Source organism: Argopecten irradians, chromosome 13, assembly GCF_041381155.1.
Source record: "Argopecten irradians isolate NY chromosome 13, Ai_NY, whole genome shotgun sequence".
In the NCBI taxonomy this organism is placed as follows: Eukaryota; Metazoa; Mollusca; class Bivalvia; order Pectinida; family Pectinidae; genus Argopecten; species Argopecten irradians.
The window spans coordinates 29588716-29732894 of NC_091146.1; the positions used below are offsets into that span (position 1 = coordinate 29588716).

At 33.7% G+C, this 144179-nt stretch overlaps 4 protein-coding genes and 2 long non-coding RNA genes across 6 annotated transcripts; 1 reads left to right on the forward strand and 5 right to left on the reverse strand.

The window, feature by feature from the left end:
• Positions 1–9396: 9396 nt before the first annotated feature.
• On the reverse strand, positions 9397–12731 carry LOC138306023 (uncharacterized). The gene is made up of 2 exons (XM_069246340.1): positions 11402–12731; positions 9397–10219 (listed from the first exon to the last, which is right to left on the reverse strand). Exons 1-2 carry the CDS (start codon positions 12711–12713, stop codon positions 9789–9791), a joined length of 1743 nt encoding a protein of 580 aa, XP_069102441.1. The 5' UTR covers positions 12714–12731; the 3' UTR covers positions 9397–9788.
• Positions 12732–18929: 6198 nt separating this feature from the next.
• LOC138306457 (uncharacterized) lies at positions 18930–20082 on the forward strand. Its single transcript, XR_011205868.1, has 2 exons — positions 18930–19178; positions 19555–20082. It is a non-coding gene; the product is annotated as an uncharacterized lncRNA (long non-coding RNA).
• Positions 20083–35973: 15891 nt separating this feature from the next.
• LOC138305789 (uncharacterized) lies at positions 35974–36525 on the reverse strand. The gene has a single exon (XM_069246057.1). The coding sequence runs from the start codon at positions 36523–36525 to the stop codon at positions 35974–35976; it is 552 nt and encodes a 183-aa protein (XP_069102158.1).
• Positions 36526–37414: 889 nt separating this feature from the next.
• Positions 37415–42949, reverse strand: LOC138306138 (uncharacterized). Its single transcript, XR_011205785.1, has 3 exons — positions 42857–42949; positions 39575–39661; positions 37415–37504 (listed from the first exon to the last, which is right to left on the reverse strand). It is a non-coding gene; the product is annotated as an uncharacterized lncRNA (long non-coding RNA).
• A 2849-nt stretch (positions 42950–45798) lies between these two features.
• Positions 45799–58825, reverse strand: LOC138305790 (uncharacterized). Its single transcript, XM_069246058.1, has 7 exons — positions 58733–58825; positions 55601–55693; positions 54381–54470; positions 53470–53556; positions 49286–49375; positions 46001–46090; positions 45799–45810 (listed from the first exon to the last, which is right to left on the reverse strand). The coding sequence occupies exons 3-7, from the start codon at positions 54435–54437 to the stop codon at positions 45799–45801; spliced, it is 336 nt and encodes a 111-aa protein (XP_069102159.1). The 5' UTR covers positions 54438–54470; positions 55601–55693; positions 58733–58825.
• Positions 55789–91564, reverse strand: LOC138305791 (putative ankyrin repeat protein RF_0950). The gene is made up of 7 exons (XM_069246059.1): positions 91496–91564; positions 86372–86461; positions 81369–81455; positions 77155–77241; positions 72937–73023; positions 58733–58822; positions 55789–55896 (listed from the first exon to the last, which is right to left on the reverse strand). Exons 1-7 carry the CDS (start codon positions 91562–91564, stop codon positions 55789–55791), a joined length of 618 nt encoding a protein of 205 aa, XP_069102160.1.
• Between the last annotated feature and the right edge of the window lie 52615 nt (positions 91565–144179).

The window sequence follows — 144179 nt, forward strand, 5'->3', positions numbered from 1 at the left end:
GGGGTTTCTGTCGTTACCGCAGGGCCCCCCTCCCTTCCTGGTACCATGGAGGGAGGTGTCCATCTTGTTATATTTGACCGAGGTGGGCTGGTGGTGATAATGGGTTTTAGTAAACGGATGGGGGTCTCATTGTCTAGTTCGCCCTCAGAAATTTTAACCTAGGGGAACCGGTCTCTCGTGGTACCGTGGGAGACACTGGTATGCTCGGTTCTTTGGCTACCAGTTCTCCTTCTGGGCTCTTGTCATACTGCGGCCATTCTTCCATAATACCTTTTGTTGTAGTTGATGTAAATAAATTCAAAATTAACAGAATTATATTTGTTGGGTGTTTTGTGCATGCAGTCTGTGTATTAATCTATCAGAAAAATACAGCAGACTTATTTCTTCGGCTTCGTCAGCCATTGTATGTTCGTTGTATTTCTATTGTATGTTTATGTAACGTGATTGAGTGATTTACCCGAAAGTACGTGTTTATATACCTACTAAATGACATGTAGATGTACTGATCGTTATACAGAAACAACTAAATATGTAGCAAAATTCTGGTGTGTTAAAATTTGGCGCTCAATCACCAAATAAGCCAAAATATGACCACATCCAAAATATTCCAATTTATGGTAGAGCGGAGAGCTAATATTGTTATCTGACAGCAAATATATCAAGAAATTGTTCACCTATATTCAAGCGACATGTCGTTTTGTCCAAGAAGGGAACAAGTTCAATAAAACCATCTCCTTTGATTGTTGTCACGAAATTGTACACACACAGCTTACCTGATTTCCCTTAGATAATCACAACTCTAAAATTTGAATGAGGGAAAGAACATCAACATGTTCTGTTAATGAAGCAAACAAATACACATTTATTGTGCCTTATGAATTATACATCAGAAAGGGTATCTCGAAGTGGCATGTTTGTAACTTTGTCTTAATGATATATGGAATACCTTTAGGTCTCCTTTGATTGATTTTATTGTCATTAAAATGATATTTCTCATTCATATATTGCCATATATTATACTTATATTCGTCATCTTGAATCCAGTCTATGTACTTATGAGGATTTATCTTTAATTTTGTTTAATTTTGTTGAAAGCTTTTTCGAGCAAAATGTTGTATATAATTTAGATTTTAATAAATCTTTAAAGTCCTGTATTTTACAATGATATGAATACTTAAATTATCATATTTAACATAGGCATCACAATATATTTTACAATATCTGCCATGCAGCATGTAGGGTTTTTATGAGAAACATAGTGTCTTATCATTTGCAAGTAAGTTTACTTCCGATGGATATACTGTATATATTTTTCGCTTACTTGTTTTTGTTTTAATGTATATACTTACTCAATTGCAATATTAGAATTAACCGTGCAAGAATTCTTGCACAGTTAAATGATTTAAATCTATACATTCTATGTATGATTACATATGCCATACACGATCAAACAACGAACTATGGGCAAGTTATTCTTTTATTATGGAACTCCTAATGAGGCAAACCAATGTAAATCATTACCTCGAATAATGTATTTATTAGTTAAAAATAAAATTGTATGGATGGGTTTTGATTGATGAAGGATTTCTAATCCTTGTTGTCACAATCTGGATATTCCATTCGAGACCAGATTAAGCAATCTGAAACCATATAGTTGTTAATTTGACTCGAAGTATCCCGTCAAAATTGTCTTACTTATATGTATCTTACAACAATTTGTTATGGACAAATGTCTAAAAATAAATATAGAGAAGAAATCGATACCAATAAATATAACAACACTACACCAAAATGAAAAGGAAGATACATTAAAAGGATCAATGATCAGGAGCATAATGGAGAAAAGTACTGTGAGGTTCGAATGAATGTGATTGATAATGAACAAAATGTCAATTGCTTTGAAACATGGAGCAGTGAAGTACTCCTTTCTTTTGATATGGAATGGTTAAATTTGTGTAAAATAAAAAAAAAATCGGCAATGTAGAAAGCACACTTTGTGTGAGGTTTTGATGTTTATGTCAAAAGTATGGTAATATGTTAAAATGTAGGTTTTTTAAATCCACAACACTTTTTTTTACAATACAAATATATTTGTGTATATATTGAAATGTTAATGATGATGACTTGTATATTTTGAAACATCCTTTTGTGCTTGCGATGATATATGGAAATGTTTAAATACTTTAATTTTTCCAAATTTTGTTTTGTAAGGAAGCACGAAAATATTGTTAAAATATATGTAAATATTGTGTGTAAATGTGGATATAATTTGTTACTCGTTGTTTAAAGTAATGCATTCCGATATCGTTAACTTGTATTCATGGTCTGCATTGAAGACACTTGATGCCAAGGCGATAATAATTGGTATTGCTACTATTTTGATGTTAAATTGGCAGGCATCTACAATAATCCATGATTTACTATCACTGACGAAATATCCACCCCAAGACTATATCATAGAAAAACTGGAGGCAGTTCTGGAGAAAAATAAAAGTGATCAATCACAGGTTTGGCAATACTTCTTTGATAATTACGGAGAGAGCGACGCCTGCCTTTAGAGCCGTTACTAGTTGTTAAAATTGTTAAAGACACTTTTCATTACATTAAAGGTACAAATTGCATGTGTGTTCAGTTGAATTAAAGTTTACTATGATAAAGTTCAAGGGTGGATGTAATGTCAATAATAGTAACCATAGGAGCATCAACGATGATGGGCATGCTATATCCTTCGATAATTCGACATTTGAAATATTTGAGGAAAAACAGCGACCCATGCAGGCAAGCTCACATTAGATCATTCATAGTGATTGTCGGTAGTGCTAACGACTGCAGGCCGGGCAGTACTACTATACTTACGTGTAAATTTACTAATATTTGTTTTTGCATCTTTTGCGTTTGTACTTCAATGCTTGTTTGTCTGGATATACGAATACGTTGTAGTAATAGTTTATCCCATAAAATACACTAATCTGAGTAGCATGGAAACCTTATTATCCAACACTACGTTAGTTTTGTTTATAATACAAGATACAAAGAACGTTATAGAAAATTATAGCACGTCATTGTGTATCATATTGTACTATAATAGTCTTATATGTGGACATGCATGATAGGGATATTCTACCCGGGGGTCACAAAAATATTGCAAATATTACAAAACCGTGACTGCAAATCAATTCTCCATACATTATTGTGTTTGATATTTTCAACGCAAATCCTGTTGTTTGATAGCCATGTAATACAGACGACATGAGCGTGTTGCATTACACCAGCCAGTATTACACCTGTAGGAATGAGAGATATTCATATCAGAACTGTCATACTTTAATGGATGCTAAATCTTTAGATAAACAACCTCATTATATAAATAAGATTTACATTTTGTTCATTAAAATCAAATGCTTAATCATGCAAGTGTATCTGAATTGTTGTTTTTGTAAGTTCAACGTTGTTATCCTGTGACTGCGATATGTCCTTAATGCAATTATTATTTTATGCACAATTATTTTACATGAGACTATATTGCTTTTACTTATGTTTATCAACTATGATAAACTTTCCAAACATGATACTTTTATGCCTTGACACGTGTACTATATTAAGCATCTTTCAACAGAAAATTGAACAAAACGAAAAAAAAGTGGTGTTAACGAAATTGTTATTGATTACTTTATGACCGGTAAAGTTTAAGAAAATTATAACCCCTGCACTGTCGAAGATGTCAGATTGGGATAAGTTTTGGTCATTTTTTCACATATTTCTGAATAAGTGTTGTCGTGTATTGTGCGGAATTTTACTAGATTGCGATTGTATACAATAGCATTAATATAATAGAAATCCTGACGTCACATCATTTTTCCTGACGTCATTTTATTGTTTCTGTCTTGACGTCACAATGAATTATTAGCAACTGAAAATTGTTCTAGGTCATATTACACTTGTACCATATGCAAAATTAGTACATGGGCGAACTTACTGGATATCAGGTGGATTTTGTGATAAATAAATAAAAAAGTACTTTATGAAAATATAATCGAATTCATTATCGTTCCTGTATTTCTGTTTAAAAATGCAAGTTGACAAAACATAACGATGATTGAAAAAAGGTGATTAATTGAAACGTGTTTGAAACAAGTATGAAGCCGTTTACAACACCATAATTGAAAAATAGAAACAAACATGCAGGCTAATGGGCGCCTGATCTTGATTTGCTTCGGATACTCAAATTTAATTGCCACTTGCCAAATTACTTATGAAATTACCCTTGCTTTTAATAGGATGTAAATAAACAAACAAAGCAAACACGGTTAACCTGATTTTTGTCGTTGTATCTGTCTTTGTATCAAGAAAAGCCAATTAAAATAAAAAGTATAAATATTGATAGAGTTATTGAGGTATCGACAGAAATAGAAATGAACACATATACGTTGATAATATATACTTTATTTCATTCAAGAAATCATTAAATAACACTTGATGATTAAACTTAATTATTCATCAATCAAAATCATTTAAAACCTTTTTATATCACAATCTTGATTTTCTTTACTAAATCCTATGCGTGTTGGATCATTAATATACAACTAGTTTGTGTTTTCCAACTGTCATTATATAACAATAAACCGCATTTGCGTTGGTATCAAAACATGTAATTATTTTTCTATAATCTTTATATCAAACACAACATATAAATCAATAGTGTTTAGACCTTGTCTAACCTGGTCTTGTGTTCTAACCTATTGTTTGTTATAATACAGTTGACCTGCGATAATCCGAACGCGCATATTCCGAAAATCTCATAATCCGGACAGAAATATCAAGAATTGGATTTGAAAATTCACCAGGTAAGCAGACTATCCGGAACATTCATAATCCGGCAAATTATGTTGGAGAAGTGTTCGGATTATGGAGGGTCCATTGTCATTAAAACAATCAAATGTGACTTTAAATAAGACAATATTTAAAACAAAAATCCTTTCATCGGTTCCGTATATATGGATATTTTAATAAATGATATGCATTTCTTGTCTCCATTTTGGGCATGTTGGGCATTGAAAAAGTGCAACAATTGATTAAGAAATACACAAGCATATCATTGTAACAAAATGATTATCTGGTTAAGGTTTGAAATAAACAGTTCAAAAAAACATTTCAAAGTCTGGTGCAAAAACCATCCTAAACTTATACAATATAAGCTGCCAAAGCCGATCTATGTCTAATAGAGCTTTTTTCTTTCTTAAGTGTAGTAATGAAAACTTTATAATCCCGAAACCTGTCTAAACCGATCATTTATTCCGATGGTATCCGATTTAGACAAGTTAAAATGTGCTATAATACATCCACTATCATATAATAATATGACTGTGAAATGTTATTCATAGTATGAATTCGTATATAATACAAGTAAAACAAAATTGTATTGATTCACAAATTTAAAATTGGACGGTGTACTAACATACACGCTTGCTAATCCAGACAACTGTATAATCGGTTATTTCCGCGGGTATTTTTTGTGATTTTGACTAAAAGTAAAATTAAAATATAAAAGAAGCCTCAAAGTTTCCAAGTCTTTTGCTATAAGGGTATACATAGCTTGTCAATTTTCTAATAGTTTGCATATGAAATTTTCGCAACTAGAGCAATACCAAACAAAATAGCGGTAATATTTCCCTCGCTAAAATAACCGCTTAACTCGAACTCATATAGTCGAGTATATATTTGAATTTGAGTTAAAATCACACAGTTATCTCAGATTCATTTTAATCAATAATTGTAAAATATAAAATTTGAGTCTCGTGGATTTAAAATAATGTGAAAATAAAAGCCTATTGATCGTGGCTAATCTTTCATGGCACTCATTGTTGGTACATCGGTTAATGGAATACATAGGTATTTTGTAAAAATACATGCATACGAAAGTATAGATGCTTACCATTGAAACTATGAAAGCACGATAAAGTTATTTCAAAGATAGGAAATCATCATCTGATATCACAGTTACAAAGTAAAATTGCTGATTTACAAACATATATTCATTAAACAGTAATTTCATTGTCAAAATGAATGTTAAAATAATTACATTAACAAAAGTCTATGCGATTAAAATTTTTCTGATAACAACTATGACCAATATTCTCTTGTACTTTTGTTTTCGGTCTATACATCGATAAACTAAATTATCGTTGCGTTCTATCCTCAATCTTCATTATTTAAGTTGTACGCTTAAAGAGTGAGACAGAACGGTAAAACAAGATTTATAGACGATAGCGATGTTATAAACGAAATCGCCTTCTTCCATCATCACGTTTTCTGGTTATGTAACCTTACATCATTCATTACTATAATTTCGTTTTATGATATGGATAAAATCAAAGAAATATTAGTTATGAACGGAAAGCAGACAAATCATTTAAAAATTAAACAAAAATATAAAGTTATTTTGTCACTTGATTGTGACTTTATGATATGATAATCAAATTGGTTTAACCAATGAAAGCAAACCAAATTAAAATTATGTGTTTGACTTAATAAACGAAGAAACTAAAAAAATAATATTATGATTCAAGTTCTTGTTTCGGTCATTACAAAATCAGCTTTGCCTCGACCGAAAAAGTTTATTTTAGACTCAATATTTTCCCGTAATAGGTCACTAACAAACTCTGTAACTAACATTATCCCGTCTCAGACAAGAATCTTGTATTCCAATTGGTTAAAATTACGTCACGTAATATTCTGTAACTAATACTATGAAGTTACTTATATATCATACGTCTTATACAACTATATTCAGGATGAGTATTTTGATACAGACTATAGTTAAACTTTGTTTTGGCATTCTCGAATGGTCAGCAAAGCTGTGTAAGTATCTGAGGTGACATACACGTCAATCATATAGAAATTTTCATCGTATGTCTCGCCAGACTGACCCAATGTTGTAACGTAACAACATGTATAAGTCATCATGCTATACAATGAACAACATTGTCAACGCGAAATTATTACAAGTGACGCGAGTATTGAGGTTTTGCCCTATGAACAGTATCACTGTTCTCATTCGAAGCTTTAGCCATTCAATATTTATTGGTTTTATTAAAACATTTCTTAACAATACCACATAACGAGTTTTCCGTCAGTGTCAGTAAAAGCTGGTGAATATTAACTAAGAAGGGGTATGCTTAATATATAGACGGATGATATAGTGGTATGCAAAAAAAAAAATGGCCAATCAGAAAGCCAGATTTGGTATAAAAACAAAGAAAAATTAATTATATGTAAGTAAACCTATTTCACTGCAACTTACCGTGACGAGTAAACGAATTTCAAATCAATCAAATGATCAATACTATTGTATTTCGTAATCACACATGTTAATATATACATAAAAAGGTTCAGCAGATACAAATGGTGGTACTAAAAACTAGTATTAACACCCAGTAATATAACAGACGTACAAGGCACTTTTTAAAAAAAATATATCAAAAATACAAAAATAGTAAAAATACGCAAATATGATATAATAAAGTTAGTGATAGGAAAACATCAACTGGTAACTTAGCATATCTCTCTGATAGTTTACTTTTCCAATTTATTGCAGTAAATACGTTCATATTGTATATTAATAATTATAACAGATTAACCATTGCAATTTTCTTCTACAATATATATACATTATAATTTGGAAAAAAAAATCATTAAAATAATAATTATATCATGTTACATGTAATAGCTGCATGCAAAATGTCAAGGCTTTTAGATAAATTATTATTACGACGACACAGTTGTATTAAAAAACGCAGTCAGATATCTGACTGATAAATCATACAACGCAGTTATCGTGTATAAAGCATTATTTACATACTATAAGACAGAAACGAAAATGATAGGACTGCTAAGAATTCCTTAAATCTTAAAACACTTTTTTCGGTCGAGAACTGTTTGATAAGGTATTATTGAGAGAAAAAATATATACTTCTCTTGTATTTTCATGTAATATATCATTCAGGTGTTTGGGGCATCTAACCAATAACAACACATTATTATAAAAAAAGACCATAGAAAATCATCGAATCATAGAATAAATTAAAAATATAATCTCAACTATTCTCGACTTAGAATACCTTTTTTATAAACAATCAGCTAATTTCATTATCAGGGCCAAGTTTTTCAGAAGATGATAAGCTTAGAATATAATTTGTGAAATTAGGAAATTATCGTTTAATTGTGATAAGCCTAATCAACGTTTGAACAACTGCGCACAGGTAGTCATCACAGAAATGTTACTAAATGGTCACAAAGATAAACAAAATCATCAGTTAAATTAACAATATTTACATAATTTATTACACGTTACTGCTATATGGAAAATATTTCTCAAATAAATAGGGGCACATTTCTCACCTTTATAGTGTCAAAATATTCAATATTTGCAAATATTAGGATGAGCTGAATTTCAGTAGGAAAGACTGAATCAGTAATTTATGTCATTATCGTTAGGATAAGGGTAAACAATAATATTACTCATGCGCGTCGCCTGGAATAAGATATATCGGCAAAATAGTGTCCCCGTCAATTTTAGACATTGATTTCAGCTTAGTTATTTATAAAAAATGAACACTGGTACTTGATGAGTATGAAAACTGTTCGAAATCATTCACATGTCGATTTAAGAAGTGATCCAGTAGGTACGCGAAGAGTGCCCAATTTATTTAACAAGAGTTGTTCAGGTCAACGTTAAAATTATCGTTCAATTAACAAAAAGTATCTGAAAGCATAATATCATATCTATCCTGTACCAGTACATTTAGACAGTGGCCCGATAATGAATAATACAATGCATTGCTGTACAAACATAGAAAACATATATCAATCAATAGTTCACATTATACAGTTGTTGACTGGGATTGAGGGCAACATATGGTTTGTTGGGCCCGAAGACAAACTGTTAGGTGTGACGTCACTCCGGTCCAACAGCACATTTAAACAGTCGATTTTAACAGTTCTTTGGACCGCTTGACGGAACAATTCATTTATTGGCATTTTGTCAATAGAGTTTATATAGAAGTGCTTGTATAGGGGTATAACAATGGAAACATGTTGTCATCCTTACATGAACTATGTAAGTATCACATTGTAAAACATAACACACAAAAGATATGTTAGATATGCTATAATAACAGGTTATGATTTTGAATTTAGTAATTTACATATGATACCTTCATAACATGATCATTGTAACTTATAAGAATATCAACAGCATTATAACTTAATGGTTCACATCATGTAGTCTGTACATATAGTACTTTATAGTTATTTACAAGAATACAACAATATATAAATATCAATCAAAAATGTACACACACAATCTGATGACATTTTGAAAAAAAAAATGTTTGTAATGCAATCCCCGCCTTTGTAAGTGATTTGACAATGATATTGTTCAACTTAAAGCGGATTGGAAATTTCAGAGCAATGCATCAATAATATATATCAAGGGCGATTGTCATTGTACATGCTGGGTAGGCAGTATAATCTTTAGTCTAATATTTTAGAAAAGAATTTCATTCTTGACTAAAAATTTATGTCCATCTAATATTATTCTTTTACTAAAATTTCTTTAATTCAATCTTAAAAAGGGAAATAATTTTACCCGTAAGAATATGGCAGGCGTTTGTGATGTCTGAGAAAAATTCTATTATTTTTTTTAAATAAAATGTTAAAAGAAAAACAATTCACTCTTAGACTAAAAGATCACACAAATATAGTAGTCATTGTTAGTAATTTGACATAACTTATGGAAATGTGGCAAGGGAAATGTTAGAACCCAGTGCCTGAAGTATGGCATCGATTGGTGTGACAACTCCCACTTTATATGGGTAATCAGATAACACACCATGGCCTATTGCCATTCCGACACATTGCAATTGACCATTGCTTGAGTCTTGGTAAAATACACCCGAACCAGAATCGCCTCCATCGAAGAAGTCTGTACTTGGATAAATACCTATGACCAAATACTGGTTTTTCATCAATACGCCACCGGCATTGTTTGGCAAACCTAGTGCTGTTGAAAACGCTCGAACATCAGCACCGAATACACTTAATGCTCCCCTAGTCACGTCTGTTCTGCTTCCGAATTTTACCACATTTGGTTTACATAGCAAGTCGTTGACTTGAGCACTTATCATAGCTCCGCTGTTGTATTCGGGAAGTTCGCGAAATCCTGTTGAGAAAATTCATTGATGAATGAAATATTAGCATAATAATAATAGTAGCATTCATACATCAATATGTTAATCAATAATTACGTTTATCAAGCTATAACGAAAACATATTTCTGGAAATCTCCTTTTGGGCACAAGAATTGATAGAGAGATTAATGTTTCGGAGCCTTCTGATTGGGCATTAATGGTGCACCTGTTTCAATTTTTTAATGTATGGGTAGGACAATATATGTAGATATAAAAATGTAAAGAAATTTTGGAATTATTTTAAGTCTGTTTCTGACAGGGGATATAACCATGATAGGAATTTTAGTGCGGAATTTAAAGAAAGATGGAACCCCCCCCCCCACAACACACACACATAAAAGTTCAGCAAGATGATACTTCTTCACCAATTTGTATTCATATGTGTGTGAGATGACCCTCTCCAAAATTAGCGATAAATAACCGAACTTGAAAACTTCATTTAACCTGGACAGTGGCAAACGTTAACATAGTTGTCTGTGGAAGATCATTTTGTTCTATATTTTTTTTTTAATTTTATTTAAACAGAACAGAAGCTACTAAAACAAATAACGGCAGCTTGTTTTTTATACAAAAAAGTACATCAGAGCTATTGAACCGTTAAAGTAAATGATGATCATTATGTATAAAAAGGTTACAAAAAGAGAAGATTTGGATATGCAATTTGTTCTACAAGAGTCAGTTATTGTTTGAACGTTATAAAAAATGATGTTTTACCGAATTTCTTTTATAATCTTATGAGTGTGGAATAAAGCCCATATCGTCATGTGACGACTTTCGTCCACAGTTACATTCGTTTATAAATGATTATCATCCTATAAGAAAAAATATAGCAAGGTTCATATGAATGTCTATTTTTTAATAAAATTCAAAGAAGCTGAAGTGATAGTTTCATCAGCAAAATAAGTACTGTTTGCTAATCAAGAACAACTGAGAGCAAAAGCTACAAAGCCCTAGATAGACTGATTATTTGAATGTCAGAAAATGCAGTCAATGTGTTATATTTCTTTCATATGACAATACAAGGTCTACTAAATACTTCTGTGTCTCTAATTCAATAACTTGAAACTTCTGGTCATATTATCGTTGTGACGTCAATTGAAAATTTCAAGTCTATTTATAGAATTAATAATAAAAACATATTAACAATATCGTACCTGTTTTTTGATAACTACTGTGTCGTTCATTTGAGAATTGGCCTGCAGAAGGTACTGTTGATTGGTCGGTTAGCTTCACAATCGCAGCATCAATACCTATGGGTCCTGTTGGATCGAACATGGCCCTCTCTACAACTCCACATGGTGTCCCACTGACAAAAAGCGTCGCATCACTTGATGGTTGGACTACTTCAATCAAGGGGGGAGCTACTGCTGTATAATCGATAGTATGTGATGGGGTGGGGATATCAAACAATACATGTGAGCAAGTAAGAAACCCAAGATTGTTATTATATCTCACGAATGGACCAAGAGTGCCGCCGCTAGGTAGGTGTCCGCTGGCTCCAATTTGGGGTTTCAATCGTCCAATTTCACAGCCCATTTTGAGAGTGGGATGTGGCCACGTGCTTGGTATAGATTTGTAGACACCAAATTCAAAGAAACCTTCGCGGACAGCCACTTTGATCTGTACATCATTTTGTATGCATAGTGTCCTTGGAAACTCATTTTCTCCCAACGGAATGACGCCCTTGGTGCTACAGTAAAGAACAACGCATGCCTCGCCGATTTGCGATCCATTTATGTTCACTTGTTTCCCTGTAATGATATTCAAGTTACTGTGCTTTTGCCATAGGTGATCACCATGGGTTTTGATCGCTTCTCTCACTCTCTTAGCATCTTTCTGTGATGACTCTACATCGTCATTAGATAATGTCTCTGTACTTTTATTTAATAAACCCATTTCACTCCCGGAAGCAAAATTGTTCGATCTTTGTATAACATACGGGTTCCGGAGCTTCACGAGCCCGAGTCCATTGGAGTCATAGTCTTTAGACTGAACGACAGACATCGAGTATACAATGAACACTCTCGATTTAGTACCGTTATCTTCGCGCCGATGACCAGGGACGATGATTGGCTTCAGTTCAGCATGCTTTTGTCGAAGTCTATCAGCTAGTTCCAGCATGAAGATATGTTCTATTTCATTGCTAAATTTCAGTCCTTGTAAACATGACCTAATGTTATCTTCTCCGGCCAGTTTGACTAACGATCGTACTGTCTCTGTTCTCTCTAGACAAGTTGCTAAGTATAACGCTGTCGCTTCCTTGACTTTAGGATATCGCGATGCTCCTTTGAATATGTCTTCATGGATAGTATGTTGCCTATCCCAGTCGATCCTTGTCCATCTCTTCATACAGTCGATCATCTCTGCTGTTCCATATACAGCGACTATATGTAACAGGGGCCATGGAGATTCCCCAATTGGATATGCTGCGACGAAAGTGTCTTTTAACGACATTAACGACTCCATGTCGTTTTCTTGAACAACTGTTGCAATTTGTTCTACACCTAAAAATAGTCAAATATCCCTTATGAACACACTTTGCCCATGTGATACTAGCACTATCTGCGCTGTCATATCAGCGCCAGGGCTGATACCAAATTAGGACGTCATAATTTGATATCAGCCCGGGCGGATGAGATATCAGCCCGATATCAGCTCGGGCAAATATATCACGTCGTGCGGAGTGTTCACTCCGGAATTTATTGTTGACACTTCGATTCGATTTCAATTTCAAAATAGATCGTTTTAAACCAATTGGATAAACGTATTGACTATTTACAGATATCATAATTAGACAGTTGATTATGATATGACTGGAGACTTTATCTTGCAGATAGTATAAGATTAAGGGAGTATTGTCCTCATTCCCGAAACAAAGCATCGCCATTCATATATACCAATTTATAACACAAATAGGAACTATTTTGGATACAAATAAAATCACTGATTTGCATCTGTCATTAAAACAGAGACGACTAATTTTGCTTTAGATATATATCGAAAATTGTTCATTCAATTGTTTATTCTGTATTTGTATACTGTAATATATATAGTAATGAAACGCTTCCCACTAATAAAACATTGAATTGACCTATATCAATGACAAGTATAAATTCTTATTATGAATCTGATGGTCAATAGAGTATGCTCCATATGTTTTTTATTGTTAGAATGATAACTTTTGATATGACAATTTGATATCGTACCATTTTTCAGCCGTCATAACAGCCCGAGTGCGCGATATAAATAATGGCATATAATAATCTCTAAGTATTCCATAAAAATATGTAAAAGCTACACCGTGAATTTATAATGATACAATTTAACAGCATTAACTAGATCAAATTGACGCAAAAAATAGCGTTCGTTAAGATTTATAGTTTTAATAAACCCGATTATTTAATAAATGTTCGCAATATGTAGCTTTACCATCCATGCGTTTAGTTGTGATATTTCCATCTGGATGTAGTTCGCTGTCTTCGTCAGTTAGAGTGTCCTGAAAGGAATAGCCAATGTCAGTTTGTGATTTTGTTTATTTTATCACTATTTTGTTACATGTATGTTTTGATAACAACCAAAACAGGATGTTTGACATATTTAGGGATCAGAAAGAGAACACATTATACATATTCCTGGATATGGAGATATTAATCTTTTAAAATCGGTCCCATACATAAAGTTACACACACACACACACACACCCCGTAACACCCAAACACACGCTCAAATATGGATAATAAGACTGGATATATAGTTGGTATCTAATGATTAAGGCTTGAGCTGCAATATAATAGTGCACAGAACTATGAATTACTATTTAGTTAGTGGTTCCGCATGGCGTGCTAGTAAATGAGTGCTACCTTTACTTTGATCTAATAATATGTCTATCAAACCCTTTTCAGTTACCAAATCGTGTTCCTGTCTGATAAAATGGGTCCATATGTAATAGCCAAGAGACTGAAAAATGTATATTTTGACATAATTAAGCACATTTATTTGAAAAGAAACTTAATATGATAAACCCACATAGCGATAAGGTCTTTAAGTCTGATTTAAATCTCGTATAATCCACTTTTTAATTTAATATTAATGACTGTATCTGTGCAATGTGTTACGATACAGCATGTTAATTCTGACGAATTGTTCCTGATTTCATGACCAAAACAAAAGCCGAGCGTAATCAATTGTGTAATACAAATAATCATAAAAGGAAAAGTTATGATGTGGCTTACTTGTGTGTATCAATAGTTGATTATTATAATAATCACAGAACAAAAAAAAAAACCAAATACTTAAAATCAGTTGGCCAATTGACGGTTGCTTAAAGATATAACAGGTATGACAAACCTGTAATTGACAAGTAACATAGGGTATTGATTAGAAACGAACTGTTATTCATGATACAAACATAACCTATTCTAGGAATCATGTTTGCCTTCTTCATTTCACTTACCAAGATAGTGTTCACGAATTTTTTAATCCCGAACTTTACATATTCCTTGGCAGAATGCGTTACTTTTGTTACGGTATCTCGAGGAAGCTGAACATTACAAAGACTTGGCATGAAAACATTTTTATTTTTTTTTAAATTTTTGTCTATTTATCTGTATATAAAATATGCTGCATTTGGCATATTAACTTTCCCCGATGATAAGTAAGTGAGTGATGACTATATACAAGTTGTTTATATGCAAAATGTTTAATGCAATAGAATATAGAAAAATTATACTACTATTTATTTATTTTGTTCTGGATCATGATATTTACACTTTTATGAGACAAGTTCATGTGTTGTTTCGATGTAATACATATATGTAGCCAGGGCGGAAATCAAACTAAACCCGATTGCTCACCCGTTTTAGTACCAATCCACGTTTCTACCAAAACATTAAGCATTTCGACGTCGTCAGTATGTACGAGTCTATCTATAACAGGGTCAGGAATCTGAAAAACAGAATCAGACAAGATTATATCGCAGGTTTTGGAAGTCATAAATACGATTTCGCTGACTACTGTTATTAAATTCTTCACTAAAATATCAAAAAAGAAATGTTACTATTTTCTTGACTACAATTATCAAACTTATCTACCACAAGGCTATGATCAAGTAACAAAAAAGATATATCATTGAATGACACAAGAAAAGAAACTTTTTATAATATACAAATATATCGATTTAAATCACAATAGGCTGAAATGATCAATGAAAAAATATCACTTAACAGGCTATTGTTGCTGATTAATTTAAGTTGCCACAGCTCTAATAGGTCTTCTCCTTATTAAGCTTTTTTTTGTTAGGATTTTTTTTTTAATTACTTATAAGAGGAGGGGATCCATTCAACTCGCAATTTTTATACGTATTTAAATTCCAAAGACACGCTGTAAAATTGCAGGGTTCAAGCAGAAGAAAAAATTAGTAAAAGCAAGAAAACTTGAAACTTCATAAAACTGCATTTGTAATCTCAGGCCTATTTTTAATCGGGGCATTTTAAGCTGTAAAGTTTCAGATGGTCTGAGATATAGTTCATGGCAAAGTAAACAAATGTTAATTTTTGGACTATAATGGAACTAACTGTCATTCAAAATGGTTTGTATAAATATGAAATGTCCTGACATAAATTGCCTTTTCTTGACTACTTGAACCCTGTTTTAAGAATCACATGAATACCGGTATGTTTGTTTGTACAGTACAGTTGTGCAGAATATTAAATATGAACAAACACATGGACATCCAGGCCGCACCAATTTACTTCTCAACTACTCAAGTATAGATTCCGGAACAATGTATATAATAATGCTGACGAGGGTTGCCTACACCAAACATTTCTAACCTATGTTGCTTTCCTCTTCCAGATAGTCGAGAGGTAATTATATATACATCTATAAGTAAAATTATAATCATTCTTAATCCTCTTTATATTACATTTCTTTGGGTGAATATTATCAGTATATAAGAAGGAAAGAGAGAGAAGAGAGGAAAAACAAGAAGAAGAAAATAAAGTGGGGTGTGATTGGGTGTGAAAGGGTGAGCTTGAGGAGTGAGATCTGGGAGGAGTAGGAAGGATGGATAAGAGGATGGTACTATATCAAACTGATAATTTATACAAATTCAACTTGATGATATAGTGAATAAAAAAACATCTGCTTATTCATAAAATATTGATCAGGCAACACTGTTGGTAGCAATGGAGGAGTAGTTTATGGAGAGACGAATATCTACTATAGTTTAGAAAATTTTCCCCGTGTTTCCAATTCTTTTTCAAAGTTTTTCTTTTCCAAATCACCTTTACCGTTTGCAATATATTTTTTGCAAATTGTAGAATTGTTTCAAAGCACAAATCAGACCATTTTATGGTAAGTGACTTGCGCATTTTATAGATATATTCTTTTATAATGAAAATAATTTCATTTTCAGCTTAACAGTTGTCGAGGTTTTCAGATATCAGACCAAAAATAAAGGATTGTTTATTGAAAGAAAATGAGATAGAAAGAGCATCTAATAAAATTCTAAGGCTTTTAAGTAATTTTTTTACTTCACCACATTCCAACAGTACATGTTGAATAGTTTCATTCTCTGAATTAGAAGAATACATAAAGGCGATATAACTAAATGTGATTTGAAGAGAAAGAAGTTATTAGTTATATTATGATGATTAATTCTGTATTGAAGCCATTGCAGCTTGGTATTTTTTGTAACAGTGAAAGGAGCTTTGTATATCATAACCCATGCTGTGTCATCCAAATCAAAAAGTTCATTCCACTTCTTTTTACCGATTGGCTCAGTATTTATCTTGATGAAAATATCATAAAAGTCTTTAGCACCATTTCGATTTCTCACGAATATTTCAATGTTTATTGGTATGTATGGATATGATATTTTACTTTTAGTTATTTAATTGGATGATATGAACTTTTTTAACTGCTGACACAATACTGTGGTACTGAAGGAAATTAGATTTTACTTTATATATACGAATGGTTTCCTGGAAATTGTAAAAACGTCCAGTATTATGGTCTGATATTAAGTCGTTTATAATCAGAATTTTTTGTCAAAGATATTCTTTAGAAAGACTGTTTTGTGGCCAATAAGTATATTTTCATTATACCACAGTGGAGATTTCAACACAGAATTATCAATAAGACTATTTTTTTTCAATTAAAGAATTCAAATGGAACCAGGCTTTAAAAACATCTACCCAGAAAGGATTATTGCATTTTTTAAGACATTTCTGCACATAATCATTGCCGCAATTAACAAGTAAATCAACATTCACATAGTTTTTCAAAATAAGTTGCCATTTAGATGTCGTCTGAAGAAGCCTTCGAATCAAAGACAACTTTAATGAGTTTATAAATGCTTTTAAATTGATCATTTTTAAGCCACCATTTAAATAGTCTTGGACGACAACTTCTCTTTTAACTTATATTTTATAAACCTATATTGATAAAGGAAAAGTATTTAGTAGTGATTTCGTATAACAAGTATTATTCGTATTGCTTTTCACGTTGAATATTAATTACTTTCCTTCCAAAACATTTGGCTTTCTTTATTGATGTTTAAGTCATATAGGTTATTTTCAAAATACTGTTTTCCGATGCGAATTATGGGAAGATAAATGTCACCTGGAGAACGAAAGACACGACATATAACACCAAGTTCGATAACCACATTATGTAGTCGATGTCAGGAAATTGTACAGAAAGAGCTTACCCGTTTTAGCTCCAATCCTCCTTCTAACAAAACTTTTAGCATTCCGATGTTACGCTTGAATACGAGTTCATGTATACAGCTGTCAGGGATCTGAAAATAATATACAGATGCACATAAATAATATATGGTTAGTATCTCCTAATACAAGGTTGGTTTCGGCGGTACTTGTACATGCATAACATAATAATGTGTGTTTGGACTTTCTCATCCATCAGAGTTCCATTTGTGTCATTTTTTCACCAGTAGATTGTCGTACATTTCGTATGCGTTAGACACAACAAAACACAACTAATTGGCATCAGTACAAGACAGAATACAGCCGTTTGATTATCTACAAGTAAATAGTCGAGCAATATTTTGAGACGTCACTAAGTGATAGTAATTTCTTAAAACATTATGACTAAATGAACCAGAGACACACCCATTTTTTTTTAAAACAGTTAACCACACACGAGGTATTAATTGTATAACCTGTTCCAAAGACAATTAGTTTTTGGAATGCGAGTGCCACTGAGTAGTACTTCCTTTAACAAATTTAGATTCGCCATCGAACATTGAATAAAGGAAGATTACACGTGGAACGCCATACACTTATGTATGTCTCTGTATCCGAGGGCAATTTCTAAAGATTTTTACTGGAAGCACATATAAGTGTTCATGCATTATTGCGTGTAATGCATGTTTACAGTCTTGACAATGAAGCAGACCTCTGGTGAAGTAATAAAATTTATATTTCAAAATAAAATTTTACCTTATCAATATACGGAAGCGTATTTATGGCATCAGACAAAAAAATAGCAATCTGCCCCGGCAAATAAATAATCTGCTCGGGCAAAATAATAATCTGCTCGGGCAAAATAGTAATCTGCTAGGGCAAAATAATAATCTGCTCGTACAAAAAATAATAATCTGCTCGGGCAAAATAATAATCTGCCCATGCAAAAAAATGATCTGCTAGGGCAAAAAGATAATAATATACCCGGGCAAATTAACTATCTGGCATAACAACCATACGTACAGGCAATATGTCAAATGGTAAGCTAGTAATAAGCTCAGTAAGTAAAACAGCAAAGGATGGATGAGTATATTGGTGTATATTTCGATCTCGGCTTAGTTAGCCAAAAGGAAATCTTAACATGTTTAAGACAGAATCACGGAATATATATCAGTCAGAGACTAAACGTCAAACGAGCTACACGATCTTGCTTCGTAATGGAAAGGTATGTACCAGACAATTAATAATTAATTAACAGGTATTTATATTACCTACGTATTTGATTTTAAGTAAGTAATGATAATATCATGCCTATATCCTTGCCATCGAGAGTGATTTGCATAAGTTGTATAACTTGTTTCGTAATCGATGTAAAAAAATAAAGTTTATATTATTGAAAGTGCATGTTTTTCATACAGAATAACAAAGAGCAAAAGCGATGTTTGTAATATAATAGCCTGACCAAGTACTTGATGCAGGTCTCTCCTTTTTCGACTTACGGTTATCCCTAACCCTAAACATGAATACTCTTGACTGCATCTACATTATTAGTATTTTTATTTATTTATTTTTACCATTTACTTTTGTGTATTTTTTTCCAGATAAATATGGATACAGTGGCAAAGTTAGGACCCCATAATCAGGAGCTTGCACAGTTTCTTTGTTTGGGAGACCGCATGGATCTTCTTAAGTTTTGTACTGAGAAAAAATCCAGTATTTGGCGAATCGAAGAACTCAAAAAGGAAGAAAAGACATTATGACTCCATTAGAAAGAAAATGATGCTAGCTATAGGTAAACCAAATGATCGTGATGGAGAATCTGACGAGGAAGTGACAAAATCACACAAATGATTGGAAATCAGAATGCGAAAAAAAGAAACTAGGACAGTAGAGATCGGGTGGTACCATGAAGGCGTTAATGTTCGAGGATGCCTTGGAGGTGGGACCAGGAAAATGACTGTGATGCAAACCTACACGGTTGACAAGTTATTTTCAACTCAAAATGTCAGTATAAATGAAAAGTATCAAGTTTAATTTCATGTGGTCGATATTCGTTTCAATTGAATATTCCCAAAGGCGTAGAGTCAAGTGAACATGCGCCCATTTTAAAGATTAAAGTATATTTTTTATGCTCTAGTTTCCTTTTTTTTTTTTTGTTAAATCTCCAATATAACGATAACCACAATCATGTATATCATATCATGTTAAGCATTATGTAAGATGCAACATCGCCGACAGCTTGGAGTCGATGCGATGTATGCGATGACATTAGTAACTACTATGGCAAGCCAATTTAACATTTATTGATGGAGCAAGGTCTATCCCGTATTTAATCGAATTATATAAGATTATATATATATATTAGATATCTTATATCTATATAAGATATCTTATAAAGTATACAAGATATCTTATAAAGTATATAGATCTTATATAAGATATAAGATATCTTATATAGCATATAAGTTATATCATTAATATATAAGATATCTTCATAATTATATAAATATCTTATATAGTATATAAGATATATCATATGAAAATTAAATAAGATATCTTATATATGAATATAAGATATCTCATATAGTATTTAAGATATCTTATTTAATTTTCTATATAAGATATCTTATATCGTGTATAAGATATCTTAATTAATATATAAGATATCTTATATAATTGAAATCTCGTTGCTATATAAGATATTTTATATAGAATGAGATTTCGTAGCATTTAACACCAGAAACTAATTTCTCCCTCGAGCATCATTCGGAGCACTTCGGAACACATTTTAGAATCGTTCGCAATGACAAAGATGCCACTGAATGGGAGAATCAACCGCTGTTTGGTTGCATTCATCGATGTATTGAAAACACAGAAGCAGTTAATTCCCATCACTCTAGTTGTCAATTCGAACATGGCGACAATAAATATATTGGCTATAATGGTGACCTATCTATACATGCATACTTTTGTCTAGTTCAACCAAACGCTTGATACTGGCGTAGCATGCGAAGCCAACAAGAGTCTGGCTGAACGAGTAGTAGTATACGTGTACTTTACCAATCTCTCCCAGGACTCATCGCGGTCCTCACATTCACCTCGTAAAATTGTGGGGACCGCAATGCACCCTGGGAGAGATTGATACTTTACAGCTCTCTATGACTTCCGGGTAGGGAGACTTCATTTCTGGGCCTTTGTTGAAATCTCGTTGCTTTACAAAATATCTTATAAAGCAACGAAATTTTCATTATATAAGATATCATATATATTATATAAGATATCTTATATATTATATAAGTTATATAGATATCTTATATATATAACTTAAATAAGATATCCTATATACGATATAAGATATCTTATATAGGATTAATTAAAATACATATGATATATCTCATATATTAGATAAGATATCTTATATATTAATAAGATATATTATATATCTATATATCTCATATCTATATAAGATATCTTGTATTTCAATCAAGATATCTTATATATGCAGTGAAATTAAGGATCGACTTTGCTCTTTGAATAAATGTCATGTTGGCTTGCCATAAACTACACATAATATACAATCTTTGTTTTACAACCTTCATAGAACTTTCCTTTGTAACGTTCTATTGTAAATAAAATGTCAAAAAGTAATCAATTACATTTCGAAGACATTTTGGGACATTATAAAGCTTACAACTATCGGGGTTTTCACAATGTTTACATTTAAAGATACACTTTTTTTGTGTGTGGTTTTCTAATGTTAGACGTATGTATTAACAGTAGATACAGTTTGTCTCTGTCGGCGATGTTGCAATTGTAATTATCATACAAGACATCATTCATGTAGTTTTTTTTTTTTTATAATTTTTTTTTTTTTTTCCATGTTTTCCCAACTGTGAGCGTATGATATACTAGTACTATGAAATTCAGGACTTTTTGCTCCATGTTTCTTGCTTTCGCATGACTTTCAATAGGTTCAATTATTTAATATTGAGATATGTTCAAAGAATATTCTGCCTTATACTCAAGAAAGAATTTCTAACTCTGCATCCATTTTTATTATGTTCCAACGAAGCATGTAATGTAAGGAGATATACATGTATGAAGCATATATTGTTATAAGTTGAAGCATGCCTTAATCTTCATTCAATTAATGTTTACTAATATGTTATTTTAAGTAAAAAGAACTTCTCTTTTTGATGTGTTTATTTATCATTTTTTGTCAACACAGCATCAAAATCAGGTCCAAATTGCTACGGTTATGACACATAAAATGGTTAATTGTCACTTTTACGTAACGACCACAAGCAATGACCTTTGCATAGATTCTTTATAGAAAATGAAGATCGGATCTAATTTAGTTTCTCAGATTAATATATGATTTGTGAAGCTTCATATCCAGTGACTGGGCAAGACCAGTCCATGTTCTGCCATTAAGATACAGGATATTTCAAATATGTCTCTATCACAGGGATGGCTCTCCTGTAAACACATCCAGATTCACACTCACGCACGTCTTCTCGATTGATGGGTACAAGTTTGTCTTCTGCTTGGTACAACTCCGGTTGGGAATGCAAGAGCATAGGACGTCCTCCTTGGCTATTTGTCTTTCTGTTTGGCCGCATTCTATGAGAGTTCCATGGAATATTGAATCTGATCTAGATCATCCTAAAATGTGAATAGCATTCATAAAACAAAGTAATGAAAGTACTTATGTGAAGCGATTGTTACCGGTAAAGAAATGCAGCCAAAATGATGTGAATCTATGTATTAATACATTTGTATATATAATCAACTGAAGTGGGACTCAATATTCTTACCAAACGTATACAAGTTCTTTAAATGCTTTTCACTTGGCGTATGAATATATCAGATATGGTAAAAATATAGTCTGTGGTCATTTTTCATTATATTAAAAAGCTGGTTCACAAGTCATGTCAGAAAAATATAATCATTTTGGCCTATGCTCTGTGGAATATCAAATAACCCTTTTTCTCTTAGATATTGTTATAGATGTACATGTTATTACCGGAAAACGACTGTAATTACGACGATTCTGGTTATCTATCACACAACGCTTGAATGACAGTTCCCCTAGTTTTCTGGGGATAGATACTTCCTTATTTTAATTACCTGAATGATTTCCATGAAGCAAAATCTAACCAATTTTGTGTCCAATTGATCTCCTATGAACTCTCCGTCTTCTTTCAATATGTGCAAAATATCAATGTAATACTGCACACAGTTTTTTCGAAGAAATTCCCCACCATGCCTCTATCCTTTGGTTTGTGACGCTGGTACCAGAAATAAAGCTTCGTTCTCCGGCTAATCTGTCCGTGTCGTGTCTCCGTAAGAATGTTTGTGCTGTTTTAATATGAATGTTTTCAGTTCCCATGTCTGCCCTTATTTTCCTTGGACAGCCATCCATTTCCATAACAGCACGCATATAGTGTCTCAGTATTACTTTTGGATTATTGATTGTATGATATGCTTCTAACCATGTAATATTTCTGGTGAAACCATCAATTCACCCACTAATAGCGATGGCGAAAGGTTTAACCTCATCATACCCATCAACATGCCAGATTCCATTCTGTTCATTGCTGCGATTCTGACGACGAACTAGCCTGTGTTTTCTACGAGCTTCAACACCTTCGGGGTCTAAGAAATTGAGAATTTCACAGACAGATTTGTGGGTTATAACTAGTCCGTGTTGTAAGCATTTGCTTGTGCATCTACCGGTAGCCAACAAGCTGGCCAGAAGTTTCCAGTTGTTCTTCGATAAATAAAGCAACCGTCCATATATCCGTTTGTCTGCTTCGTCTTCTCAGTTTTTGCTTCCTTAATAGTCTTCGTAAATGTCTCTGACTGATATATATTCCGTTATTTTGTCTTAAACATGTTAAGATTTCCTTTTGGCTAAAGCCGAGATCGAAATATACACCAATATACTCATCCATCCTTTGCTGTTTTACTTACTGAGCTTATTACTAGCTTACCATTTGACATATTGCCTGTACGTGTGGTCGTTATGCCAGATAGTTAATTTGCCCGGGTATATTATTATCTTTTTGCCCGTGCAGATTATTATTTTGCATGGGCAGATTATTATTTTGCCCGAGCAGATTATTATTTTTTGTACGAGCAGATTATTATTTTGCCCGAGCAGATTATTATTTTGCCCGAGCAGATTATTTATTTGCCGGGGCAGATTGCTATTTTTTTGTCTGATGTCCTAAATACGCTTCCGTAGGAATACCAGGAAATTCTTGTTGAGTAGTCACAGCACCACCTGTTTTATCAGGGATACTGGACACTAAGGGCCTACCCTAACTTCCTCTCCAGCCACCAATGTGACAGGCCCAGTTACCAAGTCAGACTTTAAATAAACAACAAGAATTAGCTTCCCAAAAAAAATTTAAGAAGGTTACCATACAGCATTATTTATTAGGAAGCGATGATATGAAAGCTCGACGCATTGTTCTGTTCACAGTTAGCTGCCATAGTTCTTATAATAATTCATTTTCGAAGAATGGTGCTTTAAATGCTTTTGCATTCAATGTAAAAGAAAATCAGCTTCATGATATTCATGAAAGGGCCACTAGGCTACTTTTCCGAAACAAGAAAAATAAAAGTTTTCTTTAATACAATTATAACATAATATGGCCAAAGATGAGGTTACACCACCAAAGAGATGTTAAAGTTTTGCCGTCTGGCGCAGAAATAGTCAAATGAGGACGTCGGAAAAAATAATACGACCTGCGTTTTGAGAAAAGAACGTTTTTTGTTTATTTCAATAAAGTTGTTCAGAACGTGCAGTGGGCCTTGACCAGACGTATCCAGTAGCAAAAAGACACCCCAACCACAGGTCAGACAGGAGCCGTAAAGCAGCAAAACGAACAGCCGGAAGCTAACCTCCACCACACACTCAAACAAAAGAATTACAAACCTAAGCGTTGTAATTTAAGGCTACCCTCGGCCTGGTTCAAAAAGAAATACAAACGATAACTTACCAGTACTGACAACCTACCTCGGGTGTAAGGAACCAATAAACAACGCGCAGCGATGGTACAATCCATGAGAATAAGGCAAGGTACCCCCTCGTTCCAACACTACAAAGAATAATATTCGACTTACTTGTTTTTGGCCGCCTAAATTGGCCGGCAAGGTTCCCGCAGTGGTGAGGATAAAGATTGGATTAAAGGAGTGATAAACAATCCGCTCAGCGAATAAATTATTTCCTTTCCCCTTTTTGAGAACGCAGTCCCGCCCGCCGCGATATTATTTTTTATAAAAAGTGAGAATATGTCAACACAGACAAAACCGTAGAAATTTTGAACTTATTACTTCGAAACGGCGGATTTTACAAACTAATACCACTTTGTAAATGACATTAAACAAAAAAAATATCCAAACCAAAGAGCTATTGGGGGATAGATAGTATTTTAAAAAAAAAAATAGTCTGGATAAGTTTTTATATTAACACAAAAGGTAATTCAACCTATTTATATTTTTTAATAATTTAATTACTCATTGACTGTTATACACACGCCTTCTTCTCTTTACAACCTTCATTACAAAACCTATCTCCGTCACCTTACCTCCGACTTTTACTTTCTTTCTTTTTAAAAACTTTAAACTTCTGATACTCGTTTATAATTTCCCTTACTTAAACTTATCTGAACATAATTTCGAGTTTCCAAGAGAGTTGTGTGTTAGTTAGCTATAATACTGAAGATGATAATTACAATCGTTGACAGATTATTTAAGATGATTTGTTTTAAGATGTTTATGTGGTCAGAAACTATTCAAAAGAAGGGGTTTGTGTAGTGATTTTGAGAGTATAGAGTGCGTTATTAGAATGGCTATATGTTTAGGAAAGAAAGAAGTTTTATTTAGTGTAAAACAGGGAACATAGTTTTAGTCAAGTTCATCTATTCTACTCTAGTACGGAGGCCTTTGAGTACGGTAGGCTGTGTAATAGTATTCTGGTAAAGGTTTACGCATCTCGCTTTGGTTTGTAGAAAGCACCTTGCCATTTAAACGTTATAGTTAACGGAGACACTGAAAGTCAGTTGTTTACACGTAGTGGTCATCTTGGTAAAGATGATTGCGGATATAGCCTAGGTACATATAAGGTACATGTTGAGCACGTTTGAGGTAAAATGTTAAGATTGGTCAATAGAACAATTTGGTAGTTAATGATTTTAAATTGTTCGTGAAGCGGTATAAATAAATGTATGCGCGTTTCATATTCGAGAGTTTCCTGTAGTTTTAGAAGTAGGTGGAAGTTGTAAATAGACTTGTGTGAATATTGTGTTATGGGATTTTATACTGTTGTTAACTTATGTTCTTCGGATTCACTGTGGATTAATAAAGTTCGGAACTATAACCATGTTGTCAAGTCATTTATCGCACGACATTTCATCCCAAAAAGAACTCATAAACGTTACAAATGCACATTAACAAAACCTAACTCTTGATGCACAACACTACTACTACTACATGTCTCCTCAGACAAAGGCATTAGGCTATCTGATATCAAAGAATGAGAACCCCAGTATGTCGCAAAATCTTCGCAGGTTTCAATTGGTAATATCACTAGTAAGTGAAACAAAACCTTCAGAGAGTACTTCTCCAAGACACTACCAAACTCTGAGCTCTTAATATCAACAGACAATTAAGAACACAGAAGGAACTGACTGTTAAAGCATTTGCTCCTTACTCTGGAGAGAATAACATTCAGACATTACATGCCCTACTTTCTTGCAGTATTTACAAACAGGACCAAAAGGAAACCCCACACCTGCCCTATGACCTGTTTTAGAATCAGATTTACTCTTATTAACATAATTTAAGTTTGTAGTTAATGATGTACTACATACAATAATATTCTGAAAATGTACTCATTTCATAATTAATGGGACTTTATTTATTGATTTAATCATAAAAAAAAATTATCCAAACTATTTATTTTCAAAATACACGGAAAAGTTAGGAATAGTCTGCATATGTAAAAAACGCAGTTATCGGTCCTTTTTGGTAGTCACGTGGATTTCATTTATGTTCTACATTAATACCTTTCGAAAAGTTCTCTCGGTGCACTCTTTTCCGTATATTAGAACACTTCCAACATTTGGTATGATATTTTACAAATATAACATTTTAATGAGGTCGATAATGGTTATATCGACCAAAAGACAAAAATATTTACAGAGGACGTATTCCGAGGTGTGCGATGTTTTTTTCTGTGGTATAACCATGTATTGACAGAAATCAAAATGCTGTAATTTTTTTTGGATTTTTACATTTTGAAATGAGTGTGAATCTAAATAAACATCGCATTGTAAATTCTGCTTTGTGAGTCTACATGAGTTATTGGAAAGGGTGTGCCGACCGACCCTCTTTACGGAAGGGGCTTAATGCTTATCTACCATAGCAACAGTAACGATAATGAAAGCGAAAGTAAAACTAGAGAAAGTTAAAAAAAAAGTTAAAAAGTTCCGAAATGTTGAATTGTCACCATCGTATAGAGTGAGGTTGGTTTACACTACTAAAAAATAATAATGCATGTGTACATGTGTGTACAAAGCAGTGACGCAATCGTTTTCCGTTTGAAGTGTGCAGCGGGGTAAAGGTGACCACATTTGAAGTCCGTCGATCGTGGCGTAATAGCGCGTGTGAGCTGTATTTTCCCTACCCAGGTAAAAGACAGAGTTAGCAACCGCGGGATAACGCGGTCAAGTATGGGAGAAAGTCTTTTCTTCTATGTGACATGACATGGACAAGTCGATTGATATGTTGCTAGATACCATTGATATGCCACACTGGTATCTTTTTCGAACCAATTACTACATTTTTACTTCTCGACAAGCTGAAAATGAATATTGATATAATGTTTTTGCCATATTTATACACTAGTTCTGGTTTTAGAGACACATGTGTTATGCGTCAATTGCTCGCAAATTAAATGCAAAACAGACGTATTACAACCGGTTTGATCAGTATTAATCTTTAATGAGTTTTATACATGTGCTCATGGTGTCTTCTTTAGCATCACAACTTCACAACTGCCTTACGATGTCTTCACGTACTCGTGTTGAGTTCTTAAGGCCATCGGATAGCTTCGTGTTCCCTTAGTATTGCATTCGATTATAAACGAAGGAAAGATCAAGAACACGAGAACTGTCCTGATGTCCTCACGAATGCCTTACGAAAAGGCAAGATGGACACACGAATTCAACACGAAAATGAACCTTGGTTTGGTATTGGAGCAATTTTTTGGTATGCCAAACATTTGGGCGTCACTCACGAAGCTATAGCCGAAACCAGTAAAACTTCCTCGGTTGTCATACGATAGCTAAAGATGGCCTCACGAATGCCCCGATGCGGCCACAATCAGCGCCGAATTTGAACACTTTCATTGTTGTGCGTCCATCCTGTGTCAAATTCGGGACAGTGTAACGCTAGCATCAACTATTCCTATTATAGATGACATTCAAAACGAAAGCAAATTGTCGGCTATTTTCTTGGCTTTGCCCGAAGCGAACCGCTTCTTTGATATGCAGGAAAGATTCATTCATTAAACCGAATGAGGGGTGTACTCCTTTACACTGCCGTGGCAAATATATAAACTTCACAGAACTTACCCGGTTTACGTCCCATCCTCCTTCTACAAATATCTTCAGCATCTCATCGTGGCGCTTGTATACGACTTTTAGTTATAAACAAGTCAGGAATCTAAAAATAAGATACAAGACTATATGTAGCTGTTTTGTTGAGTATCTTTCTGTTAGAAATATGACTTAGTTAGCTTTTGTTGCCAGATATTGTTTGGTGTCATATCCATAAAAAAAGCTTTTTTTTTAATTTCATTTTGATGGTTGCAATAAGCAAATTAATAAACTGGGCTTTCTCATATCGACTTAATTTTTTCAAATGATAACTTTCATCAGAATAAAGACATTGTGCCGCTTATCGAATAGTTTTTTTTCTAATATAGATTTTTTAAGAAATAAACAAAGTTAAATCATGACATTAAATCAATATCGTGGTGTGGCTTGGGTTTGAGCTATTATGAATCAAAGATTACCTAGTTGATATCAATCGTGATTTTACCGGAATTTCACCATTTTGAGCATACACATGACAAACAAAAGCAGCATTTCGCACATTGGTTGTCTGATTCATATGAATAATAGCAAAACTGTCAAAAACGATGAATTCTTCAAGAAATAATACTATATCACACACTTAACCCATTATTTTCACTCAGAACAGATGTATATGTTACCCCTTCCCCCTTAATTTTGAAGATGAGTTTCCCCGTATTTTACCAATTTTGGCAGATTCAACGTTTCACAGAAAAGGTTCTGAACACTATTTTTTAAACAAAATTTGCAGTACAAGAGAATGAAAGTTGCAGTTACTAAAACTATCATAAAGATATAGGGCATTAGTGTGATTGTTTTTTTGTCATGATACAGCATTTTTCACATTTCTTACTAAAAAATAAATCACTTTATCTTCACTTCAATGTAAATGTACATTTTTTTATCATGCTGTTCTGTTAAAATAGTTTGAAGCGGAATTTCAAATTTTCAAATCGCAACTAAGATATGTTTTACTGTGAAATAGAAAACATTGTGTAAATATTACAGTTGAAGACGATTGTTTAAGATTGCAAATGATATCGAGGTGGCAGATAAAATATAATAGTGCCCGTTAGGATAAATCTTTAATTGTTGATTAATAAAACCCAAATCTTACATGGTCAGAGTAAGATGTTTTTTTGAATGACCCAACAACATGACGTTTAAACAGCACAGTTCGCTGTCAGGAAAGTGTACGAAAGAGAGCTTACCTTTTTTAGTGTCCAATCCTCTTTCTTTACAACAACTTTTAGCATTTCGATCTCTCCATTGTGTGATCGAGTTCATGTATACAAAATGTCAGGAATCTGAAAGTTATTACAGCACAAGGATATATGATGCTGTTTTTTGTTTCGCTTTTTTCTGTTGATAAATATGACTAATTATGCTTATTGTTCATAGAAAATAAAACAAACCATATTTCATTTCATAACTTGAATAAGACAATATTGTATCATATTTTTTTTTTTAACTTGTAACTGATCCCATCATTAAAATGCGATGGTCTATGCGTCAAACATCTGCTCAAATGCAAATTACATTCATGAAATGAAAACAGTAAAGGAAAGCATTTTAATGTATCGACAACGGTATAATTTATTTATAAAGCGCAAACGTAAATTTAGAGACAAAGGCGGGACATGTTTGTACAAAACAATATTCAAATTACAACTTTAATTTCACATCATAAATGTATTATTTGGTATCATTGAGATTGTATTGATGAAGAAAAAACACAATGAGTTGGTGATTTTATATAAACGGGCATTCCTCGTTATGCTTTCAGATGCTAATATATGGGAAGATAAATGCCACCTTGAGAACAGCTGATTCCACACAGCGCGCTATGTATGCTGAATTTGTTGTCCAGCTATAATTCATCCCCCCAGTAATGGCAACCAACTACATATAGCTCAAAGCTAATATTGATATTTAAAAATGATTTTTTTCTGTACTCAGAATTGGCTCGTCATGTATTGAAATACAATTTATACATTTATACATATCATAGTCATATCATTTATAAATAATAACGTTTATGAATATATATAAAAAATAACTAAAATTAAGTAAATGAAATAAAACAAAGAGTTGTTTAATCTTAAATGTAGTGAAATTAGTATTTATTAAATTGTGCTGTTAATGTCTTGTCTAATATTTATCTATTTATGTTATATTTCGTGCCTCTGGCACGGAGCCATTTCATCATCGTACTTTTTTTCTGTCGTATTATTTTTTCATACTTTTATTTTCATTTTGGCATTAGATTGTATTCTCCTCATGTATACTCTTTCATTCTCTATCTCACTTTACTACAGCTAATAAAGAAGTTTTGTTATAATATTATATCTTCTCTTACTCTCTCTCTCTGGACACATTCATTTATTCCCATTCACTCTCCCTCTATTAGTCTTTCTGTGGGGTGCCAAGTTAATATTGTAACAGTGTTAGTTGGTGAATTTTGAATATTTACCAAATATATGTATACTGTACTGTACTGTATATTTAAAAAAAATAAATAAATGAAAAAATAAACTTTAAGGTTGAGAACATATTTCCAGTATGAAAAAAAGATTGTTTCCAGCGATTGGGAGTCCCCTACCTGCATGGATAATCTAGTCTTCACACAAGAAAAAGAACCCAAAGAAAAAAAAACACACACACACAAAAAAAATCCGGGATTAGCGATTATGGTTGGTTTTGATTTTACTATTTTATAAAAATTCTTTTTTTTTTTTTTTTTTTTAATTTTTTTATCTATCTAGATTATCTATATTTTAGGTTCTGCTGTTGTCATTAAATTTCCGTTCTTGTTTAATAATGGCTAAAGAAAGTATAGTTCTTAACGTCCTATCTGATGAAGTAGGAATTACGTGTTGATCTGTTACGGGAACCGATTATATTGCGCCTCGCCGTGCACGGACAAGTGTGACTAGGTCGTCTGGTCACGATCGCGACCGCACGATCATGTAATAGCTCGGTGCTTGGTTAGAATATCAGATATGACATAAACTAGCTACCAGTATAGCCTATGAACTTAAAATGCATGAACTGTTTTATGTTGGGTAACATGTAAGATAGCCTAATGCTTTCATCTTATTATCTATGATACGCGTAATATATAATACCTACAAGAAATTTAGGCCTAGTTATTTTGTCATAGCGAACCAACTAAACACACATACTTTGCATATTTTTTATTAACTTAGGTCCTATTTATTGCATCGAATTGGCTGGTTCTCGGCGCAGGTGCTAAAAATAGATGTGTGTCATATGCCCGAGTTTGTTTACATTTCGCGTACACGTGTCACTGCATATATCCTACATGTAGGTTTCATTGTGAAAAACCCTTGGTCTATATAGAGTCTATTTGCACTAGGCCAACTGCGAAATTTTGTGATATTGTCAAATGTAATAACAAAAAGTGTGTTTAGAATATATATTTTTATCTGGTATGTATTGGAGTCATTAAAAACAAGGGGGAAAAAATAATTTGACACATTAGATCTCGAGGCAAACGTTAACAGCAAGGTGCAACTTGCGTTTCCCAAGGGTTGGGGATAGCCCTACCAGCGAGGTTTGCTCAATATGCACCATCAGTTAATTGTAAACAAACTACAATGTATTTGTAAAATATATATACATTGTCGTTATATTTAAGTCAGACCAGAACATGATGATATCCTTAATTCTATCATCTCTATATAGGATTTAAGGTTACCACAGGTATCATATACAGCATGTTCAAGTTAGATTACTGTGATTTTCCGTCATGGACTAGGATTTAATGAATCGCAATATTTATGATGTTTTTTGTTTTGTTTTGTAGGACTGACATTTCTAGGATTATCCGAGTTTGAAGAATTTGTGCGTCTGAAAAATAATTCGAGGATTGATTATGTGACTGGCTATCAAGACTTCTACGGTTTTGTCGATATGGTTTCTAAATACATTAATGATGTCTATGCTATTTTTCTTTTTGTGACTTATGTAGTAGCATTTATAAATAATTAATCATATGATTGTAAGTAAATAATTAACTTCATAATATTCTTTTAATTCTATTTTATATCCTATGACGAAGTATTTTAGGTTGAACATATTTTTTTTGTATCCGAATTGTTCAAAGAGATTGTTTATTTTTTGCTTAAATGATGTTAATATTTAACATGTAATGAAAAAATGATTGTAGTCTTCAGTTTCATTGCATATATTGCATAATTGATTAGTTTCAATTTTCCATTGATGTAAGATCTGTTTTGTTGTTAGTATTTTATGTAATAGTTTCCATCTGTATTGCTTAAGTTTATTTTCATGCAGGTAATTGAATATGAAAATATTTGTACATTTTATCTGGTATTCTTCAAAGTTTTCTTTGAAAATGTTGTGCCAGTATAAATATGCAACTGGTTTTTGTGAGTTTTTTTTGATGAGAAGATTATATGTATCTTTGTTGTTTACTTTGTCTATTGGTTTGTTAGAGATAGTTATTTTCTTTTGTGGTCCATTGTTTATTTTTATTTTTTCAGGGTTAATGTTTTCACTTTTGATTTTGTTTATCCAGGATTTTGGTATAGCATGTTTTATCATTGCAAACTGTGCTATCCAGTTATATCTATTTTGCAATTTTTCATAAATGAACTTTGCATCAATTTCATTTCGGGTGTTAAGTAGATCTTTTATTGTAATTATGTTGGAATATATCCAGTTTTTGAAACACAGAGTATGGTTATTGGTTTGTATGTGTTTATTGCCCCAGATGATTTGAGATAGTACTTCAGAAGCTGACTTTGGCTGGATGATTGTTGTAGGTTTTGTTTTTGTTCAAACCATGCTTTCATGATGTCATGGTAGAAGGGAGATAATTCAGTTCTTTTCTCAATTAGTTTTATATCATTAATATTGAAGTGACATATAAACATGTTTGGACCAAAGTAGTTAAATTGGTTTATTGGGATTATCTTCCATTGGCAGTCTTCCTTAGTACATATTTTCCTTATCCACCCTATTCGTATTGCATTTACATACGAGTTGATATCAATCATTTTCAACCCTCCCTCAATGTTACACCTTATCATTGTTTTTCGTTTAACCTTTTCTCTCTTTCCTTCCCATATGAAGTTATATAAAAGTTTTTCAGTTTCTGTGATGAATTTTAGTGGTGTTTCCAAGACAGAGACAGAAAATGTAAGCTGTGGTAGTAATAGAGCTTTCACTATTTGTATTCTTCCTATTATTGTCAGTTTTCGACTTTGCCAAGCATGTAAAAGTTTTTTGATTTTTTCTGTTATTTCTGACCTATTTCTTTCTGTTTCATTTTTGTTTAGTCCGAAGTAAATACCTAGTGCTTTAATAATTGTTTCTGACCATGATATTCCTTCAAATTCATTTTCCACTGTTATTCCCAATTTAAGCCCTTTTGATTTATCTCTGTTTAATACTAATCCCGAATAAGATCCAAAAATTTTAATCCATTTGATAAAGGACTGTTTGAATTTAAGCTTTTCCATGGTGATAAATATGAAGTCCCATTCAATGGTATCAAAGGCTTTTGCGAAATCTAAGAATAGTATTGTTCCTTTAATATTATATTTTTCAATATTATCAATTATATCTTGTATAAGTCTGATGTTGTATCCAATGTATCTTCCTTTTATAAATCCATTTTGATCAGTGTTAATTATGTTTGGTAGAATTTTTTTTAATCTTTCCGCAAGGCAATGTGCTAGAATTTTGTAGTCTACATTTAGAAGCGTGATTGGTCTCCAGTTGTTTAGATCAAAAGGGTCATTTTTCTTGTATATTAAGGATAACATGCCTTTTCTTTGAGATGATGATAGCATTCCATTGTTGTAACATTCGTTAAAAACAGTTATAATGAGTTCCTTTAAATCATACCAAAATTCTCTATAAAATTCCACAGTGAGACCATCTTGTCCAGGTGATTTATTTTGTTTCATTTTAAAAATAGCTTTTTTGCACTCTTCTTCGTTTATTAATCCTTCACATATGTTGCTCTCTTCATCACTTAGCGTTTTTTCAAAGGTTGTGTTTTGGATGTATTCTAGTATCTGTTCTATGTCTATTTGTTTTGAGGTGTAAAGTTTTTGGTAGTATTGATGAAGTCTTTTAAGAATTTCTTTTTGTGAGGTTACCATCATGCCATTTTCAGTTTTTATTTTATCCATTGTTTTGAGCATTTGTCTTTTCTTCTCAAGGGATAAGAAATATTTAGTGTTTTTTTCTCCTTCTTCAATCCATTTGATTCGTGACCTTATTTGAGCCCCTAAGGCTTTGTTTATATAGCATGTCTCTAGTTTGCTTTCAATTTCTTCTATTTCGATTTGGTCGGATTCATTACTTTGAAGTCTTTTAAGTTTATCTTCCAGTTCTGTAATATTGCATTTTTGATTTTTTGCTAGATTTTTGCTAAATTTTATACTCATTTCTTTTATTTCAATTTTACATAGATCCCATATTTTCCTAATGTCTGATTTTTTTGTCTTCCATTCCTCTAAGTGTTTTTTAATGATATATTTTATCATTTGTATGTAGGCTTGATCTTTTAGCAAGCAGTTGTTAAGTTTCCAATAGCCTGGCCCTCTTTTAGTAGATTGTATATTAATTATTATGGAGACTGCCTGGTGGTCAGTAGTCTTTATTAGAGCTGGTCTTATGTCTGTTTTGATTACTTTTTGTAACATTTCTTTAGAGATTAAGAAGTAATCAATTCGACTTGCTTCATTGTTTGTGTTTTTTCTTCGCCATGTATATTGTTGTCTGTTTGGATTAAGTATGCGCCATGCATCTACAATGTTGTTATCTTTTTTTAGTGTTTTTAGGCTTTGAACGGTCTCTTGGATTTTATTTACTGATTTCCTGTCTTGTATAGATTGTGTTTCATTCCAATCTCCCCCTATTATTAGTAGTCCTTGGTTAAAATTTTCAATTTTTTGTTTTACTTTTTCAAAAAACGTGTTTCTATTCTTTCTGTCATTTGGTGCATATACATTTATGATTGTGTATATCTGATTATTGACTTTGATATTTATCATAAGATATCTTCCTTCATTGTCCTGTATCGCGTTTAAAAATTCGTATCTAGTGTTTTGTTTTATAAGTATTGTTACTCCTCTACTATTGCTTGTTCCAAAACTATGAAAGGCTTCTCCTTGCCATTCAGCTTTAATATCTTTTTCATTTTTCTTAGTAAAATGAGTTTCCTGTAGAAGCACCACGTTTGCTTTTTGTTGTTTACACCATTCATATAATCTATAACGTTTTTGTTTTTCTCCTAACCCTTGTGCATTTAGGGTTATAATATGTATTTTGTCAACTATTTTGATGTCTTAATAAAGGATGAAATGTTATCTATTCTTTGGTTTTCTTTGCTCTGGACTGCCATTGCTCTGCAGGTGAAAGAGGACTTCTGACATCTGCACTTACACTACTGGACTTCTGACCCCTACTTGGAGTTGCTTTTACAAAGCGATCCAGAGTATCCTGTCCGTCTTGTAGGTCGTTGCAGGAATTGCCAGACTTCCTCTTTGCCTTTGCCTTTGCCTTTTTCTTTTCCTTATTTTTTGAGTTTACAGGTTCAGTATTGTTCCTGAAATCAAGTGTTACTTGAGAGTTGGAACATCTTTTTTGGTCTGCTTGGTAAGAGGTATCGTCTTCCTCAGTCACTGGAATTTTGGCTTCCTTTTCAGAGTCCGAATCTGATTGACTATTTTCAGAGCTGTCATCGTCTGATTCAGTGGGGGGTGTACATTCTGCTTGTACGTGTCCAGGCAGTTTACATTGTCTACAGACTCTTTCACTTTTACAGTCTTTTGTGAAATGACCTGTAGCGAGACAATTACCACATTTTGTGTTTTCATTTGGTTGACCTTGGTGTTTCAAAACTGCACGATGTATACCCATGGTCATCACCAATGGGAGTGGGAACGACAAGTTCCTGATCCGTTGGATCCTATCCCCATTCTCAGTTTTTCTCTATACAAGCTGACCAATTCACAGGTTGTGTCTATATGGGATATGGCCTGTTTTATTACTTTATCTTCAACATAGATGGGGATGTTTTTAACCCTGACCTTCACCGCGTCGTCATCATTGTACATGTAGCTACTGGTTGGGTTGTATTTATAAATTGGTATGTTACGCTCTCGCAGTATTATTCCATTGATTATTAGATCGTTTTTTAAGTCGTTGCTGTCGACATATATGCGCCAGAGCCCGCCGACTCTTTGCAAGCCGCTCAGATTCTCCGGGGGGATGGCATTTGCTATTCCTTTGAATACCTCCGTATGATTAAGCCATTGCTCTTTTGTTGGTTTGTTTTCTCCAAAAATGTCTCTTTCGGAGAGAAATACAGGTCTTGTTGTTTTGGACTGCGTTATAACAGCACCGGCGTATGTACGGGCTGAAGTTTGTTGTTCAGATACCTGTATATCGGCCTGTCCGCCATTTGCCGGTTTGGTTGGTGCATTGTTTTCTAAAGATTCTGCCATCTTTTGCTGTATGAAGTATTTGATATTTTCCTATATCTATATATTCTGATATCTGCGTTGTTTAACACTAATTAGGAATTGATTTACCCTGTCTTTATAGCCAAAAACGGAAATCTTACCTGGAGCCGATAACTTTCCCTCCACATTGGTTAAAGGGTAGATAACTCCACTCAAAACTGATTTGTTTTTTTAAAATTATCTGCACTTTTAATGAAGAAAAATGCATTTCCAAGGTATGGTGCTTTAAGTTAAATAGCCATCATCTGCGATCGCTGTCACAACATTGTACACACCAAGCTTACCTGTTTTAGTTTCAATCCTCCTTCTAACAAAACTTTCAGGATTCCGATCTCGGGAATGTCTACGAGTTCTTGTATACAATCGTCGGGAATCTGAAAATATTACTTGAATTAGCAATATCATATCGATGTTTTTTTTCTTTTATTTTTAAACTTCTTTAAGAAGAAAAAAATAACTTGTGACTGATACAATCACAAAAATGTGATTGTCCATGCGTCAAACAACTGCTAAAATATAAAATTACATTCATTAAATGAAACAGGAAAGCATTTTCATATATCGACGTGAAATGATAATGACGATCATTTGATCACACATGACATTAGCTGTAATAGTATAATGATGGCATTATGTAATGATGAAACTGTAACCTGTAAAAGTAAACATTACCTACCGGTATACTATCAAAAGCGAGCACGGTCAGATAAGGCGTTTGATTGGATGGTCCGCCTTGAGCTTTAAATTGATTGTGATTACGATTTCTGCTTTGATTACAGCTTCATTTTTGGCTATAAACGCGAACTTACAGAAGAGGACGTGAAATGTTAGTGGGAAAGAATAATTGTAGCATAATCTTAATTTTACATCTATAAATTGTTTAGATGTATTGATATTGATCAAGAACAAGTAGACGTTAATGAATGTGTGTTCAGTGATAGTGTTCGCATTGCTTTTAACGTTTAATAAAGTCAAATATGTTTTTTTTTTTTTCAAACAGATAGATATTTTTTCAGCTGTGAATAATAGGTAAATGCCACCTGGAGAACGACGAACACGATATAAAGCAATTTCTATGTCTATGTTGAATTTACTGGTAAAATCCATTCTTCCAGTAATAACAACGGCAAACAGATGAAAGCTAATATTGATATTTGAGAGCGATTTTGCAGAAATATCGCAAGGATGTTGCATTTATACCGGAGACACTTGTTGTTTTCTCCAAGGATATAACATCAAATTGAATAACCACATTCTGCGATCACTGTCAGGAATTTATTCAAGAAGAGCATACCCGTTTTAGTTCCACTCATTCTTCTAACAAAACTTTTAGTATTTTTTCTTTTCGGAAAAATGATTTACAGTACGCGTTAGGTTGATTTGTCTTCACCAACTCCCATAGTTACGAGTGTCACACGATTGTAGGGGAATATTGTAGCCGGTGTTCCAATTCGGGAGTTGACGAGTGTAGGGGATTACGATCGTAAAATATAGGTGTCAAGACTCATAGCTGGAGACATGATATTGTTGCTGGCAGTAGGTTACTATTGCACCTAATTATACCAATCCAGATATTTCGTTACATCGACAGCACAATAATATTATACCCTAAAAGCTGAACTGAAATATAAGCCTTTTCATGTTTATTTTCTTATTTTCAAGGACGAAATGAAATGAGACTCATATAATATATACGTGTTCTTGGTTTGTTGACAAAGATGTACATTTTCGATAATTAGTTAGATATATTTGTAAAAAGAAACCAAAACTATTAGGAAGTAATATTTGTATAGGTGAATATTTGATTCAATACAAATCGGTCGATGGAGTACTCTGTGTAGGGAGCATTATTGTATAGAATGTTTTATAATAGTAAAAACTTAAACATAAGAGATATATACGTTTCGTATATGTATAGAATTGTATTCACTCAGTACAATTCAATATGTTCCAGTAAAGTACATGTATTTTTAATTGATAAGCATGCATTGGCAGAAATACAAATTGTGTATTACATATAAATTTATATACAATGTACAATGTATGGTGTCGGTATACGGGCGGCCACTCGAGTTTTGAGCCAATGTCAGCCGGTGTTTCAGCCAAAAATCAACTGATTCGGTCGACGAGATTAGTGCACGACACTGTGGTGGTGTTTGGCAACTTAACCACCAGATGCGTACTCTAACAGGCTACAGTTACTAATAAACTGAAGCTGTCTTATACATTTAAAGGAAAACAAACTTTTAATGATTCATGTGCCAAAAAACTACACACTGAAATTTCTAAACTCTTCATTTGGAATTTAGTAGATTTAGGAGCCAAACAGAGCCATTACCATATCTAGTCTTTTCTAAAATATTTTAAAGCCGATTTTTGAAATCGACAAACAGTTAGTAAAATAAAAGTTACAATTTAACATTGACTGACGCTAAAAATCTCACCTGGTTTGGATCAGCACCACTTCGTAGAAGGTGACGAACATTTCCAATGTCTCTGTCAAGTACAGCCTCATATAAGTCAAACATGACCTGAATGATATCATAAAACAATATGCATATTAAACTTTCTTATTTCGCATAGAAAAAAATGAATATATTATTGGATATACAAAAAAACATACATATATTTCTTTATTTCCTTTCGTTAGAGATTTACATCAATCATATCTTTGTTTACATCAAAACAAATCAACAAAGTATATGCAAAATCAGAGAAGAGTGTTCATCTCTGAGATCATTGCAGGCACCAGATCAGCAATGTTCAACATCATTAAAGCCCACTTTTCGTGGTCCAAGTAAATGTCCTTTGAACTTCCAAGAATAAAATTGCATTGTCTTTCGTCTGTTAAATGGTCAAATTTTACGTAATCCGATACGTCTAATACGTTTACTAAAAACTCTAATAATGCATCGCGACTTTTGAATAGTGCCGGACACTGGACTAGAAAATGAACCGTTATATCATCAGTTTAAAAAAATAATAAACAATATTGAAAAAAGATAAAACAAAATTACAATAAATCAAATGATGCCGCACAAAATATTTTGTCTGCTTTCAAACTAATTGAGAACCCCTTTGGTGTTACTATATGAATATATCACTTATCACTTGAATATATACTTAGGTTTGTTCAATAAAAAAATAATTAAAAATAAAACATTTTTTTAAATCCACTTAATTTATTTTTGTAAATACTATTTTGTGTAATAAATGTTTATATTACACTAAATAATGCTGTATTCAGTGAATGACATCTTATATTATATATTATTAACCTAGTTACTTTCTTTCCGTAAGCCACTCTATTAAGAGACAACTCTCCATCAAGAGACCAATTTTCGATTTCTCTTGAGTGGTCGCTTTAAGACAGATTCGACTGTGTGCTTTTTTGAATTGCATGATTTAAACCATTGCATCATAATAGCACAGCAAACTGAATATAGAATCACGATGTTTTCGATCGGTAATTTAATTTGAGAAAACCCCACCTATATATCGATACAAGCGCGAGTTCACTTTTTCGTGAAAAGCTTCGAAACCGTTTAAATATCATCTAAACTGAATACATTAGAGTTAAGTGACATATTCGAAGAGTCGTGCAACACTTGTTTACCTAGATTTTAGATAAAATGATATAATCGTTGTGAAAGAGGGTAATTTTGTACTATCGCGTCACCAGTTTCACACTGGCTGCTTCTTTCCCTGTGTCCAAGATTATCAAAAATATCAAGAGCAATGAAATGAGCAAAACAGTAAAAAATATGTTATTTCTTTTGTGTCACTTTTGGAGTGAACAAATAAAACTATCTATTTTTTTTCTCAAGTATGGAACTGATAGCAGATATAAACCATCAAATCTGTGTTTTCTGTTCGTCCCGACTGATATATACCATCGTAATATATGCTGTACAAGAGTACTGTTAAATTACTTGTTTCTTTGTATTTTGGTTAGTAAATTCTATACATGAATATTAAGTTTCCTAACAATTTTTAAATTATCATGACTTTTTGTCGTCTAGGGATTCAAACATTTTTTTTTAATGTATTACTAAATAATTCACAAAATTTACATGCTCATAGCTCTTCATAATGTTTTTTTGTTATCTTTTGTTGCACTTCTTTTATCGCTTAAAATTTGTTCAATAGTTTCCTCTAATATTTTTAAAATTATTATTATTTTCCCTAGTAAATGGTAATTATTTTTTTTTCTTTTAGAATTTGAATCTCAGGCATTGATTTTCCATGTTTTTATTTATCTAACAACAAATTACTTTTTAGAAAAGATTATTCACTGGTTAAATGAAAAGCGAGTGGAAAAGGGAAAAAAAAAAGATACAATTAATATTGAATGGAACAGGGTTGCCAAACAGCTGACGCGTGTTGTTGTACATGATCATGAGTATATACATGGTTAAGAGCTAATGAACAACATCACCCCTAAATGTACCATATCGTTGTTATATAATAAGATAAATCAATAAAGCCAACCTTCTTGATTATTTATACAGACAGCGCTCTGTCTCCCGGTCGCCCAACTTCCTCTTTCTTCAGCACAAAACAGTGCACATTTCACAAAGAAAGCCTTTAATAATTTTGGATAACTTAGATATTTGGATTGATACAAAAACAACCTATCCAGATATTGCATGGTATATAATGTCGACTCTAGCAATTTCTCAGATATTGAGGAGTGCGTTTGAATAATTCAGACACCATATAATGCATTTGACCTCCCTAGTTGGAAAATCTACAAAATTGTACACACTAAAATATTAACAGGTTCACTTTGATTGCTACCCTTCTTCACATCTTGCTGAATAATGACGTCACAATAGCTTATCATGACGTCATGGAAAGTCCGTTTTCGCTAGATTTGAGTACGACATGGACCTGGTGGAATCTTATACCAACCCCAAAGGTGATGGTGACGTCATATCACCTGACGTCACCATTTCTGTATTTGGGTACGACCACGATGTTTTGGAACCTTTTATCAACCTGGGATGATGTCACGAAGTGCAGAATGGTATTATTTGGTGGATATCGTGTTGTATTAAGGCGGGGCAGTGTATTTTCAGCCAATCAAGAGCGTGTAAAACACACAGCCATATAAAATATGATTTTTTTATAAAACATGTCAGCACACAAACATGCAAATTTGCGCATATATGTATATTGTCCCCTTACAGAGACACACCATGGTCTATAAAAGTTGACGTTCCTGCTACTGATAAGCGCTCGGTATTAAGGGAGTAGGACAACTGGTTCGTCAGTTTTCAGAATAATGTGACCGGGTGGGATGTGTTGCTTAGTGTCTTCGACAGCATGTTTCAGTGATATACATTATAAAAAGGGCAACAGTTCCACTATACAAGAAGGCACAACACGATTAAACTGCAGTCTCCCAAAACACCCAAAGCGCTCTTCATACACACAACACACAACATACATGGAAAGCTAATTATGGAAAGATAAATATCACCTTGAGAACGGCTAATTCCACATAAAGCGCTATATATGCTGAATATTTTGTCCTGATAGAAATCACCCTCGCAGTAATGAAAACTAAAAAAAGCTAAAAGCTAATATTGATATTTGAAAATGATTTTTTGAAAATATCTGCACTTTTTAATGAAGAAAAATGCATTTCCAAGGTATGGAGCATTAAGTTAAATAGCCATCATCTATGATCGCTATCACGACAGTGTACACACAGAGCTTACCTGTTTTAGTTTCAATCCTCCTTCTTTCAAAACTTTTAGTATTCCGAACTCGCGATTTTCTACGAGTTTTTGTATACAATCGTAAGGAATCTGAAATTTATACAGGACAAAAATATATGATGCAGTTTTTGTTTGCTTTTTTTCTGTTATAAATGTGACTAGTCATACTATAGTATCGATACTTTTTTCTCTATTTTAGCTTGTGATTGATCCCATCATTTAAATGTGATGGTATATACGTCAATTAATCGTTCAAATGCAAATTACATTAATTAAATGAAACAGTAAGGGAAAGCATTTTAATGTATCGACAAAGGTATAATTTGTTACTAAACGCAAACGTAAATACGAAAGTGGGACATGCTTGTGCAAAACAATGTTCTAATCGCAACTTTAATTTCACATCTTATAGGTATCATTTGGTATCATTGAAATTGTATTGATGAAGAAAAAACACCATTAGTTGGTGATTTCATATTAATGGGCATTCCTCGTAATTCTTGAATTAGCAATATTATATCGATGTTTTTTTTCTTTTATTTTTTTAACCTTTTTAAGAAGAAAAAAATATCTTGTGACTGATCCAATCATACAAATGTGATTGACCATGCGTCAAACAACTGCTAAAATATAAAATTACATTCATTAACTGAGAACAAGAAAGCATTTTCATAAATCGACGTGAAATGATAATGACGATCATTTGATCACACATGACATTGGCTATAATAGTATAATAATGGCATTATATATGATGAAACTGTAACCTGTAAAAGTAAACTTTACATACCGGTATACTATCAAACGCGAGCACGGTCCGGATAAGGCGTTTGATTGGATGGTCCGCCTTGAGCTTTAAATTGATTGTGATTACGATTTCTGCTTTGATTACAGCTTCATTTTTGGCTATAAACGTTTATAGCGTATTATCTCATTTTCCATATCCCTTCTGTTTTTATCCCCTTTAGCCTGTAGCATTTCATTGACATACCGGTAACATTAACAAAATATGCATGATCCAGACTTTTAGTTTTGTGTATACTTTAAATTTTGTTGATAAACGCAACTATGTTAATTAATTGAAACTCTTAAGGAAATTAACTATATATTGATGTGAAATGAATCTTATAAAATATTGACTGTAATACTATACTAATGCTTGTATGTAAGAATGAAGCTGCAAAGCATGCACAATTTTATTTACATAACAGTATAGTTTTTTTTATAAACGCAAACCTTAATAAACAGGCGAATATGCTTCCACAGCATAATGTTAATAGCACATGCACAACTTATATATTTTACATCTAAAATGAGATATTTTGTTTAAATGCAATTATATTGATCTTTTTTTAGATCATTTTATATTGACAGGCAATGCGATACCAGATGTGAATTATAGGAGACTGACTGCCACCTTCAGTAAACATTACCTACCGGTATAATATCAGAAGCGAGCACGGTCAGATAAGGCGTTTGATTGGATGGTCCGCTTTGAGCTTTAAATTGATTGTGATTACGATTTCTGCTTTGATTACAGCTTCATGTTTGGCTATAAACGCGAACTTACAGAAGAGGACGTGAAATGTTAGTGGGAAAGAATAATCGTACCATAATCTTAATTTTACATCTATATATTGTTTAGATGTATTGATATTGATCAAGAACAAGTAGACGTTAATGAATGTGTGTTCAGTGATATTGTTCGCATTGCTTTTAACGTTTAATAAAGTCAATTTTTTTTCAAACAGATAATTTTTTTTCAGCTGTGAATAATAGGTAAATGCCACCTGGAGAACGACGAACACGACATAAAGCAATTCCTATGTCTATGTTAAATTTACTGGTAAATCCATCCTTCCAGTAATGACAACGGCAAACAGATGAAAGCTAATATTGATATTTGAGAGCGATTTTGTAGAAATATCGCAATGATGTTGCATTTTATAACGGAGACACTTGTTGTTTTCTCCAAGGATATCACACCAAATTGAATAACCACATTCTGCGATCACTGTCAGGAATTTATTCAAGAAGAGCTTACCCGTTTTAATTCCACTCATTCTTGTAAGAAAACTTTTAGTATTTTTTTTCTTTTCGGAAATACTTTACAGTACGCGTCAGGTTGATTTGTCTTCACCCACTCCCAGAGTTACGAGTGTCACACGTTTGTAGGGGAATATTGTAAGCCGGTGTTGCAATTCGGGAGTCGACGAGTGTATGGGATTACGATCGTAAAATATAGGTGTCAAGACTCATAGCATGGAGACATTTCGTTACATCAACAGCACGATATATTATACCCTAAAAGCTGATCTGAAATATAAGCCTTTTCTTTTTTTATTTTCTTCTTTTCAAGGACGAAATGAAATGAGACTCACATAATATATACGTGTTCTTGGTTTATTGACAAAGATGTACATTTTTCGATAATTAGTTAGATACATTTGTAAAAAGAAACCAAAACTATTAGGAAGTAATATTTGTATAGGTGAATATATGAATCAGTGCAGATCGGTCGATGGAGTATTCTGTGTAGGGAGCATTATTGTATAGAATGTTTTATAATAGTACAAACTTTAACATAGGAAATATATACGTTTCTCATATGTATAGAATTGTATTCACTAAGTACAATTCAATATGTTCCAGTTAAGTACATGTATTTTTAATTGATAAGCATGCATTGGCAGAAATACAAATTGTGTATTATATATAGATTTATATATAATGTACAATGTATGGTGTGTCGGTATACGGGCGGCCACTCGAGTTTTGAGCCAATGTCAGCCGGTGTTTCAGCCAAAAATCAAATGATTCGGTCGACGAGATTAGTGCACGACACTGTGGTGGTGTTTGGCAACTAAACCACCAGATGCGTACTGTAACAGGCTACAGTTACTAATGAACTGAAGCTGTCTTATACATTGAAAACAAAACTTTTAATGATTCATCTGCCAAAAAACAACACACAGAAAATTTCTAATCACTTCATTTGGAATTTAGTAGATTTAGGAGCCAAAACAGAGCATTACCATATCTAGTCTTTTCTAAAATATTTTTAAAGCCGATATTTTGAAATCGATAAAAGTTAGTAAAATAGAAGTTACTATTTAACATTGACTGATGGCTAAAACATCTCACCTGGTTTGGATCAGCACCACGTCGTAGAAGGTGACGAACCTTTCCAATGTCTCTGTCAAGTACAGCCTCGTATAAGTCAATCATGTCCATCTGAATGATATCATAAAACAATATGCACATTAAACGTTCTTATTTCGCATAGAAAAAATGAATGTATTATTGGATATACAAAAAAACGCAGATAGATTTCTTTACTTACTCTGGTTAGAGATTGACATCAATCATATCTTTGTTTACATAAAAACAAATCAACAAAGTATATACAAAATTAGAGAAGAGTGTTCATCTCTGAGATCACTGCAGGCACCAGATCAGCAATGTTCAACATCATTAAAGTCAACTGTTCGTGGTCGAAGTAAATGTCCTTTGAAACTTCCAAGAATAAAATTGCATTGTCTTTCGTCTGTTAAATAGTCAAATTTTACGTAATACGATACGTCTAATACCTTGACTAAAAAACTCTAATAAAGCATCGCGACTTTTGAATAGTGCCGGACACTGGACTAGAAAATGAACCGTTATATCATCAGTTTAAAAAGATAATAAACAATATTGAAAAAAATAAAACGAAAATTACATTAAATCAAATGATGCCGCACAAAATATTTTGTCTGCTTTCACACTAATTGAGAACCCCTTTGGTATTACTATATGAATATATCAATGAAATGAATTATCTATACTTAGGTTTGTTCAATAAATAATAATTAAAAATAAAACATTTTTTAAAATCCACTAAATACATTTTTGTAAATACTATTTTGTGTAATAAATGTTTATATTACACTGAATAATGCTATATTCAGTGTATGGCATCTTATAATTTTATATGATCGACCTAGTTACTTTCTTTCCCTAAGCCACTCTATTAAGAGACAACTCTCCATCAAGAGACCAATTTTCGATTTCTCTTGAGTGGTCGCTTTAAGACAGAATCGACTGTATGATTTTTTTTTAATTGCATGATTTAAACCATTGCATCATAATAGCACAGCAAACTGAATATAGAATCACGATGTTTTCGATCGGTAATTTAATTTGAGAAAACCCCACCTAGATATCGATACAAGCGCGAGTTCACTTTTTCGTGAAAAGCTTCGAAACCGTTTAAATATCATTTAAACTGAATACATTAGAGTTAAGTGACATATTCGAAGAGTCGTGCAACACTTGTTTACCTAGATTTAAGATAAAATGATATAATCGTTGGTATTCGATATTTGTGAAAGAGGGTATTTTGTACTATCGCGTCACCAGTTTCACACTGGCTGCTTCTTTCCCTGTGTCCAAGATTATCAAAAATATCAGAGCAATGAAATGAGCAAACCAGTAAAAATTATGTTATTTCTTTTGTGTCACTTTTGGAGTGAACAAATAACTATCTAGTTTTTTTCTGATGTATGGAACTGATAGCAGATATAAACCATCAAATCTGTGTTTTCTGTTCGTCCCGACTGATATATACCATCGTAATATATGCTGTACAAGAGTACTGTTAAATTACTTATTTCTTTGTATTTTGGTTAGTAAATTCTATACATGAATATTAAGTTTCCTAACAATTTTAAAATCATCATGACTTTTTGTCGTCTAGGGATTCAAGCATTTTTTTAATGTATTACTAAATAATTTTCAAAATTTACATGCTCATAGCTCTTCATAATGTTTTTTTGTTATCTTTTGTTGCACTTCTTTTATCGCTTAAAATTTGTTCAATAGTTTCCTCTAATATTTTTAAAATTATTATTATTTTCCCTAGTAAATGATAATTATTTTTTTTTCTTTTAGAATTTGAATCTCAGGTATTGATTTTCCATTTTTTTTATTTATCTAACAACAAATAACTTTTTAGAAAAGATTTTAAATCAATTTTATTTATGTCGCAACACAGTTATTCACTGGTTAAATGAAAAGCGAATGGAAAAGGAAAAAAAGATACATTTAATATTGAATGGAACAGCGTTGCCAAACAGCTGACGCGCGTTGTTGTACATGAGTATATACATGGTTAAGAGCTAATGAACAACATCACCCCTAAATGTACCATATCGTTGGTATATGATAAGATAAATCAATAAAGCCAACCTTCTTGATTATTTTATACAGACAGCGCTCTGTCTTCCGGTCGCCCAACTTCCTCTTTCTTCAGCACAAAACAATGCACATTTCACAAAGAAAGCTTTTAATAATTTGGATAACTTAGATATTTAGATTGATACAAAAACAACCTATCCAGATATTGCATGGTATATTATGTCGACTCTAGCAATTTTCTCAGATATTGAGGAGTGCGTTTGAATAATTCAGACACCATATAATGCATTTGACCTCCTAGTTGAAGAATCTTACAAAATTGTACACACAAATATTAACAGGTTCACTTTGATTGCTACCATTCTTCACATTTTGCTGAATGATGACGTCACAATAGCTAATCATGACGTCATGGAAAGTCAGTTTTTCGCTAGATTTGAGTACGACATGGACCTGGTGGAATCTTATTGACGTCACCATATCTGTTTTTGGGTACGACCACGATGTTATGGAACCTTTTATCAACCGTGGATGATGTCACGAAGTACAGAATGGTATTATTTGGTGGATATCGTGTTGTATTAAGGCGGGACAGTGTATTTTCAGCCAATCAAGAGCGTGTAAAACACACAGCCATATAAAATATGATTTTTTTTATAAAACATGTCAGCACACAAACCTGCAAATTTGCGCATAAATGTGTTCTGTCCCCTTACTGAGACACACCATGGTCTATAAAAAGTTGACGTTCCTGCTACTGATAAGCGCTCGGTATTCAGGAGTAGGACAACTGGTTCGTCAGTTTTCAGAATAATGTGACCAGGTGGGATGTGTTGCTTAGTGTCTTCGACAGCATGTTTCAGTGATATACATTATAAAAAGGGCAACAGTTCCACTATACAAGAAGACACAACACGATTAAACTGCAGTTTCCCAAAACACTCACCGCGCTCTTCATACACACAACACACAACATACATGGAAAGCTAATTATGGAAAGATAAATATCACCTTGAGAACGGCTAATTCCACATAAAGCGCTATATATGCTGAATATTTTGTCCTAATAGAAATCACCCTCGCAGTAATGAAAACTAAAAAAAGCTAAAAGCTAATATTGATATTTGAAAACGATTTTTTGAAAATATCTGCACTTTTAATGAAGAAAAATGCATTTTCAAGGTATGGAGCATTAAGTTAAATAGCCATCATCTATGATCGCTATCACGACAGTGTACACACAGAGCTTACCTGTTTTAGTTTCAATCCTCCATCTTTCAAATCTTTTAGTATTCTGATCTCGCGATTTTCTACGAGTTCTTGTATACAATCGTCAGGAATCTGAAATTTATACAGGACAAAAATATATGATGCAGTTTTTGTTTGCTTTTTTTCTGTTATAAATATGACTAGTTATACTATAGTATCGATACTTTTTTTTTATTTTATTTTGTGACTGATCCCATCATTTAAATGTGATGGTCTATGCTTGAATTAATTGCTCAAATGCAAATTACATTAATTACATGAGACAGTAAAGGAAAGCATTTTAATGTATCGACAAAGGTATAATTTGTTAATAAACGGAAACGTAAATACGAAAGTGGGACATGCTTGTGCAAAACAATATTCTAATCGCAACTTTAATTTCACATCTTATAGGTATCATTTGGTATCATTGAAATTGTATTGATGAATAAAAACACAATTAGTTGGTGATTTCATATTAATGGGCATTCCTCGTAATTCTTGAATTAGCAATATTATATCGATGTTTTTTTCTTTTATTTTTTTAACCTTTTTAAGAAGAAAAAATTATCTTGTGACAGATCCTATCATACAAATGTGATATGACCATGCGTCAAACAACTGCTAAAAATATAAAATTACATTCATCAAATGAAACAAGAAAGCATTTTCATAAATCGACGTGAAATGATAATGACGATCATTTGATCACACATGACATTGGCTGTAATAGTATAATAATGGCATTATGTAATGATGAAACTGTAACCTGTAAAAGTAAACTTTTCATACGGTATACTATCAAACGCGAGCACGCTCCGGATAAGGCGTTTGGTTGCATGGTCCGCCTTGAGCTTTAAATTGATTGTGATTACGATTTCTGCTTTGATTACAGCTTCATTTTTGGCTATAAACGTTTATAGCGTATTATCTCATTTTCCATATCCCTGCTGTTTTTATCCCCTTTAGCCTGAAGCATTTCATTGACATACCGGTAACATTAACAAAATATGCATGATCCAGACTTTTAGTTGTGTGTATACTTTAAATTTTGTTGATAAACGCAACTATGTTAATTAATTGAAACACTTAAGGAAAGTGACTATATATTGATGTGAAATGAATCTTATAAAATATTGACTGTAATAATATACTAATGCTTGAATGTAAGAATGAAGCTGTAAAGCATGCACAATTGCATTTACATAACAGTATAGTTTTTTTTTATAAACGCAAACCTTAATAAACAGACGAATATGCTTCTACAGCATAATGTTAATAGCACATGCACAACTTATATATTTTACATCTAAAATGAGATATTTTGTTTAAATGCAATTATATTGATCTTTTTAGATCATTTTATATTGACAGGCAACGCGATACCAGATGTGAATTATAGGAGACTGACTGCCACCTTCAGAACGACTAATGCCACACAGGAAGCATTACCCCGGTACCAGTATTGCTTTCCTCGTTCAGATAATTTTTTGTTCATAAGTTATACGGAAGATGGCACGTGCAAAGTATTTTGGTTTAAATCTTTAGTTAAGTTGATGAAATACAAAAACAAATATAAAAAAAAACAAACAAAAACACTTTACATGTTATAGTGAAGATGATCATTTTGCATCTTTGATCTTCATGAGAGGGTTGTGACAATTTGAAGTAGTTCACCCTCTTTTAGTAATAAGACCAATTGAATAGATAATACTACTACTACTAGGAAACATTTATCTGGGAGAGAAAATATCATGGATTTTCTTAATGCAACAAGACGCATGCTCCGTCAGATCATATTTAACACTATCGATGCCACGCCGGTCGCTAACTTTAACACTTCTCGTCGTGCTTTATTTGTGATTTGTAGAAGGAAGAACAGGCACAAAGATGCCCATGTCAAGTGTCCAGAACATGAATCATCGAACACTGGTCTGGTCGTGAACAAACACGGCTGTACCGACAAGACCAAAGAAGCATGTACCAGTAAACTGAATGCTTGGAGGCGTATTTATCACTATGTACGAGCAAAAACTGAACTGCTTATTAGTATAATAATAAATGCAATATTTTATGTATACCCATTGCATTGTTCCAACAGCTGCTACAATGTACAACAAGCAAAGGCACTGTGCAAAATACTAGCATCAATTTAATGCTTTATCTCGTTTTCATCAGAGTCTTTCTATTATTACCCGGGTTAATCAATGGACATGCCAGGTTTAGGGAGTGAGGGTTAATGGGGATTACATTACTTGGAAAAAGCTGTCCAACTAAGGTTAGTTCCTGACTGCGCTGCGAAGGGATTCATAATATTTTTTTTTCTTTGATGATAAAGTGGACAAAGAAAATGCATTAAGTATTTGTTTAACTGTAGACTAATTTTGCTTTGATGCCTATGTCGTACTTAAACCCTAATATATAGCAATATAGTATTTTGAAGTATTTGTAAGGAGAGCCAACATTGATATGATAGCAAAGGATCTGTTCTACTGCAGTTTCAGTTATCTGTCTCGAGAACAGGTCTTACTGACGAAACAAATATTTACATTTCCGTGTATTCCTTGATATATAATCCTTACCAACTGGGAAATCGTTTACACTTGTGTAAACGCAGTCGTTTCTCGCTCAAGAATACATACACTGGATTACTGACTTCCACAAGTAGTGTTAATGCGCATAATATTTGACCTATACTGTTTCTGTATGTTTTATTCTTTAATTAAACAATTTGAATGCGATGAGTATCTTAAATCATATTTCAGATAATAAAATATCTGATAAATATTGCATCAATACAAAGAAAAATGATAGTGTTGTTGTGGAACTATGTTTTGTGTACTTTCTGAACTTCAAAACATTTCCCGCCAACTTGGAATCAGCTGTTCCGGGATTCCATCAAGTGATCGACTGTTACATCAATCGTATAACGTTCAAAAAACGAAGTTTCATTTTATCAGAACATTACATTTTAAAAAAAATACTCGGTTGAAATGTAAATATAAGCAATTTTTTTTTTTTTTTTTACTGGTGTGTAAACTGCATTTGTTGGGACAGATATTTCAACATAATGCCGCTAACGCGCAACATTTAAAAAAATTGTCCCAAAATAGCAGTTTACACATCAGTAAACAACAAAAAATGAAAATCATCATTCACTAAGTGTTTGCAGAAACATTGCCCTGCCGTATGACGAGAATCAAAGTTTACATTTGAATTTCTACCTCAAGAGACGGTGATATTCAAACTCTCAGAGACATTGAATAAACGATGCAGCTGTTGATTATTAAGTTGTTTATACCGCGACGTGGAATTAACTCTCGGTAGAACTTTGACCGATTTACTTATTTCTCAGTGCCACGTTCATCATTGTCAGCGTCATCAATACTCACAAATGACGTCATCCCTATGTTGTGATTGCCACTTGACGTCCAAAAACTGATGTTGGAAAACGTATGTATCGTGGTCATTGTGTAAAAATACGTGACGTTTTCATACATGTTTAATTAACCTTTACTACTAATAATACATCTTGACGGATAATAATTCCATTGATAAGTTTTGTAGATTTAACGTGTATAAAACGAACTAAACCTGGATGGTAATGGCTTGAGGCTTGATGATTATCTGGCGGGAAATAGACGATGCTGTGTCGTGCGAATGCTTTTACATGTATAAATTTAGTCCGACATTGAGTTTTATTTTCTGGAAGCAACTATGAAGATTTGAACACAATAGGGACGTTAATGAGTATTATTTGACCCTAAAGATGTTCCCAATTAGAAGAATTTGATATCGATTGATTTCTTTATCAAATTGTGATTTTCGAATACTAATTAGTGTCTTTTAGCTACTGCAAATATTACTACACCTTATTTGCATATTTCGGTAAATACACGTTACCTAGAAAGCCCTGCCGTATTTCTATCGGCTAAAGACGAAACATAATTGTGGTTTAAAAGCAGGTGGCACTACTCGTGGTTGTTGAGTATTGAATCTATCGTGTGGAATAAATTCAATAGTCAATAACCACTCATTGTGTAACCTCTATTTAATCTAAAGCCAAGATTATAAAATTAAAGTATCTGCACGATGCACGATGGACGGAACATGATGAGTCAGATGACCTGATAAACCGTAAACAATAAAGGTTAATTATTAATATTCACTGACGCTAAACATCTCACCTGGCTTAGATCAGCATCTCTTTTTAAAAGTTTTGCAACTTTGTTTTCGTCTCCGTTCAGTACAGCCTTTGCTAAGTCAAACGTGTCCTAAATGACATCATGAAATCATTATGCATATAAAACGTTCCTATTCCGTATAGAACAAAATTAAAACCAATATATTATTCGATAATAAATATGCTAGAATTGCATAATTTAAACGTATGTTTTCATTATAATAGCAGTGCAAACTAAATTAAAATCATTACCTTTTGATCGGTGATTTAATTGGATAAAACAGAAAAACACCATATCCAAAAGTCGACATAAACGTAAAAACGAAAGGAATATAAATATCCACAAAGCAATTTGCTAGATCATCGCGAAATCGTTACAAAACCATGTACATAATATCTACAACGGAAACATAAAAGGAAAAAAAAACGTAAATATGACCCACAGGGCAATTTGTTAAATAACATTAATATTACTTGTGATATTAGTTCAGGATTTGCTACAATTCATATCTCAAACGATCTTTAAATACCGATTACTGTTTTAATAGTATCTAGGATGCGATTATTATATATTTTATATTTGTAGTGAAAGTGAGAACTTCCAAATATATCGACTAATTTTCCTTTTTTGAAGTATTTTACTAAAGTGACATAACCCATCGTGTCTTACGTTACTGTGGTATTCAACAGTATCATTTGCATTGAATTTTACTGTTGGTCCCAACAGAAGAACACATACTTCTCGATTAATGACATCAGAATTGCTAAACGTTGATGATTTGATAATCGTTACTGTTCTAATATCTAAAATTAAAAATAAGGAGGACATGCAACATCAACGGATTGGAAACAAAGTATCAAATAACAATTATCCTCTGATCTCTGTCATGGACCTTCTGCACAAAGAGTGCTTACCTTGTTTAGTATCAAACCTTCTTCTATCAACACCTCTAACATTATGCTATCGTCCATATCTACGATACGCCTAAAACAGTCTCTAGAAATCTGAAAATAATATACGACATGAATATATGTTAGTAATATTGTTTTCTTTTCAGAAATATGATTTACAGTACGCGTCAGGTTGATCTGCCTTCATCCACTCACAGACTTACGAGTGTCACACGAGTGTAGGGGATTTATTGTAGCCCGTGTTGCAGCTCGGAAGTTTACACCGAGCGCGACCTGGCGGGAGTCGACCAATGAAGGGGATTACGATCGTAAAATATAGGTGTCAAGACTGAAGACATGCTATTGCTGCTGGCAGTAGGTTAATATTGCACCTTACTTGTGTCGATTAATAGTAGCTGACACATCACTATCCATACACATTTGTCACATTTTAATGGATGAAATGAATTATGAATATACCATTTTAATTACACCAATCCAGATATTTTGTTACATAGACAGCACAATTATATTATACCCTAAAAGCTGATCTGAAATGTAAGCCTTTTCTCATTTTTCTTATTTTCAAGAGGAAATGAAATGAGACTCACATAATAATATATACGTGTCCTTGGTTTCTTGACAAAGATGTACATGTTTCTGCTTTTTTCACTCAAAATTTTGACATTTTCTGTCTTAAAAATGTAGCAAAAATTTTATATGTTACATTTTCCTTACAAATTTGTGATTATAAGGGGTAATTATTTACACTCTTCAGAAAAATAATACAATTTGATGACATAAAACATTATTTTGATGCCTTTTTGGATCAAAAAGGGAACCCTGTCATACACCTCTACTGGGCAACTTTAATTTGGCCACAGCACAGGCCCGGGGACCTTTTGATTTTTTTTTAAACATATTTCAAAGATTTGCAATAATGTTGCTCCATATAACATTTAGGTTTGATAAAATTGATCCTTGGGCAAATTTCCATTGTTCGTGAAAGAGATCCTTTCATTAGAAAGGAAATTACAAGGAGTTGGTGATTTCATATTCACGAAATCTGAGCTACCTGGAAAACGACTTATTCCACATAAACGTACTTTTTGAATTTGATGTTGTCCTGCTAGAATCCATCTTCCAAGCAATAACAATTGAATAGAAGTGAAAGCTTGAAACACCAAGTTCAATAACAATTTTCTGTGATCTCTGTCACGACATTCTGCACACAGAGAACTTACCTTTTTTAGTTCCAAACTCCTTCTATCAACACCTCTAACATTCTGCTATCGTTCAAATCTACGATACGACCTAATAAAACAGTCGCTAAAACACTGAAAATAATGTAAGACATAAATAAATGTTGGTAATAGTTTTTTCTCTTTTCAGAAATATGATTTTCAGTGCGCGTCAGGGTTGATTTTTGTCTTCATCCACTCCCAGAGTTACGAGTGGCCACACGAGTGTAGGGGATTATTGTAGCCCGTGTTGCAGCTCGGGAGTTTACACCGAGCGCGACCTGGCAGGAGTCGACGAGCTGTAGTGGATTACGATCGTAAAATATAGGTGTCAAGACTCATAGCTGGAGACATGATAATTGTTGCTGGCAGTAGGTTACTATTGCACCTTACCTGTGTTCGATTTTATAGTAGCTGACACATCACTATCCATACACATTATGTCGCTTTAATGAATGAAATGAATTTATGAATATTACCGTTTTAATTAAACCAATCCAGATATTTCGTTTACATCGACAGCACAATTATATTATACCCTAAAAGCTGATATGAAATATAAGCCCTTTTCTTTTTTATTTTTCTTATTTTTCAAGGACGGAATGAAATGAGACTCACATAATATATTACGTGTTCTAGGTTTCTTGACAAATATGTACACTTTTCTATAATTAGGCAGACATTTTTTTCAAAAAATATACACATCACAACATATACAGAAGATACAAATGAAAGACGAAGACAATAGAAGTTACATTTGTTGAGTTATTTCAAATTGAATATTTTAACGTATGTACATACATATATTTACTAGTAACTTATTAACGTAACAAATACACACATACTACCATTCACATAAAAGGTCTATCAAGAGTTATTTCCCTTCCTACAGATGTAGTGAGAAATTGAACTAGGGAGACAACTCTTGATAAAAAATTACACCAAAGACAGGACAAAAAAGGGGGGGGGGGAGTAAACCTAGGTCACAGATCTTTCAATAATTTTTAAAAATATTACTGTGGTTATACATTTAACCAATTTTAACCAAATTTAATATGAATTTTTTAGACTGTTTAAATTGAGTTCTCTTTCTAGACATTTGCAGTTGTAAATGTATTGTTTTACTAGAAGCAGTATCAAATTATCAATATGGAAATTAGTATTTGTACTATCTTGTTTGCCGAAGATAAATCCTGTTTTTCAAATCTAAGACTTAAATTATTAGTAATTATAGAAATTCTTAATTGTTCAATCAAATTTGATACATTTTCACAGTCCCAAGATATATGAGTGATTGTATCTGGATGTGTTTTACAAAATGTACATAGATTGTTGTTTGATTTACCAATTCTTAAAAGAAATGTTTTTGTAGTTAGTATTCTGTGATTTATTCGGAATTGTAGCCATTGAAGCTTTGAGCTAGTAGTATCATTAAAAAGGTTGTTTATAAATATTTCCCCATTCATCCCGATCAATTTCAATTATTTTGATCCATTTATTTTGAGCAGTAGGTATAACTTCATTTTTAATTAAAACATAATATATATTTTGAACACCTTTTTTACAACTTAAAATCAATTTGAGGTTTATTGGTATGTTAGGAAGAGTTATATTTTTTTCAGAGTCAAAACTTTGTTGATTGTTTCTGATGACATGATTAATGGCATTTTTTATACCCTGATATTCTAGAAAATTGGTCTGAATATTATACGTTTTCCGAAATTCTTCTAGACTAAATATGGATTTGTCTGTTTTCAAAATGTTATAGATAAATATAACACCCTTTTCATACCATAACTTCTTAAAAATAACTTTATGATTTATTCTGATTTCATTATTAAACCAAATAGGGTTTTCTAAAATATTTGTTTTGTAAATATTACTTGAACTTAAGGTCGTACACCAAGCCTCTAGAACATCTCTCCCAAAATATTTTTTTTACAATTTTTAGATTGTTTCTTTATGTGTTCAATTCCAGTATTCGCTAATTTTTGTTTGTCAAATAGAGATCTATCCCAGTATTTTCCTTCTTTACAATAAATTCTTATCCATGATACTTTTAGAGCAGTTATAAAAGATTTTAGATGAATCATTTTAAGCCCCCATTCCTCATATATTTTTTAATAATTACATCTCTTTTAATTTGATCCGGTTTACCATTCCATAAAAAATCAAAGCACAGACAATTAATTGGTTTAATATAGAAGTTATCAGGATTTGGAAGCCATATAAATAAGTGCTTGAACTGGGATATTAGTAAGGTTTTTATTACAGCTATTTTGCCAATTGGTGTAAGAATTCTTTTGTTCCAAATTGAAATTAGTGATTTTTAGTTTGCAAGTTTTTTGTCGAAATTCAGTTGGATTTATTCTGCTTAGATCTACATCATATTCAATATCCAATAGATTAAAGCGTGTAATTAGGCAGATATATTTGTAAAAAGTAACCAAAAATATTAGGAAGTAATATTTGTATAGGTGAATATATGATTCAATGCTAATCGGTCGATGGAGTACTTTGTATAGGAAACATTATTTTATAGAATGTTTTATAATAGTACAAACTTTAACATAGGAAATATATACGTTTCTCATATGTATAGAATTGTATTCACTCAGTACAATTCAATACGTTCCAGTAAAGTACATGTATTTTTAATTGATAAGCATGCATTGGCAGAAATACAAATTGTGTATTATATATAAATTTATATACAATGTACAATGTATGGTGTCGGTATACGGACGGCCACTCGAGTTTTGAGCCAATGTCAGCCGGTATTTTAGCCAGAAATCAACTGATTCGGTCGACGAGATGAGTGCACGACACTGGTGGTGTTTGGTAACTAAACCACCAGATGCGTACTGTAAACAGGCTACATTTACTAAATTAATGAACTGAAGCTGTCTTATACATTGAAAAGAAAACAAACTTTTATGATTCATCTGCCAAAAAACTACACACAGAAATGTTTCTAATCACTTCATTTGGAATTTAGTAGATTTAGGAGCCAAACAGAGCCTTTACCATATCTAGTCTTTTCTAAAATATTTTAAAGCCGATATTTTGAAATCGGATATACAGTTAGTAAAATAGAAGTTACTATTTAACATTGACTGACGTTAAACATCTCACCTTGTTTGGATCAGCACCACGTCGTAGAAGGTGACGAACCTTTTCAATGTCTCCGTCAAGTACAGCCTTATATAAGTCAAACATGTCCATCTGAATGATATCATAAAACAATATGCACATTAAACGTTCTTATTTCGCATAGAAAAAAATGAATATGTTATTGGATATGCAAAAAAAAGCATAGATTTCTTTATTTCCTCTGGTTAGAGATTGACATCAATCATATCTTTGTTTACATCAAAACAAATCACAAAGTATATACAAAATCATAGCAGAGTGTTCATCTCTGAGATCATTGCAGGCACCAGATCAGCAATGTTCAATTAAATCATTAAAGTAAATGTCCTTTGAACTTCCAAGAATAAAATTGCATTGTCTTTCGTCTGTTAAATGGTCAATTTTTTACGTAATACGATACGTCTAATACCTTTACTAAAAACTCTAATAATGCATCGCGACTTTTGAATAGTGCCGGACACTGGATTAGAAAATGAACCGTTATATCATTAGTTTAAAAAAAATAATAAACAATATTGAAAAAAGATAAAACAAAATTACAATAAATCAAATAATGCCGCACAAAATATTTTGTCTGCTTTACACTAATTGAGAACCCCTTTGGTATTAATATATGAATATATCACTGAAATAAATTATCTATACTTAGGTTTGTCCAATAAAAATAATAGAAAATAAAACATTTTTTAAAATCCACTTAATATATTTTTGTAAATACTATTTTGTGTAATAAATGTTTATATTACACTAAATAATGCTGTATTCAGTGTATGACATCTTATATTTTATATTATTAACCTAGTTACTTTCTTTCCCTAAGCCACTCTATTAAGAGACAACTCTCCATCAAGAGACCAATTTTCGATTTCTCTTGAGTGGTCGCTTTAAGACAGATTCGACTGTGTGCTTTTTTTGAATTGCATGGTTTAAACCATTGCATCATAATAGCACAGCAAACTGAATATAGAATCACGATGTTTTCGATCGGTAATTTAATTTGAGAAAACCCCACCTAGATATCGATACAAGCGCGAGTTCACTTTTTCGTGAAAAGCTTCGAAACCGTTTAAATATCATCTAAACTGAATACATTAGAGTTTAGTGACATATTCGAAGAGTCGTGCAACACTTGTTTACCTAGATTTAAGATAAAATGATATAAATCGATATTTGTGAAAGAGGGTAATTTTGTACTATCGCGTCACCAGTTTCACACTGGCTGCTTCTTTCCCTGTGTCCAAGATTATCAAAAATATCAGAGCAATGAAATGAGCAAAACAGTAAAAAATTATGTTATTTCTTTTGTGTCACTTTTGGAGTGAACAAATAACTATTAGTTTTTTTTTTCTCAAGTATGGAACTGATAGCAGATATAAACCATCAAATCTGTGTTTTCTGTTCGTCCCGACTGATATATACCATCGTAATATATGCTGTACAAGAGTACTGTTAAATTACTTATTTCTTTGTATTTTGGTTAGTAAATTCTGTACATGAATATTAAGTTTCCTAACAATTTTAAATCATCATGACTTTTTTTGTCGTCTAGGGATTCAAACATTTTTTTTAATGTATTACTAAATAATTCACAAAATTTACATGCTCATAGCTCTTCATAATGTTTTTTTTGTTATCTTTTGTTGCACTTCTTTTATCGCTTAAAATTTGTTCAATAGTTTTCCTCTAATATTTTAAAATTATTATTATTTTCCCTAGTAAATGGTAATTTTTTTTTTTCTTTTAGAATTTGAATCTCAGGCATTGATTTTCCATTTTTTATTTATCTAACAACAAATTACTTTTTAGAAAAGATTTTAAATCAATTTTATTTATGTCGCAACACAGTTATTCACTGGTTAAATGAAAAGCGAGTGGAAAAGGAAAAAAAAAAGGATACATTTAATATTGAATGGAACAGGTTGCCAAACAGCTGACGCGTGTTGTTGTACATGAGTATATACATGGTTAAGAGCTAATGAACAACATCACCCCTAAATGTACCATATCGTTGGTATATGATAAGATAAATCAATAAAGCCAACCTTCTTGATTATTTTATACAGACAGACAGCGCTCTGTCTCCCGGTCGCCCAACTTCCTCTTTCTTCAGCACAAAACAGTGCACATTTCACAAAGAAAGCCTTTAATAATTTGGATAACTTAGATATTTGGATTGATACAAAAAAACAACCTATCCAGATATTGCATGGTATATTATGTCGACTCTAGCAATTTCTCAGATATTGAGGAGTGCGTTTGAATAATTCAGACACCATATAATGCATTTGACCTCCTAGTTGAAAATCTTACAAAATTGTACACACAAATATTAACAGGTTCACTTTGATTGCTACCCTTCTTCACATCTTTCTGAATAATGACGTCACAATAGCTTATCATGACGTCATGGAAAGTCCGTTTTCGCTAGATTTGAGTACGACATGGACCTGGTGGAATCTTATACCAACCCAAAGGTGATGGTGACGTCATATCACCTGACGTCACCATTTCTGTATTTGGGTACGACCACGATGTTATGGAACCTTTTATCAACCTGGGATGATGTCACGAAGTACAGAATGGTATTATTTGGTGGATATCGTGTTGTATTAAGGCGGGGCAGTGTATTTTCAGCCAATCAAGAGCGTGTAAAACACACAGCCATATAAAAATGATTATTTTTTATAAAACATGTCAGCACACAAACCTGCAAATTTGCGCATATATGTGTATTGTCCCCTTACAGACACACCATGGTCTATAAAAGTTGACGTTCCTGCTACTGATAAGCGCTCGGTATTAAGGGAGTAGGACAACTGGTTCGTCAGTTTTCAGAATAATGTGACCGGGTGGGATGTGTTGCTTAGTGTCTTCGACAGCATGTTTCAGTGATATACATTATAAAAAGGGCAACAGTTCCACTATACAAGAAGACACAACACGATTAAACTGCAGTCTCCCAAAACACTCACCGCGCTCTTCATACACACAACACACAACATACATGGAAAGCTAATTATGGAAAGATAAATATCACCTTGAGAACGGCTAATTCCACATAAAGCGCTATATATGCTGAATATTTTGTCCTGATAGAAATCACCCTCGCAGTAATGAAAACTAAAAAAAAGCTAAAAGCTAATATTGATATTTGAAAATGATTTTTTGAAAATATCTGCACTTTTTAATGAAGAAAAATGCATTTCCAAGGTATGGAGCATTAAGTTAAATAGCCATCATCTATGATCGCTATCACGACAGTGTACACACAGAGCTTACCTGTTTTAGTTTCAATCCTCCATCTTTCAAAACTTTTAGTATTCTGATCTCGCGATTTTCTACAGAGTTCTTGTATACAATCGTCAGGAATCTGAAATTTATACAGGACAAAAATATATGATGCAGTTTTTGTTTGCTTTTTTTCTGTTATAAATATGACTAGTTCATACTATAGTATCGATACTTTTTTCTTTATTTTATTTGTGACTGATCCCATCATTTAAATGTGATGGTATATGCTCAATTAATTGCTCAAATGCAAATTACATTAATTACATGAGGACAGTAAAGGAAAGCATTTTAATGTATCGACAAAGGTATAATTTGTTAATAAACGAAAACGTAAATACGAAAGTGGGACATGCTTGTGCAAAACAATATTCTAATCGCAACTTTAATTTCACATCTTATAGGTATCATTTGGTATCATTGAAATTGTATTGATGAAGAAAAAACACAATTAGTTGGTGATTTCATATTAATGGGCATTCTCGTAATTCTTGAATTAGCAATATTATATCGATGTTTTTTTTTTTATTTTTTTAACCTTTTTAAGAAGAAAAAAATTATCTTGTGACTGATCCAATCATACAAATGTGATATGACCATGCGTCAAACAACTGCTAAAATATAAAATTACATTCATTAATGAAACAAGAAAGCATTTTCATAAATCGACGTGAAATGATAATGACGATCATTTGATCACACATGACATTGGCTGTAATAGTATAATAATGGCATTATGTAATGATGAAACTGTAACCTGTAAAAGTAAACTTTACATACCGGTATATACTATCAAACGCGAGCACGGTCCGGATAAGGCGTTTGTTGGATGGTCCGCCTTGAGCTTTAAATTGATTGTGATTACGATTTCTGCTTTGATTACAGCTTCATTTTTGGCTATAAACGTTTATAGCGTATTATCTCATTTTCCATATCCCCTCTCTTTTTATCCCCTTTAGCCTGTAGCAATTTCATTGACATACCGGTAACATTAACAAAATAATGCATGATCCAGACTTTTAGTTGTGTGTATACTTTAAATTTTGTTGATAAACGCAACTATGTTAATTAATTGAAAACACTTAAGGAAATTTAACTATATATTGATGTGTGAAATGAATCTTATAAAATATTGACTGTAATACTATACTAATGCTTGAATGTAAGAATGAAGCTGTAAAGCATGCACAATTTTATTTACATAACAGTATAGTTTTTTTTTATAAACGCAAACCTTAATAAACAGACGAATATGCTCTCTCCACAGCATAATGTTAATAGCACATGCACAACTTATATATTTTACATCTAAAATGAGATATTTTGTTTAAATGCAATTTATATTGATCTTTTTTTAGATCATTTTATATTGACAGGCAAACGCGATACCAGATGTGAATTATAGGAGACTGACTGCCACCTTGAAGAACAGTATAATCTTGGTAATTTTACACTTGTGAAATATTGTTTAGAGTACGCGTTGTCAACAAGTTTGTAGTAGTTAATTCTTTCACTGTTCCGAAAGGTTAATCAAAAGACCATATCAGAGCAATGAACAGATAAAACAGTATACTAATAAAGCTCATTTTTTTATGAGAGAAAATTCAACACAGGGGGATAATCTATTTTTTAATGCTCAAGTATGAATAGTCAGATATAATTTAAACTATCCGATGCCACCGTTACTAACTTTAACACTTCTCGTCGTGCCTTTTATGTGATTTGTAGAAGGTTAAACAGCGCAGGTCATTATGTCATGTGCACAGGCAAGATGCGCCATGAGTTTATCGAACTGGTGAGAACAAACACGGCTGTACCGACTGTCCAAAGATGACTTGGTACCAGATGAAACTGAAAATTGGAGAGCGTATCTTTATCATTCTAGAAATATCGCAAAATGAATTGCTCTATTATATATAAATGCAATACTTGTTGTTATACCCCCTATGGATTCCAAACATGCTACAACAATGGTGCAAAGGCACTGTGCAATATTTCATTCATCAAAATGTAATGCACTCATTGTCATTTTTTTAAGTGTCTTTCTTTTTTCGCTTAAAATTTTTCAATATTATTATCTTTTAGATATTTGCGTAAAATTAATGGATTATTCTTCCCTTGTAAATGGTAATCTTTTTTCTTCTTTTATAATTTAAGTCTCCGGCAATTGATAATCCATTTTGTTTTGGGATAAACAACAAAAACTATTTAGAAAAAGATTTTAAACAGTTTATTTTTGTCTTTCAACACAGTTCTCCGTGGTCAAATGAATAGACTTAAATGTCAAATATGATTACATTTGCTAATATGAAAGGAACTAACGTGGTTGACAAACGGTATTTGCGTGTTGGTTGTCGACGAGTATATATGGATTAAGATGCTGATGAACTCACAATCAATCCCTAAAGTATCCATACCTAAGCTAATATCCACTAAATTAATTGCTGGGCAGATCAATAGCCATTTTTTATATCAACAGATGATTATATTACTACCTCTTTTTTAAAGCATAAAAAAACGTTACATTTCACATAGAGAGCCTTTAATCTTTTTATTAACTAGATTTGGGAATGATACAAAATGAACAATCTTTCATAGATATTCAGGTCAATATTATGTCGTTTCTTGGTAAACAGGGTCTTGACAAAGGATGTACATCCATTTTGATAATTGCAAACCATAGTAATGATTGACCTTTGTAAAAATCTTAAAATATTAGGATTTGTGGAATATATTTAACAGGTGACTTATGATTTCAATGCAGTCGTCACATCTTCGCTGAATGATGATGACGACTCACAATAGCATTATCATGTACGTCAGGGAAAAGTCCGTTTTCGCTAATTTGCGAGTAATTTTTAAACCCTGAATTCTACAAAAATTGGTCATCTAAATATTATGAATTGTTTCACGAAATTCTTCAAAACATGAATATAGAAATGGATTAAGTACTGTTTGTCAAATTGTTATAGACAAAATAACATGCTTTTCTCCTATACAGTTAAACAAATTTATGTGATTTATTCTGATTTCATATTGATTTAAAATACAATTGAACTAAATGTATGTTTTGTAAACATAGTTACATGGACTTTGAACCTCCAAGAACATCTCTCTGAAAAATTAATGTTTTCATCCAAATTGTCCCAAACTTACGATTCGTGTCACACGAAGTTACTGCAATTATTGTAGCCTGTGTTGCAGCTCGGAAGTTTACACCGAACAAAAATGGCGGGAAGTCGACGAAATGATAAGGGTATTACCGATCGTTTAAAACTGCAGGTGTCATATACATTGAAACAACAAATTGTTGCCAAATACTAATGGATTCATCTATAAGGAAACTTAGCACCTCATTGTTAGATTTATGTATATGAATACTGACAAATCACGATCACATACACATTTTGTCGACCTTTAAAAATCAAATGAATTAGAATATACCATTTAATTACGTTGGTCATTGTTCCAAAAATTACAAAACAATAGACAGCACAATTATATTATACCGGCCTAAAAAAAGACATCAGAGAGGTAAGCCTTTTCTTATTTTATAGCTTTTCAAACGATGTTAAAAAACGGTATCATAAACGCGTCCTTTACTTCTAAGTCATGGTAACCTAAATTTCGACATTTTTTTGCCTTAAAAATGTAGCCAAAAAATTTTTTTTATGTTACATTTTAAATACAATTTGTGATTATAATTGGGTAATTATTTTACACTCATTCAAAAATAATACAATTTGATACAGCTTTAAAAATATTTTGATACCTGTTTTTAGATAAAAAGGGAACCCAGTCATATACCTCTACTGGGCAACTTTTAATTTGGCAACAGCACAGGCCCCTGGGATCTGTTGATTTTTTTAAGCATATTTCAAGGGTTTGCATTAATGTTACTACATATAACATTTAGTTTTTGATTAAATTGGTTCGTGTGGCAAATTTCCATTGTTCGTGAAAGAGATCCTTTCATTTAGAAAGTACAATGAGTTGGTGATTTCATATTCACGAGCTCTGAGACACCTTGAAAAACGGCTTATTCCACATAACGTACTTTTTTTAATTTGATGGTTGTCCTGCTATAATCCATCTTCCTAGCAATAACAACTTAATTCGCGCTGAAAAGCTAATATTAGATATTTGATATCGATGATATGGTCATATCTTTTGCTTATAATAGGCTCAGTCTGAACAAGATTAATGCATATTTTTTTAGTATTTGTATTTGCAGTATTTGACAAAAACACGGAACAAAGGACTAGGTATGGTAAGGCCTTTTGTGTTCCCCGAATCAAAGTCTGTTATTTTAAGATATGAAAATCTTGCTTTTCAAATAATAACTACATACATGCATATTTGGTAGTGTTATTAAGTAATAATAGAAGTTCTAGTTGGCCACAGCAACCCATTCTTATAATGCATAGATTATGCAAAATGTGAACAATTCATCAAAATTGACCTTTTTTATGCAGTTTTTCTTCAAGATAGTATAGAGCGCAATCTAGAACAAACTTTATATTTCTCAGCATAGATATATTTTTACTGTCTGCTAATTCCTTAAAAATAAAAAGTTTTGTTTTCTTGGTTGTGTTCTATTGCTTTTAAAAAGATAAACTATCAAAAATAGGCCTGAAAAGTGACCAAATTTTAAAATTTGCAAAAGTTTTGCAAAGTTACCATGGTTATATAGCAAACATAGTTTCTTTTCAACAATAAATATCTAATATTTTAGATTTTATCAGGGGTGTATTTCAATTAATTTCACACACAGAAATTTAATTTCCAATCACTTCATTTGGAATTTGGTAGATTTGTGTCTGTCAAGTACAGCCTCATTTAAGTCAAGCATGACCTGAATGATATCATAAAACAATAATGCATATTAAACTTTCTTATTTCGCAAAGAAAAATGAATACATTATTGGATATACAAAAAGAAAAATTATATGAAGCATGCAAATGCCCTTTTATTGTGTAGCATGATATGAAAAATATTATTTAGGAAGGAATAATGAAAATAAAAAAATAATAAACAATATTGAAAAAGATAATACAAAAATGAATATCTACAGTATATCAAATAATGCCTCACAAAATATTTTGTCTGCTTTCACACTAATTGAGAACACCATTGATATTACTATATAAATAAGTCCCTGAAATGAATTATTTTATATTTAGGTTTGTTCCATAAAAATATTACTTAAAAATAAAACATTTTTTAAAATCCACTTAATATATTTTTGTAAATAATTTTTTGTGTAATAAATGTTTATATTACACTGAATAATGTTATATTCAGTGTATGACATCTTATAATTTATATGATCGACCTAGTTATCTTCTTTCCCTAAGCCACTCTGTTAAAAGACCACTCTCTCAAGAGACCACTTTTCGATTTCTCTTGAGTGGTCGCTTTAAGATAGATTCGACTGTGCACAATGTTTTAATTGAATGATTAAAATCATTGCATTATAATAGCACAGCAAACTGAATATAGAATCACGACGTTTTCGATCGGTAATTTAATTTGAAAAAATCCCACCTAGATATCGATACAAGAGCGAGTTCGAATTTTCTTGAAAAGCTTCGAAACCGTTCAGATATCAACTAAACTAGATACATTAGAGTTAAGTGACAAATTCGAAGAGTCGTGCAACACTTGTTTACCTAGATTTAAGATAGAATGATATAATCTCTGGTATTCGATATTTGTGAAAGAAGGTAATTTTGTACTATCGCGTCACCAGTTTCACACTGGCTGCTTCTTTCACTGTGTCCAAGGTTATCAAAAATATCAGAGCAATGAAATCAGCAAAACAGTACAAAATATGCTCTTTTTTGTGTCACTTTTGGAGTGAACACATAACTCTCTAGTTTTTTTTCTCAAGTATGGGACCGATGGCAGATATAAACTGTCAAATCTATATGTTTTCTGTTCGTCCCGACTGATATAGACCATCGTAATTTTATATATGCTGTACAAGAGTACTGTTAAATTACTTATTTCTTTGTATGTTGGTTAGTAAATTAATTCTATACGTGGTTATCAAATTCCCTTACAATTATAAAATCATCATGACTTTTTGTCGTCTAGGGATTCAAACATTAAATTTTGTTTTTTATGTATTACTGAATATTTCTCAAAATGTACATGCTCGTTGTTATTTTTTGTTGCACTTCTTTTATCGCTTAAAATTTGTTCAATAGTTTTCTTTAATATTTGTAAAATTATGATTATTTTCCCTTGTAAATGGTAATTTTTTTTTCTTTTTATAATTTAAGTCTCAGGCATTGATATTCCATTTTGTTTTATTTATCTAACAACAAATTACTTTTTAGAAAAGATTTTAAATCAACGTTATTTTTGTCGCAACACAGTTCTTCTGTGGTCAAATGAAAAGCCAGCGGAAAAGGAAAAATATGATACATTTAATATTGAATGGAACTGGCTTGACAAACGGCTGACGCGTGTTGTTGTACATGAGTATATACATGGTTAAGAGCTGATGAACAACATCATCCCTAAATGTACCATATCGTTGATATATAATAAGCTAAATCAATAAAGCCAGCCTTCCTGATTATTTTATACAGACAGTGCTTTGTCTCCCGGTCGCCCAACTTCCTCTTTCTTAAGCATAAAAACAACGTACATTTCACAAAGAGAGCCTTTAATAATTTGGATAACTTAGATTTTGGGAATGATACAAAAACAACCTATCCAGATATTGCATGGTATATTATGTCGACTCTAGCAATTTCTTCAGATATTGAGGAGTGCGTTTGAATAATTCAGACACCATATAATGCATTTGACCTTTGAAAAATCTTACAAAATTGTACACACAACTATTAACAGGTTCACTTTGATTGCTACCCTTCGTCACATCTTGCTGAATGATGACGTCACAATAGCTTATCATGACGTCAGGGAAAGTCCGTTTTCGCTATATTTGAGTACATTTTTTATACCCTGATATTCTAAAACATTGGTCTGAATATTATACGTTTCACGAAATTCTTCTAAACTTTGTATGGATTTGTCTGTTTTCAAAATGTTATAGATAAATTGAACACCCTTTTCATCATCCTATAACTTCTTAAAAATAACTTTATGATTTATTCTGATTTCACTATCAAACCAAATAGAGCTTTCTAAAAATATTTGTTTTGTAAATATTACTTGAACTTAAGGTCATACACCAAGCCTCTAGAACATCTCTCCAAAATAATTTTTCATCCACTCCCAAACTTACGAGTGTCACACGAGTGTAGGGGATTATTGTAGCCTGTGTTGCAGCTCGGAAGTTTACACCGAGCGCGACCTGGCTGGAGTCAACGAGTGTAGGGGATTACGATCGTAAAATATAGGTGTCAAGACTCATTGCTGGAGACATGATATTGTTGCTGGCAGTAGGTTACTATTGCACCATTCCTGTGTCGATTTATAGTAGCTGACACATCACTATCCATACACATTTGTCGCTTTAATGGATGAAATGAATTATGAATATACCATTTTAATTACACCAATCCAGATATTTTGTTACATAGACAGCACAATTATATTATACCCTAAAAACTGATTTGAAATATAAGCCTTTTCTTATTGTCTTATTTTCAAGACGCTAAATGAAATAGACTCGCTAATATATACGTGTCCCTTGTTTCTATGACAAAGATGTACACGATTCTGCTATTTCATTGCATCACCCAAAATGTTGACATTTTCTGTCTTAAAAATGTTAGCAAAAACTTGTATATGTTACATTTTCCCTACAAATTTGTGATGTATAAGGGGTAACTTAATTTACACTTTTCAGAAAATAATACAATGTTTGATGACATTATTTTGATGCCTTTTGGATCAAAAAGGGAACCAATGTCATACACCTCTACTGTGGGCTACTTTTAATTTGGCCACAGCACAGGCCCGGGGACCTTTTGATTTTTTTAAAATCATATTTCAAAAAGAATTTTTGCAATAATGTTGCTACATAATAACATTTTAGGTTTGATAAAATTGATCCCGTAGGCAAATTTCCATTGTTATGTTGAAAGAGATGTTTTTCATTAGAAAGGAAAATACAACGGAGTTGGTGATTTCATTGTTTACGAGCATCATGAGCAAACCTGTAAAATCATATGAAATAACGTACTATTTTGTATCGATTTATGTTGAACTGTTAATACAGGTGATACAGCTTGTAAAATTAAGTTTTCAATATATGCAAATTACTATATAATTACAAATGAAGGTCATCGTATTTTTTTTGAACCTTTTCACAGGATGTCAAGGTGCTTCTATTCGCTTTAAATACGAAAGTCTACGTTATACCATTGCAAAAAAACAGTTCTAGGATTAGCAATTTTTGAAATTTCAATTAAACATAAAGGTATATGTTGGAATCATTGCAGATTTCTTCTTGGTACCATTGAACATAGGCCAGCATTTTACAAGTATGATTGTATTGAATTTTGATTATTTAATGAAATTCTTGAAGACAAATTGCCACACTTTTAGATGTAAAGGGATTTTTCGTTAGAAGTCCGACAAATTATTCGGGAGTACAAATACAGATCCGAGGCTTGAAACCTTTGCTGGAGTCCAATGAATGTATAAAATATACGATCATTATAAAATAAAGGTGTCAAACCATAGGCTGGAGATAAAAAATTTTGAAACATGGCAGTCAACGGTTATTCATTGCAACTTTGATCACAGTCGTTTTTATTAAAGCTGTAATCAGCTCCAAACACATATGTACATCCTTTAAAAAATGAAAATGAAATTATGAATTAGCCCATTACTTTAATTATACCAATAGATATTTCAAATTACCGGATAACGGCGTCATGCATATACCCATTTCAGAAAGGATGACTGAATTTCAGAATAATGTCTGGATCTTTGATTTTTATATGAATTAGCTCTTTTATGAATACCGCACTCAATACAATACTTCAATTCTTTGTGGCTTCTTTGACAGAACTGTGTACACTTTTGTAAATAGCATTATTTGAAAATCACAAAACTCCAACAAATATTAAATCCAATATTATTATGCGTTCAAATTTTAAACTTCTATGATATTTGTCCATCAGGGCCCAAATCGCTATCCTGAGTTTTCATTAAACGTGAAACAGCTTAAGGAACGTCGTTTAAATATCTCAAAATAAAAACATATGGATTTGAGTCCCATTTTCAAAATGCGTGCATTTGTATACATTGATGATCATCCAAAAAAAAAAAACTTAAGTATATCGCTATTATTTTCACTACAAAATCGAATAATAACAAATCAATTATACTGTAATTTATATAAATACAATTATATTTCTTTAATCTGTACACCAAGCCACTAGAACATTTCCAAAGTTATATTTTTCTCTTTTCAGTATGGAAAATTTTATCATTGCGGATTCGGCAACATGTGTGTAGGGGATTATTGTTGCCAGTTACACTGTTGTTACACCCACAAAGTACGCTGAAATTAATATTATGCACAGTACAACAATTACGTATTATCCTCCATAACAATTTTAAATCATAGGACCCATCACGAATGATTTTCTAATTCAAACTTCAATTTGATTTTTCATAGCATGTATTAAAAACTGGCAATACAAACACTATTACATGCCTTAATGTGTCATAATGTTTTTTAGTACATATGAGCGCATATGTTACATTTGTACAATTTGTGATTATAAATGGGTAATTATTTACACTCTTCAAAAATAATACAATTTGATGACATAAAATATTTTGATGCCTTTTTGATAAAAAGGGAACCTGTCATATACCTCTACTGGGCAACTTTAATTTGGCCACAGCACAGGCCCCTGGGACCTTTTGATTTTTTAAGCATATTTCAAAGGTTTGCATTAATGTTACTACATATAACATTTAGTTTTGATAAATTGGTTCGTGGGCAAATTTCCATTGTTCGTGAAAGAGTACAATGATTGGTGATTTCATATTCACGAGCTCTGAGACACCTTGAAAACGGCTTATTCCACATAACGTACTTTTTTAATTTGATGGTGTCCTGCTTATAATCTTCCAGCAATAACAACTGAATTCAGCTGAAAGCTAATATTGATATTTGATATCGATGATATGGTCATATCTTTGCTTATAATAGGCTCAGTCTGAACAAGATAATGCATATTTTTTTAGTATTTGTATTTGCAGTATTTGACAAAAACACGGAACAAAGGACTAGGTATGGTAAGGGCCTTTTGTGATCCCCGAATCAAAGTCTGTTATTTTAAGATATGAATCTTGCTTTTCAAATAATAACTACATACATGGCATATTTGGTAGTGTTATTAAGTAATATAGAAGTTCTAGTTGCCACAGCAACCATTCTTATAATGCATAAATTATGCAAAATGTGAACAATTCATCAAAATTGACCTTTTTATGCAGTTTTTCTTCAAGATAGTATAGAGCGCAATCTAGAACAAACTTTATATTTCTCAGCATGATATATTTTTACTGTCTGCTAATTCCTTAAAAATAAAAAGTTTGTTTTCTTGGTTGTGTTCTATTGCTTTTAAAAGATAAACTATCAAAAATAGGCCAAAAGTGACAAAATTTTCAAATTTGCAAAAGTTTTGCAAAGTTACCATGGTTATATAGCAAACATAGTTTCTTTCAACAAAAAATATCATTTAGATTTTATCAGGGGTGTATTTCAATATTTCACACACAGAAATTTAATTTCTAATCACTTCATTTGGAATTTGGTAGATTTAGGAGCCAAACAGAGTCATTACCATATATAGTCCTTTCTAAAATATTTTAAAGCCGATATTTTTAAATCGATAAACGGTTAGTAAAATAGAAGTTACTATTTAACATTGACTGACGCTAAACATCTCACCTGGTTTCGATCAACACCACGTCGTAGAAGGTATTGAACCATTCCAATGTCTCTGTCAAGTACAGCCTCATTTAAGTCAAACATGACCTGAATGATATCATAAAACAATATGCATATTAAACTTTCTTATTTCGCAAAGAAAAATGAATACATTATTGGATATACAAAAAGAATAATTATATGAAGCATGCAAATGCCCTTTTATTGTGTAGCATGATATGAAAAATATTATTTAGGAAGGAATAATGAAAATAAAAAAATAATAAACAATATTGAAAAAGATAATACAAAATGAATATCTACAGTATATCAAATAATGCCTCACAAAATATTTTGTCTGCTTTCACACTAATTGAGAACACCATTGATATTACTATATGAATAAGTCCCTGAAATGAATTATTTATACTTAGGTTTGTTCCATAAAAATATTACTTAAAAATAAAACATTTTTTAAAATCCACTTAATATATTTTTGTAAATAATTTTTTGTGTAATAAATGTTTATATTCCACTGAATAATGTTATATTCAGTGTATGACATCTTATAATTTATATGATCGACCTAGTTATCTTCTTTCCCTAAGCCACTCTGTTAAAAGACCACTCTCTCAAGAGACCACTTTTCGATTTCTCTTGAGTGGTCGCCTTAAGATAGATTTCGACTGTGCACTATGTTTGAATTGAATGATTAAAATCATTGCATTATAATAGCACAGCAAACTGAATATAGAATCACGACGTTTTCGATCGGTAATTTAATTTGAAAAAATCCCACCTAGATATCGATACAAGAGCGAGTTCGAATTTTCTTGAAAAGCTTCGAAACCGTTCAGATATCAACTAAACTGGATACATTAGAGTTAAGTGACAAATTCGAAGAGTCGTGCAACACTTGTTTACCTAGATTTAAGATAGAATGATATAATCTCTGGTATTCGATATTTGTGAAAGAAGGTAATTTTGTACTATCGCGTCACCAGTTTCACACTGGCTGCTTCTTTCACTGTGTCCAAGGTTATCAAAAATATCAGAGCAATGAAATTAGCAAAACAGTACAAAATATGCTCTTTTTTGTGTCACTTTTGGAGTGAACACATAACTATCTATTTTTTTTTCTCAAGTATGGGACCGATGGCAGATATAAACTGTCAAATCTATATGTTTTCTGTTCGTCCCGACTGATATAGACCATCGTAATTTTATATATGCTGTACAAGAGTACTGTTAAATTACTTATTTCTTTGTATGTTGGTTAGTAAATTAATTCTATACATGAATATCAAATTCCCTTACAATTATAAAATCATCATGACTTTTTGTCGTCTAGGGATTCAAACATTAAATTTTGTTTTTATGTATTACTGAATATTTCTCAAAATGTACATGCTCATTGTTATTTTTTGTTGCACTTCTTTTATCGCTTAAAATTTGTTCAATAGTTTTCTTTAATATTTGTAAAATTATGATTATTTTCCCTTGTAAATGGTTAATTTTTTTTTTCTTTTATAATTTAAGTCTCAGGCATTGATATTCCATTTTGTTTTATTTTTCTAACAACAAATTACTTTTTAGAAAAGATTTTAAATCAATGTTATTTTTGTCGCAACACAGTTCTTCTGTGGTCAAATGAAAAGACAACGGAAAAGGAAAAATATGATACATTTAATATTGAATGGAACTGGCTTGACAAACGGCTGACGCGTGTTGTTGTACATGAGTATATACATGGTTAAGAGCTGATGAACAACATCATCCCTAAATGTACCATATCGTTGATATATAATAAGCTAAATCACTAAAGCCAGCCTTCCTGATTATTTTATACAGACAGCGCTTATGTCTCCCGGTCGCCCAACTTCCTCTTTCTTAAGCATAAAACAACGTACATTTCACAAAGAGAGCCTTTAATAATTTGGATAACTTAGATTTTGGGAATGATACAAAAACAACCTATCCAGATATTGCATGGTATATTATGTCGACTCTAGCAATTTCTTCAGATATTGAGGAGTGCGTTTGAATAATTCAGACACCATATAATGCATTTGACCTTTGAAAAATCTTACAAAATTGTACACACAACTATTAACAGGTTCACTTTGATTGCTACCCTTCGTCACATCTTGCTGAATGATGACGTCACAATAGCTTATCATGACGTCAGGGAAAGTCCGTTTTCGCTATATTTGAGTACATTTTTTAAACCCTGATATTCTAAAAAATTGGTCTGAGTATTATACGTTTCACGAAATTCTTCTAAACTTTATATGGATTTGTCTGTTTTCAAAATGTTATAGATAAATTGACGCCCTTTTCATCCTATAACTTCTTAAAAATAACTTTATGATTTATTCTGATTTCACTATTAAACCAAATAGAGTTTTCTAAAATATTTGTTTTGTAAATATTACTTGAACTTAAGGTCATACACCAAGCCTCTAGAACATCTCTCCAAAATAATTTTTCATCCACTCCCAAACTTACGAGTGTCACACGAGTGTAGGGGATTATTGTAGCCTGTGTTGCAGCTCGGAAGTTTACACCGAGCGCGACCTGGCGGGAGTCGACGAATGAAGGGGATTACGATCGTAAAATATAGGTGTCAAGACTGAAGACATGCTATTGTTGCTGGCAGTAGGTTACTATTACACCTTACCTGTGTCGATTTATATAGCTGACACATCACTATCCATACACATTTGTCGCTTTAATGGATGAAATGAATTATGAATATACCATTTTAATTACACCAATCCAGATATTTTGTTACATAGACAGCACAATTATATTATACCCTAAAAACTGATCTGAAATATAAGCCTTTTCTTATTTTCTTATTTTCAAGACGAAATGAAATGAGACTCGCATAATATATACGTGTCCTTGGTTTCTTGACAAAGATGTACACGTTTCTGCTATTTTCACCCAAAATGTTGACATTTTCTGTCTTAAAAATGTAGCAAAAAATTGTATATGTTACATTTTCCCTACAAATTTGTGATTATAAGGGGTAATTATTTACACTTTTCGGAAAATAATACAATTTGATGACATTATTTTGATGCCTTTTTGGATCAAAAAGGGAACCATGTCATACACCTCTACTGGGCAACTTTAATTTGGCCACAGCACAGGCCCGGGGACCTTTTGATTTTTTTAAACATATTTCAAAGATTTGCAATAATGTTGCTACATATAACATTTAGGTTTGATAAAATTGATCCGTGGGCAAATTTCCATTGTTCGTGAAAGAGATCCTTTCATTAGAAAGGAAAATACAAGCAGTTGGTGATTTCATATTCACGAGCTCTGAGACACCTTGAAAACGGCTTATTCCACATAACGTACTTTTTTAATTTGATGGTGTCCTGCTATAATCCATCTTCCCAGCAATAACAACTTAATTCAGCTGAAAGCTAATATTGATATTTGATATCGATGATATGGTCATATCTTTGCTTATAATAGGCTCAGTCTGAACAAGATAATGCATATTTTTTAGTATTTTGTATTTGCAGTATTTGACAAAAACACGGAACAAAGGACTAGGTATGGTAAGGGCCTTTTGCGATCCCCAAATCAAAGTCTGTTATTTTAAGATATGGATCTTGCTTTTCAAATAATAACTACATACATGTCATATTTGGTAGTGTTATTAAGTAATATAGAAGTTCTAGTTGCCACAGCAACCATTCTTATAATGCATAGATTATGCAAAATGTGAACAATTCATCAAAATTGACCTTTTTATGCAGTTTTTCTTCAAGATAGTATAGAGCGCAATCTAGAACAAACTTTATATTTCTCAGCATGATATATTTTTACTGTCTGCTAATTCCTTAAAAATAAAAAGTTTGTTTTCTTTGGTTATGTTCTATTGCTTTTAAAAGATAAACTATCAAAAATAGGCCTAAAGTAACCAAATTTTCAAATTTGCAAAATTTTTGCAAAGTTACCATGGTTATATAGCAAACATAGTTTCTTTCAACAAAAAATGTCATTTAGATTTTATCAGGGGTGTATTTCAATATTTCACACACAGAAATTTAATTTCTAATCACTTCATTTGGAATTTGGTAGATTTAGGAGCCAAACAGAGCCATTACCATATATAGTCCTTTCTAAAATATATTTTAAAGCCGATATTTTTAAATCGATAAACGGTTAGTAAAATAGAAGTTACTATTTAACATTGACTGACGCTAAACATCTCACCTGTTTTGGATCAACACCACGTCGTAGAAGGTATTGAACCATTCCAATGTCTCTGTCAAGTACAGCCTCATTTAAGTCAAACATGACCTGAATGATATCATAAAACAATATGCATATTAAACTTTCTTATTTCGCAAAGAAAAATGAATACATTATTGGATATACAAAAAGAATAATTATATGAAGCATGCAAATGCCCTTTTATTGTGTAGCATGATATGAAAAATATTATTTAGGAAGGAATAATGAAAATAAAAAAATAATAAACAATATTGAAAAAGATAATACAAAATGAATATCTACAGTATATCAAATAATGCCTCACAAAATATTTTGTCTGCTTTCACACTAATTGAGAACCCCATTGATATTACTATATGAATAAGTCCCTGAAATGAATTATTTATACTTAGGTTTGTTCCATAAAAATATTACTTAAAAATAAAACATTTTTTAAAATCCACTTAATATATTTTTGTAAATAATTTCTTGTGTAATAAATGTTTATATTACACTGAATAATGCTATATTCAGTGTATGACATCTTATAATTTATATGATCGACCTAGTTATCTTCTTTCCCTAAGCCACTCTGTTAAAAGACCACTCTCTCAAGAGACCACTTTTCGATTTCTCTTGAGTGGTCGCTTTAAGATAGATTCGACTGTGCACTATGTTTGAATTGAATGATTAAAATCATTGCATTATAATAGCACAGCAAACTGAATATAGAATCACGACGTTTTCGATCGGTAATTTAATTTGAAAAAATCCCACCTAGATATCGATACAAGAGCGAGTTCGAATTTTCTTGAAAAGCTTCGAAACCGTTCAGATATCAACTAAACTGGATACATTAGAGTTAAGTGACAAATTCGAAGAGTCGTGCAACACTTGTTTACCTAGATTTAAGATAGAATGATATAATCTCTGGTATTCGATATTTGTGAAAGAAGGTAATTTTGTACTATCGCGTCACCAGTTTCACACTGGCTGCTTCTTTCACTGTGTCCAAGGTTATCAAAAATATCAGAGCAATGAAATTAGCAAAACAGTACAAAATATGCTCTTTTTTGTGTCACTTTTGGAGTGAACACATAACTATCTAGTTTTTTTTCTCAAGTATGGGACCGATGGCAGATATAAACTGTCAAATCTATATGTTTTCTGTTCGTCCCGACTGATATAGACCATCGTAATTTTATATATGCTGTACAAGAGTACTGTTAAATTACTTATTTCTTTGTATGTTGGTTAGTAAATTAATTCTATACATGAATATCAATTTCCCTTACAATTATAAAATCATCATGATTTTTTGTCGTCTAGGGATTCAAACATTAAATTTTGTTTTATGTATTACTGAATATTTCTCAAAATGTACATGCTCATTGTTATTTTTTGTTGCACTTCTTTTATCGCTTAAAATTTGTTCAATAGTTTTCTTTAATATTTGTAAAATTATGATTATTTTCCCTAGTAAATGGTAATTTTTTTTTTCTTTTATAATTTAAGTCTCAGGCATTGATATTCCATTTTGTTTTTATTTATCTAACAAAAAATTACTTTTTAGAAAAGATTTTAAATCAATGTTATTTTTGTCGCAACACAGTTCTTCTGTGGTCAAATGAAAAGCCAGCGGAAAAGGAAAAATATGATACATTTAATATTGAATGGAACTGGCTTGACAAACGGCTGACGCGTGTTGTTGTACATGAGTATATACATGGTTAAGAGCTAATGAACAACATCATCCCTAAATGTACCATATCGTTGATATATAATTAGCTAAATCACTAAAGCCAGCCTTTCTGATTATTTTATACAGACAGCGCTATGTCTCCCGGTCGCCCAACTTCCTCTTTCTTAAGCATAAAACAACGTACATTTCACAAAGAGAGCCTTTAATAATTTGGATAACTTAGATTTTGGGAATGATACAAAAACAACCTATCCATATATTGCATGGTATATTATGTCGACTCTAGCAATTTCTTCAGATATTGAGGAGTGCGTTTGAATAATTCAGACACCATATAATGCATTTGACCTTTGAAAAATCTTACAAAATTGTACACACAACTATTAACAGGTTCACTTTGATTGCTACCCTTCGTCACATCTTGCTGAATGATGACGTCACAATAGCTTATCATGACGTCAGGGAAAGTCCGTTTTCGCTATATTTGAGTACATTTTTTAAACCCTGATATTCTAAAAAATTGGTCTGAGTATTATACGTTTCACGAAATTCTTCTAAACTTTATATGGATTTGTCTGTTTTCAAAATGTTATAGATAAATTGACACCCTTTTCATCCTATAACTTCTTAAAAATAACTTTATGATTTATTCTGATTTCACTATTTAACCAAATAGAGTTTTCTAAAATATTTGTTTTGTAAATATTACTTGAACTTAAGGTCATACACCAAGCCTCTAGAACATCTCTCCAAAATAATTTTTCATCCACTCCCAAACTTACGAGTGTCACACGAGTGTAGGGGATTATTGTAGCCTGTGTTGCAGCTCGGAAGTTTACACCGAGCGCGACCTGGCGGGAGTCGACGAATGAAGGGGATTACGATCGTAAAATATAGGTGTCAAGACTGAAGACATGCTATTGTTGCTGGCAGTAGGTTACTATTACACCTTACCTGTGTCGATTTATAGTAGCTGACACATCACTATCCATACACATTTGTCGCTTTAATGGATGAAATGAATTATGAATATACCATTTTAATTACACCAATCCAGATATTTTGTTACATAGACAGCACAATTATATTATACCCTAAAAACTGATCTGAAATATAATGCCTTTTCTTATTTTCTTATTTTCAAGACGAAATGAAATGAGACTCGCATAATATATACGTGTCCTTGGTTTCTTGACAAAGATGTACACGTTTCTGCTATTTTCACCCAAAATGTTGACATTTTCTGTCTTAAAAATGTAGCAAAATTTTATATGTTACATTTTTCCTACAAATTTGTGATTATAAGGGGTAATTATTTACACTTTTCAGAAAATAATACAATTTGATGACATTATTTTGATGCCTTTTTGGATCAAAAAGGGAACCATGTCATACACCTCTACTGGGCAACTTTAATTTGGCCACAGCACAGGCCCGGGGACCTTTTGATTTTTTTTAAAACATATTTAAAGATTTGCAATAATGTTGCTACATATAACATTTAGGTTTGATAAAATTGATCCGTGGGCAAATTTCCATTGTTCGTGAAAGAGATCCTTTCATTAGAAAGGAAAATACAAGCAGTTGGTGATTTCATATTCAATAGCTCTGAGACACATTGAAAACGGCTTATTCCACATAACGTACTTTTTTAATTTGATGGTGTCCTGCTATAATCCATCTTCCCAGCAATAACAACTTAATTCAGCTGAAAGCTAATATTGATATTTGATATCGATGATATGGTCATATCTTTGCTTATAATAGGCTCAGTCTGAACAAGATAATGCATATTTTTTAGTATTTTGTATTTGCAGTATTTGACAAAAACACGGAACAAAGGACTAGGTATGGTAAGGGCCTTTTGCGATCCCCAAATCAAAGTCTGTTATTTTAAGATATGAATCTTGCTTTTCAAATAATAACTACATACATGGCATATTTGGTAGTGTTATTAAGTAATATAGAAGTTCTAGTTGCCACAGAAACCATTCTTATAATGTATAAATTATGCAAAATGTGAACAATTCATCAAAATTGACCTTTTTTATGCAGTTTTTCTTCAAGATAGTATAGAGCGCAATCTAGAACAAACTTTATATTTCTCAGCAATATGTATTTTTACTGTCTGCTAATTCCTTAAAAATAAAAAGTTTGTTTTCTTAGTTGTGTTCTATTGCTTTTAAAAGATAAACTATCAAAAATAGGCCAAAAGTGACCAAATTTTCAAATTTGCAAAATTTATGCAAAGTTACAATGATTATATAGCAAACATAGTTTCTTTCAACAAAAAATATCATTTAGATTTTATCAGGGGTGTATTTCAATATTTCACACACAGAAATTTAATTTCTAATCACTTCATTTGGAATTTGGTAGATTTAGGAGCCAAACAGAGCCATTACCATATATAGTCCTTTCTAAAATATTTTAAAGCCGATATTTTTAAATCGATAAACGGTTAGTAAAATAGAAGTTACTATTTAACATTGACTGACGCTAAACATCTCACCTGGTTTGGATCAACACCATGTCGTAGAAGGTATTGAACCATTCTAATGTCTCTGTCAAGTACAGCCTCATTTAAGTCAAACATGACCTGAATGATATCATAAAACAATATGCATATGAAACGTTCTTATTTCGCAAAGAAAAATGAATACATTATTGAATATACAAAAAGAATAATTATATGAAGCATGCAAATGCCCTTTTATTGTGTAGCATGATATGAAAAATATTATTTAGGAAGGAATAATGAAAACAAAAAAATAATAAACAATATTGAAAAAGATAATACAAAATGAATATCTACAGTATATCAAATAATGCCTCATAAAATATTTTGTCTGCTTTCACACTAATTGAGAACCCCATTGATATTACTACATGAGTAAGTCCCTGAAATGAATTATTTATACTTAGGTTTGTTCCATAAAAGATATTACTTAAAAATAAAACATTTTTTAAAATCCACTTACTATATTTTTGTAAATATTTTTTGTGTAATAAATGTTTATATTACACTGAATAATGCTATATTCAGTGTATGACATCTTATAATGTATATGATCGACCTAGTTATCTTCTTTCCCTAAGCCACTCTGTTAAGAGACCACTCTCTATCAAGCGACCACTTTTCGATTTCTCTTGAGTGGTCGCTTTAAGATAGATTCGACTGTGCACTATGTTTAAATTGAATGATTAAAATCATTGCATTATAATAGCACAGCAAACTGAATATAGAATCTAGACGTTTTCGATCGGTAATTTAATTTGAAAAAATCCCAACTAGATATCGATACAAGAGCGAGTTCGAATTTTCTTGAAAAGCTTCGAAACCGTTCAGATATCAACTAAACTGGATACATTAGAGTTAAGTGACAAATTCGAAGAGTCGTGCAACACTTGTTTACCTAGATTTAAGATAGAATGATATAATCTCTGGTATTCGATATTTGTGAAAGAAGGTAATTTTGTACTATCGCGTCACCAGTTTCACACTGGCTGCTTCTTTCACTGTGTCCAAGGTTATCAAAAATATCAGAGCAATGAAATCAGCAAAACAGTACAAAATATGCTCTTCTTTGTGTCACTTTTGGAGTGAACAAATAACTATCTAGTTTTTTTTCTCAAGTATGGGACTGATAGCAGATATAAACTGTCAAATCTATATGTTTTCTGTTCGTCCCGACTGATATAGACCATCATGACTTTTTGTCGTCTAGGGATTCAAACTTTAAATTTAGTTTTTTATGTATTACTGAACTGATATTTCTCAAAATGTACATGCTCATTGTTATTTTTTGTTGCACTTGTTTTATCGCTTAAAATTTGTGCAATAGTTTTCTTTAATATTTGTAAAATTATGATTATTTTCCCTAGTAAATGGTAAATATTGCTTTTTTTTCTTTTATAATTTAAGTCTCAGGCATTGATATTCCATTTTGTTTTATTTATCTAACAGCAAATTACTTTTTAGAAAAGATTTTAAATCAATGTTATTTTTTGTGGCAACACAGTTCTTCTCTGGTCAAATGAAAAGCCAGCGGAAAAGGAAAAATATGATACATTTAATATTGAATGGAACTGGCTTGACAAACGGCTGACGCGTGTTGTTGTACATGAGTATATACATGGTTAAGAGCTGATGAACAACATCATCCCTAAATGTACCATATCGTTGATATATAATAAGCTAAATCACTAAAGCCAGCCTTTCTGATTATTTTATACAGACAGCGCTATGTCTCCCGGTCGCCCAACTTCCTCTTTCTTCAGCATTAAACAACGTACATTTCACAAAGAGAGCCTTTAATAATTTGGATAACTTAGATTTTGGGCATGATACAAAAACAAACTATCCAGATATTGCATGGTATATTATGTCGACTCTAGCAATTTCTTCAGATATTGAGGAGTGCGTTTGAATAATTCAGACACCATATAATGCATTTGACCTTTGAAAAATCTTACAAAATTGTACACACAACTATTAACAGGTTCACTTTGATTGCTACCCTTCGTCACATCTTGCTGAATGATGACGTCACAATAGCTTATCATGACGTCAGGGAGAGTCCGTTTTCGCTATATTTGAGTACATTTTTTATACCCTGATGTTCTAAAAAATTGGTCTGAATATTATACGTTTCACGAAATTCTTCTAAACTTTATATGGATTTGTCTGTTTTCAAAATGTTATAGATAAATTGAACACCCTTTTCATACTATAACTTCTTAAAAATAACTTTATGATTTATTCTGATTTCACTATTAAACCAAATAGGGTTTTCTAAAATATTTGTTTTGTAAATATTACTTGAACTTAAAGTCATACACCAAGCCTCTAGAACACATCTCTCCAAAAAATTTTTTTGCAATTTTTATATTGTGTTTTTTTAAGTGTTCAATTCCAGTATTCGCTAATTTTTGTTTGTCAAATAGAGATCTTAGAATAATATCCCAGTTTCCTTCTTTACAATAAATTCTTCTTATCCATGATACTTTTAGAGCAGTTATAAAAGATTTTAGATGAATCATTTTAAGCCCCCCTTCCTTATGTTTTTTTTAAATAATTGCATCTCTTTTAATTTGATCCGGTTTACCATTCCATAAAAAATCAAAGCACAGACAATTAATTTACTTAATATACAAGTTATCAGGATTTGGAAGCAACATAAATAAGTGGTTGAACTGGAATATTAGTAAGGTTTTTATTTACAGCTATTTTGCCAAATGGTGTAAGAATTCTTTTGTTCCAAATTGAAATTAGTGATTTCAGTTTTTGCAAGTTTTTTGTCGAAATCAGCAAATTGAGATGATAGAATATCATCTTCATGTAATAGTATACCTTTAATATTTTCATTATTTCTTAGTAGTATGGATAAAATTTCTGCATATAAAATAAAAAATATATGAAGAGACGGGGTCACCTTGACGACAGCTTCGCTCTATATGCAAAAAGTTGGACAGATTTCCCACAATATTTACTATTGACTGTATAACATTTCTAAAGAGTTTTATCCACTTGATTATTGTAGGACCACAATTAAAGTATTTTAGAGTTTTATCAATAAATTTCCAGGATACAGAGTCGAAAGCTTTTTCAAAAGTCTATTAAAAGTAAAAGTCCCGGTATATTTTTTTCCTCTGTATATTGCATAACATCATATATTAACCTTGTGTTTTCGCCAATGTATCTTCCAGGGATAAATCCAGTTTGATTATTGCTAATTGATTTACTGATTACCTTTTTGAATCGTTCTGCTATTGCGCCTGATGTTAATTTATATATATTATTTAAAAGTGTTATCGGCCTCCAATTACTTAATTTATCGCGGGGTTTATTGCCTTTTGGAATGCATGTAATTATTCCTTGTTTTTGAGTAATTGAAAGTTCTGATGTGCTAAAAACTATAATAAACTGATCTTAAAACAAATGGTCCCAATTGCTTCCAAAATATTTTAAAAAATCCCACTGTAAAACCGTCAGAACCAAGACTTTTATCATTTTTCATTTTTAGCAGTGTGTTTTTTAATGCATTTATTGTAAGGGGTCCTTCAATATTTAAAGAATCTCTTTGATAATTCAGGAACAGTATAATATTCTAGAGGTTGTTCAAGATTGACATTACTTAGTGTGGTATTTTCTTTATATAAGTTATTATAGTAATTTTCAGATTCATCGAGACTTTTTTTTTATCAGAGATTACCGTTCCATCTTCTTTAGTTATGTAAGGAATAATTTTACTAGTGTAGTTGCGAGACTCTAAGTTGCAAAAATATTTAGTTGGTTTTTTCCCCTTCCCTTATCCATTTCGCTCTAGATCTTATTATGCTACCATTTTATTTTTTGCTTTCTTATTTCTTCTAATTCATTCTTTTTATCTTCTAACTTGTTTACTGATGCATTATTTGGGCCTGTTTTTTCTAATGCCCTAATTTCATTAATTATTTTTTCCCCTTTCATTAGAGATTTTTATAAGACTTGAGTAGGATATTGTTTTACCCCGAATTTCCATCATTAGTGTTTCTACAAAAAGTTGGTCATTTATTGTAAATACTACAAGATCTGATGATATATCTTTTACATTATTAAAATTATATACGGGTACTGCATATTGAGATTTGATATCTTCTATTGTTGATTTAATAAGGTTTAAAACATTATCGAATAAAAGAGAATTATTAAATTTCCATAAACCTTTTCCACGTTTAAAGTTATTAAAAGACAAATTAATTATTGAGAAAGAATTATCTGAACGGTAACCTGGTTCAATTACTGAAGAAGTGAAACTTGGTAAAAGACTATCTGAAATCAGTATATAAAATAATCTGGCCTGTTTGTATTGATTTTTTCTACGCCAAGTATATCTTTTAGTCTCGGGATTCTTTTCTCTAAATATGTCTACTAGTTCAAAATTGTCTATATATTCCAAAAACTTTCTTTCTTGCATTAGGGTTGTTTATGTTTTTATAGTTATCACAATCTAATTTAGGATCAAATATCATGTTAAAGCTAACATGTTACCGTTCAGATCTTTCTTTTCCTGTAAAATTTTATATTCAAAATTATTATTGGAAAGTATAGCAGTTCCTCTGGAATTGGAATTAAATGAGTTAAATACACAGTCGAAAACACCAGTAAGAACGAATAATTTTTTCTTTATAAGATGTTGTACTGTTTATTTTTTAAAGAGGAAAAGACGTCTTTTCTTTTGAGAAATCTCCAAGACCCTGGCAGTTGGCAGATAAAATCTTTAAACTTTCAACGACGGGCGTGACGCATGGCGTGATGAATGACCTAGGTTTAACAGATAAACCGACACAAAAGAACAAACAATAACATTAAACAAAAATACATACAAATGCATAATGAAACAGTCTTACAGGTTACGAAGAAAGGCTATAACTCGACGAAAGAGACATGTTGTTATATCCAATGATATACCACCAAGTTCAATAACCACTTTTTAGTGGTCAATGTCAGAAAATTATAAAGAAAAAACTTACCCGTTTAAGTTTCAATCCTCTTTCTAACAAAACCTTTAGTATCGCGTTGTCGCGAGTTTTTACGAGGTCATCTATTGCATATTCAGGAATCTGAAAATAGTATACAACCCAAATATATGTTGCTGTTTTAGCTAATTTTTCTTTCCGAAAGAGATGTGACGTATCAGGGTATTGTTGGCAAATATGTTCAGCTATCATATTCACAGAAACAAATCAAGTCATGTTTATAATTCCATGACTGCAATTATCAAATTGAATCTCATATCGATTTTTGAATTTCAATCTCCAATTCCATTCAAAAGAAAACATAATGCTGTGGCTTATCTGATCTTTTTAATTTTCATGGTTTGTCTGACAAACAAATGCTGAAAATACAGAATTATTCTATATTAATAAACGAAAAAATAAACGGAGGTTGATAGTATAATAATAGTGTCAATAAAGCATGAAATTTTAATCTGTACAATTCTCTTTACATCGCAGTTTTATAAAACAATGATTGGCCGTGTGGTTGGATGGTCGCTTTTGAGCTATAAAATTAGCTGCATTCATTATACTTACATTTTTCGTCTATAAACTCAAAGGCAAATTTACAGACGAAGACGGGACATCCTAGTGTAATATAATGTTCATAACACAACTTGAAATCCACATCTAATTTAGTTATGGTAATATCTGGTAAAATGTATATAAATAATGACCAATAAAAAGTTTTAAGTTGATAATTTTTGTTTTAAAGGGCATTGTTCGTATTTTTTTCACATTAGGATTCAGGATTTGTTCAACTAAAACATGTATCATTTCTTTTTCGCTTTTTTTTCAAAACGGTAAATTTTGTTTTTGATGGTCGCTTTTGAGCTATAAATTAGCTGCATTCATTATACATTACATTTTTCGTCTATAAACTCAAAGGCAAATTTACAGACGAAGACGGGACATGCTAGTGTAATATAATGTTCATAACACAACTTGAAATCCACATCTAATTTAATTATGGTAATATCTGGTAAAATGTACATAAATAATGACCAATAAAAAGTTTTAAGTTGATAATTTTTGTTTTAAAGGGCATTGTTCGTATTTTTTTCACATTAGGATTCAGGATTTGTTCAACTAAAACATGTATCATTTCTTTTACGCTTTTTTTTCAAAACGATAAATTTTGTTTTTGATGTGCACTATGGAAAGAAAAATGTCACCTGAAAAACGATAAACACGACATGAAACACTATAATGCTGAATTTACTGTTGTTCTGCTAGATTCCATCCTTCCTGTAATGGCAACAGAAAACAACTCGAAACTTACCTGATTTACTTCCAATCCGCGTCTTGAAAGAACCTTTAGCATCTCACTGTAGCGGTTTTTTTTAAGACTTTATCCATATAAAAATCAGGATTCTGAATGAAAATAAGATACGACAATAATATAATAATATGTTGCTAGTTTTAAAGGATTTCTTTCTGTCAAAAAACATGACTAAGCAGGATTAAGTTGCCAAATAAGTTAAACTGACCTGTTCACAGAAAACAAGTCAAGACATGTTATAATTTTATGACATCAATCAACAAACTGCAGCTAATATCGATTTCAGAAAAGTCTGAATCTGAACATAAGATACTGTAGTATTTTCAGTCGTGTAAGTGTACGTGCACGCGAGTCTTATTGTCAATATGTGTTGTTACCTTTTGGTACTTGTGTGGGAGTATTAAGTCAGGCATGTCTTGTGTCGTGGTGAGTGTGGTTTTACACGTTGTACGTTGCCCGCGTCTTGGTTTACCCAGGTAGCTACCGTTGCAAGTATAAAAAAACACGTGTTAACGATCAATCATGATTTCTTTTACGAGCCAAGCTGAACCTGTAAAGGTATCTGAGAACGCACTGAGGTACCGGCAGGCAAACGGGCGGTGCGGAAGGTGCGTGGGCGGGGTTTGGCGCAGGGCGCATGAGGTGCCGAAAAGCGCCGGACAAACGTAACGCCAGCGGTGTCGCCGAGGCCGCCGATATAAGCACAGCTTATAGTTACATTATTAAACGTGATCTCCGCAACACTACCTGGATACATCTGCATCATTCTCATCATTCTCATTTGTAAACTATTGCAAACGCTTAAATAAATTGCTTATACACTCCTCTATTGCGTTGTTTGTACCGACAAACGTTACAATTTTGGTGAAAACGTTGGTTCATTGATTTGTACAACGGGCGCAAGATGGAGGACACATCGTATTATACGAGTTGACCAAAAGAGATAAAGGAGTAGAAATAGAGATAAAGGTAGAAATAGCTTACTAATCAGCTAACTATATCATCACACAATTCAACGCCATGCCGAGGCCTAACGCCTAGAAATACACCACGGCCGTTTTCGTTCATTCGGAACAACCGGTTCGACCGTTGGTTAAAGTCATTATTTCAAGTATAAATACTGACGGACCTGCATTTTTTGATACAGGCCTGTGAGGGCTTTGTCAAAGCTCGCCTGAAAACAATATAAAATCACCAGGTCTGTCTTTAATTAATAAACGAACAACTAGGTCCAACCAGTCAAACCGCATAATCGAAAACGGCCCACGACTTCGGCGAGACAAATTTGATGCGTTCAGTGGTGCTTCTGCCGGGGGACGCCGGAAGGCGGCGTACCTCCAAATCGTCTAAGGTAGAATTTAGACCTGAACGGTCATTGAATTTGCGCAACAATAAACGACTGGTTTTACGCTGAAAAGGGTATGTACCTTGCAATGACTTTAGGAAATTTAGAAAAAAGAGTCTTGGGTATTCTCTCTGAAAAGGGTACATCGCACTATGTAACGTTGACGGTGGTTGTTCAGCAAAGGTTTTCGCCTGTCAATCAAACAGACTTGCACTGTCCGCAATTAAAGAGTCATTCTCTTCGCAGAAGTTAGGTCAAGGTATATTACGGCTCGCTCAATTGGCGTAACCAAGCGCTGAATTGAAAGCTTTTGAAAGGGTAGAGCGTTTCCGTCCAGATTATAAAGGGCATACAAGAAACTGCCGAAGAAAGCGAGAAACCGATTAAAACGTTTACTAATTCTGAAAATATGCAAGCTATACTAAATATGATAACAGCAATTCGGGCTGAAATAGATGCCCTAAAGGTGTTTCGTAATGCCAATCGGCGGCGAGGGGGATGCCAAGATATGACATAGTTCTGTTATATTTGTGAATTATTGATAACTTTAGTATATGTGTTGATTTAGGGATTAAAGTTTTCCCTGTTGGAGATCTAGTATACCTGTTCTGTGGGGTTTACCTGTAAGGAAGCCGGGTGGGCATTTTGTAGCCAATCAGAATTAAGCTAGACCGATCTCAGGGCAGCTGAGAAAAACACCTGGGCGAAACGCAGCATGGTTGCGGCCCAATACTGGTTTAGAAGAACTAGTTGTTTGTATTGTTCACATTGAAATATGAGTACAAACTATGTAATACTATCACAACAATGTTTAATCATGTATTTTTCAATGTCACTTAGTTCATACAAGATCACTCTTTTACGTTGTATAGTCGTTACGGTAAATATTGCGAAGTTTTGTATATTGTGCAAAATCAGCGTAAAACGAAAAGGCACGGAAGTCATTTTCACTTCCGGGGTCACCGGAAGCTTCTGTAAATATGTAAAACAGTACTGACAAGGTTATCTGACTATGTTGTAGCAGTAATTCATAGGCGACGACCTGTAGTACCGTGGTATTATGAGGGCACTTCTATTGCTGACCACACGAACCATCCTCTGCGGCTCATCTTCATGCGACTCCATCAACGCAGAGGCGACACATCTGGAATTCATGCGCCGTGACTGACTCACCTTGCTGAGAATATGGTAACACACTACAGTGGCTCCGATATGTGATAAACTTAACTGAACTGTGTAATGTGAAATGTGTTGATACAGATGATTACAACTTCTTAAAGAGACACTAAACATTCCATGGTATGGTGACACTTTGGTTTAACTAGTCTTTATTTAAGTATTGAGTATAGGTCAGTATATACTAGTATGAAATTCAGTTTTGTAGGAAATTACATCTCTATAATATAGATAACGGAATATTGCAATGGTGAACTTCTGCTAGATTCCATCCTTCCTTTAATGACAACAGAAAACAAGTTGGGGCTAATACAATGGCGATTTTTATAGATGTATTTATAACGAGAAGACATGTCGCTATTTCCAAGAGTATATCACCACGTTCAATAACCACTTTTGTACAGAAAAACTTACCTGATTTACTTCCAATCCGCGTTTTAAAAGAACCTTAAGCATCTCAATGCCGCGGTTTGTTTAAGACTCTTTCCATAAAAAAAAACAGGATTCTGAAAATAAGATACGATAATAATATAATAGTATTTTGCTTTATAACGGTATACAATGCAGTTTATTGATAAACACACACGTACGTTTACATGCTTGTACAAGATAATGTTCATAATGCAACTTCAATTACATATCTAAAAACGAAATATTTGGTTAGAATGCCATTTCATTGACCAAGACAAAACAATGTTGTTTTCATATTCACGGGCATTGCTCGTTTTGCTATCAGATTCAAATTGTAACAGAATAACTGCTACCTTCAGCGCCACTAATTTCACACAACGGGTATTGCTCGTTTCGCGTTCTTTCGGATTTAATCTTTGAGCTTTGAGATATTCGTTAAAATTTTGAGATAGTTCATCCTCTTGTAGTAAAATAACGTTACTGCAGAAGACCAGTTAAATAGAAAATCTGGCCACTAGCAATAAAACACATCTCTCTAGGGCGGAACTACCATAGCTTATTCAACGAGAAGCATGTTCCGTCAGATCATATCTAACACTACTTTTGTCATGCCGATCACTAGCTTTAAGAATATACTCGCCCTGCCTGATCTTGAGATTTGTAGAAGGACAGATAGAAAGATGTACATTCACGTCGAGTGTTGAGAACAAAAATCATCGAACAATGATCGAGGCTGTATTTTTCACTGCGCACAAGCCAAACCGACCCGATTATTTTACACATCAAGAAACAAAGAAATAAGGAAAGAATTTCTTTTCCATCCATATATCCATTCATTGCAACCTTTAAAAATACAAGTTAAATTTATTAAAGCTTAACTTCTCACCTGGTTTGGATCGGAACCACTTTGTGGAAGTTCTGCAATTTCCTCTTCGTTTCTTTTCTCTATAGCCATAACTAAGTCATACGATTCCTGATTGGTATCATAAAATCAATATGCATATTAAACTCATCATGACATACTACATGTACATGTAAAGCACATCAAACAACGTTTTCTATTGGTGATATAATTATTGGATAGAACAGAAAAAAAACGCAACCAGAAGTCGATAAAAATGTTTCAAACAGTTTAAATCTTTTTCAAACGGGATACATAAAAGGGAAAAATCGAATATAGTATCCACAAAGCAATTTATTACAACACGTTTGGTATTATTAAAAGTATTCGAAATTCCTCAGGATTGACATTTTAAACGTTTTGTTTAGATATCAATATATGTTTAGAAGTATTTTTTAAATACTAAATGTCTGTTTAGCAAATAATGAACTCATAATATAATCGGCTAATGCTGATATACTGAATAAAAAACATGGTCAAAGAGTCGTTTTTGCCAATATAAACATTTGTTGACTAAAGACAAAAAAATCATTATTATTGTCCTAGTCGCTGGTATTCGATATATTCAAGTGAATCAGTAGGTGAAGTTGAACTTGAAACCAACTTAGTCAGTGTTCTGGGGTTCTATACGTAACACCACTGCAGCACTGAAGACTTACGTTTAATGATAGCGAATGAAACATTACTCACCTGAATAGGTCCTTTGGTTGAATTCATTTCATTTTCATAATCCAATATCACTCTGAAACAAGCTTCATCAAACCTCGTGATGGTTACAATTTTACGCCGTAATCTTCTCCTTTAAAAAAATAAATGCCTCCGTTTATTAATAAAATATGTTTAATTATTTTTGAATTTTATAGAAGTTTTAGTTTAGAGTTATTATTACCTTCGATTATATGTAAAATAGGGGGTAAAAACTTAAAACATTTTTTCTAATAATGCGTTTTTTTATACATACAATAACGACAAAAAGTTATTGGATGATTTAAACAATACTTTTTCCCCATATAGATAGGGGTAAAACGTGATATTTCATCTATTTTGAAATTTCCCAAGTGATACATCCCAGACGACCCCACGAATAACTTTACAATACCAAAAATAATAATTAAATAAACAAGAATATTTGAGTTTGGCTTGTCTTCCTTTATCCTAATTGCCAACAGCTTCCATTTGTCATTTAGCTGGTTTTTTGCTTTCACCTATCAAAAAAAACATTTGCTACTGTCCAGAGAATTATCTGTCTCTGACCTAAATCGTGACTGTCCGTTTGTCTTTATTTATTTTTTATAATAAAGTTAACGGTTGACCAGATAGGGTACTTTATATTCCAACTATTAATAAACTTAACAAATCTATGAAAAATGTTGGTCGGTGTAACTAACACCCTTACCAAATTATTGGAAAAAGAGCAAATTCACACAATTTGGCTAACCCAATCGGTTGAGTGACATTGAAACGTTATCTTGCAGTAACACATGTAATGGAATATATTTGATTATTCATCAGGGACTCTGCTCTTCTATCGTCTCGTCAGCCATTTGTATTTTCGTACTATTTTCAAGTCTACAGTTATAAAATATCAAGGTTTATTAGATAAGTTATTCACACACTCTTCACGGTTTGATATTGATTTTCGTCTTTCACTACTGCCTAAAGTACTCCAAAGTTGCTCTGGGAAGGCTGAAGTTGGTTCCAATTCCGAGTTCCCGTTTAAGCTAAAGCGGACCCCGGAATTGAAACTGGTTCTGAGTTCTGTTTTACTTTAAACGGAACTCGGAAATAAATGGGATGGACGATCGAAAGTAAATTTAAAGTTAAGTTAATTTGCCACTTAGCAATCTATAAAAAGACAACAGGCAACATTTGGCAATCTGTTTAAAACTCTTTAACTGGATATATTTCATATTGAAAAAAATCCTTAAACAAAACTCGGAACTGGTTCCGAGTTTTTTTTTGTATAACTTAAACGGAACTCGGAAATGGCAGTTAATTGAAAACGTAAATTTAAACTGACTCTATCGCAAATTATCCATGACAAAAACTAAAGCTGACAACATTTGTTATATGTTTTCATGACATGAACTGAATTGCATTTGTAAAGTATACATGGAATGTTTTGGCATGTAAGGCTTGATAAATGCGTCATTTGAAACATTTTGATATGGATGGAGAAAGTACGAGTTTCATAGCTATTACGGTATTAGAGATAATGTGACTTTTCTTAGCTCAGCGGATTTGTGCAGGTATACATAAGAATTGTGCTATTTTTGGTTACAAGCATGAAAACTTGGCGTGCTAATAGATAAATATATTTAAAGTAAATTAAGATTAGGAGCCACCCGAAATCATATCTGTAATTAGGTCACGGCGTCATTCAAGATGGCCGCCATCATGATTTTTCGGTAAAATGGGAAAAATTCACATAGGATCGTCAAATATCGGTCAAAATACTATAAATGAGGTATCAAAATGTAGGTAATGAAGCATGTGATGTGATAGATTACAAATAATTAAATTTTAATACAACAAAGTATTCAAAATGGCCGTCGAAAAGTGAAATTAATCTAAATTCTCAAAAATTGGTGAACATTTTTAGCATTTCTTATCTTTTTCTATTCTTTTCAAGGCTTATAGTTGTCCTATACCATTCTAAACCAATTTTTGTTTAATATTGGACGTGTTTCTGGAGTTTTTTATTGACAAAATAGTCGCCATATTGAATTTCCACTATTACTTGAATGTTCCATACCATTGTCGTTTTGTCATTTTTCGATGTTTTTTTATTAGGAGCTGCGTATACCTCGCAAATATAGGACCAATAACAATAGACATAATAATTGACATATATATACATGTGCATCATTCCTTTGTTTACATAATATGTATTATTTGTTATTCTTATTATCGCTAGCGTTTCGGACTCGTTTGTTTTGTACGTATTATATTATTTCCATTTTAGGGTCAAATATATTGAATGATATGTAACGAGAGAAACATACCATGTCAAAGTGGCATTGCATCATAGATCCACAGACCCCTAAGTCACATTAGACTATTTCAACGGACTATGAAAAATGTGTCATATGTCAAATTGATACTTCAGAAAGCTTACAGTGGCCTTCTCAATCTAAACGTAAAGATGTTACCCCTGAACAAGTTTATTCAGCATTTACTGAGAATATCCTTCGGTTTCATGAACTACAACAGCTACCTGTTCAAATAGATTTGAAACGCCTAGATGATGGTGATGATATATCGATCACCTTACTAAACCATACAGCGAAGTGGCATAAATCGTGCCATGTGAAATTCAACGCCACGAAGCTTAATCGGGCAGAAAAAAGGAAGAAGGTTGATATTGAACCCGGACCTTCTGTTACAAAGACGTTTACTCGCCGAATTGGAAAATCTGAAGTAAACGAAAAAGCACCAAGGACTTGTTTCTTCTGTGATAAGGAAGCTTCAGAATCTGAACCGCTTCGGGAAGCTTCTACTTTTCGTCTTGATACCGTGTACGCATGTGTGCCGTTGAACATGCAGGATGAAAACCTTCTAGCCAAATTGAGTGTAGGCGATTTAGTCGCCCAAGAAGCTAAGTACCACCCTCGTTGCCTTGTGTTATTATACAAAGCTGCATCTTCACTGAACAATTCCAACCAGCCGGATACTGACAAAATTAGTCACGGAATCGCCTTAGCTGAACTTCTGACTTATATCGACGAGGCCAGAATTGACGAAGATGTCGCTCCAATTTTCAAGTTGGCCGATCTTGTGAAGTTATATTCGTCCCGGCTTGAGCTTGTTGATACACAATCACGAATCCATAGTACGAAATTGAAAGAACGTATTCTTAGTCAGTTTCCAAATCTGAAGGCTTACAAAGAAGGTCGGGATGTACTATTAGCATTCGACAAGGACCGACCTTGGAACCTGCTTTGAAAAAAAGGCTTGTCAGAACGATGATTGTGATGACGATGCAATTTGTCTTGCAAGAGCTGCAAATATTGTACGAAGGGATATGGTGGATATGCAGATGAATTTCAACGGATCGTTCAGCTCCGATTGCCAAGTCAAATCTGTTCCTCAATCCCTCGTTGCATTGGTTTCAATGATCCAGGATGGTTCCAATATCAGATCTCAATCTGGCAACGGGGTCACCCAAACTACTCTAAGTATCGCACAGTTGCTCCTGTTCAATAGCTCAAAGCGTCGACGGACTGATAGCAAAGCTGTTTATCACAACAAAAACCAAAGAACCTCCGCTTCCAATCTACCTTGGACTGACGGTACATGCGCATAAAAGGAAAAGAGAGTTAATTGAAACGCTTTTTGACCTAGGACTTTCTGTATCATATGACAGGGTGATGGAGATTTCAACTTCACTAGGGAACAGCATAAGTGAGATGTATCATCGAGACCAGGTAGTTTGCCCACCGAACTTACGAAATGGGCTATTCACTGTTGCTGCAATAGACAATATTGACCATAATACCAGTTCAACCACTGCAACCGATTCATTTCACGGTACAGGCATATCTCTCTTTCAATGTCTATTGTCCGAGAATACCGGTTTGACCCGCCTGCGGGAAAACGTCTACATTGAAAATCAGTCATCCTCAAAATCTCTTCAAGAGCTGCCAGAGTTCTACACTGTTGTACATCCAGTGAATGTTCCGAAGAAAGATGCAACAGTTCCACATGTCAACGGACCTGTTGTAAGTGATGGCCACACGATTCAACAAGAGCTACAAAAAGAGAATGGGTAAGGTTTTCATTTATTTCAGATGTAATATAATGTAATGTTTTATATAGATACTCTACTAACTCTTTTCTTGGTTTAAAGATGGCTCCAGACAGTCGACGAGAAATACTTGGAGGACGTGGATGACAACACGAATCTGTCATGGGCTGCTTACCATGCAAAGAATCAGGAGGACAGGGAGGTGATACCTGCCATCTCTGCACTACTACCGTTGTTTCCAGATGATTCGAAGTCTGTTGCCATGATCAGACATTCCATGGATGTTATAAGACAATCTGTACAACATGTCAACCCACATCAGATACCAGTAGTTACACTAGATCAACCTTTGTTCGCTCTCGCCAAGCAGATCCAGTGGTATTGGCCCGATAGATATGGTGAGGATAAATTCGTTGTCGTTCTTGGTGGACTTCATATTGAGATGGCCAGTCTGAAACTTATTGGAAATTGGCTTGAAGATTCTGGTTGGGTTGAAGCATTAGTGCAAGCCAATGTTGCTTCAGCTGGAATAGCAGAGTCTTTTCTGAAGTCATCCCATGTAACCAGGACAAGACACGCTCATCAGGTGACAGCGGCCAGTCTATATATTTTGCTGAAAATGGCTTACGCACAGTATCAGGAATCACTGGAACCTCACGGACAAGCCAAACCATTCGAGGAGTGTTGTGAACAGCAGAAACGATTGATTCCACAATTTCAGTTCTGGTTGATAGTCCTCCAACTCGAGTTGTTGATGTTGACATTCGTAAGATCATTGAGGACAGGGAATTTCACTCTGTACGTGGAAAGTTTGACGAAACTGGCTCCATGGTTTTTTAGTCTAGATCACACAAACTATGCGAGATGGTTACCTGTTCATATCAGAGATATGGTTTCATTGCGAAGAAGGCATCCCGAAATAGCATCAGAGTTTGACAAGGGAAACTTTGCATTGCACAAAACAAAACGGCCGTTTTCGTCCATTGCTATTGATCAGGCTCATGAACAAAACAATGCTACAATAAAAAGCGAAGGAGCTGCTACTGGACTTACACAAAATCCCGAAGCTTTGAGGCGTTGGATGGTTGCGGGACCAGAATTAGCCAGAATCACAATGGAATTTGAAACATCTATTGAAAAAACCCACAGACGACATGGACAAGAATATAAACACCTTGAACAAAACAGGTCATCGCAAAATGTGTTTGTCCAACATGCCCGGAACTTGGTTTTTTACCGAGATGGGGAATCCATTCACAGAAGAGAGTCGTGATCTTTTAAGACTGGACACAATAGACATTGCTGAACCCGCGGTAGTACACCACAGTTCTAAAGTTATATAGAGAATGAAGGCAACAAACACCAATTTCAGTCCCTTTACTAAAAGATCGCCTCCTCCGTGGTACAGATCTTAAATTCAATTGCCTTGAGATGCCAATAAGAAGGAGCCCAACCACTAATCAAGTATTATAAAGTAGAATGAAGTGGCAGGAAAGCCAGAGAAGGAAACAAACTCAACCAAAAATTCATAGCAGCTAAATAATTCCATCGGTCATATCCTTAGATGAGATCTTCCTAAAAAATCATCGTAGCCCAAATTTCGTTTTGATGCAATAGAACAAATGCCTCGCTCCAACACCTTCTTTTTTCCTCCAGACTGTATAAAATCGACTTTTTGCGCCAGTTTCAAAGTAAATGGATTAGTAAGTAACCTAAGCTAGCGGAGAGAGTATTTCAAGCATGGAGGATAACAACAAGCCTGCTCACACCAGCAACTCTCTTAAGCTTGGCCCACGGAATTAGACTCGGGTTTCCAATCTGTCCATACTCAATGGCATGTGTGACCAGTTCCGTGGATACGAAAATAAAGAAAAATGGAAAAATATACATCAGAATAAAAACAAGACGTGGTTCTTTTATCCTTGACTGGAGCCAGAGCAAAGCAAGTCTTAGTGATCTTTTCACAGGACCACTGCCACGAGTGGCGTCCAGCAGAACCATTTGTGGTTTTTTGTGGAGTTTGTTGTGTGGTTTTTTTGGAAAACTTATTTGACGTTCATGTTTTTCCTGCCTTACATAACGTTAGAGTCACCTCAACTGCAGAGGCTAAGTACTACGAGTGGCATATTGTTTTTTTTCGAATCCAGTATTTCGGAAAAAATAAAAAATAGCCCTCCAAGAGGGCAGCACAGAGGGTAGAAGCAAACGAGGCAAGGGTTATGATTAGTGTTGGTCGGACGGAAGGGTGGAGGTGGGTTCTTCGGAGAAGCGTACACTGGGGGGGAATATTGGCAGGAAGTTCCTGCTGGTCTAGAGGATTAGAGCCAACAAGAACAGTAGTGCTGGATCTCAATCCATGCATCGTTTTTTTAATAACACAACGAATCGAGAGAACTGACAACAATGTGCTATTATGCCACAGATTGGTTTCGGGTAATCTTCTGGTACCAGACATTAGTGTTCGACTGGCGTTCACGAGGTACGGGGGGGGAAGCCGACTAACATGATGAATACGAAATTATGGCAGATCAAGATGCTGGGTAACGAAAGGTATTTTTAGATTAAATCGCCTCCATTCGCGGAACAGTTTGACACATATGTTGTTTGGCCGTAGCAGTTGGCAGCAGGTACCAAACTCAATCATCAGCTATAGTCTTGGATGGGTGTTGGCTTTTAGGAACTGTTGAAGTGGTTATCGATTACATTCATTGCTCATGAAATTATTGGCCTCAGATTTTTGGTAATCCATTTTTGAACATTAGCCCCTCCACTGTAGTTCCATATTTGCCATATAACCTGGATGCGGTCACGGTTATCAGCATTTAATACAACGAGGCAAGGAGACAGCTTGGGATACATGAAAAGATTATTATGAAGATAATAGCAATTGAAGCATTTTCTATTTATTGTGCTCGCAAGGCTGCAAAAGGATGATTTTTCAGTATATTTAGTAGAAGTTTTACTACTACTCCATGTATGACCGAACAAGCAAGTCGCTGTAAACTATAGATGATGCAAGACTGAATATGTATCACAAAGAAAGGCCAAGAACAAAGGTACACGATTCCCTCCAACTAGGATGGTGCACTTGTAGCAGCACATAAAAAGAGCATAATTTCAGGGGGGAAGGACCAATTGTTGGGTATCATGCAACCAAAGTATGGCCATGGATTTACCAAGTCCCTGACCAAATGGGGATGGGGTAAATGAGGGTGGTTGGAAGCCATTTTGGACGACATTACCGGAGGCCACCGCATCATCCAGAACTCATTCGATGTGGATGTAAAAAAGGATGCCGTGGACGTTGCAACTGCGTGAAAGCAGCACTGCCTTGCACCGCTTTATGCCAGTGTGATGGTGTTAACTGTGATGTGTGAGATTGTGTTTTTTCCGTGAAATATTCTAATTAGTTTTTCTTGGATATGGAACCTGCAACTAGCAAAGACAGTTAACGTTTAACAGACAGACTGATAGTAAATGCTTAAGTTGTGGTATTTGGATGCGTGGTTGGTGATCTGCTTGTCGCCTTTTCCCTGCAAATACTACAATCATTCGCATAATTTTCTGCATTTAGTCTGTTAGAAGTCCCTACTTGCAACATGCATATAAATTCATATATGACCTTTCCATCATAAATTGAAACCAGGAGTTTCTTTGGTGAAGTCGACCTAGATGACGTTATCTGGGTCCTTCCTTTGTCTAAACTCGGACATGGTCCATATGGATTCCATCTATTTGACGAATATTCCCAATCAAAATCAAAATACATGTACATTTCTTATGAATATTTTATATAATATACATGCTATTATCTCATAAATTAAAATGTAAACAAGTCGTATATTGCGTTTTGCTGACTCAGTATTTTGATGTTTTGGTGATAATAATCAAATTGCTACTTACTGTTATTTCATCATTGTTTTTTTAGTGAATATCATAATAAAAACGTTCATGTATTCAAAAAATATTAATTTTTTTGTGTTTTGAAGCGGCCATTTTAAATGGCCGCTAAAAATGGCCGCTAAATTTTTCCTGAATTTTTTTTCAAGTGGCTCCTAATCAAAATTCACTCAGAACATGTTTCTTGACATATATGCAAAGTTTCATGCTTGTAACCATAATAACACATTTTTCACCAATCCGCCCGGCTAATAAATGTCACGGTATAAATAAAACTTATTGATGAATTTACCCTATTGTTTATATATAGCAGGCTAAATTTGTAAAGACATCCTTACTGATTACAGTATACAGACAGCAAATTAACTCGTCGCCCCACTTCCTTTTTCTGCAGCACAAAACAGCGCAAATATCTCAAAGACAGCCTTTATTTATTGGGATTCCGTAGATACGTAAGACACTATGATTCATTCAGATATATATAAAAATAGCTCTCCCAGAGATTGTATGATTCCATAGGGACTACGTCGACGCTAGCATCTTTCCTAGTTACAGATATTGCTCCTGTCTGTAATTAAATTGTTGCGATGACAATAATCAGCTTAACAAATTGTACTAACAATAACAATTTGAAATTGTGATTTGTATCATTTATCTTATTGCCGATTCGGTTGAATATTGAACTTTGATATTGAAGTTTGTCGCATAGTCCTTTACTATTGCTTTACATAAAATCAACACCGTGTTCAGAACTGCAAAATTGAAGATAGGAACAAGCGTAGACTAATAAGTTTAATTAAGGATTGAATCTTGCTTTGGTAGATTTCATGGGGTGATGAATTGAGTTCCTCTTGAAAAAAATTGAATGTTAAATTGTTAATGTTAATCGATTTAAGCAACATTCAACTCTTATATTTCAATTTATTTGCATTGAATCATTTGTTTTTTATATTGATTATTAAAAAGTCTCTGGACTCATGCAAATCTACAACGAGAGACAAAGAAAGTAGTCCGTCATTAGGATACAACTAATTAAAATAAAAAGTGCAAATATTACAGTTTTTCATATATGTATTGAGAAGCAATTATCTTATCAGTTTAATCCAGATAAAAAAATAAAACATCAAAATGGATTTAGAAATGATTGCAAAAATCGTCCGCCAAAGCTGCGGAAGGGTAGTGTCTAGACTATGCTTCGATTCAAAATGGAGAGTCACCGTAAAGTGATGGTACCGGTATTGTTTTAGTCGTTCATGTACCCTTTAGCATTGATAAAAATTTCAACAACAACTTTAAAGGTAAATCAATATTCTTTGACCTTCATATAGCTTTTCTCACGTTTGTCGATTCACGCACTTTATATTGGGTCGGTGAGCGCGTCGGAATGTAAAACAAACATGTCTCTCCTCTACAAGATAATGTCTCGTAAACGATTTCTGAAATATAATACTTAGTATACATTGTCTTTATCTCAATATAATATTTTTTTAATTTGCATTGTCAGCTTTAAGTCATGTTTTCATATAAGTTTCAAAGTTTTCATAAGTTTTTAAATTGAGACATAGGAGCCTGATTAACATTACAACAAACATCATACTAGGAATCAATTATACATATATGGGCGGTGTGTGTAATGCATGCGTTTATCGAGAATGTGGTAAATTGAAATCGTGTCCTTAAAGGGATGTAACGAACATTGTAATTTAATTAAACATACTATACTGCAGCTCACAGTCACAGTATGATGTATACAAACAAGCAAACCATCCCAACATTTATACGTTGAGCACCACAGCATAATCAACAACTACTAAATTTAAAGACTATACAGTGTCTCGATCAGGGAGAAAACTAAAGACTTCTTCACACGGGTAATGGTGATTTAAGTCTTAAATTGAAGCAGTGTCAGTTGAACATCAGGACAAATACTTTGGATACAAAGTCGATAAAAAACCGCACTTACTTTTTCTGCGTAGGAAGCCATTTTCTGTTTGTCGTAATTCAGGTAAAGTTTTTCATCTGTACTCACATATATGCAATATCCGAACACAGCATGATTTCACCTGCATTGAAGTAGCACAGGAATAAAAAAAAAATATACAATTATATTAATGTTCCTCATTTCTTAATTGTTTAACTGATTGAAAAGACGTGCCAATGTAACTGCGAGTCTGAGTAAAAAGAAAAAAGACATTATAAGGCCGAGAACTGAATACTTTTATATTTAAGATGCAAAATCTATTTGGATTTCATCGTAAGATATCTATGAAATGTAAAAATAAGCATAAAACGTTTTTCAGGTAAATTCATATTTATAAATATTGAGGAAAAATGTCTGCCTGGTACCGAAAGCCCTACATTGGCTGAAGACGAGTCACGAATATTGTAAAAGTATAAGTTTTAAACCTATTGAGATAACGATGTTCAGCTTCTATTGTAATCAAGTGATGTATTATGGGAAGTAATACTATTTGATACGTGGATATGAAGGATAGGGAAATTCAGCCCTCAGGATCACAAAAGTTGTACAATCCTCGGCAACCTCCTTATAACTTTTTGTGACACGCGGGTAGAATATCCCTATCCTTCATTTCCAAGTATCAAAGAGTATTTTTCTCTCATACTTCGACGTTTTATTGCAATTTTACTACTATGATTATTAAAAAAACGCGACTGAAATTTAATTCTCCATACATGGTAATTGCATGATATTTAAACGCAAAATTTGTTGGTTGTATCTTTTTAGGTAAATCCATAGTTTCTGAAAAAAATGTTAAAATTGTAATTTTTTGACGCTGTGACGTCACGAGTCTTTATTGCATATGTAATCATGCAATACAGCTTCAGGCGACATAAATGCATCGCCCTAGACCAGCCAGTATTACAAGTAGGTATGAGAGATAAATGCATATTGAACATGTATAAATGGTATGGTAAGGAAGGTTATAGAAGGTTTTTATAAACAATGTTTGTAAATATACAATGTACATGTTTATATAAGGCATAATTTTTAATGTTGTTATGGCTATAAGATGAAAATGTTAATTGAGCCTCCGTATATCCGAAGCCATGATACATAAACTTTACTCGTGCCCAATGATTACTATTCACCTCATAACCTTAACAAAATCAAACGTATCCTTTATTAAAATCGTGTTTACTATGTTTTCGCGGTTATTCTGGCTTTCCTCTACCAAATAAATGACCCTGACTGTTTATAGGACCTTAAACAATAATAAAAAAATATTATCGAGGCAAATTTCTCGGTAATATAGCACGTTTTATGATTGTAAAAGGCCCAATGGATATATCCTTAACTTTTACTTTAAAACTTTAAAAACAAATCAATTCATAGTCTAGGTAATTAGTAAATACCATTATATTTGGATACAAAATGAAGAATGAAGCATAATTAGTCTGGAAAAGTATTAACTAAATAAAATAAAAAAGATGGACAATTTAAATCCCCTTGTCGCATACCCAGAGTATTGTTGGAAAATATTATTATGGGCCCTTTATGTCATTTCAACAAGGCAAAAGAGATAAAAGTAGTATTGCACATACATGTATATCTTTAACACTTCAAAATTGAAAAGAAATTGAAACGTGGGTTGATTTTATAACCCCACCTTTCTAATTGTTTAGTGCTGCAATACCACCGACGGAATTTCAAATAACATTTATCATTATGATGTCATTTACGAGCTAATAAATGAATATATATAACCAATAATCTGTACACTTGACAATTTCCATTTGCTTTTCGTATCGTGCGGAAAAAAATCGACACAAAACACATAACTCAACATACAAAATTGACCAGGGATGTGAAATTAAATGATTATAACGAATGTTCGGTAATTTTCATTTTGAATCAATGACCAGGCAGCACATTGTTGGTATTAAGTATGAGTACATTTCAAAATTTCAAGATCTACGGATCGCATATATAATTAGTATGTAGAGAACAATAATTATATATCGCTAAAATGCATATAATAGTGTAAATCTTTCGACATCTTTTCGTTTGTAGCAATTTCCGGTGTACGGTTATGCATAGTGTTTTTGCAATAAGCAAGTGCTTTGCATAGGTTTATCATATCATGGCTAGTTCTATTTAACAGATGACGTGGAACTATAAGATAAACGACGACATGATGTACATTGTACCTGGATGTATTATCAGCACTGTGAATGAACTTGTTTGTTTGTTTGATTAAATAGACGTCCTATTTACAGCCAGGGTCATGCAATAACGGTGGCCTCCGATTATGCGATGTGTAGTGTATGAACTGTGTCATGATGGTTTGACTGCTGTTGGTTTCATATCCGATGAAACAGATAGTTAGATAGCATGGATGACAAATTAATTTATATATATATATATATCATTTGATTATTTGACCACTTTATTTGTCAATTTATGAACCGATAACCGACCGTTAGGTAGGGTATAATTAGCTACGCCTCGTGCTCACAACAGGCCATGGGCTAGGAGGGTCCCACATGCACCGCCCCCCCCCCCAAAACCTCCGAACCAATATTTTTCTTAACCCTTATGACCCACTGATCACAAATCAAATGTTAACATTGCATGAGTTGGGATGAACTTCCGGTTATGACGTCATCAAGATGGCCGCCATCTCGAATTTCACTAAAACATGAAAAATAGTCATACCATTGACATTGTTCAACCGAAGTAGACAAATGAGGTATCAAAATGACCACAATAGAACAACAAATACATATCAGAACCAAATAATACAATATATGTAGTGATTTTTACGCAGCAAATGAAAAAAACGGATATTAAGTTCAAAAATGGTGAATTTTCAGCAATTTTTTTCATATTTGGCTTGACGCAGCGAAGATGTTTTCCAACAGCAATCTATTATTTCTAATAAATATATATCGGGACCACATAATCCAATATTTGTAGTGATTTGTACGCAAGGAATGAAAAAATACGATTTTAAGCTCAAAAAACGAAAAAAAAAATCATCAAATTTTTCATATTTGGCTTGACGCAGCAAAATGTTTCCAAACAACAAATTATTATTCGTAATCACTTATTCGAGCTCTTTTCAATCAGGAAAACCAAAAACAAAAATATATAGAAATGCAAAAGAGAAATATTGTTATACCCTCATTAGGTTTACAAAACATCACCGGGTCCGTATAATGGGCATATGATATTTTTCGAACTCCAAACCGCTGACACTACAGTTTCCTGGTGTATTATAATTTCCTTAAATAGAACATTGACTATTGACGATTTATAAGTAAAAAATAATGATGTCAAATTGACAGAATATCTAGGTGGGACATGGCACAGTTTTACATAATCCATTTTCATGTTTGAAGATTAGCAGCGTCTCAAAAATAATTATTACAGCACAACACCTACTGAGAAGAAACAAATGTAACCTAAGCTAAGCCTGTGTTTCCATTTATACCATTGACAGTTTCCAGAACGTTTGTGTCTTTGAAAATGAGCACATTCATTGTTTATTTCCTGTGCATAGCATAAGCAAAATGTCAGATGGTTACTACAGTGTCACATATTTCTTTCACTGGTTCTTAATGATAACCATTATTATTGTGCGTGCTTTCTCGTCTCACTGCTCTATCCAATGAAGAGACTCGACATGTCTGGTAGCTGGTAGTCCAAATCTCATAGTAATCGAGATATCAGTATCAAATTCGTCGAAAGCCAGAGCGTCGTCTTCAATGTCGATGAGCTGATGTGACACTACATCACAAGTGTTGTTCTAGCCTGTCATCTTTCATGGCCCATCCATGGCCAGAGTTCATATCAGGACCAACAGGTTCAGAGATGTTGGATCTACCTCAGACTCTTAGATATCGTATATGCTGTTTTAGACTTCTCCGGCATAATGGAAATTACACCAGATCCATATTCTTCGAATGGTGGAATTGGTTCTCCTTAGCACGTAGCTCCATAAATGGCACAGGTGATATCATCGAGGTCATTAATAAGGCCATAAATGTTAAATGTTTTTCATTGGTCTGACTTTTCCCACTCCCTTGAAGGTGCTAATTGTGTCACATCTGGTGTATGCGTAAAGAGACCATTGAAGACATTCCAGAAAAAGGTTGTCTACAGTGCTTTCCAGACTTGGTAAATAGTGGAACTTAACTGCAGACCTCATTTATGACCACAAAGAATCCACCTGTGCCATCTATGGTCACTGAAGATTCACGAGAATGGGAAATTGTGCTTCATACGAATTAAGGAGAACCAGCTCAGCCCTTCGCATAATGTGGATCTGGTGTATTTTCCATCATGCCGGGGAAGTTCTGGAACATCATATACGATATGTGAATAACCAGGTTGAAAACAGGAAGATCTCCCACATCCATGAAAGCGACGTTTCTTATGTTAACTCTGGCCATGGACGGTTGACAAGTTAGAACCACGATGGTAACCCGGTAATGTAATGTCACATCAACTTATCACCATCGAAGACAGAGAACTAGTGAACGAAATATGTGACACTGTAGTAACCATCTGACATTCCCTTACATTATACACTGGAAATAACAATGGATGTGCTCATTCTAAAAGACACAAAACGTTTCGGAAAGTGTCATGGTATTTACGGAATGACAGTCTTACCTCAGTTTGAACTTGATACCATATAGCTATTAGTTGGCGTTTTGCTGTAATAATTCAGTATGAGACGCTACTAGTCTAAAAAAATTTCGAGCATGAAAATGGATTATTTTTGAAGTCCCACTTAGATAACAATCATATGCCCTGTATACGCACCCGGTGATGTTTTTTAAACATAATGAGGGTATAACAGTAATTCTCTTTTGCATTTCTATATTTTTGTTTTTGTTTTTCCTGATTGATAAGAGATCAAATAACTGATTACGAATAATAATTTGTTGTCGGAAAACGTTTTTGCTGCATCAAGCCAAATATGAAAAATTTGCTGAAAAATTTCCATTTCTGAGCCTAAAAATCGTGTTTTTTCATTCCCTACGTACAAATCACTACATATATTGGATTATTTGGTCCTTATATGTATTTGTTGTTCTATTGTGGTCATTTTGATACCTCATTTGTCTACTTCAGTTGAAAAATGTCAATGGTATGACTTTTTCCATTTTTTAGAAATTCGAGATGGCGGCCATCTTGATGAGTCATAACCGGAAGTTCATCCCAACTTATGCAATGTTAACATTTTGATTTGTGATCAGTGGGTCATAAGGGTTAAGAAAAATATCGGTTCGGAGGTTTGGGGGGGGGGGGGGGGCAGTGCATGTGGGACCCTCCTAGCCCATGGCCTACAAAGGCATATGCACAGCACCCATTCAATGTCGGTTTGATTAACAGATGGTGACCGCCAATTTTACCGCGTAAGAATACTCACACCGGAATACTATCTTTCGCAAGTGAGGTGAATGCTCATCCGATTAGGCCTGTATGACAAATCTTCAATATACCGAATGTATGAATGTAATGTAAATCTTAAAGATGCTCCACCGCTGACAAATGGTATTTTTTCACTATCAAAAACAGCAGCAGACGATTTAGTTTTTTTCTTCAGTTACAAAAGTTACTTACTTTACACCATTACCACCGTTGAAAAGTTTGAGCTTCTAATTTTACTTCAAATTAAATATATGAAAAATGATTAATTGCATCCCGAAAAAATTCTGTGTCACTATATCCTATATGGAATGAAGTACTGATTGCGCATGCACCAAAGGCGAAATAAATTATTTTATATTATTTTTTGTGTTAATTAGGCATATATATACACGATTAAACACCCATTATTGTTCAAATGATGAATAACATTAATGCTCTCTCGGCGGTGGAGCATCTTTAAATTATATATCAGCAGATAAAATATTTAACAAATATTGTATAAATGGGATGAAAACAGATAAAGTTATGTGGAACTATATTTTGTGTACTCTCTGACTTTGACAACATTTCCCGTCAGTGGTTCATGTAAATAATGAATATACAAACCCATAGTTAAACAAAGAGCAGAATAAGTTGTGGTCGCAATTAATAGAAGAATCATAAGTTTGACCTTTGTCCGGTAACAAACTCCAGCCCACGATCCAGATGCTTCAATATAGCGAACGGAATTTATGTTAAGGTTTATTTGTTCACTTTAAAAAACGTTGAATATTGAACGTGATCAATGTTAATCGAGTAACAGTTTTAAGAACAGACATATGTCCCCGAAACGTTAAAAAATTAGTTCGAGTTACCTATGTTCCACTTTTCTATTCTGCTCTTTTGTGAATATAGTTTACTACAGTGTACCTTCTTTACATCAAGGTCCATTATCATATCTAAGTGATTGAAAAAGATAAACTAGAACGACGTGTTTTTTACATAATGTGATGGATTTGCCATGTGTTCCGTTTGTAGCGTCCCGAAACAACTTGGAAATAACAATTACCTAACGCAGTAGCGTGGCTAGCGTCAAGGTACTTGATGGTAGGATAATTTTGCATCTCTACATATCCTATAAAAGCCTGGGCATTTTTGTTCTAAGGAAGATTAGCTTAATCACATAATTAGTGAAATTTCCATTTTTCATTTACTGAAAAATTTTAATTATATCTTCACTAACTAAGTAAGTAAACAGATTCTTTTAACAATTGTAAAATTCGTATCACCATAAATTATTTTATCTTGATTTGAAAATTGTCTCTAAACTGTGATTAGCCTTATCATCGTTTGAACAACTGAGTCCTGGTCATACTTGCGTTATTAGCCTACTGTAATGTATCAAAAATGAGCTGGTTGTAAAGCGTATAGCCACCGACATTTTTTTGGTATAGACCTAGTCATACTTGCACTGAAAGCGTATCATAAGCCTACCATAACGTACTGGGAAACTAACGTAACTAAGCCTATAGAAGCGTACATTAACAAACTAGATTAATGTACCTGAGCGTATGTACATGTACTAGCGCACCCCTACCATTAATGTTACCCACGATTTAACGTAGCGTGATTTAAAGTCTTTTCCCTCTTTTATAACTTTCCTCCATAGATTTTGTCCGTTTACAAAATCAAATGCCTTTTTTGTAATCGACGACAAACAGTAAGTTCGTTTTCGTTTTTTCTATCTATCAGACATTGCAGGGCGAAAATGGCACTAACCGTTAACATCAATAAAGCTTTCTAGAAACCAAATTATTCGTAAGTTAGTAACTTTTTGACCTCCAAATCTATCGATTTTTAAACTATTAAGAGATAAAATTACTGCATTTTATTAAAATGTTTAGTGCATTTTTGGTTTAATAGTAATAACGGTTTTGTAATATTGCAACATTAAGTTGTCATGGTAACCATCCAAAATATGCATAAATTAACTTAATTTGAAAAAAGGTGTTTCAGTTAAAGATGCTCCACCGCTGACAAATGGTATTTTTTCACTATCAAAAACAGGAGCAGATGATTTGGTATTTTTCTTCAGTTACAAAAGTTACTTACTTTACACCATTACCAACATTGAAAAGTTTGAGCTTCTAATTTTACTTCATAGTTAAAAAATATAAAAAAAAATAATTAATTGCATCCCGAAAAAATTCCGTGGCACTATGTCCTATATATAATGAAGTACTAATTGCGCATGCAACAAAGGCAAAATAAATTATTTAAAAATATTTTTTGTGTTTATTAGACATATATATACTCGATTAAACACCGATTATTGTTCAAATGATGAATATCATTTATGCTCTGTCGGCGGTGGAGCATCTTTAAGGAACAATAAAGCGCAATCTTGAACAATCGAGTTAGCACTGGGGGCAAAAAAGCGCCAAAATGCTTTTGATTTGAATGCCAATATGTTGAGGCACGCTGGGTACACTTTATTACGGATGATAAGCGTATTGTATCGTAGAATAACCTAGATCAGCGTAGAGTACGCGTATTAAAGCGTAACACAGTATCTCTACCTTGTAATACCTAAATTATAACACCACATCAGAGAGTATTACAAGTTATTATAGATTTAACGTATCTCTCCCCCTCTCTCTCTCTCTCTCTCTCTCTCTCTCTCTCTCTCTCTCTCTCTCTCTCTCTCTCTCTCTCTCTCTCTCTCTCTCTCTCTCTCTCTTTCTCTCTCTCTCTCTCTCTCTTTCTTATTGAAATTTTTAATTAAGGATTTCCTTACATTTCAAAAATGTTCATAAAACTAGACTAAATGTATCAAACCAATAATTATTTTTAGTAAGTCTTATTTAGCTTATTTTTTACAAATACCTAAAATGACCTTACCTCGTATTAAAATCCGGTTGAAAACACTACGTGGCTGTCTGACATAAGTATACTTCTATCTCTATCAATACTTGTGATTTTATTCCGTATCAAATGATAATATCAGCATATTATCTGCTACAATGTTTATTTTGTACCTATTACTTGATTTGTACGTAACGTAACTGTCTACAATAAGTATATCTCTGTCAATTCTAGTGATTTATCTCGCAAATCATATGATTTTATCAGCATATCATCTGTTAAGTGTTAATCTGTTAATATATTCAGATTGTAACACAATGTATTTTGGATTGACTGACCGATAACAGTATTTGTTACTGACGCAAGGACATAACGGCAATAGAACGAACGAAATGTGATTTAAATAGCCACATGATCTGATGATATTTGGTGAAAACCGAAAGTGAAAACAATCAATGACTGTTAAAAAAGAAAAGTCTAGAAAATACCTTACAATTACCACCAATGATGGTAAATCTTTTATTAGGATTACTCAATAGGTTAGGATTGTTTGTCCTCCTTCCTGGATTGAAATATTAATGAATTTGTATATTTAACTCTTTGATAAAGACTCAGTATTATCAATATTTGACTATCACTCCACCATACGGCAAAATCTTTTAAATGAGGTTTCTCTGTTAACCTAGGGAATTCTTCATTTGTTTGATGTTGTAATCTCATCTTAGCTTTTCTTATCTTATTATAACTTTTAAGAATCTTTTTAATTTTTATTTCAGAAAGATAACTGGCCTTTAAGGATCTGGAGTTAACTCAGTTATTGTACATCTTTTACTCAATGTCTTTATGTCAACATCGAACATTTTTTATGTGGAATTCAGATGGCATTCACCTGAAAATCAACAGCTATTAAGATCATAGGAAGTTTTCTTGTGAAATTCATCTCAGTTTTAGTTTATTTTCATTTTATTTTACGCCAATAGCTCATTACAGGTAAAAAATGAATTAAAGAAAAGTTTGCCCCAGCATGCATGTACCATATATTTATATATCAATACACCAATTGACATGGATCATTTCAACATTTTTCTTTAGCATTGAAATAGCTTGTAAACGGGTTGATCAGAAGAATTGCTTTTTAAATAACGAGGACAAAATAGGAATAAAAAGGACAATTCCTACTTATGAATAAGACTGTTTGTATCACTGCAACAATCATAAACTTTTCTCTAGATATCGGATCCTTTACTGGTTCAATTAATCATCCCGTTTGTATGTCAAGATTCACCTCTAACATCGTCGTTCTTCATTCATGGTCATCATCTTCCACATCATTTATCACCATAATCATAACCAGCTTCATTCATTCATTTGATATTTGGTTTGATTAGTTTAACGTCCTATTCATAGCCAGGGTTATTTAAGGACGTGCCAGGTTTGTTGGTGGAGGAAAGCCGGAGTACCCGGAGAAAAACCACCGACCAGCGGTCAGTACCTGGCAACTGCCCCACATGGGGTATACTCAGATATTTTTTGTTAAGTTTTGGTTTATTTAGAGTATAATCAGACACATGTATTTGCGTTAAGTTTTGGTTTATTTTAGAGTATAATCAGACACATGTATTTGCGTTAAGTTTCGGTTTATTTAGAGTATACCCAGATATTATGTTAAGTGTCGATTATTTAGAGTACACTTATATATTCAGAGTACAGTCAGTAGCTAGTTTACTTTACTGACAATGCTGTAGTCTGTTAAACTAATACAAGCTAGCAGAACACTGGCTAAATTGTAGTATACTTGACTTTATAATTTTTCTAATCTGGCGAGAAATGATAAGAGGCCGCCCACCTGCCTATAAACATTATACAGGTATTCCGGGTCTCTGCATGAACCATGCAATCATTCGCTGTCTTCCGAGCGAAAAGCTTGGTTTCTATACATGTGTACATTGTAAATTGTGTTTCGTCTTAAAGTCCCATTAAGCTTTCACCAAACTTTGCTAAAATATACATTAACAACCCTTATGAAAGGTTCTTCATTTGGTTTCTTTCCAATGAAGATAATTACGCAATAATCAATTAGTAAAGAATTCTTAAAATAGAACATGTTGATTTACATAGTTCAAAATACCTCGTGTATACGTATATGTTCGATACCCGGATATAGTAAACAAAACAAGCATGGCCGAGACAGAGGGCAGTTTTGAGGAAACGGTGAGCAATACAATGTTCTATAATTGTTTTAGTATATGATACATATTAGATTTCACTTAGTATAAATGTGTCCTGTCAAAGATTACATATAGTTTATATAAAGCATAATACAAAATACGTATTAATCGAAATATATATATAATAAATATATAAGTCTCTGATATTATGTATATATGTTTTTGCATGTAGTAATTACAAATTTCATAATAATGATCTTATGCTACAATGTGGATTGTACTCAGTTAGTAATTCATGATCATGATCACTTGTCCTTGATATATCCGATAATGTCGTTGACCCTGTTGTCTCATGTTCGCGATCGGTCTTCGATGGAGTAGAACATGTAGGCTTTCCAGACATCGTATGTATGTATGTATTCATCGCTGTATTATTATAAAAAGAAACAAATTGTAATATCTATATAGCAGGTAACGACATGGCGTGTTTGTGTTTACTTTCATTTGTTTACGAGTTTGCGAGTCCCGTGGGAGGCCTCATCAGGTAACACAAACGTACGTGTGTTCGGTTTCGATGTACACAAACGTGTGTTCGGTTTCGATGTACATTTCAATAAAGCTAGATTAGACCCTATAGGCATCTATAAATCTTTATTACAAAATACATAAGATCAGCAAATACCATTGTAATTATAATTTTATTAATTGCTTGCTTTCCATTCAAGAACAAACACTTTTTGAATAATTTTAGCCTAGTTTTATATATCGAAACTTCATGTAAATACATGCATGAACAATATGTATTTGTAGGTCCACGCGTGGAATGCGTGGGATCGTAACGTGCAGTCGATCGCGATCGAGCAATGCAACTTGACCGCTAAATTGTCGTTGTTTGAAGGAACGTGCACGTGGTGAAGAACGGACCCATGTGTTCGCTGACACGTATTTGGCGAGTCTTCAGTGCGTTCGCCATGCACGATGTTGGAGTTTGTTAGGGAAATTCCACTTTTTTGTGCCTACGCATGCGTACTAGATAGTTTTTGCTCTGGGGCGGAACTACGGAATTCCCCCTCTCCGAAGAGGGGTTTTCTATTGTTTTTTGAAAACATGGAAATGAATTTTTTATTGGCGGATATTTTCATAAGGATATATGCTCTACTATTCAGCAAAGTTTGGTACCTTATGACGATATTTTTTCACCCCAAAACATAATGGGGCTTTAAGATGTAGACTTAATATTATAGACTAGTGTATACCAATTAACTTTGGATCAGTGTCTTTTGAATTTTGTAAATTAGACTTTTGGAATTCGACACATTATTTTTCTTCGGAGTGCTGATTTATAGTTCGACGATCAAGTTTGAAGGTTATGAAAAAATCCGAACTTTCAATGTAGCTAGTCTTCGAGATAATAAATGTTTGGGTGTTTAGAGAATCGAGCTATTGAAACATCGGGATTGAAGGGGCATTTGGGAGTGGATGGAGCTCGAGGTATAAATTATAACATTTGTTTGAACTAGCTAGACTTTAAACTGATAGTTATTAAACAAAGCTCAAAGTGAATAGTCGGGCAATGAAACCAGTCTAAATGCGTTCATTGACCTTCCAAAATCCATTACATATCATAACGACAGTCAAGTTGTGTTTACGTTGTCCAGTTTTGATCATTTAAATTATGGAGAAGACCCGTGTAAATTTAGCACTTCTAAACGTTTGGAAAGCGAGGCCGCATTTGAATGTAAAAACACGTACATGGCCAGCCGGGAGGATGTTTAAACAATCCTGTATTAATAATTATTTTCTTTGCATGCAGAGCGATTTTGATAGGAAGTTTTATTTTCCTATTTCATAAGAAATTATACTCGATATATGAACAACCTTTTTAAGCAACTTTAACCTTCCTTTGCCGGACTATTCACTTTAAATCATTGCTATAATCTTAGTGTATTACTTTACATATAAAGTAAAAATTAACATTATACAAAATATTGCATTTTTGATGTACAAGTGATACTGGTTACTTGTGATTTCAACCATTTTACGTCTTCATTCTCCATACTAACAATATTCTCAAATAAATTCGCTAAGAAAGGAATTGATATAAAATTGTAATTTGTTTTCTAATCCTACCTTTAAACTCTCTGTATGTGTGTGTACATATGAGTTTACTCAAATAACAAAAATGGCAATGTGGAAAAAAGTTCAAATACGAAAGGTTTATTCCCATACCTTTACCATGTGATAGTATATGGATATATGGGCATTACAGTCGCATAGTCCATCCGCAAACTGCGCGGTCAGCTCTTGGATGGGTTGGGGCGAGCTCACGTCATGGCACGTTACCTTCATTTGGTGGCAGCATTGGGTTTCGAAGCCACGACTCTGAAGAGGTTGGTGATATTGAAAGTAAAAAATACAATCACAGAACGTCTGCTGGGTATATTTACATAATTTTTATATATTTTTAAACTGCATGAATGTACACAAAATGTAACAATGATATTTGTTATTTGTACCTGTACTATTTCTCTATACTTTCTATTGTGCTTTTCTATATTCTGTAGTATTTGTCTATACATCATGATTCAGTGTTTTTCTATAGCGCATCTATCTGTTGACAGCTGGTAATTAGATGGGGGACACGCTGGCCCCCTAATCCGTGAAGTAATTAATTATCTACGGCCGTGGCACTTATCGTCTGCGGGGCTCCCTCAATTGTATTGCCCCCCTTATTTGAGAGGTATTAATCGCCTCCCATCCCCATTATCCATGAAGGTGACCGCCTTATATCCCTACGGCCCAATAGTCCGAAGGCCCGTCAGTCCGAAGGCCCATTAGTCCTAAGGCCCGTTAGTCCGAAGGCCCAATAGTCCGAAGGCCCGATAGTCCGAAAACAGATAATATAATTGGGATTTATATGCGAACAGTACTTGAAATGAAACAAACGTTTATTACAGTTTTCGATGCAAAAGATTTGTTGTAAACTTGCTAAGGTATACTTTCATGTATGTGACTATAGAATTGATACGGAAAATGATATGAAACAACGAAATGTAGCGTATTTTCAAAAAGAGCATTATCTTGAAATACATAAACGTATCTGATATTAAAGATGCTCCACCGCCGACAGAGCATAAATGATATTAATCATTTGAACAATAATTGGTGTTTAATCGTGTATATATATGCCTAATTAACACAAAAAATAATATAAAATAATTCATTTCGCCTTTGGTGCATGCGCAATCAGTACTTCATTCCATATAGGATAAAGTGTCACGGAATTTTTTCGGGATGCAATTAATTATTTTTCATATTTTTAACTTGAAGTAAAATTAGAAGCTCAAATTTTTCAATGGTGGTAATGGTGTAAAGTAAGTAACTTTTGTAACTGAAGAAAAATACTAAAACGTCTGCTTGTGTTTTTGTTAGTGAAAAATACCATTTGTCAGTGGTGGAGCATCTTTAAAGAGTATTATTATGTATATGTACAATGCAATCTTGTTTTATATTTCCCCCCAAAAATATCATTATGCGGACCATTTCCATCATTATGGGTAGAATAAACAATTCAAAGAATGGGGAAGTAAAATTAAGTCGTTAAATACATGTAGATATTGTACAATATAACGACGTTTACAGGTATAATAAAAGTCATTTTTTTCGGTAAGATTTGATTATATACATTATTAATTCATGGAGCAATGTTCATTCTAATGCAATACAGTGTACAAAAGGCTAACAATCGGAATTTTAAAGCTTGCATATTTGTAAGATAATCCATAGAATGTATGCTTGTGAGATATCCTATAAAATGTAAGATGCTATTTTTATTTATTTTTTTTATTTTTTTTTTTTATTTTGATGTAATTTTGACCTGGCATTGCTCCATGAAGAAATGACAACTTGCTGTCCATAGAAATTGTCAGATCAGCAGTGCCGAAAAATGTTTTCGTAAAAATATGTTAATTATAACAACTCTGTAACTTGCAATATTTACTAATTTTCGGACTAACGGGCCTCCGGACTATTGGGCCGTAGGGATATAAGGGTGTCATTATAACACATGGCTACATCGGTCTGGAAAATCTGCCAGTGTCCACATCTATATTACACACGGTCAACATTTACTTGTGGCTAATCGTTTTTCTAAGTGTTATGTTTTTAGTGTTATTGTCAATTTTGGTAACCAGAGCCCACCGCTCCTGCAAAGGAGCGGGGTGCTCCTGCAGCGCTCCTGCAGGGCTCCTGCATGTTTGGTATATAAGGGGCACGAAACTGAAGCTCGAGGAGTTCATGTGTTAGCTGGGTTAAATTACGGAGTTCAGGTGTTTGCTGATTTGAATGACGGAGTTCAGGTGTTTCCTGGTTTGAATGACGGAGTTCAGGTGTTAGCTGGGTTAAATGACGGAGTTCATGTGTTTGCTGGTTGGAATGAGTTCAGAAGTTAGCTGGTTTGGACTATTGTTTAAGTGCACGTTTCTATGCTAGAGAGAGCGGAGTGGTTATCCTGTGAACTGTAACTGTATCCTGTAAATGCTATTGTTGCTGAATACACGTGGAACTTTATTACGGCTTTGAATTGTATTTTACTCGACGACCCACTCTACTTTAATCAAAACTCGGGTATTGTGGCGGGTGCCTGACGCTACGTATACCCTATAAGGCATCTACCTAGGGCTGCGGGCTGGGAATACGTATACACGTAACTCTCGCAGTTTTTCGCTATAATTGGTGGCAGCGTAGGGATCAGCTCGCAGTTTTTCGCTACATACCTGTATGTAAGCGTTGCTTCAGTTCAGCAAAAAAAGTCCTGAAATTACCCTTTTTAAATTAATATGAAAAGCTGTATTTCAAGTAAAAATAAAGTTATATTTGTAATTACAACAGTGAAGAGCTCTATGAGAGCTAAATGTTACACCATACCAATGACACTGTAGACATGTTATTTTCAAACACGTGGTGCGACCGTGGTAATCTAACACACAAGTATTCGGAATGAATGCTTTATTTATAGCTATTGCTAAATATAGTAACACGGAAATCCTCTCGTCCATATATAACTGTTGTGTTATCCTGTCTCCCAGTTTAGTTATGTTGTGATGGCAGTTATAGTCTGCTTCATATATCCCTTACCTGGGATATGAATGGCCCTATATTTGCAAATTTCAAGCAAAAGGCTACAACAATAATGCAGGTAAAAAATGTACCTGTAAATATATACTACAGTATATAAGAACAGCCTATATTTGTTCCCCGGTGTTTGTATGAATCTGGTAGGGCAAAAAATATACCAGACAGCACCGGTTATGCAAATTTTGTAATATTGTAGAGGATGAAGCTCACTTTACTTCATCCTCAAGTGTACAGTAAATTCTACTGAAAGAAAAACTTTCTTATCTAAATACAAAATTAATTCTGTGTTTCCAGACTATAAAAATTTAGTAAAGTTATTGTCATCTAATGAACCACAACTTCTGCAGGATTTGGGCCTCTTCATTAAAAAGTCGTTTGAACTGAAGAAAGCAGTCTTGCTGAATGCATAAGTTGTTCTTATTTTATTATTATCATGTTACACATGTAATGTTATCTTTGTAATTTGTTATCGATCCGTGTTTGTGGATGTAAAAATGCAAATCAAATTTATTGAACTGAATTGATTGAATTGTATGACTTCTTTGATCCCCAAAAAGTGGGTGAAAGGAGAACAAACCATATACCCTTTTCATGACTCCTCTACATCGATTGGTTGGTTTTAAATACCAACAGCCTTTAGTCGTTATTGTTATATTTGCTATTCGTTCGTTATTTCAATATTAGTCACAACTGTTGTGTCGCGTTATTTTATATTAACACAACACACTTCATAGTACAATGTGTACATGTTTATTCGCCCAGATCAAAAGAACATAACTATATTTGCAATACACAGGATACAGGGCCTGGGCCCAGTTTCACGAACATTCCTTAAATGTAAGGAATCCGTTAACTTAAAATTCCATATGAATCATTACAGATTTTAAGGAAAGCTAGTTAACTTAAGATGTTTTCCTGAACTGTTATAATGCTTTTCTATGGGGTAGATTACACGTTAAAAATCCCTAAAGGAATGTTCATGAAACTGGGCCCTGGAAAATCGATTGCTATGTTACAAAATATGTAATTTTACAAAAAAGAAAATACGTAATTACTGTGAAATTTTAAACCTTGAAAACCTCAATACCAAATAGCCTAAACCGATATTTTGTTCACTTTTTTTCATAAAAAGACAACATATGTATATCATTTTAGTTTATGCACAAGATTATTGATATATATTTGTCTGTTTGTTTGCAAAGAGTTAAATCATATTTTGCTAACGACACTAATACAACATGAACATTCTTCAACTAACAAAATCCACGATGGTTACCTGTCTTTTATCTTGTTGACGGATCACTCTAAACAAAACACTAATCATGTTTCATAGCAAGAATCATACATATGAAATCTGAGACAGATTCCAACTGTAAATATTGACAAACTTTCACCAAATTCCAAGATTACTGCCTGTCGGTTGATCAGTCCAAAATTCCATATGCGTACCTACATGTAGGTCTCATGGATAATTTACAACGAGGTTTCCCCAAAAGGTGACTGTTGTTTATCATGTTTATCAAACTCAAGTTAGTTATTTTTCAAATTTTGAAGAAAAACGAGCTTTAGCGTGTGTCTTTCCAAACCACTGTAAAGAAAACATATTGTTGTTTCTGTGTAACATTTAGGTATATTTATCTGCTTAAAATGAACCTCTGATACAGTTCCATCGTTGTATTATCCATGTTTATAACGATACACTATACATGTGAAATGCGATAAAGGATAATGATACTATGCATTACGCTATACTGTAAACGCACATATTTAGCGAATTCATATTTTAGCGCTGCTGTGGGAAAAAAATGTTACGCATGATTTATTATCATCGTGGTCTAAGATAGGTTAAGCCAGGTCACTGCAATAGCTAGACAGAAGCAACATACATGAAGCTTGTAATTGGCCCCAAACAAGAATAAGATACATATATTCAAAACTTTTAAATTCGCAACAGATATGACTGTTGCATGTCCAGATAACGTGACAATCTTCTGGTCATTCATGCAAAATTCCGAATGGTTCGAAGTCAATTCTATGTTATCTATTATATCGATGGCTAACGTTATGTGTACAAGTGTGTCTCTCTCGGAAATCGAAGATTGTTTGTTTAGAGTTCATCAGACGATATGGACAATGAATCAGCAAAGTTGGTATACGTGCACATTATTACGATCTGTTGATGATTCGTTGGTAACGACCAGTCTATCCCCACGTACTGATATTGCTCTGGGCTTGTCGATCCCATCCTTTACTGTCAGAAGTTCTCTGATTCGAGTTCCGCAGGCAGATATCTGTACCACATTCTTTGACTTTTGCCCACAAACGTACAGATTCCCGTCGCGGTCGACGTCTATTCCCATCCCAAAGTCGACTACTCCGACCTCCATAACACAAGTCTGTCCACTGCTAGAGAGCTTTGTCACAACGGCATCTTTTGACGTCAAAACGCTTGCAAATGTGATGTTTCTAGTCGGACAGGAGACGAGGTGGTAGCAACCATTAAGAAAACTGTGAACCTTTGTAGCCTTCCCATCCATCTTCCAACTCTGTAAATATCTTTTGGTGTACTCACCAGGAATTTTCCATCTATGGAAGATATGCCATAACAGTCATGTGGGGTTTTTATAACATTTGATAGGGTCAGAGCGGATTGGTGTACATTCACTACATGTATACCCACTTGAGTGTCAGTCACAGCTACAGCTACTTTTCTATCATTCACTAAACACAAATCATGGGGATATCCACCCATTTTCAAAACATCCAAACACTTTCCCTCGGGCGAGAATAACTTCAGACAATCGTGTTGATAATCACTTATTACAATATTTCTGTTCTGCATCAACAGAACTCCTTGAGCAGTACAATTATACTTATCAGTCGGAACCTTTATTAACAGTGTCCTTACTTTCGTGACGCGAATCCAGTCGACAAAATAAATACTTCATCACTCTAAAGCTGTTGTAATTGTCATCACCTTTTAAAGTAAGAATACTATTACAGTTTCTTTTTTTATGCAAATTCTGATAGCCTTTCCCCATGATTCGGCTTCACAAACACTACACCTTCGGATGGCTGCCTTTCTTAGAATATTTCTATTTTTTTGGACAGCTAGCTGGTGACAGTTTCCATAAAGATAACTTGCCTGGAATACTGTTCCCCTTTACTGAAAGTACATGATACAAATGATACATGAATTATATGGTATGTTATATGTGGTTATTACTTTTTTAAGTATCTACAATAACCCCATGCTTTAAGTTACGCAGGACGCTAATGTTTTGTTTTTCAATGATCATATGAGTATATAATGTGGGGAAAATGCCATATCTGTACGAGAACCGAGGTCAGACTCAAGAATTTGGAACCAGACAAAGCAAACCTTTGTTTGTTTGATTAATTAACGTCCTATTAACAGCTATGGTCATGTAAGGACGGCCTCCCATGTATGCGGTGTGTTGCGTGTATGTTGTGCGAGGTGCGTGTTTCAGGAGACTGCGGTATATTCATGTTGTGTCTTCTTGTATAGTGGAACAGTTTGAGAATTGTAGCATGAATGAACATATTAATTTTTACTTACACCGGCGATTCCCTGATCACATCCATCAGTCCTTTGTTAGCACCACGCACTGTAGACCAACTTGTGTACCTGCTACTCCAAAAAGAGAGAGCAGGAGTTAATTGCATTGTATGCTTTATATAATATATTACTGTATTTAACATCGAGAATGTATGTTATTATATTGCTTAAATAAACAAGGTACCTATGGGTCTAAACTGTCACTGGAAAAAAATTACAAATGACCAAATAATGATCAAAAATGTGTTTTCAATACAAACTTTAGTAAACTTTACCCCCTCCTCAAGGGGACACGTTAGACCCAATAACCCCGCACGTGACCTTGGGATTGAACATTTTGGAATTGCTGTCTAGGACCATAGCGTGGGCGAAAAGTTTCCGTATCGAGTCTGTTTGCCTGTTTAACCTAATACAAGGCAAGCTGTGCTAAGGCATTTAGCCCCGCAAATTCCGCATTTATGTAGGTATCTACAAGCGCTGCATTGCTTGCCACGTGAAATCTTGTATAGTGGAACTGTTGCCCTTTTTATAGTGCTATATCTCCCAAAACACGCACTTCACACACGCTACACACTGCAAACATGGGAGGCCGTCCTTGCATGACCCTGACTGTTAATAGGACGTTAAAATTACCAAACAAACGTGAAAATCTGTGACAGATATTTGGGGTCTGTGCCGCAAGACAGCTACGGGCTTCATGCTACAACTCCATTTGGCATTCATCTCAAGGCATCTAACAAGCATGATTCGTCATCAGTAGACGAAAATTTTCATCGTGATACCTGCAGTCTGCGTTTTTAGTTGCTAGGTCTCGTACAAATGATTGATATTTGAGTAATATATGACCTTTGAATATTAACATTATTCTTAGGTGATTTCTTTACGAACTGAAGGTATGGTTGATCGTCTGAAGAATCCCCGACCATTCCCATATGACCATCTGAGTCTTTATCGGTCAATATTGTCATTTCAACAAATTTGTTGGCCAAAATGTGTTGCCAAATAGTTTTTTCGACCATTAAGTGAAGCGGCAGTGATTGAGATTGTTCTTTAGGTTTGTTTGTCAGTTTGAGTTTAACAGCCCACCAACAACAGTTCCACTTTACAAGAAGACATAACACAAACATACTGCTGTCTCCCAAAACACTCAAAACACATTTACTTCACACACACACTGCACACCCCTGTGAGGTAGGCTCTCGGTTCTGTCCCCTGGCGGCCGAGACACACCAAAGTCTATAAAAGTGGTATCCTTCTTTAAATGAATAATTATACATCGGGTAGATGTGTATTATACTAATCCGGAATCTGAGTAACCACTAAATGTTTTCATCCAGTCTAATATTGACATTGAAGATGTAGATTGCATGATTAGTCGATTGTCTTCATAGTTTGCGGTGTATTCACTTACCCATGTTATCCTGAATCGGAATCTCCTCATTAGCATCTTCTGTAAATTAATAATTATCCATTGTAAAGCCTGTTTATCATGCTAACCAATTTTCCGAGTAAATACTTGATTCAATTTCAAATCGATTAGAGTATAAGCGTTTATCTTCGTTCATTAAGGTTAATGGCATCATCATTATCATCTCTATGGTATCCTTCTTGAAATGAATAAATATACATTGGGTAGATGTGTATTATACTAATCCGGAATCTGAGTAACCACTAAATGTTTTCATCCAGTCTAATATTGACATTGAAGATGTAGATTGCATGATTAGTCGATTGTCTTCATAGTTTGCGGTGTATTCACTTACCCATGTTATCCTGAATCGGAATCTCCTCATTAGCATCTTCTGTAAATTAATAATTATCCATTGTAAAGCCTGTTTATCATGCTAACCAATTTTCCGAGTAAATACTTGATTCAATTTCAAATCGATTAGAGTATAAGCGTTTATCTTCGTTCATTAAGGTTAATGGCATCATCATTATCATTTCTATGGTATCCTTCTTGAAATGAATAATTATACATCGGGTAGATGTGTATTATACTAATCCGGAATCTGAGAAAACACTAAAATGTGAATTGAATTCAAGTTAATCACACCAGGAGTGGTATTTTAAAGTACATATAATTGGTAAAATTACGATTTTATATCATATACGTCTCAACTACCCTATTGCTCTACCTATATTGTTCAGATCAGGTGTTACGTCTTGAGGAATTTTCCTATTACTGTCTCTTATATATATTATAATAAGCGTAAATTATGTTGGCCAATAGCAGAGAGATTGTATAAGTGTAAATCCCATTACCACTGTCGCTTTCCGACGGGATGTAATCATTATCTCTGTCGTCGTCAAAATCCTCTTCTTCAAAATCAGAATCTGTAAAATCATAATAATATTCATTAAACACAATAAGTTTCATTTGTAAATATTAAGCTCTGATTGACCAGAAAATATATTATATCTTAAAATGCTCTTTTGTCGGTTCTGTATTCTAGCATTTTGTTAATTGTGTTAATTTGTTATATGTTGTATTACAGTAGATAGTCATTATGATTATTAATGTTGAATACTCTATTGCATACAGGGTACACATATCGAGTGTAGAAGACATTTTTTCCACATGTTCATGTGAACATTGGTGCAATACGAAGTTGCTTCAAACTAGTACAACGCCAGATACTGGTGCAAGGAAACAAAACTCCTGATTAAGACAGAATATTAATGTCCATATAAATAAAACAATACTACCTTCCATCTTTCTTTGCAGTTGGAACCGTTGATGTCTCCACCCCCCACGACCATCGTACTTAATCTGCGGTCTTGGTAGACCTGATTTGAAGATTTTGTCTGCAAAATAAGAATATGTAAGTAAGCATGTATGCTAGTCTTAAATGTGTGATGGGTGAATAGATCAATTTTCTAAAGGTATCAGACAAAAAATACATACTAGTTGTTCTCTCTACCGGGGGAAGGATCAATCCCGTAGCCTTCTTCACTTGTCCAGATGATCTGTAAAATTATACATACATTATATTTCAAGCATTGTAACTTGAGTTTAGATAGGTGATTTGTTTCATCACTTAGTATTTCATAATGCATGTGTCGTAAATTGCAGTAAGTAAGGGTTACTTTTTTGTAGGAATATTGGCATTGAGTAAATATCAAAGAAGTTGACAGCATTTACTACGCGTCATTTATTCGGTGCATTTCGGTTGTGTCGGAGTTTTAATCGTATTAATGGTATGGTATTCCTCCAAATTTTACTTAATTTACATTTTGCATTCATTATCCTGGCTAGTTCTATTTATAAATTCTTGAAACTTACTTTATCCTCCACGGATAATCCATCCGTGCCCCTCTATTGTAGCTGTAGGTGATCTCCTCACCTACAGCTATGGGCTTCAAAGCCCAGAAGGAGACGGTCGGCACGTTGTTTATTTCTACAACCTTCATGAAAGCGTTAGACTGATTATGGCCATCATTAGCCATTCGTCCGATCGTGCCATCATCCTCGTCACTATCTATCCTGTATATTCAAAAATATTTCAGGAATTAGGGTCAGGTTTAGCTTTACCGTCAATTAACACCAGAATTCACTAGATGATATTCTATTCAAAGTTACTTTCAACATAAACATTATGTCAACAAAGCTACCATTATTAATTACTTCATATAACTTAAAATTAATTAATAGCTGGTTTTTTTATCTTACATTTCGGTTCATAAACTAGCTCATATTATTTAGGCTTTCTTCGAGTTCACATCCCAAGTTCTGATGAAGTCTTTATGACAGACACGATCGTCTTAAGCATTTTGTTTTGACCTTACCATCTAATCGAACTTTGGTGTGATGAATTTAATGAAAAGAATTACCAGAAAGTTTTCCCTTTATGGGATATCTCCATCACGTAGGGGCCATAACCAGGATCCTGATAGCATCTTTTGCCCTTATATACAAATAGGAAGTCCCCCTTCCTTAAAGCTTTTCTAGCGAAAACACCACTTCCTATAATTAAAATTTGACAACATTTACTATGTCATCACTGAACTATATATTTCAGTATCGTTCTTATTTCCGTTTGCATTCTGGCCAATTATTACTCGTCTTCATTTATATGCACATTTCAAATTTTCCGTGACCGGATCTTTTATTGAATAATTTTGCCGTCGGTGGAGAAAACCATTTTTTGTTCATTTTATTCAATGATCTGCATTTTATGTTCTAAATTTATTTGCAATATATGAATTTAAATTTTGAGGAATCCATACCTTTTTCATGACTAGAAAATTTAATCTCAAACCAAGGAGGATCTTCGTCATAGGCGAATTTCCTTAGAAGACTTTTTTGGTCCACACGTTTTCTGTACAAGAATTAGTGATCAGTAGACATATTGATACCATTAAGTTTAAAGATTTGCGAACAAATTTCTCGAGGATTAATGTGGCAAATGATATGTTACATACTATAAAAACAAAATCATTATAGTACGGACCATACTATACTACAAATAGCATTGCTCAAGAGTAGTATTGTACATCAAACATAATAACGTACTATGCAAAGTAGGCTAAGTAATAAACAACTTAGGTTGGACAAAAATTGTAACAAAGGTGTATCAACTGAATTATGTTCTTCGCCTACGTCTACTCAAATCCCGCCATGGCAACACCTCGTTTTCGATCAAAATCCAAGATGGCCGCCACTACATGTTTTCAAATACGGTAATGGCAGACATCTCATCTTGTAAATATAAGGTTTGATTATAATGAGAATTTAATTATCTATCCCATTATTTTTCAGATTCTGTGAAAGAAGACCAAATAGATATGATTCTTTATTAAAACTGAAGGGAATGACGAGTGCATCTAAAAGATTTTCAAAAGTATAAAGAAGGTTCTGAACCTCTTGACATTCCCACAGCTCATGTATAATAGTCTCAGTTTCAGAATTACAGAGAGAACACATAATGGAGAAATGACAACGTGAGATTTAAAAAGTAGAGAGTTTGTAGTAAGAATATGATGATTCACTGTATACTGAAACCATTGAAGCTTTGTATTTTTAGTGATAGTGAACGGAAGTTTGAAAATTTTATTCCAAGTAGGATTGTCAAAGTCAAAAGTCTTATTCCATTTTTTCTGTCCAGTTGGAATTACATTAGTTTTAAATAGAAAGTTGTAAAAGTGTTTAGATCCTTTGGACTTCATTAGAAATTATTCCAGGTTGATTCGAATGTAAGGATATACAACATTAGCGTTTGGGAGAGCTGCATTTGCGCAATATTTCTTGACTGCGGATAACACACTTAGATAATGTAGAAAATTACTGTGAATTTGATATTTTTGAGTAAATTCATTAAAGGTAAAAAAAAAGTAGGGTTAGAACCAGAAATAAATATGTTCTAGTAAGGCAATTAAAAGTGACTATTTGTATACACAACTATTCCAAATAATCGTAAAAGCAGCCAACAAATCTGTTGACCTCAAAAATTTTTTGATGTTCACATATAAAGAGATAAACACATTTTTCAATATTAACAAATGAGTTTAATTGTACACTGAAAACGTAATAAAATAATGTACAATGATTGTAACGTTCAACATTTCAGTTTTCTGTTCTTACGACAGCAGTATTCAGTTAATTTCTTAGTTCAGTTCTCTGTTCTAACCAGTTTTATTCATTTCTTTCATCACTGTGATCAATATCGTCATCATCACAGCTCTCTGAGGGAGGAACATTTAGTCATGTGATGCCCATACATTGTCCGCACGTTGGAGTACACAGCAGGCCATTTTTGCAACAGGTGCATACCTTTTTGTTGCATTTTCCACTACAGTTGCACCTGATAATAGTGAGGAGATTCTCCGGCGCAGCATATTAAGTCATCCGGATTGGATGTAGACCGTCAGAATATTTTGTCCATCCCCAATCTTTAAGGTCATGTCCCTGCCAAACATGCACCTGGTGATAAGCCTGATAACTGTGCAGGATGGCATGATGGTTAGGTTGTGATCCAAAGCATCAGGATAGACGTCCTTATGTTTGTCAGCATTTTTAATGTCATATCGTATGTAGATGCCTACAATTTTATAAGCTCATCTATATCATCTGAATCGTTTTTCATCTTAGTGTGTGCATCTTGAATGATCTGCTTCAAGTTCGACTTGAGCGTCACGATGAGTGGCCTCTGCTTTGATGATGTGATGGAACCTCTGTCACCATAATGTGCGTACAGTTGGCGTTGGAGTGACTTCCAGGAATACACCTCACCATCACCAGACATTACCATTATCTTTATTATATAAAGTTCATCTAATGTTATTATTTCATCATCATTGTTTTCAAGATATTCTATAATATGTACAAATGCTAATTGCTTTTCTTCGTTAAATGTTCCGCTAGGACGTCCTCTCTTGTTTGGTGGTTCCTCTTTTACAAATTGGGAATCCAAATGACGCGATGTAATGAATAACTGGAAGCATCTTCGATGGTATATAGCTTCTTCTGTCGGTAAGTCGTGGATACAAGAAAGTCTATCTTTAACCTGCTTTGCCCATTCATCTGCCCGATTTGCACAGCGTTCCAGAAACGTTTTCTGTACGTTTAACACCATCACATGACTGAACTCATATTCAACGCGTTTAGGACAACGTCTAGTCTTTCCTTATCAACATATTTGCCACAAAGATAGCAGTCAGTTCGGAATGAAAATGGTGTAACCTCCGATCGAAGTTTTTAGCTGAATGCTGGAGTTCATCATGATATTTCCTTTTTTTTCTGATTTTTTTTTAATTTTCATCAAAGACATGAATTGGCAAAGGTCATTCCGGATTTAGTTCGTTATATTGTTCTGTGTATTCATTGAAATTTTCGCGAGACCTTTTCGTCCAACAGATTGAAATTCTCCGTCAGATATCACTTCACCACACAGTATACAAGTAGGTTGTGACGACAAAATTACCCATTTATAATTCTGAAACGAAAATAAATCAACTATTATATGGTTTGTGCATAAATGAATATTTCATACTTAGCTTTTCATAACGAAACAAGGCTGCAAAACGAAGAGAAATAACTGCAAAAATACCGAATGAGTAGAATCTAGTAAAAAAAATACGCTGAAAGTGGAATATTTTGATGTTGATATTGAGCCCAACCGCTTAAGTTTGTTTCGTATCACTCTCCTATTGTCACCAAAGGATCCGCCATCACCAATTCCATCCAAATTGACATCTAAACATATCTATAGGTCGCTTACTTCCAGAATTATGAGCATACCAAAAGTTGATCAGACTTAACGGCAGCCATCTTGGATTTGTGTCGAAAACGAGGCATTGCCATGCAGGGATTCGAGTAGACTTTTTTGTTGTTAGATGAACATATACCTTACGTAAATCAGTTGAGAAACCTTTGTTAGAATTTTTGTCCAACTTCTTATAGGGAAAAAATGCATTGCCTAGCCAAAAGAGGATTTTGGTCCATACGTTTACGACACAACAATCGAAGACCATCCGATGATTGAGAGGCTTATATCGCTAAATATATAAAAGGTGCAATATCAATATTATCACAGACGTGAGGTATTATCATTTTTAGGGAGGAGAAATACGAGAGAGAGCTTACCTATCGTCCATCTTTTCCTCTTCTCCAACAAAGAAATAATTACCAAATACAAGTAGCTGTGGTCACCTATAAAGAATAACAATATTTTACAAAATATAAGTCATATCTATAATATGATTACATATCTATGTTCAGTAAGTCATAACAAAGAAAATAAGACCAATTACAAGTAGCTGTGATCAACTATAACGAAATTCAGCCATTTTATGATATGACACAATTTTGTCATTTTCGCGTCAAATTGGGGTTTGATGAATAACAATATTTTACAAAATATAAGTCATATCTATAATATGATTACATATCTATGTTCAGTAAGTCATAACAAAGAAAATAAGACCAATTACAAGTAGCTGTGATCAACTATAACGAAATTCAGCCATTTTATGATATGACACAATTTTGTCATTTTCGCGTCAAATTGGGGTTTGATGAATAACAATATTTTACAAAATATAAGTCATATCTATAATATGATTACATATCTATGTTCAGTAAGTCATAACAAAGAAAATAAGACCAATTACAAGTAGCTGTGATCAACTATAACGAAATTCAGCCATTTTATGATATGACACAATTTTGTCATTTTCGCGTCAAATTGGGGTTTGATGAATAACAATATTTTACAAAATATAAGTCAGTATCTCTATAATATGATTACATATCTTGTTCTGTTCTTGCTATAAACATTAAAAAAAATGACATGTTAGTTCCTTAACAGAATGTACCAACCTTATAGGCATCTTTTTGCTTATGAATTTCTTGGCTGTGGTACCTATTGTCACTTTCCATTTGTCATATAACCCTTCTGGCCTTTAGAAATTCTGATTTATTTTTTACTGATAACGGAGGATCATTCAATGCATTTTGCTAACTTGGGTTACAAATTCAATATTCCATTTTGAGATTATCAGAATACAATAGTTATTCATATGAGAAAATGAGATTTTTGTTATAAGTGTCCTAAATTATGTACCATTTTCTTCCAGGTCTTCTTCCAGGACTTGTTCTGTTCTTGCTATAAACATTAAAAAAAATGACATGTTAGTTCCTTAACAGAATGTACCAACCTTATAGGCATCTTTTTGCTTATGAATTTCTTGGCTGTGGTACCTATTGTCACTTTCCATTTGTCATATAACCCTTCTGGCCTTTAGAAATTCTGATTTATTTTTTACTGATAACGGAGGATCATTCAATGCATTTTGCTAACTTGGGTTACAAATTCAATATTCCATTTTGAGATTATCAGAATACAATAGTTATTCATATGAGAAAATGAGATTTTTGTTATAAGTGTCCTAAATTATGTACCATTTTCTTCCAGGTCTTCTTCCAGGACTTGTTCTGTTCTTGCTAGAAACATTAAAAAAAATGACATGTTAGTTCCTTAACAGAATGTACCAACCTTATAGGCATCTTTTTGCTTATTGCATTTGCGTCCCGATACATGAATTTCTTGGCTGTGGTACCTATTGTCACTTTCCATTTGTCATATAACCCTTCTGGCCTTTAGAAATCCTGATTTATTTCTAACTGATATCGGGCGATTACATAATGCATTATGCTTAAGGGATTGGAAAATTAATATTCTATTTTGAATTTATCAGCATACCTTCTTTTAACAGCTTGAATGCGCGCCGGCTTTCCTCTTTCTTTTTCTTTATAATATAATATTTTTCCTGGGTGGCTGTTGAGTGTGTCATATGCCCGGCAACTGCTTTTCTGTCCGCATCACAGAGTTCTGATATCTACAGAGGAATATTGCATTATTCGAAAAAAAATATATTAATATTATTATGTCAGAGATTCATCACTTTGTACAAAATGAGGAATTTTTTTTTCAACTTCTATATGCTTTATACAGCAATATAGTTGTCAAGAAAGGTAGACATTATATACACTAGAAGATTCCTTGGTTCTATAAATGTTAGCATTTCGATTTATTGTGTCTTCAATACATAATTAGTATTGTTAACAGCTAGCGAAAGTGTTATAAAAAGTTGTTCTGTGAATTGTGTAAAATATTACCGAAGTCGCTGAGAACTTCCTCAGTGACGTCACCGTGCTGGAGTCAGACTCTCGGTACCCAACCAGCCGCAGACATCTCCGGACGTCGTTGTTTATCGTGGATGATGTCATCGGCTGCCCGGATGACGTCAAGAAGAAAGCAGTGCTAGAGGACTGTGGCCGGTGGCAATCATATTCCTCCATAGCCTTATAATCCGATATGGATGCCATGATGTTTAGCGAACCGAACTTGGTTGCGGTTTTGTGTTGTTGAACCTAATGATAAATACATATTGTATTACGTATCATCAGTGGCACACACGCACACACACACACACGCACACACCAGGTACACACGTTTGCATAACAAAAATATGAAGTTGCACCATTTTCTAATATGGCCTATTGAGAGTTGGTTTTAATATTTTTATAAGCTGATTCTCTTTGTTTTCCAACAAAACAGTGTCTGAAGAATGTAATTGATATAAAGGTATAACATTAAATTGATCACCTGCACAACCATATATATGCTTATTGACATCTTAATTACGTGGAGAAACCGTTCTTGTTTGTTGCCTATGAACAGTCATACGTGTTCAAAGTTCATTACTAGTTTGGCCAATGTAAAAATCACCACAACGAGAACAAATTATAGCATATATCACACACTTCGATTTGCAATTCATGTTTGCTTTTACAGTAAAATGCAAGCCATTTTTAAACACATATGTAGTACATTCAATAATAATTGGACATGTACTGCATCTAGGTGTCTTACATTTCGACACCACGGGGTCAGCAATAGAGTTATTGCACTTGGAACTTGTTAACATTTGTTTTAAATTTTTAGGTTTCTTCTTCTTTGCAAAATGGTATGGTTTTCAAAAATCTTTCTCATACGATCACTACTTTGCATTAACTCATTACATTTATTTTTAATCACAGGAAAAAAATTGAAATTTATTGGGTTGAAAGTAGAAACAAAAGGAATCAAAGCCGTATTAACTTTATGTTCATGTATACGGGATGTAAAAGGTCCCTTTTCAATTGCCTTTTTAATACCATGCTCTATTACCTAAACAGGATAACATTGAGCCTTAAGAAATTGTTGTAACTGACCAAGTCTAATATCTTGTATTTTCTTCTCACTAACAATTGTAATAATTCTTGAGGCGAGATTAAAAGGAATATTCACTTTAGTATGCTTACTGTGATTAGAATAAAAATTCAGGTAATTGTGTAATTTTAATTATAGGTAATAATGTATATATATATATATACATGTGTATATATAAGTTGAAAATAAGTTTGTAATTTGTCTTTATGTACCTTAATAGTGTACAGGTTTCGCTCAAGTTTTGCTTTGGCGAAATCGTCTTTAGTCATATTAATAATGGATCCAGTCCTCTGCCCGTTTCCAACCAGGAGGAGAAAGATGGCCTTACTTCTAGTAGACACAAGGTCTTCTGTCATGAGTCCGTTGAGCTTTTGGACGGCCGCGTTCACTACCTCCTTTGGAATCATAGTTTCTGAAATATTTCAGATCACAGGTCAAGATTATAAGATAACAGCAAAAACAGTTTACCGTACAGAAAATTTCCTTTCGAAGTTACAAGAAGAAATATGTCACAATCAACAACCGTTCATGTGAGAAAACGTTGCTGTAATTAGTGACAGTTAATACTTCTTGTATGTACCTTCGTTCTGCTGTACTAAATTCATTTCAAAAACTAGGTATTACTGTAAGAAGGATAAGCTTTTATTATAGGTTCATTGCACAGTATCTTTCCTTATCACGGAAATTTGCATGTGTAAAGGCGGGTAATACCTTCTTGTTGTTCTTTTAGCAGGGCTACACGTTTAGCCCTGCTTTTGGATACTGTTTTTAGCCATGTATCGATACTCGTCAATATTACTCTTATGTCGTCTACTACGATTTCTTCTTTCTGTAAAATAAAAGATAACCTGATTATTCTGAATATTTTACTCATTCTATTTTTTTGTTTATTGTAATTTCTCATTTAAATATAATTCCAAAAACTGTCCATAATCTCAATGTCTTTAAGAAAATAACTTTTCATACTTTACAGTAAGTATTTAGTATCTTGAGCAAGATGAAATTATATATCAGTAAGTTTTTTCAGCTTTCGTGTCAGAGTTACAATAAGTTTGGTTTCTGGTTTGGACATGGTGGTTAATGCACATATACTTTCTATTTGGTATGGTACGTGCACATCTAACATTTATGTGGTATGGTAAGTGCACATTTGATATCGCTAATCTCATTTCTACATGGTATGATAAGGTCACATATGATATATATTTGGTATGGTAAGTGCACATTCGATTTCCCTGTAGTATGGTAAGTGCATATCAATCTAATTATAAAGATAGTATTAAAGGATTTAGGCCACTATTTTTGTTTGTTTTAAAATTACAAACAAAACATGTTACAAAGTTATGTAAAAAGCAAACTTGCTCTTCCACAAAATTCTTATACGCGATTTCAGCTAATTCAAGGCAATCAGGGATGCCGTGAGGCTTGGCATAATATTTTAATGAGCTTTAATGAGCGGTCACGTGACAATATGACATCACAAGTGCAAACTCTCACGACACGGCCCGCCTACTGAGTACTATAGTTCCGTAGCGTTTGACAGCTTACTTCAATAACTCCAAACAACTTTTTTACAACATGGAAACCAATGCCAACGAAATTCCCGACGTCAACAACGTTTTCAAGTTCGACCCATACCAGTTTGAACCACTGAGAGTGATAGACAGAATTCGGATTCAGAGGACTCTGACAATCTGTGATGGGCAGATAAGGCTTGAATACACGCCGCGTATAATCTATCCAAATTTGGCGGTATGGCTTCTCCTTTGGAAAACTGAAAAAAATTATCTTTTTTCCTCCTTTCTTGTTCTTGTGGTTATAACAACCAAACGCCGCACAAGAAACCATGACGACAATGTTTGACAAGTGTCTCGGATTGTCAAAACTATGCTAATAATAGAGGCGGTCTTCAATATCGTGGGAGCGTCTATGTAAAGATGGCGGCGTCCATTCACTGGTAACGTCACATGCCAATCAGCCTCGATCCCGCCCAAATTTATGCATATTCAGAGGCTTGCTCAGATCAGACGTCTGTCTGGTATACCAGTTACAAGGGACTCGCGGAAACAGCATATCGGATTTAATTTCATTATTGCATCATAATAGAGCAAAATACAGCTTTTTATAAAACCGTGGCCTTAATCCTTTAATGCTCTACATTGTAAGAATATTCCACTATCAATCTATTTACCCTCAGTGCAAGAGAGCGCTCTGTAATAAGGTAATTCAGGAATAGCTTGAGCGCATGGAGCTGAGAGTTGAGGCTCCCCGGGGCTCTTTTCCCCCCCTGGACCAGTTCAAAAGTTGGTAAAAACCACCGTTCCAGCCTTTTGACTGCTCTTTCCTCGTCAGATTCGCCTGGATGAAAAATGCTCATCAGTTATAATGCAATCAAAATCCGTATGATAAACACGTCCTATTAATGTATATGCTATATAACAACATTTCTCAGAAACTCAGAATGCAACAGTTTCAATATGGTAGCGATCTCGTTTAAGTACGATAGTTTCACTTTCATTTGATTGTGACGCCATACCTTATAATGGAATTGACTTTCTTTTACTACGTCATTTTTATTTTTTTCAAAACCGACGCATAAAGAAGCTATTAATTTTATCTGCGTGGATCATCTTTAGGCACTATTCCTAACCTAATCCATTTATATTGCGAATCAAAGATTACATTCATACGTTGCAAGGGTACAGATATTTCAGTACAGCATATATATTGAAGCATATATATTGAAGATAATTACCGCTTTTTAAAGCTTCTACCCATCCGCCTTCGTATTGCTGAAAAATCTTTTTAATAAAAGACTCATACATGGCAGCAGTGGTTTTCCCCCTACTGCCGCCTGTTGGGCTCGCCAGATAGGTTCGGAATTCGCTGTAATCGTCTAAAATGTAACCAAATATATGTAAATTTAATGATCATTACCACTCGAGGAAGCATTATAGAATCCCTCGAATATATCTCTTACATAGCTTGAATACAGGTTGGCCTAACCAAGACGTACTTATTAGGTAATTTTTAATTTTCTCAAACTCATCTGAAATGGAACAATAGCTAGGTTTGCTCACTCATACAAATACCGAATGTTAAAGGAAAGAGATCAATCAAGCTTATTAATATAATTGCTAGTTATAATCAAAGAAAGTTTTCCTATAGTTGTGCCTTACGGAATGAATGGCATTTCAAGCAAAACGTTTGTCTTGTTTCCTGATTTTGATAAAAAAGGATAAACTTCCCATTAAGTTAATAAATGTTATATAGCACACCACACCTTTTTGTTCCGGACCTGCCTTTCCTTTTTTTTGAAGTAGCTGGGCTCTCTGGTGGCCGTCAAACTTGTGATGTTTTCGTAGGTGAACGGATACTTGCTTTATTCTGAGGAAACATCCTGCCACAGGGCAAGGCTTCCTTGTATCGTCCGTTTGGCTGACAAACCAATTTAAAATTCCATTTAAACATGGATTTAGTAAAGCTATACAAGATATAATGTTACTTGTTGGTGATGAACTGACAGACTAAACCGAGATGATTTTTCAAATATTGAATGTTTTTAATTTCAAATATCGTTTCAAAACACTCCATTATTTTAACACTTTGAATGAATCTTCGATCGCACATTTGCAGAGCTTACATGCAATTATTTCTAAATATATTCACGAAAAAGTTACTTTCAGCATACATGAGATCCATTAAAGAGATAGAATATGGTATATGTTATCTTTGCTCTCTTCGTCAAAATATCTACGATGGATGAATATATTTGCACCCAATAACTTAAAAAACAAACTTTTCTATTGTACTTTGCTTTTATAAAATAAGGCTTACTCCAACTGCCGCCATTTTGAAGAGTTTTCCTTGCTCCACGAGTGTTTCCGCCGGAGATGGTCCGCTACACACGTGAACTCCAGAAAACACTCTGGACAAGTGGCTAAAATAAGAGCAAATTTTGATACTGCACGTAAAAACATGATATCAAAAAGCCAATGCAAAAAACGGTATGATCATCAAATGATTTGTCTTAACCATTTTGCATCACATCAAATATTGAAACTGAATGTATTGATTGAATGATTAGTCATTTGTCTTCCCTTACCTTTTTTTGTGCCTTTCTTTTTTTTTGGTCGGCTCGGTAAGTAGAGACTGTGCTTCTGTAAAAATATATAATGTTTTTGAGTAACCACTAAATGTTTTCATCAATGCTTATTGACAATTTGAATTTGTTTGTTTGATTTGTTTGATTTTTTAAAGTCCTCATCAACAGCTAATGGTCATGTAAATGACGGCCTCCCATGCATGCGGTGTGTTGCGTGTATGCATGTTGTGCAGAGTTGAGTGTACTGGGAGACTGCCGGTATTGTTCCTGTTGAGTCATCTTGTAAAGAGTTGTTGCCAACTTTTAGTAGATGTCTATAGACACTGAACATCCGCCGCGTTTATTCAAGCAATTTCACTACACGGTTACATGCACAAGACACAACACACCCCACCCCCCCCCCCCCCAACAACACACCACACCCCCCCTGGGTCGAACCATTATACATTGACAACGGGCGTTAATCCTCGAACCAGCGACGTTTCCCACTCCATGTATGCTGAAACGTAAGGCAGGAGCAAGGAATTGCAACTACCACTGTTTCATTGACTGCGGTGTACTCACTTACCCTTTGTGTCTCGGCCAGGGAATCTCCTAATCCCCAGAGCCTTCTGTACTCAAAACAGGGGCTGAACGCTTCAACCTCAAGGCCAAAAGTGAGGCGGTTTGTATATAGCGTTTATCTTCGTTCATTAAGGTTAAAGATCATCAAGTATTCAGGAAAAGTATCCTTCTTGAAATGATAAGAATTACCTAAATGATAGGTACGCCTTTTACGATGCATTGGAATAGGGGCAACCAACTACAATGTTTACAACGTTCATTCCAGTCTAAATATTGACATTGAAGATGTAGATTGCATGATTAGTCGATTGTCTTCATAGTTTGCGGTGTATTCACTTACCCATGTTATCCTGAATCGGAATCTCCTCATTAGCATCTTCTGTAAATTAATAATTATCCATTGTAAAGCCTGTTTATCATGCTAACCAATTTTCCGAGTAAATACTTGATTCAATTTCAAATCGATTAGAGTATAAGCGTTTATCTTCGTTCATTAAGGTTAATGGCATCATCATTATCATCTCTATGGTATCCTTCTTGAAATGAATAATTATACATCGGGTAGATGTGTATTATACTAATCCGGAATCTGAGTTAAAAACACTAAAATGTGAATTGAATTCAAGTTAATCACATCCAGGAGTGATATTTTAAAGTAAATATAATTGGTAATATCACGATTCTACATCCAATACGTCTCAAGTACCCTATTGCTCTAACCTAATATTGTTCAGATCAGGTTGTTACGTCTTGAGGAATTTTCCTGTTACTGTCTATTTATATATATTATAATAAGCGTAAATTATGTTGGTCCACAATAGCAGAGAGATTGTTGTAAGTGTAAATCCCATTCCCACTGTCGCTTTCGGACGGGGATATAGTGGACATCCCTGTCGTCATCGAAAAAATAAAAAAAATAAAAAAATAAAAATCTTCTTCTTCAAAAATCAGAATGTGTAAAATCATATTTATATTAATTTTAAACACAATATAAGTTTCATTTGTAAACATTAAGCTCTGATTGACACCAGAAAATATATTATATCTTAAATGCTCTTTTGTCGGCTCTGTATTCAAGCATTTTGTTAATTGTGTTATATTTGTTATTTGTTGTATTACAGTAGATAGTCATTATGATTATTAATGTTGAATTACCGTCTATTGCATAACAGGGTACACATATCGAGTGTAGAAGACCATTTTTTCCACATGTTCATGGGAACGTTGGTGCAATACGAAGTTGCTTCAAACTAGTACAACGCCAGATACTAGTGCAAGGAAACAAAAGTCCTGATTTAAGGCAGAATATTAACGTCCATATAAATAAAACAATACTACCTTCCATCTTTCTTTGTAATTGTGGAGACTTTGATATCTTCAACCTCCCCGACCATCGTACTCAATCTCTCGGTCTTTGGCAATTCTGATTTGAAGATTTTGTCTGCAAAATAAGAATATGTAGGTAAGCATGTATGCTAGTCTTAAATGTGTTGATGGTGGTGAATAGATCAATTTTCTAAAAGGCTATTGGACAAAAAATACATACTAGTTGAACTCTTTGTACCGGGGGGCGGATCAACCCCGTGTAGCCTTCTTCCACTGGACTGTCCAGTAGACATTATTATGCCGATGTATCTGTTTATAAGTATACATACATTATATTTCATTAAGGCATGTGTATCTTGAGTTTAAGGGATAGGCCGATTTGTAGGAATATTGGCATTGAGTAAATATCAAAGAAGTTGACAGCATTTACTACGCGTCATTTATTCGGTTACATTTCGGTTGTGTCGGAGTTTTAATCGTATTGAATGGTATGGTATTTCCTCCAAATTTTATATTAATTTACATACTTGCATTCATTATTATTAGCTAATTATATTTATAGAATTTCTTGATACACTTAGCTTTATCCTCCACGGATATTCCATTCGTGCAAATACATATTGTAAACTGTAGGTGATCTCTCGCCTACAGCTATGGGCTTAGCTCAGCATAAACGGGAGGGGTGACGGACTGGTACTTCGCCCGTTTTGTCAGTATAATGTGACCGTTGGTCAGATAATGTGACCTGTGGTTGGGGGGGAGGGGGGGGTGTGTTGCTTGGTGTCATTCGGCCGGCATGCTTCAGTGATATAAACAATATAAAAAGGGCAATAGTTTCCTCTAGACAAGAAGACAACTGCGATGATTATTACCAGCAGTCCACCCCAAAAAACACACAACTAGACAAAACGCATTTCACGCAAACAACACCCACACCGCCCAAACAATTGGGAGACCGTCATTACAGGACCATAGGCTGTTAATTAGGAAACGTTAATTAATCATGACAAACATAGACAAAACAAACCAAACTGACCAAATATGTCGATGGGCAGAAGGCTTGTAATACCACGCCGGCGTATAATTTAATCCAAAATTTGGAGGTATGCGCTTCTCTCCTGTGAGAATATTGAATTTTTTTTTTTTAATCCTTTTTTCCACCTTTCCTTGTTTCTTGTGGTTTATTAACATACCAAAACCGCCGCAATACAAGATAACCATAGAAACGACATAGTTTGAACTAAAGTGTACTCCGATTGTCAAAACTTATGCTATAATATAAATAATGCTACACGAGCCGCGGAGCGGGTACTGAGGGGGGGGGGAGGTCTAATTTGGTTTTCAGTTTGGTAATTCAGCGCTCTCTTCCCGCCTCGAAGGTCCTGCTCCACAAACAAATATGGGACATCGGTTCTCCTCTTTATTTAGCTTTTCCCACAATTACATTCCCCCTTTCTTTCTTCACAAAAAAAACAAACAAAAAAAAAAAAAAAAAAAAAAAAAAAACAACCAAAAAAACTTTTTCTTTTGTATACACAATATTGTAAAGACAACACTAACCTGACCGAAGGTCCTCTCCCGGCGCGAGTCTTGGTTTGCACTCGGCTACGGATCTCGGTATAATTTACCCTCATACGAGCTGAGCTGGGCCTAAAAAGCAAAATAGGGGCTAAGAGCGAAGAATGGGCGTCCGTCCCCATTCACTGGTGACTGTCACCTGCCAAACAGCCTCTGATTCCCGCCCAAAAAAAAAATTGCATATACAGAGGCTTGCTCAGCATAAGACACGTCTTGTCAGGTATACCAGTGTACAAGGGACTCGCGGAAACATTAGAATCGGAATTTAATTACATTATTGCAATCATAATATCGCAAAATACAGCTTCAAATAAACCGTCGCCTTAAATCCCCATTAATGTATTCCTACGTTGTAAGGAATATTCATACTATCATATTCCATTTACCCTCAGTTCCTTATAGTTGCGCTCTGTTTTAAGGACTGTAAATTAAGAAAAATAGTTTCTCACGCGCATAGGAGCTGTGAATACACGCTCGAGGCCCGGGGCGCTTTTTCCGCCCTCATGAACCAGACTGTAAAGTGGGTTTTTGGGTCATTTAATACCCAGCTTTCCAGCCTTTTTTCACGGGTTCTTTTCGTCGTCAGATTCACCTGATGAAAATGCTCATCAGTTTATATTGCAATCAAAATCAGTTATTGATCAACACGTCCATATTAATCGTCCTGCAGGTAGAGGCGTTAAGATTTGAACCTGCCTGCCCCTATTTGAATGGACTCGTATAAGGCGGACTAAATTATATGGATCTTATCTTTTCCCTTCTGTCTTCCAAACAGACTTTATGTTATATTAAAAGATCTTTCTCCCTAATGCCTCCCTTGGACTGCCCCCTTCACTTTTGGCCTTGTGTAGAGCGTTAGACCCTCGTGAGGAATGGCTCTTGGTTCTGTACACCTGGCCCCCGAGGACACACCAAAGTCTATATAATAGTAGGTAGTTTCTTGCAGTGCCTGCCTTAGCGCTACGCATACAGGGAGCAGCTGGAAGACTGGTTTCGCCAGTTGTCAATATATATGTGACCGCGGTGGTGTGTGATGCTTAGTGTCTTTGTCTAGGCATGAGCTTCCAGTGATATTGCACTATAAAATAAAGGGCAAACAAGTTCCACTATTCATGATGAGACCAACAAACGAATACACTCGCAGTCTCCAAAAACTCGCACCTCGCACAATCATACACGCAGCACACCGCCCATACATGGGGAGGCCGTCCATGACATGACCCAAAGCTGTTAATAGGGACGATAATTAATCAAAACAAACAAACAAGAATTCTCGCGCCCCCGTGGCTCTTTGCCCCTCATGAACCAGCTTGAAAAGTTGGTTAATAACCACTCTTTCCATCATTCTTGGACGCGGTCTTTCGTCGTCAGATTCGCCTATGGCATGGATGAAAAAAAGCTCATCAGTTATACATGCAATCAAAATTCCGTCTATGATAAACACCGTCCTATTAATGTATATGCATATACATAGCAGCATCTTCCTCAAAGAAAATCTGGTAGAATGCAACAGTTTTGTCGACTATGGCAGCGATCTCGTTTAAAAGAAGCTCCACACGCTGACACAAAATGGTTAAATTTTCACATATCAAAAAAGCAGAGCAGGACGATTTAGTATTTTTTATTCCAGTTACAAAATGTTAACTTACTTTCTTACACCATTACCACCATTGGCAACAGTTTAAAAAAGCTTCTAATTTTACTTAAGTTCAAATTACAAAAAATATTTAATTGGCATCCCGAAAAAATCTCCGTTGGCACTAAGTCCTATATATAAATGAAGTACAGATTGCGCATGCACCAAAAGGCAAAACAACCATTAATTATATTTATGTATTTTTTGTGTTAATTAGAATCTATATATCACACGATTAAAACATCAATTAGTGTTCCAAGTTAGTATTATCATATATGCTCAGTCGGCGGGGTGAGCAGCGTTTAGTACGAATAGTTTACACTTTCATATGAATTGTGACGCCATACCTTTAATGGATTAGTCTTTCTTTAAACTACGTCATTTTAGCTTTTTCAAAAAAGATATGTCGTTTCTTCGTCATTGTAGTTGGATAATCTCGGTAGGGCGTTTAGAAATTGTATCTCTCTGCTGCCCCTATTGCCAATGATCGTTAAAATAGTGCGACTCTAATTTTAGCGTTCTTATCTTTTCTTTTCTTTCTGACGGTACTTTATCCTTTCCTTAATGCATCCCCTTGGGCATCGCCTACAATATTGGCCTTGAGTTGAGCGTTTCGCCCATGTTTGTGAGGATGGCTCTGGGCTTCTCTTGTCCACTGGAACGAGATACACTCACCTAGATTCTATACAAGTGGTAGTATTACTTGCACCTGCTTTGCGCTCACGAATACTGAGGAGTGGGTAACGACTGGTTCGCCCGTTGTCACTGTTATCAATGTGACCGGGTGGGGTGTGTTGCTTGGTGTCTTTGGCGGCATGCTTCAAGTGATATAACACTAAAAAAAGGGCAAAAACAGTTTCCATGCTATACAAGAAGAGCCAACATGAATACTCCGCAGTCTCCGCAAAACACTGCACCTCGCACAACATACACTCATCGCAACACCCCACCCGCATAACATGGGAGGCACCCGTCCTTACTATGACCATAGCTGTTAATAGGACGTTAATTTAATCAAAACAAACAAACAAACCAAGATAATTCCACGCTCCCCGGGCTCTTTTTCCCCTCCTGAAACCAGCTGAAAAGTGGGTAAAACCACCTTTCCATCCTTTGAGAACGGGTCTTTCGTCCGTCACGATTCGACCTGGATGAAAAATGCCTCATACAGATATTAATGCAATCTCAAAATCCCTATGATAAATAACGTCCTTTTAATGAATTTGCTATATAAAAGCATTCCATCAGAAGACTCAGAAATGCAAACAGATGTCGATTTGGTAGCGATCTCGTTTATCAAGAAGCTCACAACCGCTGACAAATGGTTTTTTTTTCCATATCAAAAAAACTGGAGCAGGACGTATTTAGTATTTTTATTCAGTTAAAAAGTTATTACTTTACACCATTACCACCATTACACCAGTGAAAGTTTATAATGCTTCTGTGATTATAGCACAATATAAAGGGCAAAACAGTTTCCACATATACAAGGAAGTGACAACAACGAATATAACCGCAGATACCTCCCAAATAACACGCACCTTCCCACAAAACATACTCGCAACACCACCGGCATACATGGGAGGCCTGTCACTAACATGAAAGCGGTTTAAAGGACGTTAATTAATCAAACAAACAAACAAACAAGGAAAGTTTCAAGCTTCTAATTTTACTTTTAACTAAATTACGTTAGAATTGTACCTGCTGCCCCTATTGCATGATCGTAAAAGGCGACTAAATTTAGGATCTTATCTTTTATGATCTTCTTTCCTAACTGACTTTATCTTTCCTAATGCCTCCCTTGGCATCGCCTCACTTTTGGCCTTGAGTTGAGCGTTTCGCCCCTGTGAGGAAGGCTCTGGGTTCTGTCCCCTGGCCGAGACACACCAAAGTCTATAAAAGTGGTAGTTTCTGCTCCTGCTTAGCGTTCAGCATACAGGGAGTGGGACGACTGGTTCGCCCGTTGTCAGTATAATGTGACCGGGTGGGGTGTGTTGCTTGGTGTCTTCGGCGGCATGCTTCAGTGATATAGCACTATAAAAAGGGCAACAGTTCCACTATACAAGAAGACACAACACGAACATACCGCAGTCTCCCAGTCCACTCACCTCGCACAACATACACGCAACACACCGCATACATGGGAGGCCGTCCTTAAATGACCATAGCTGTTAATAGGACGTTAATAATAAATCAAACAAACAAAGCATCTTTAAGTACGATAGTTTCACTTTCATTTGATTGTGACGCCATACCTTATAATGGAATTGTCTTTCTTTAACTACGTCATTTTTAGCTTTTTAAAAAAAAATGTCGTTTCTTCGTCATTGTTGTTGAGAATCTCGGTAGGGCGTTAGAATTGTACCTGCTGCCCCTATTGCATGATCGTAAAAGGCGACTAAATTTAGGATCTTATCTTTTCTCTTCTTCCTAACTGACTTTATCTTTCCTAATGCCTCCCTTGGCATCGCCTCACTTTTGGCCTTGAGTTGAGCGTTCGCCCCTGTGAGGAAGGCTCTGGGCCCTGGGCGAGACACACCAAAGTCTATAAAAGTGGTAGTTTCTGCTCCTGCTTAGCGTTCAGCATACAGGGAGTGGGACGACTGGTTCGCCCGTTGTCAGTATAATGTGACCGGGTGGGGTGTGTTGCTTGGTGTCTTCGGCGGCATGCTTCAGTGATATAGCACTATAAAAAGGGCAAAGTTCCACTATAAAAGAAGACAACACGAATATACCGCAGTCTCCCAAAACACGCACCTCGCACAACATACACGCAACACTACGCACATGGGAAGCTGTCCTTACATGACCATAGCTGTTAATAGGACGTTAATAAATCAAACAAAAAAAAAAATCTATTTTCGAAAGATTTTGGTATGTGATTCACCATAAGTAGCAATGTCGTTGTCGACTATTTCTCCTGATTTACATATTCTATTTCATACGTTGCAAGGGTACAGATATG

Excerpts from the sequence above, each read along its gene's own strand:
- LOC138306023 (XM_069246340.1), bottom strand. The coding sequence starts at position 12,713 with ATGGAGTCGTTAATGTCGTTAAAAGACACTTTCGTCGCAGCATATCCA. Across the intron at positions 10,220-11,401 it reads CAGTAGTTATCAAAAAACAG|GATTTCGCGAACTTCCCGAA; the intron begins GTACGATATTGT and ends TTTTCTCAACAG.
- LOC138305789 (XM_069246057.1), bottom strand. The coding sequence starts at position 36,525 with ATGGGTATACATCGTGCAGTTTTGAAACACCAAGGTCAACCAAATGAA.
- LOC138305791 (XM_069246059.1), bottom strand. The coding sequence starts at position 91,564 with ATGGCTATAGAGAAAAGAAACGAAGAGGAAATTGCAGAACTTCCACAA. Across the intron at positions 81,456-86,371 it reads GAGGATTGAAACTTAAACGG|GTCATGTTTGACTTAAATGA; the intron begins GTAAGTTTTTTC and ends GATATCATTCAG. Across the intron at positions 58,823-72,936 it reads GTGGTGTTGATCGAAACCAG|ATGGACATGTTTGACTTATA; the intron begins GTGAGATGTTTA and ends GATATCATTCAG.
- LOC138305790 (XM_069246058.1), bottom strand. The coding sequence starts at position 54,437 with ATGGACGATAGCATAATGTTAGAGGTGTTGATAGAAGAAGGTTTGATA. Across the intron at positions 53,557-54,380 it reads AAGGTTTGATACTAAACAAG|GACACGTTTGACTTAGCAAA; the intron begins GTAAGCACTCTT and ends GATGTCATTTAG. Across the intron at positions 46,091-49,285 it reads GAGGATTGAAACTAAAACAG|ATGGACATGATTGACTTATA; the intron begins GTAAGCTCTGTG and ends GATATCATTCAG.